The sequence below is a fragment of the Scyliorhinus torazame genome, chromosome 5, assembly GCF_047496885.1.
Source record: "Scyliorhinus torazame isolate Kashiwa2021f chromosome 5, sScyTor2.1, whole genome shotgun sequence".
In the NCBI taxonomy this organism is placed as follows: Eukaryota; Metazoa; Chordata; class Chondrichthyes; order Carcharhiniformes; family Scyliorhinidae; genus Scyliorhinus; species Scyliorhinus torazame.
The window spans coordinates 128221976-128366154 of record NC_092711.1 but is presented as its reverse complement, the minus strand read 5'-3'; the positions used below and the strand labels follow the sequence as shown (position 1 = coordinate 128366154).

At 49.4% G+C, this 144179-nt stretch overlaps 1 protein-coding gene across 1 annotated transcript; it reads right to left on the bottom strand.

Moving 5' to 3' along the window:
* Nucleotides 1–88192: 88192 nt before the first annotated feature.
* LOC140419717 (uncharacterized) lies at nucleotides 88193–141558 on the bottom strand. Its single transcript, XM_072503656.1, has 13 exons — nucleotides 141458–141558; nucleotides 141016–141341; nucleotides 132908–132962; nucleotides 125319–125639; nucleotides 122784–123089; nucleotides 118152–118445; nucleotides 117744–118067; nucleotides 107495–107797; nucleotides 107086–107403; nucleotides 92176–92478; nucleotides 91768–92085; nucleotides 90357–90677; nucleotides 88193–88924 (listed from the first exon to the last, which is right to left on the bottom strand). Exons 1-13 carry the CDS (start codon nucleotides 141501–141503, stop codon nucleotides 88542–88544), a joined length of 3618 nt encoding a protein of 1205 aa, XP_072359757.1. The 5' UTR covers nucleotides 141504–141558; the 3' UTR covers nucleotides 88193–88541.
* Between the last annotated feature and the right edge of the window lie 2621 nt (nucleotides 141559–144179).

Genomic DNA, 144179 nt, shown 5'->3' with positions numbered 1-144179 from the left:
CTACGCTGAGCTTTCTTCGCATATCTGTCCGGATTGTTTTGGGCACAGATAAGGCAATTTTCAACGTAGTGCGTGACGTCGTCCTTTAAATTCGGCCACCAACAGAGCTGCCTGAGGTGGGCTGTAGTGGGGTCAATTCCATGATGCCCATGACTATCATGGAACAAACAAATAAGCTAATTCCTGTCCTGTTCAGGAACCACATAAAGGGTGTCTTTTAGGATCACACCGTAATGTGTGGTCAGTGCATTTTTAAACCTATCGTATGGGGCTGGAAATTTCCCTTTTAAAATCTCCCTGAGATTACTGTCTTGCTTCTGGGCCTGCACTAAATCTTCGATATTTGTCTGTGAGACCTGAACTGCATTCACTGGGGCGCTTTCGGGGGGGGGTTCCAAAAATATCCATGTCTGGAACCTGCTTTAGCCAATGCGTCGGCTTTTACATTTCCAGGTGGGGAGGAACGATGGTGACTTCGATCTTTAAAGATACCAAAAATCCTGTCCTGTACTTTATCCAAAATATGCCGGAGCAATGGGGCTGAAGGGAGGGGTTTTCCGTCTGCGGAAACAAATCCTCTTGCTTTCCACAGGGGTAGGAATTCTGTGAGTCTGTTACAGACATAGAGGCTGTCCGAGTATATGTCTGCTGGGCTGGGGAAGGAATCTGGGTGATCTATAATGTACGCAATGGCTGCTAGTTCTGCCGCCTGCGCGCCTAAGTGTCCTGGCAATTTTAATGAGATTTCTTCTAGGGCGCGTCCCTGCATGTCCTCAACATATATGCCGCATCCTGTAATGCGCTTCCCGTTTAATACAGTGGAAGAACCATCCACATATATTCTTAAGGGTGTGCACGTGTCTGTGTGCTGGGGGCTCTGGGGTGAACTACCTACCTTTCTGGGGGGTGTCTTTGCGATAAAGGGGCCTGTGTTTGTGTTACGGTGCAGTGAGATGATTTCACATTTGTGGGGGGTGCCTGGGTACTGAAGGTTGTCTGCTAGGAAAGTGTGGGTCTTGGTCCTTTTAACAGTGATGTCCCGTCCCTGCAAAAGAAGGGTCCATCTGGCTGCTCTGATTTGGCGAACTGTACCGTCCTTAAGTCGTCCGTCCAGTAAAAGTTGGGTGGGGGGGTGTTCCGTCAGGATTGTGATGGGGTTTAGTCCGGTGATGTAGGAGAAATATTGGACTGCCCAGAAAACTGCGAGCAGGTGCCTTTCACAGGCCGAAAATCCCTGCTCCACAGGATCTAAAACTCTGGAGGCGTAAGCCACGGGCCTTAACTGTTCGTGCCGTTCCTGGAGGAGCACGGCTGAAAGGGTACGGTCTGTGCTAGCTATCTCTATAGTATAGGGGGAAAGCGGGCCTGTAACCTGTAGTGCGGGGGCTGCAATGAGTGCACGCTTTAAGGCATCTCCAGCATCCGTGTGCTGCGGAAGCCATTCCTTTCTTTAGGAGTTCCGAGAGGGATGCTGCTTTAGTGGCGAAACCGTCAATGTGGTTTCGGCAGTCGCCAACCAATCCTAAAAACGACCGGAGGGCTGAAACATTCTGGGGAAGGGGCAATTTAACAATCGAGTCAATTCTTTTATACTCGATCTCGCGTTTACCGAGCGTGATAACCGTTCCCAATATACCACTTTGTTTTCCAAAATTTGGATCTTCTTGGGGTTCACTTTACATCCAATCTGCTGTAGGAGTTCCAGGAGTTCGGCCAGAAGCTCGATGTGCTCTGCCTTGGTGTCTGTCTGCAGTAATAGGTCATCCACATACTGGACCAGACATTCGGGGTGAGAACATTTTGATAAACCATTTGCCAGCTGTCGGTGGAAAATGGAGGGGGCCTTGTGGAAGGCATGTCCACGTGTACTGCTGTCCTTTAAAAGTGAAGGCAAATTTGTACTGGCAGGCTTTTGCCAATGGAATGGACCAGAATCCGCTACTGATGTCCAAAACCGCAAAGTATCGGGAATTGAGTCCCTGTTTGAGCATGGTCTCGGGACTTGTGACTACCGTGGGGGGTGACTTTGTTGAGTTCACGGTAATCGATGGTCAGTCGCCATGATCCATCGGGCTTTCTCACTGGCCAAATCGGGGCATTATTAGTAGAGGCTACTGATCTAAGTACGCCTTGTTCTAATAAGCTATCGATGACTTTTGAGATTTCTCCCTCTGCCTCTTGGGGAAAACCATATTGCTTCTGGGGTCTAGGGTCAGGTCCTATTATTTGAACTGAACCAGCCATCCTGCCACAGTCATGCTTATGACTTGCAAATGCGGTCCTGTTTTATGAAGGACTGCCCTAACTTGTTTGTCCGTGCTAATCGTGATCGGGTCAAACCAAAAATCGCCGACTGCGCTAATCTTATTCGCATATTCACCTACTGTGAGCGTTGCGGTGGCTCTTGCTGACTTTGTAATTTTCCAGACACATTGATTGACTGGATCAAATGAAAGGTTGTGGGAGTTCATGAAATCAATGCCCAAAATGTGCTCTGCAGTGTGGTCCAGATCGAAAATACGGGGACTGCCCATCGAATTTCTCTGGGACACAGGAGGGACCCGCATTCCTCCACCATGTTCCAAAAGGACACGTGGCCCACTACAGCCACAATCACCCTCAGCGGCTTCACAGGCCACACGCAACAGGGACACATCACAGCCCCTGGACCCATTCAAATTGGCAATATTACGACAAACCACCCCATAGTTTATGTCTGGGTGTGGTGTGTGTCTGAGGGTGGTGTGGGTGGGAGGGTGGTGTGGTGTGTGTGTGAGGGTGGTGTGTGTTTGAGGGTGGTGTGTGTGTGGTGTGGGTGTGAGGGTGATGTGGGTGGGAGGGTGGTGTATTTGTGAGGGTGGTGTGTGTGTGAGGGTGGTGTGGGTGTGAGGGTGGTGTGGGTGGGAGGTTGGTGTGGGTGTGAGGGTGGTGTGGGTATGGTGTGTGTGTGAGGGTGGTGTGGGTGTGAGGGTGGTGTGTGTGTGGTGTGGGTGTGAGGGTGATGTGGGTGTGAGGGTGGTGTGTGTGTGAGGGTGGTGTGGGTGTGGGGGTGGTGTGGGTGGGAGGTTGGTGTGGGTGTGAGGGTGGTGTGGGTATGGTGTGTGTGTGAGGGTGGTGTGTGTTTGAGGGTGGTGTGTGTGTGGTGTGGGTGTGAGGGTGATGTGGGTGTGAGGGTGGTGTGGGTGTGAGGGTGGTGTGTGTGAGGGTGGTGTGGGTGTGAGGGTGGTGTGGGTGGGAGGTTGGTGTGGGTGTGAGGGTGGTGTGGGTATGGTGTGTATGTGAGGGTGGTGTGGGTGTGAGGGTGATGTGGGGGTGAGGGTGGTGTGGGTGTGAGGGTGGTGTGTGTGTGAGGGTGGTGTGGGTGTGAGGGTGGTGTGTGTGTGAGTGTGGTGTGGGTGTGAGGGTGGTGTGGGTGTGAGGGTGGTGTGTGTGTGTGTGGTGTGGGTGGGAGGTTGGTGTGGGTGTGAGGGTGGTGTGGGTGTGGTGTGTGTGTGAGGGTGGTGTGTGTTTGAGGGTGGTGTGGGTGTGGTGTGGGTGTGAGGGTGATGTGGGTGTGAGGGTGATGTGAGCGTGAGGGTGGTGTGGGTGTGAGGGTGGTGTGGGTGTGAGGGTGGTGTGGGTGTGAGGGTGATGTGAGCGTGAGGGTGGTGTGGGTGTGAGGGTGGTGTGGGTGTGAGGGTGGTGTGTGTGTGAGTGTGGTGCGGGTGTGAGGGTGGTGTGGGGGTGAGGGTGGTGTGGGTGTGAGGGTGGTGTGAGTGTAAGTGTGTGTGTGAGGGTGGTGTGTGTTTGAGGGTGGTGTGGGTGTGAGGGTGGTGTGGGGGTGGTGTGTGTGTGAGGGTGGTGTATGTGTGAGGGTGGTGTGGGTGTGCGGGTGGTGTGGGTGTGGTGTGTGTGTGAGAGTGGTGTGTGTTTGAGGGTGGTGTGGGTGTGAGGGTGGTGTGGGTGTGGTGTGTTGGTGAGGGAATGTGTGTGTTTGTGTGTGTTGTGTGTGAGGGTGGTGTGGGTGTGAGGGTGGTGTGGGTGTGAGGGAGGTGTGGGTGTGAGGGTGGTGTGGGTGTGGTGTGTGTGTGAGGGTGGTGTGGGTGTGAGGGTGGTGTGGGTGGGAGGTTGGTGTGGGTGTGAGGGTGGTGTGGGTATGGTGTGTGTGTGAGGGTGGTGTGGGTGTGAGGGTGGTGTGTGTGTGGTGTGGGTGTGAGGGTGATGTGGGTGTGAGGGTGGTGTGTGTGTGAGGGTGGTGTGGGTGTGAGGGTGGTGTGGGTGGGAGGTTGGTGTGGGTGTGAGGGTGGTGTGGGTATGGTGTGTGTGTGAGGGTGGTGTGTGTTTGAGGGTGGTGTGTGTGTGGTGTGGGTGTGAGGGTGATGTGGGTGTGAGGGTGGTGTGGGTGTGAGGGTGGTGTGTGTGAGGGTGGTGTGGGTGTGAGGGTGGTGTGGGTGGGAGGTTGGTGTGGGTGTGAGGGTGGTGTGGGTATGGTGTGTATGTGAGGGTGGTGTGGGTGTGAGGGTGATGTGGGGGTGAGGGTGGTGTGGGTGTGAGGGTGGTGTGTGTGTGAGGGTGGTGTGGGTGTGAGGGTGGTGTGTGTGTGAGTGTGGTGTGGGTGTGAGGGTGGTGTGGGTGTGAGGGTGGTGTGTGTGTGTGTGGTGTGGGTGGGAGGTTGGTGTGGGTGTGAGGGTGGTGTGGGTGTGGTGTGTGTGTGAGGGTGGTGTGTGTTTGAGGGTGGTGTGGGTGTGGTGTGGGTGTGAGGGTGATGTGGGTGTGAGGGTGATGTGAGCGTGAGGGTGGTGTGGGTGTGAGGGTGGTGTGGGTGTGAGGGTGGTGTGGGTGTGAGGGTGATGTGAGCGTGAGGGTGGTGTGGGTGTGAGGGTGGTGTGGGTGTGAGGGTGGTATGTGTGTGAGTGTGGTGCGGGTGTGAGGGTGGTGTGGGGGTGAGGGTGGTGTGGGTGTGAGGGTGGTGTGAGTGTAAGTGTGTGTGTGAGGGTGGTGTGTGTTTGAGGGTGGTGTGGGTGTGAGGGTGGTGTGGGGGTGGTGTGTGTGTGAGGGTGGTGTATGTGTGAGGGTGGTGTGGGTGTGCGGGTGGTGTGGGTGTGGTGTGTGTGTGAGAGTGGTGTGTGTTTGAGGGTGGTGTGGGTGTGAGGGTGGTGTGGGTGTGGTGTGTTGGTGAGGGAATGTGTGTGTTTGTGTGTGTTGTGTGTGAGGGTGGTGTGGGTGTGAGGGTGGTGTGGGTGTGAGGGAGGTGTGGGTGTGAGGGTGGTGTGGGTGTGGTGTGTGTGTGAGGGTGGTGTGTGTGTGAGGGTGGTGTGGGTGTGAGGGTGGTGTGGGTATGAGGGTGGTGTGGGTGTGGTGCGTGTGTGAGGGTGGTGTGTGTGAGGGTGGTGTGGGTATGAGGGTGGTATGTGTTTGAGGGTGGTGTGAGTGTGAGGGTGGTATGTATGTGAGGGTGGTGTGGGTATGAGGGTGGTGTGTGTTTGAGGGTGTTGTGAGTGTGAGGGTGGTGTGGGTGTGAGGGTGGTGTGGGTTTGAGTGCGGTGTGCGTGTGAGGGTGGTGTGGGTGTGGGGGTGGTGTGGGGGTGGGCGTGGTGTGGGTGTGAGGGTGGTGTGTGTGTGAGGGTGGTGTGTGTGTGAGGGTGGTGTGGGTGTGAGGGTGGTGTGTGTGTGAGGGTGGTGTGGGTGTGAGGGTGGTGTGTGTGTGAGGGTGGTGTGAGATGTGAGGGTGGTGTGGGATGTGAGGGTGGTGTGGGTGTGAGGTTGTTGTGGGTGTGAGGGTGGTGTGGGTGTGGTGTGGGTGTGGGTTCTCGGTGTGGTGTGGGTGTGAGGGTGGTGTGGGTGGTGTGGGTTTGAGTGTGGTGTGCGTGTGAGGGTGGTGTGGGTTTGGTATGTTATGGGTGAGGGTGGTGTGGGTGTGAGGGTGGTGTGTGTTTGAGGGTGGTGTGTGTGTGAGGGTGGTGTGTGTGTGAGGGTGGTGTGGGTGTGAGGGTGGTGTGGATGTGTGGGTGCTAAGTGTGTGGGGGTGTTGTGTGTGTGAGGGTGGTGTGGGTGTGAAGGTGGTGTGGGTGTGGTATGTTATGGGTGAGGGTGGTGTGGGTGTGAGGGTGGTGAGGGTGTGAGGGTGGTGTGGGTGTGAGGGTGGTGTCGGTGTGGTGTTTGTGTGAGGGTGGTGTGGGTGTGAGGGTGTTGTGGGTGTGAGGGTGGTGTGGGTTTGAGGGTGGTTTGTGTGTGAGGGTGGTGTGGGTGTGTGGGTGGTGTGGGTGTGGTGTGTGTGTGCGGGTGGTGTGGGTGTGAGGGTGATGTGGGTGTGAGGGTGGTGTGTGTGTGAGGGTGGTGTGGGTGTGAGGGTGGTGTGGGTGGAAGGTTGGTGTGGGTGTGAGGGTGGTGTGGGTATGGTGTGTGTGTGAGGGTGGTGTGTGTTTGAGGGTGGTGTGTGTGTGGTGTGGGTGTGAGGGTGATGTGGGTATGGTGTGTATGTGAGGGTGGTGTGGGTGTGAGGGTGATGTGGGGGTAAGGGTGGTGTGGGTGTGAGGGTGGTGTGAGTGTGAGGGTGGTGTGGGTGTGAGGGTGGTGTGGGTGGGAGGTTGGTGTGGGTGTGAGGGTGGTGTGGGTATGGTGTGTATGTGAGGGTGGTGTGGGTGTGAGGGTGATGTGGGGGTAAGGGTGGTGTGTGTGTGAGTGTGGTGTGGGTGTGAGGGTGGTGTGGGTGTGAGGGTGGTGTGTGTGTGAGTGTGGTGTGGGTGTGAGGGTGGTGTGTGTGTGTGTGGTGTGGGTGGGAGGTTGGTGTGGGTGTGAGGGTGGTGTGGGTGTGGTGTGTGTGTGAGGGTGGTGTGTGTTTGAGGGTGGTGTGGGTGTGGTGTGGGTGTGAGGGTGATGTGGGTGTGAGAATGATGTGAGTGTGAGGGTGGTGTGGGTGTGAGGGTGGTGTGGGTGTGAGGGTGGTGTGTGTGTGAGTGTGGTGCGGGTGTGAGGGTGGTGTGGGGGTGAGGGTGGTGTGGGTGTGAGGGTGGTGTGAGTGTAAGTGTGTGTGTGAGGGTGGTGTGGGTGTGAGGGTGGTGTGGGTGTGATGTGTGTGTGAGAGTGGTGTGTGTTTGAGGGTGGTGTGGGTGTGAGGGTGGTGTGGGTATGAGGGTGGTGTGGGTGTGGTGTGTTGGTGAGGGGGGGTGTGTTTGTGGGTGTTGTGTGTGAGGGTGGTGTGGGGGTGAGGGTGGTGTGGGTGTGAGGGAGGTGTGGGTGTGAGGGTGGTGTGGGTGTGGTGTGTGTGTGAGGGTGGTCTATGTGTGAGGGTGGTGTGGGTATGAGGGTGGTATGTGTTTGAGGGTGGTGTGAGTGTGAGGGTGGTGTGGCTGTGGTGTGTGTGTAAGGGTGGTGTGTGTGTGAGGGTGGTGTGGGTGTGAGGGTGGTGTGGGTATGAGGGTGGTGTGGGTGTGGTGCGTGTGTGAGGGTGGTGTGGGTATGAGGGTGGTATGTGTTTGAGGGTGGTGTGAGTGTGAGGGTGGTATGTATGTGAGGGTGGTGTGGGTATGAGGGTGGTGTGTGTTTGAGGGTGTTGTGAGTGTGAGGGAGGTGTGGGTGTGAGGGTGGTGTGGGTTTGAGTGTGGTGTGGGTGTGGGGGTGGTGTGGGGGTGGGGGTGGTGTGGTTGTGAGGGTGGTGTGGGTGTGAGGGTGGTGTGTGTGTGAGGTTGGTGTGGGTGTGAGGGTGGTGTGGGTGTGAGGGTGGTGTGGGTTTGAGTGTGGTGTGGGTGTGAGGGTGGTGTGGGTGTGAGGGTGGTGTGGGTGTGAGGGTGGTGTGGGTGTGAGGGTGGTGTGAGATGTGAGGGTGGTGTGGGTGTGAGGGTGGTGTGGGTGTGAGGTTGGTGTGGGTGTGAGGGTGGTGTGGGTGTGAGGGTGGTGTGGGTGTGAGGGTGGTGACGGTGTGGTGTTTGTGTGAGGGTGGTGTGGGTGTGAGGGTGCTGTGGGTGTGAGGGTGGTGTGGGTTTGAGGGTGGTTTGTGTGTGAGGGTGGTGTGGGTGTGTGGGTGGTGTGGGTGTGGTGTGTGTGTGCGGGTGGTGTGGGTGTGAGGGTGATGTGGGTGTGAGGGTGGTGTGTGTGTGAGGGTGGTGTGGGTGTGAGGGTGGTGTGGGTGGAAGGTTGGTGTGGGTGTGAGGGTGGTGTGGGTATGGTGTGTGTGTGAGGGTGGTGTGTGTTTGAGGGTGGTGTGTGTGTGGTGTGGGTGTGAGGGTGATGTGGGTATGGTGTGTATGTGAGGGTGGTGTGGGTGTGAGGGTGATGTGGGGGTAAGGGTGGTGTGGGTGTGAGGGTGGTGTGAGTGTGAGGGTGGTGTGGGTGTGAGGGTGGTGTGGGTGGGAGGTTGGTGTGGGTGTGAGGGTGGTGTGGGTATGGTGTGTATGTGAGGGTGGTGTGGGTGTGAGGGTGATGTGGGGGTAAGGGTGGTGTGTGTGTGAGTGTGGTGTGGGTGTGAGGGTGGTGTGGGTGTGAGGGTGGTGTGTGTGTGAGTGTGGTGTGGGTGTGAGGGTGGTGTGTGTGTGTGTGGTGTGGGTGGGAGGTTGGTGTGGGTGTGAGGGTGGTGTGGGTGTGGTGTGTGTGTGAGGGTGGTGTGTGTTTGAGGGTGGTGTGGGTGTGGTGTGGGTGTGAGGGTGATGTGGGTGTGAGAGTGATGTGAGTGTGAAGGTGGTGTGTGTGTGAGGGTGGTGTGGGTGTGAGGGTGGTGTGTGTGTGAGTGTGGTGCGGGTGTGAGGGTGGTGTGGGGGTGAGGGTGGTGTGGGTGTGAGGGTGGTGTGAGTGTAAGTGTGTGTGTGAGGGTGGTGTGGGTGTGAGGGTGGTGTGGGTGTGGTGTGTGTGTGAGAGTGGTGTGTGTTTGAGGGTGGTGTGGGTGTGAGGGTGGTGTGGGTATGAGGGTGGTGTGGGTGTGGTGTGTTGGTGAGGGGGGGTGTGTTTGTGGGTGTTGTGTGTGAGGGTGGTGTGGGGGTGAGGGTGGTGTGGGTGTGAGGGAGGTGTGGGTGTGAGGGTGGTGTGGGTGTGGTGTGTGTGTGAGGGTGGTCTATGTGTGAGGGTGGTGTGGGTGTGAGGGTGGTGTTGGTATGAGGGTGGTGTGGCTGTGGTGTGTGTGTGAGGGTGGTGTGTGTGTGAGGGTGGTGTGGCTGTGGTGTGTGTGTGAGGGTGGTGTGTGTGTGAGGGTGGTGTGGGTGTGAGGGTGGTGTGGGTATGAGGGTGGTGTGGGTGTGGTGCGTGTGTGAGGGTGGTGTGGGTATGAGGGTGGTGTGGGTGTGAGGGTGGTGTGGGTATGAGGGTGGTGTGGGTGTGGTGCGTGTGTGAGGGTGGTGTGGGTATGAGGGTGGTATGTGTTTGAGGGTGGTGTGAGTGTGAGGGTGGTGTGGCTGTGGTGTGTGTGTGAGGGTGGTGTGTGTGTGAGGGTGGTGTGGGTGTGAGGGTGGTGTGGGTATGAGGGTGGTGTGGGTGTCGTGCGTGTGTGAGGGTGGTGTGGGTATGAGGGTGGTATGTGTTTGAGGGTGGTGTGGGTGTGAGGGTGGTGTGTGTTTGAGGGTGTTGTGAGTGTGAGGGTGGTGTGGGTGTGAGGGTGGTGTGGGTTTGAGTGTGGTGTGGGTGTGAGGGTGGTGTGGGTGTGGGGGTGGTGTGGGGGTGGGGGTGGTGTGGTTGTGAGGGTGGTGTGGGTGTGAGGGTGGTGTGTGTGTGAGGTTGGTGTGGGTGTGAGGGTGGTGTGGGTGTGAGGGTGGTGTGGGTTTGAGTGTGGTGTGGGTGTGAGGGTGGTGTGGGTGTGAGGGTGGTGTGGGTGTGAGGGTGGCGTGAGATGTGAGGGTGGTGTGGGTGTGAGGGTGGTGTGGGTGTGAGGTTGGTGTGGGTGTGAGGGTGGTGTGGGTGTGAGGGTGGTGTGGGTGTGAGGGTGGTGACGGTGTGGTGTTTGTGTGAGGGTGGTGTGGGTGTGAGGGTGCTGTGGGTGTGAGGGTGGTGTGGGTTTGAGGGTAGTTTGTGTGTGAGGGTGGTGTGGGTGTGGTGTGTGTGTGAGGGAGGTGTGGGTGTGAGGGTGGTGTGGGTGTGAGGGTGGTGTGGGTGTGAGAGTGATGTGAGTGTGAAGGTGGTGTGTGTGTGAGGGTGGTGTGGGTGTGAGGGTGGTGTGTGTGTGAGTGTGGTGCGGGTGTGAGGGTGGTGTGGGGGTGAGGGTGGTGTGGGTGTGAGGGTGGTGTGAGTGTAAGTGTGTGTGTGAGGGTGGTGTGGGTGTGAGGGTGGTGTGGGTGTGGTGTGTGTGTGAGAGTGGTGTGTGTTTGAGGGTGGTGTGGGTGTGAGGGTGGTGTGGGTATGAGGGTGGTGTGGGTGTGGTGTGTTGGTGAGGGGGGGTGTGTTTGTGGGTGTTGTGTGTGAGGGTGGTGTGGGGGTGAGGGTGGTGTGGGTGTGAGGGAGGTGTGGGTGTGAGGGTGGTGTGGGTGTGGTGTGTGTGTGAGGGTGGTCTATGTGTGAGGGTGGTGTGGGTGTGAGGGTGGTGTTGGTATGAGGGTGGTGTGGCTGTGGTGTGTGTGTGAGGGTGGTGTGTGTGTGAGGGTGGTGTGGCTGTGGTGTGTGTGTGAGGGTGGTGTGTGTGTGAGGGTGGTGTGGGTGTGAGGGTGGTGTGGGTATGAGGGTGGTGTGGGTGTGGTGCGTGTGTGAGGGTGGTGTGGGTATGAGGGTGGTGTGGGTGTGAGGGTGGTGTGGGTATGAGGGTGGTGTGGGTGTGGTGCGTGTGTGAGGGTGGTGTGGGTATGAGGGTGGTATGTGTTTGAGGGTGGTGTGAGTGTGAGGGTGGTGTGGCTGTGGTGTGTGTGTGAGGGTGGTGTGTGTGTGAGGGTGGTGTGGGTGTGAGGGTGGTGTGGGTATGAGGGTGGTGTGGGTGTCGTGCGTGTGTGAGGGTGGTGTGGGTATGAGGGTGGTATGTGTTTGAGGGTGTTGTGAGTGTGAGGGTGGTGTGTGTTTGAGGGTGTTGTGAGTGTGAGGGTGGTGTGGGTGTGAGGGTGGTGTGGGTTTGAGTGTGGTGTGGGTGTGAGGGTGGTGTGGGTGTGGGGGTGGTGTGGGGGTGGGGGTGGTGTGGTTGTGAGGGTGGTGTGGGTGTGAGGGTGGTGTGTGTGTGAGGTTGGTGTGGGTGTGAGGGTGGTGTGGGTGTGAGGGTGGTGTGGGTTTGAGTGTGGTGTGGGTGTGAGGGTGGTGTGGGTGTGAGGGTGGTGTGAGATGTGAGGGTGGTGTGGGTGTGAGGGTGGTGTGGGTGTGAGGTTGGTGTGGGTGTGAGGGTGGTGTGGGTGTGAGGGTGGTGACGGTGTGGTGTTTGTGTGAGGGTGGTGTGGGTGTGAGGGTGCTGTGGGTGTGAGGGTGGTGTGGGTTTGAGGGTAGTTTGTGTGTGAGGGTGGTGTGGGTGTGGTGTGTGTGTGAGGGAGGTGTGGGTGTGAGGGTGGTGTGGGTGTGAGGGTGGTGTGGGTGTGGTGTGCGTGTGAGGTTTATGTGGGTGTTAGGGTGGTGTGGGTGTGAGGGTGGTGTGTGTGCGAGGGTGGTGTGGGTGTGAGGGTGATGTGGGTGTGAGGGTGGTGTGGGTCTGAGGGTGGTGTGGGTGTGAGGGTGGTGTGTGTGACGGTGTTGTGGGTGGGAGGCTGGTGTGGGTGTGAGGGTGGTGTGTGTGTGGTGTGTGTGTGAGGGTGGTGTGGGTGTGGTGTGTGTGTGAGGGTGGCGAGTGTTTGAGGGTGGTGTGGGTGTGGTGTGGGTGTGAGGGTGATGTGGGTATGAGGGTGGTGTGGGTGTGAGGGTGGTGTGTATGTGAGGGTGGTGTGGGTGTGAGGGTGGTGTGGTGTGGGTGTGAGGGTGGTGTGGGTGTGAGGGTGGTGTGGGTGTGAGGGTGGTATGTGTTTGAGGGTGGTGTGGGTGTGAGGGTGGTGTGGGTGTGGTGCGTGTGTGAGGGTGGTGTGTGTTTGAGGGTGGTGTGGGTGTGAGGGTGGTGTGGGCGTGGTGTGTGTGTGAGGGTGGTGTGTGTGTGAGGGTGGTGTGGGTGTGAGGGTGGTGTGTGTGTGAGGGTGGTGTGGGTGTGAGGGTGGTGTGGGTGTGGTGTGTGTGTGAGGGTGGTGTGTGTGTGAGGGTGGTGTGGGTGTGAGGGTGGTGTGGGTGTGGTGTGTGTGTGAGGGTGGTGTGTGTTTGAGGGTGGTGTGGGTGTGAGGGTGATCTATGTATGAGGGTGGTGTGGGTATGAGGGTGGTGTGGGGGTGAGGGTGGTGTGGGTGGAGGGTGGTGTGGGTGTGGTGTGTGTGTGAGGGTGGTGTGTGTGTGAGGGTGGTGTGGGTATGAGGGAGGTATTTGTTTGAGGGTGGTGTGAGTGTGAGGGTTGTATGGGTGTGAGGGTGGTGTGTGTGTGGGGTGGTGTGTGTGTGAGGGTGGTGTGAGTGTGATGGTGGTGTGGGTGTGAGGGTGGTGTGGGTGTGGGGGTGGTGTGTGTGTGAGGGTGGTGTGAGTGTGATGGTGGTGTGGGTGTGAGGGTGGTGTGGGTGTGAGTGTGGTGTGGGTGTGAGGGTGGTGTGGGTGTGAGGGTGTTGTGAGTGTGAGGGTGGTGTGGGTGTGGGTGTGCTGTGGGATGTGAGGGTGGTATGGGTGTGAGGTTGGTGTGGGTGTGAGAGTGGTGTGTGTGTGAGGGTGGTGTGGGTGTGAGGGTGGTGTGGGTGTGAGGGTGGTGTGGTTGTGGGTGTGGTGTGGGGGTGAGGGTGGTGTGGGTGTGGTGTGTGTGTGGTGTGGGTGTGGAGTGGCTGTGAGGGTGGTGTGGGATGTGAGGGTGGTGTGGGTGAGGGGGTGGTGTGGGTGTGGTGTGGGTGTGGGTGTGGAGTGGCTGTGAGGGTGGTGTGGGATGTGAGGTTGGTGTGGGTGAGGGTGTGGTGTGGGTGTGGTGTGGGTGTGGTGTGGGTGTGGGTTCTGGGTGTGGTGTGGGTGTGAGGGTGGTGTGGGTGTGAGGGTGGTGTGGGTGTGAGTGGTGTGGGTTTGAGTGTGGTGTGGGTGTGAGGTTGGTGTGGGTGTGAAGGTGGTGTGGGTGTGAGGGTGGTGTGGATGTGAGGGTGGTGTGGGTGTGGTGTTTGTGTGAGGGTGGTGTGTGTGTGAGGGTGGTGAGGGTGTGAGGGTGGTGTGGGTGTGAGGGTGGTGTCGGTGTGGTGTTTGTGTGAGGGTGGTGTGGGTGTGAGGGTGGTGAGGGTGTGAGGGTGGTGTGGGTGTGAGGGTGGTGTGTGTGTGAGGGTGCTGTGGGTGTGAGGGTGGTGTGGGTTTGAGGGTGGTTTGTGTGTGAGGGTGGTGTGGGTGTGTGGGTGGTGTGGGTGTGGTGTTTGTGTGAGGGTGGTGTGTGTGTGAGGGTGGTGAGGGTGGTGTGGGTGTGAGGGTGGTGTGGGTGTGAGGGTGGTGTCGGTGTGGTGTTTGTGTGAGGGTGGTGTGTGTGTGAGGGTGGTGAGGGTGTGAGGGTGGTGTGTGTGTGAGGGTGGTGTGGGTGTGAGGGTGGTGTGTGTGTGAGGGTGGTGTGGGTGTGAGGGTGATGTGGGTGTGAGGGTGGTGTGGGTGGGAGGCTGGTGTGGGTGTGAGGGTGGTGTGGGTGTGGTGTGTGTGTGAGGGTGGTCTATGTGTGAGGGTGGTGTGGGTATGAGGGTGGTATGTGTTTGAGGGTGGTGTGAGTGTGAGGGTGGTGTGGCTGTGGTGTGTGTGTGAGGGTGGTGTGTGTGTGAGGGTGGTGTGGGTGTGAGGGTGGTGTGGGTATGAGGGTGGTGTGGGTGTGGTGCGTGTGTGAGGGTGGTGTGTGTGAGGGTGGTGTGGGTATGAGGTGGTATGTGTTTGAGGGTGGTGTGAGTGTGAGGGTGGTATGTATGTGAGGGTGGTGTGGGTATGAGGGTGGTGTGTGTTTGAGGGTGTTGTGAGTGTGAGGGTGGTGTGGGTGTGAGGGTGGTGTGGATGTGTGGGTGGTGTGTGTGTGAGGGTGGTGTGAGTGTGAGGGTGCTGTGGGTGTGAGGGTGGTGTGAGATGTGAGGGTGGTGTGGGATGTGAGGGTGGTATGTATGTGAGGGTGGTGTGGGTATGAGGGTGGTGTGTGTTTGAGGGTGTTGTGAGTGTGAGGGTGGTGTGGGTGTGAGGGTGGTGTGGGTTTGAGTGTGGTGTGGGTGTGAGGGTGGTGTGGGTGTGGGGGTGGTGTGGGGGTGGGGGTGGTGTGGTTGTGAGGGTGGTGTGGGTGTGAGGGTGGTGTGTGTGTGAGGTTGGTGTGGGTGTGAGGGTGGTGTGGGTGTGAGGGTGGTGTGGGTGTGAGGGTGGTGTGGGTGTGAGGGTGGTGTGAGATGTGAGGGTGGTGTGGGATGTGAGGGTGGTGTGGGTGTGAGGTTGGTGTGGGTGTGAGGTTGGTGTGGGTGTGAGGGTGGTGTGGGTTTGAGTGTGGTGTGGGTGTGAGGGTGGTGTGTGTTTGAGGGTGGTGTGTGTGTGAGGGTGGTGTGGGTTTGGCATGTTATGGGTGAGGGTGGTGTGTGTGTGAGGGTGGTGTGTGTGTGAGGGTGGTGTGGGTGTGAGGGTGGTTTGTGTGTGAGGGTGGTTTGTGTGTGAGGGTGGTGTGTGTGTGAGGGTGGTGTGGGTGTGAGGGTGGTGTGTGTTTGAGGGTGGTGTGTGTGTGAGGGTGGTGTGTGTGTGAGGGTGGTGTGGATGTGTGGGTGCTAAGTGTGTGGGGGTGTTGTGTGTGTGAGGGTGGTGTGGGTGTGGTATGTTATGGGTGAGGGTGGTGTGGGTGTGAGGGTGGTGAGGGTGTGAGGGTGGTGTGGGTGTGAGGGTGGTGATGGTGTGGTGTTTGTGTGAGGGTGGTGTGGGTGTGAGGGTGCTGTGGGTGTGAGGGTGGTGTGGGTTTGAGGGTAGTTTGTGTGTGAGGGTGGTGTGGGTGTGTGGGTGGTGTGGGTGTGGTGTGTGTGTGAGGGAGGTGTGGGTGTGAGGGTGGTGTGGGTGTGAGGGTGGTGTGTGTTTGAGGGTGGTGTGGGTGTGGTGTGCGTGTGAGGTTGATGTGGGTGTGAGGGTGGTTTGGGTGTGAGGGTGGTGTGTGTGTGAGGGTGGTGTGGGTGTGAGGGTGATGTGGGTGTGAGGGTGGTGTGTGTCTGAGGGTGGTGTGTGTGTGAGGGTGGTGTGGGTGTGAGGGTGGTGTGTGTGACGGTGGTGTGGGTGGGAGGCTGGTGTGGGTGTGAGGGTGTTGTGTGTGTGGTGTGTGTGTGAGGGTGGTGTGGGTGTGGTGTGTGTGTGAGGGTGGCGAGTGTTTGAGGGTGGTGTGGGTGTGGTGTGGGTGTGAGGGTGATGTGGGTATGAGGGTGGTGTGGGTGTGAGGGTGGTGTGTATGTGAGGGTGGTGTGGGTGTGAGGGTGGTGTGGTGTGTGTGAGGGTGGTGTGGGTGTGAGGGTGGTGTGGGTGTGAGGGTGGTATGTGTTTGAGGGTGGTGTGGGTGTGAGGGTGGTGTGGGTGTGGTGCGTGTGTGAGGGTGGTGTGTGTTTGAGGGTGGTGTGGGTGTGAGGGTGGTGTGGGTGTGGTGTGTGTGTGAGGGTGGTGTGTGTGTGAGGGTGGTGTGGGTGTGAGGGTGGTGTGTGTGTGAGGGTGGTGTGGGTGTGAGGGTGGTGTGGGTTTGGTGTGTGTGTGAGGGTGGTGTGTGTGTGAGGGTGGTGTGGGTGTGAGGGTGGTGTGGGTGTGGTGTGTGTGTGAGGGTGGTGTGTGTTTGAGGGTGGTGTGGGTGTGAGGGTGATCTATGTGTGAGGGTGGTGTGGGTATGAGGGTGGTGTGGGGGTGAGGGTGGTGTGGGTGGAGGGTGGTGTGGGTGTGGTGTGTGTGTGAGGGTGGTGTGTGTGTGAGGGTGGTGTGGGTATGAGGGAGGTATTTGTTTGAGGGTGGTGTGAGTGTGAGGGTTGTATGGGTGTGAGGGTGGTGTGTGTTTGGGGGTGGTGTGTGTGTGAGGGTGGTGTGAGTGTGATGGTGGTGTGGGTGTGAGGGTGGTGTGGGTGTGGGGGTGGTGTGTGTGTGAGGGTGGTGTGAGTGTGATGGTGGTGTGGGTGTGAGTGTGGTGTGGGTGTGAGGGTGGTGTGGGTGTGAGGGTGGTGTGTGTGTGAGGGTGGTGTGGGTGTGAGGGTGGTGTGGGTGTGAGGGTGGTGTGGTTGTGGGTGTGGTGTGGGGGTGAGGGTGGTGTGGGTGTGGTGTGTGTGTGGTGTGGGTGTGGAGTGGCTGTGAGGGTGGTGTGGGATGTGAGGGTGGTGTGGGTGAGGGGGTGGTGTGGGTGTGGGTGTGGTGTGGGTGTGGAGTGGCTGTGAGGGTGGTGTGGGATGTGAGGGTGGTGTGGGTGAGGGTGTGGTGTGGGTGTGGTGTGGGTGTGGTGTGGGTGTGGGTTCTGGGTGTGGTGTGGGTGTGAGGGTGGTGTGGGTGTGAGGGTGGTGTGGGTGTGAGTGGTGTGGGTTTGAGTGTGGTGTGGGTGTGAGGTTGGTGTGGGTGTGAAGGTGGTGTGGGTGTGAGGGTGGTGTGGATGTGAGGGTGGTGTGGGTGTGGTGTTTGTGTGAGGGTGGTGTGTGTGTGAGGGTGGTGAGGGTGTGAGGGTGGTGTGGGTGTGAGGGTGGTGTCGGTGTGGTGTTTGTGTGAGGGTGGTGTGGGTGTGAGGGTGGTGAGGGTGTGAGGGTGGTGTGGGTGTGAGGGTGGTGTGTGTGTGAGGGTGCTGTGGATGTGAGGGTGGTGTGGGTTTGAGGGTGGTTTGTGTTTGAGGGTGGTGTGGGTGTGTGGGTGGTGTGGGTGTAGTGTTTGTGTGAGGGTGGTGTGTGTGTGAGGGTGGTGAGGGTGTGAGGGTGGTGTGGGTGTGAGGGTGGTGTGGGTGTGAGGGTGGTGTCGGTGTGGTGTTTGTGTGAGGGTGGTGTGTGTGTGAGGGTGGTGAGGGTGTGAGGGTGGTGTGGGTGTGAGGTTGATGTGGGTGTGAGGGTGGTGTGGGTGGGAGGCTGGTGTGGGTGTGAGGGTGGTGTGGGTGTGGTGTGTGTGAGGGTGGTGTGGGTGTGAGGGTGGTGTGGGTGTGGTGTGGGTGTGAGGGTGATGTGGGTGTGAGGGTGGTGTGGGTGTGAGGGTGGTGTGTGTGTGAGGGTGGTGTGGGTGTGAGGGTGGTGTGGGTGTGAGGGTGGTGTGGGTGTGAGGGTGGTATGTGTTTGAGGGTGGTGTGGGTGTGAGGGTGGTGTGGGTGTGGTGCGTGTGTGAGGGTGGTGTGTGTTTGAGGGTGGTGTGGGTGTGGTGTGTGTGTGAGAGTGGTGTGTGTGTGAGGGTGGTGTGGGTGTGAGGGTGGTGTGGGTGTGGTGTGTGTGTGAGGGTGGTGTGTGTTTGAGGGTGGTGTGGGTGTGAGGGTGGTGTGGGTGTGAGGGTGGTGTGGGTGTGAGGGTGGTGTGGGGGTGAGGGTGGTGTGGGTGGAGGGTGGTGTGGGTGTGGTGTGTGTGTGAGGGTGGTGTGGGTATGAGGGTGGTATGTGTTTGAGGGTGGTGTGAGTGTGAGGGTTGTATGGGTGTGGTGTGTGTGTGAGGGTGGTGTGGTTGTGAGGGTGGTGTGGGTGTGAGGGTGGTGTGGGTGTGAGGGTGGTGTGTGTGTGGGTGTGCTGTGGGATGTGAGGGTGGTATGGGTGTGAGGTTGGTGTGGGTGTGAGGGTGGTGTGTGTGTGGGTGTGGTGTGGGTGTGAGGGTGGTGTGGGATGTCAGGGTGGTGTGAGTGTGATGTGGTGTGTGTGTGAGGGTGGTGTGGGTGTGAGGGTGGTGTGGTTGTGGGGGTGGTGTGGGGGTGAGGGTGGTGTGGGTGTGGTGTGGGTGTGGAGTGGCTGTGAGGGTGGTGTGGGAAGTGAGGGTGGTGTGGGTGAGGGAGTGGTGTGGGTGTGGTGTGGGTGTGGTGTGGGTGTGGAGTGGCTGTGAGGGTGGTGTGGGATGTGAGGGTGGTGTAGGAGAGGGTGTGGTGTGGGTGTGGTGTGGTTGTGGGTTCTGGGTGTGGTGTGGGTGTGAGGGTGGTGTGGGTGTGAGGGTGGTGTGGGTGTGAGGGTGGTGTGGGTGTGAGTGGTGTGGGTTTGAGTGTGGTGTGGGTGTGAGGTTGGTGAGGGTGTGAGGTTGGTTTGGGTGTGAGGGTGGTGTGGGTGTGGTGTGGGTGTGGGTTCTGGGTGTGGTGTGGGTGTGAGGGTGGTGTGGGTGTGAGGGTGGTGTCGGTGTGGTGTTTGTGTGAGGGTGGTGTGGGTGTGTGGGTGGTGTGGGTGTGGTGTGTGTGTGAGGGTGTAATGGGTGTGAGGGTGGTGTGGGTGTGAGGGTGGTGTGTGTTTGAGGGTGGTGTGGGTGTGGTGTGGGTGTGAGGGTGATGTGGGTGTGAGGGTGGTGTGGGTGTGAGGGTGGTGTGTGTGTGAGGGTGGTGTGGGTGTGAGGGTGATGTGGGTGTGAGGGTGGTGTGGGTCTGAGGGGGGTGTGTGTGTGAGGGAGGTGTGGGTGTGAGGGTGGTGTGTGTGACGGTGGTGTGGGTGGGGGCTGGTGTGGGTGTGAGGGTGGTGATGGTGTTGTGTGTGTGAGGGTGGTGTGGGTGTGAGGGTGGTGTGGGTGTGAGGGTGGTGTGTGTGTGAGGGTGGTGTGGGTGTGAGGGTGATGTGGGTGTGAGGGTGGTGTGGGTCTGAGGGTGGTGTGTGTGACGGTGGTGTGGGTGGGAGGCTGGTGTGGGTGTGAGGGTGGTGTGGGTGTGGTGTGTGTGAGGGTGGTGTGTGTGTGAGGGTGGTGTGGGTGTGGTGTGGGTGTGAGGGTGATGTGGGTGTGAGGGTGGTGTGGGTGCGAGGGTGGTGTGTGTGTGAGGGTGGTGTGGGTGTGAGTGTGGTGTGGTGTGGGTGTGAGGGTGGTGTGGGTGTGAGGGTGGTATGGGTTTGAGGGTGGTGTGGGAGTGAGGTTGGTGTGGGTGTGGTGCGTGTGTGAGGGTGGTGTGTGTTTGAGGGTGGTGTGGGTGTGGTGTGTGTGTGAGGGTGGTGTGTGTGTGAGGGTGGTGTGGGTGTGAGGGTAGTGTGGGTGTGGTGTGTGTGTGAGGGTGGTGTGTGTTTGAGGGTGGTGTGGGTGTGAGGGTGGTGTGGGTGTGAGGGTGGTGTGGGTGTGAGGGTGGTGTGGGGGTGAGGGTGGTGTGGGTGGAGGGTGGTGTGGGTGGAGGGTGGTGTGGGTGTGGTGTGTGTGTGAGGGTGGTGTGGGTGTGAGGGTGGTGTGGGTGGAGGGTGGTGTGGGTGCGGTGTGTGTGTGAGGGTGGTGTGGGTATGAGGGTGGTATGTGTTTGAGGGTGGTGTGAGTGTGAGGGTTGTATGGGTGCGGTGTGTGTGTGAGGGTGGTGTGGTTGTGAGGGTGGTGTGGGTGTGAGGGTGGTGTGGGTGTGAGGGTGGTATGTGTTTGAGGGTGGTGTGAGTGTGAGGGTTGTATGGGTGTGGTGTGGGTGTGAGGGTGAAGTGGGTGTGAGGGTGGTGTGGGTGTGAGGGTGGTGTGGGTGTGAGGGTGGTGTGGGTGTGAGGGTGGTGTGGTGTGGGTGTGAGGGTGGTGTGGGTGTGAGGGTGGTGTGGGTGTGAGGGTGGTATATGTTTGAGGGTGGTGTGGGTGTGAGGGTGGTGTGGGTGTGGTGTTTGTGTGAGGGTGTGGTGCGTGTGTGAGGGTGGTGTGTGTTTGAGGGTGGTGTGGGTGTGGTGTGTGTGTGAGGGTGGTGTGTGTGTGTGAGGGTGGTGTGGGTGTGAGGGTGGTGTGGGTGTGGTGTGTGTGTGGGTGTGGTGCGTGTGTGAGGGTGGTGTGTGTTTGAGGGTGGTGTGGGTGTGGTGTGTGTGTGAGGGTGGTGTGTGTGTGTGAGGGTGGTGTGGGTGTGAGGGTGGTGTGGGTGTGGTGTGTGTGTGAGGGTGGTGTGTGTTTGAGGGTGGTGTGGGTGTGAGGGTGGTGTGGGTGTGGTGTGTTGGTGAGGTTCGTGTGTGTTTGAGGGTGGTGTGGGTATGAGGGTGGTGTGGGTGTGAGGGTGGTGTGGGTGTGAGGGTGGTGTGGCGGTGAGGGTGGTGTGGGTGGAGGGTGGTGTGGGTGTGGTGTGTGTGTGTGGGTGGTGTGTGTGTGAGGGTGGTGTGGGTATGAGGTTGGTATGTGTTTGAGGGTGGTGTGAGTGTGAGGGTTGTATGGGTGTGGTGTGTGTGTGAGGGTGGTGTGGTTGTGAGGGTGGTGTGAGTGTGATGGTGGTGTGGGTGTGTGGGTGGTGTGGGTGTGAGTGTGGTGTGGGTGTGAGGGTGGTGTGGGTGTGAGTGTGGTGTGGGATGTGAGGGTGGTGTGGGTGTGGGTGTGCTGTGGGATGTGAGGGTGGTATGGGTGTGAGGTTGGTGTGGGTGTGAGGGTGGTGTGTGTGTGGGTGTGGTGTTGTTGCGAGGGTGGTGTGGGATGTCAGGGTGCTGGGAGTGTGATGTGGTGTGTGTGTGAGGGTGGTGTGGGTGTGAGGGTGGTGTGGTTGTGGGGGTGGTGTGGGTGTGGAGTGGCTGTGAGGGTGGTGTGGGATGTGAGGGTGGTTTGGGTGAGAGGGTGGTGTGGGTGTGGTGTGGGTGTGGTGTGGGTGTGGGTTCTGGGTGTGGTGTGGGTGTGAGGGTGGTGTGGGTGTGAGGGTGGTGTGGGTGTGAGGGTGGTGTGGGTTTGAGTGTGGTGTGGGATGTGAGGTTGGTGTGGGATGTGAGGGTGGTGTGGGTGTGATGTTGGTGTGGGTGTGCGGGTGGTGTGGGTGTGGTGTGGGTGTGGGTTCTGGGTGTGGTGTGGGTGTGAGGGTGGTGTGGGTTTGAGTGTGGTGTGGGTGTGAGGGTGGTGTGGGTTTGGTATGTTATGGGTGAGGGTGGTGTGGGTGTGAGGGTGGTGTGTGTTTGAGGGTGGTGTTGGTGTGAGGGTGGTGTGGTTGTGAGGGTGGTGTGGATGTATGGGTGCTAAGTGTGTGGTGGTGGTGTGTGTGTGAGGGTGGTGTGAATGTGAAGGTGGTGTGGGTGTGGTATGTTATGTGTGAGGGTGGTGTGGGTGTGAGGGTGGTGTGGGTGTGAGGGTGGTGTGGGTGTGAGGGTGGTGTGTGTTTGAGGGTGGTGTGGGTGTGGTGCGGGTGTGATGGTGGTGTGGGTGTGAGGGTGGTGTGGTTGTGAGGGTGGTGTGGGTGTGGTGTGTGTTTGAGAGTGGTGTGTGTGTGAGGGTGGTGTGGGTGTGAGAGTGGTGTGTGTGTGATGGTGGTGTGTGTGTGAGGGTGGTGTGGGTGTGACGGTGGTGTGAGTGTGATGGTGGTGTGGGTGTGAGAGTGGTGTGGGTGTGAGGGTGGTGTGTGTGTGAGAGTGGTGTGGGTGTGAGGGTGGTGTGGGTGTGGGTGTCGTGTTTGTGTGAGGGTGGTGTGTGTGTGAGGGTGGTGTGGGTGTGAGGTTGGTGTGGGTGTGAGGGTGGTGTGGGTGTGGTATGGGTGTGAGGGCGGTGTGGGTGTGTTGTGAGTGTGAGGGTGGTGTGGGTGTGAGGGTGTGTGTGTGTGAGGGTGATGTGGGTGTGATGGTGGTGTTGGAGTGAGGGTGGTGTGTATGAGGGTGGTGTGTGTGTGAGGGTGGTGTGGGTGTGGTATGGGTGTGAGTGTGGTGTGGGTGTGGGTGTGGTGTGGGTGTGAGGGTGGTGTGGGTGTGGGGATGATGTGGGTGTGGTATGGGTGTGAGGGTGATGTGGGTGTGAGGGTGATGTGAGTGTGAGGGTGGTGTGGGTGTGGGTGTGGTGTGGGTGTGAGGGTGGTGTGGGTGTGGGGGTGATGTGGGTGTGGGTGTGGTGTGAGTGTGAGGGTGGAGTGGGTGTGAGGGTGGTGTGGGTGTGGGTGTGGTGTGGGTGTGAGTGTGGTGTGGGTGTGGTGTGTGTGTGAGGGTGGTGTGGGTGTGAGGGTGGTGTGGGTGTGAGGGTGGTGTGTGTGTGAGGGTGGTGTAGTTGTGAGGGTGGTGTGGGTGTGAGTGTGGTGTGTGTGTGAGGGTGGTTTGAGGGTGTGTGTGGTGTGTGTGTGAGGGTGGAGTGGGTGTGAGGGTGGTGTGGGTGTGGGTGTGGTGTGGGTGTGAGGGTGGTGTGTGTGTGAGGGTGGTGTGTGTGTGAGGGTGGTGTGGCTGTGAGGGTGGTGTGGGTGTGAGAGTGGTGTGGGATGTGAGGGTGGTGTGGGTGTGGGTGTGGTGTGGGTGTGAGTGTGGTGTGTGTGTGGGGGTGGTCTGGGTGTGGGTGTGGTGTGGGTGTGAGGGTGGTGTGTGTGTGAGGGTGGTGTGGGTGTGAGAGTGGTGTGGGTGTGGTGTGGGTGTGGGTGTTGTGTGTGTGTGAGGGTGGTGTGTGGGTGTGGGGGTGGTGTGGGTGTAATGGTGGTGTGGGTGAGGGTGATGTGGTGTGGGTGTGGTGTGGGTGTGAGGGTGGTGTGGGTGTGAGGGTGGTGTGGGTGTGAGGGTGGTGTGGCTGTGAGGGTGGTGTGGGTGTGGTGTGTGTGTGGGTGTGGTGTGGGTTCTGGGTGGTGTGTGTGTGAGGGTAGTGTGGGTATGAGGGCGGTTTGGCTGTGATGGTGGTGTGGGTGTGAGGGTGGTGTGGGTGTGGTGTGTGTGTGGGTGTGGTGTGGGTTCTGGGTGGTGTGGGTGTGAGGGTGGTGTGGGTGTGGTGTGGGTGTGTGTTCTGGGTGTGGTGTGGGTGTGAGGGTGGTGTGGGTATGAGGGTGGTGTGGGTTTGAGTGTGGTGTGGGTGTGAGGGTGGTGTGGGTTTGGTATGTTATGGGTGAGGGTGGTGTGGGTGTGAGGTTGGTGTGTGTTTGAGGGTGGTGTGGGTGTGAGGGTGGTGTGGGTGTGAGGGTGGTGTTGATGTGTGGGTGCTAAGTGTGTGGGGGTGGTGTGTGTGTGAGGGTGGTGTGTGTGTGAAGGTGGTGTGGGTGTGGTATGTTATGAGTGAGGGTGGTGTGGGTGTGAGGGTGGTGTGGGTGTGAGGGTGGTGTGTGTTTGAGGGTGGTGTGGGTGTGGTGCGGGTGTGAGGGTGGTGTGTGTGTGATGGTGGTGTGTGTGTGAGGGTGGTGTGTGTGTGAGAGTGGTGTGGGTGTGAGGGTGGTGTGAGTGTGAGGGTGGTGTGGGTGTGAGGGTGGTGTGGGTGTGAGGGTGGTGTGAGTGTGGTATGGGTGTGAGGGTGTGTGTGTGTGAGGGTGATGTGGGTGTGGGTGTGGTGTGAATGTGAGGGTGGTGTGGGTGTGGGTGTGGTGTGAGTGTGAGGGTGGCGTGGGTGTGGGTGAGGTGTGGGTGTGAGGGTGGTGTGGGTGTGGGGGTGATGTGGGTGTGGGTGTGGTGTGAGTGTGAGGGTGGTGTGGGTGTGAGGGTGGTGTGGGTGTGAGGGTGATGTGGGTGTGGGTGTCGTGTGAGTGTGAGGGTGGTGTGAGTGTGAGGGTGGTGTGGGTGTGAGGGTGGTGTTTGTGTGAGGGTGGTGTGCGTGTGAGGGTGGTGTGTGTGTGAGGGTGGTGTGGGTGTGAGGGTGGTGTGGGTGTGAGGGTGGTGTGGGTGTGGGTGTGGTGTGTGTGTGAGGGTTATGTGTGTGTGAGGGTGGTGTGTATCTGAGGGTGGTGTGGGTGTGAGGGTGGTGTGGCTGTGAGGGTGGTGTGGGTGTGAGGGTGGTGTGGGTTTGAGGGTGGTATGGGATGTGAGGGTGGTGTGGGTGTGGGTGTGGTGTGGGTGTGAGTGTGGTGTGTGTGGGGGGGTGGTGTGGGGGTGAGGGTGGTGTGGGTGTGAGGGTGGTGTGGCTGTGAGGGTGGTGTGGGTGTGAGGGTGGTGTGGCTGTGAGGGTGGTGTGGGTGTGAGGGTGGTGTGGGTTTGAGGGTGGTATGGGATGTGAGGGTGGTGTGGGTGTGGGTGTGGTGTGGGTGTGAGTGTGGTGTGTGTGGGGGGGTGGTGTGGGGGTGAGGGTGGTGTGTGTGTGAGGGTGGTCTGGGTGTGGGTGTGGTGTGGGTGTGAGGGTGGTGTGTGTGTCAGGGTGGTGTGTGTGTAAGGGTGGTGTGGGTGTGAGGGTGGTGTGGGTGTGGGGGTGGTGTGGGTGTGATGGTGTTGTGTGTGTGTGAGGGTGGTGTGTGGGTGTGGGGGTGGTGTGGCTGTGAGGGTGGTCTGGGTGTGGGTGTGGTGTGGGTGTGAGGGTGGTGTGTGTGTCAGGGTGGTGTGTGTGTAAGGGTGGTGTGGGTGTGAGGGTGGTGTGTGTGTCAGGGTGGTGTGTGTGTCAGGGTGTTGTGTGTGTGTGAGGGTGGTGTGTGGGTGTGGGGGTGGTGTGGGTGTGATGGTGGTGTGGGTGAGGGTGATGTGGTGTGGGTGTGGTGTGGGTGTAAGGGTGGTGTGGGTGTGAGGGTGGTGTGGGCGAGAGAGTGGTGTGGGTGTGAGGGTGGTGTGGCTGTGAGGGTGGTGTGTGTGTGAGGGTGGTGTGGGTGTGGTATGTGTTTGAGGGTGGTGTGGGTGTGAGGGTGGTGTGTGTGTGAGGGTGGTGTGTGTGTGAGGGTGGTGTGTGTGTGAGGGTGATGTGGGCGTGAGGGTGGTGTGTGTGTGAGGGTGGTGTGGGTGTGAGGGTGGTTTGTGTGTGAGGGTGGTGTGGGTGTGAGGGTGGTGTGGGTGTGAGGGTGGTGTGTGTTTGAGGGTGGTGTGGGTGTTAGGGTGCTGTGGGTGTGGTGTGTGTGTGAGGGTGGTGTGGGATGTGAGGGTGGTGTGAGTGTGAGGGTGGTGTGGGATGTGAGGGTGGTGTGAGTGTGAGGGTGGTGTGTGTGTGAGGGTGGTGTGGGTGTGGGTGTGGTGTGGGTGTGAGGGTGGTGTGGGTGTGAGAGTGGTGTGGGTGTGAGGGTGGTGTGGGTGTGAGGGTGGTGTGGGTGTGAGGGTGGTGTGGGTGTGAGGGTGGTGTGGGTGTGAGGGTGGTGTGGGTGTGGGTGTGGTGTGGGTGTGAGGGTGGTGTGGGATGTGAGGGTGGTGTGAGTGTGAGGGTGGTGTGGGTGTGGGTGTGGTGTGGGTGTGAGGGTGGTGTGGGTGTGAGAGTGGTGTGGGTGTGAGGGTGGTGTGGGTGTGAGGGTGGTGTGGGTGTGAGGGTGGTGTGGGTGTGAGGGTGGTGTGTGTGTGAGGGTGGTGTGGCTGTGAGGGTGGTATGTGTGTGAGGGTGGTTTGTGTGTGAGGGTGGTGTGTGTGTGAGGGTGGTGTGGCTGTGAGGGTGGTATGTGTGTGAGGGTGATGTGGGTGTGAGGGTGGTGTGTGTGTGAGGGTGGTGTGGGTGTGAGGGTGGTGTGGGTGTGAGGGTGGTGTGGGTGTGAGGGTGGTGTGTGTTTGAGGGTGGTGTGGGTGTTAGGGTGTTGTGGGTGTGGTGTGTGTGTGAGGGTGGTGTGGGATGTGAGGGTGGTGTGAGTGTGAGGGTGGTGTGGGTGTGAGGGTGGTGTGGGTGTGAGAGTGGTGTGGGTGTGAGGGTGGTGTGGGTGTGAGGGTGGTGTGGGTGTGAGGGTGGTGTGGGTGTGGGGGTGGTGTGGGGGTGGTGTGGGTGTGAGGGTGGTGTGGGTGTGAGGGTGGTGTGGGTGTGAGGGTGGTGTGTGTGTGAGGGTGGTGTGGGGGTGAGGGTGGTGTGGGTGTGAGGGTGGTGTGAGTGTGAGGCTGGTGTGGTTGTGAGGGTGGTGTGGGTGTGGGTTTGAGCGTGGTGTGGGTGTGAGGGTGGTGCGGGTGTGAGGGTGGTGTGGGTGTGAGGGTGGTGTGGGTGTGAGGCTGGTGTGGTTGTGAGGGTGGTGTGGGTGTGGGTGTGAGGGTGGTGTGGGTGTGAGGGTGGTGCGGGTGTGGGGGTGGTGTGGTTGTGAGGGTGGTGTGGGTGTGGGTGTGAGGGTGGTGTGGGTGTGAGGGTGGTGTGGGTGTGGGGGTGGTGTGGGTGTGGGGGTGGTGTGGTTGTGAGGGTGGTGTGGGTGTGGGTGTGAGGGTGGTGTGGGTGTGAGGGTGGGGTGGGTTTGGGGGTTGTGTGGGTGTGAGGGTGGTGTGGGTGTGAGGGTGGTGTGGGTGTGGGGGTGGTGTGGGTGTGGGGTTGGTGTGGATGTGAGGGTGGTGTGGGTGTGAGGGTGGTGTGGGTGTGAGGGTGGTGTGGGTGTGGGGGTGGTGTGGGGGTGGGGTTGGTGTGGATGTGAGGGTGGTGTGGGTGTGAGGGTGGTGTGGGTGTGAGGGTGGTGTGGGTGTGAGGGTGGTGTGGGTGTGGGTGTGAGGGTGGTGTGGGTGTGGAGGTGGTGTGGTTGTGAGGGTGGTGTGGGTGTGGGTGTGAGGGTGGTGTGGGTGTGAGGGTGGTGTGGGTGTGAGGGTGGTGTGGGTGTGTGGTTGGTGTGGGTGTGAGGGTGGTGTGTGTGTGAGGGTGGTGTGGCTGTGAGGGTGGTATGTGTGTGAGGGTGGTTTGTGTGTGAGGGTGGTGTGTGTGTGAGGGTGGTGTGGCTGTGAGGGTGGTATGTGTGTGAGGGTGATGTGGGTGTGAGGGTGGTGTGTGTGTGAGGGTGGTGTGGGTGTGAGGGTGGTGTGGGTGTGAGGGTGGTGTGTGTTTGAGGGTGGTGTGGGTGTTAGGGTGTTGTGGGTGTGGTGTGTGTGTGAGGGTGGTGTGGGATGTGAGGGTGGTGTGAGTGTGAGGGTGGTGTGGGTGTGGGTGTGGTGTGGGTGTGAGGGTGGTGTGGGTGTGAGAGTGGTGTGGGTGTGAGGGTGGTGTGGGTGTGAGGGTGGTGTGGGTGTGGGGGTGGTGTGGGGGTGGTGTGGGTGTGAGGGTGGTGTGGGTGTGAGGGTGGTGTGGGTGTGAGGGTGGTGTGTGTGTGAGGGTGGTGTGGGGGTGAGGGTGGTGTGGGTGTGAGGGTGGTGTGAGTGTGAGGCTGGTGTGGTTGTGAGGGTGGTGTGGGTGTGGGTTTGAGCGTGGTGTGGGTGTGAGGGTGGTGCGGGTGTGAGGGTGGTGTGGGTGTGAGGGTGGTGTGGGTGTGAGGCTGGTGTGGTTGTGAGGGTGGTGTGGGTGTGGGTGTGAGGGTGGTGTGGGTGTGAGGGTGGTGCGGGTGTGGGGGTGGTGTGGTTGTGAGGGTGGTGTGGGTGTGGGTGTGAGGGTGGTGTGGGTGTGAGGGTGGTGTGGGTGTGGGGGTGGTGTGGGTGTGGGGGTGGTGTGGTTGTGAGGGTGGTGTGGGTGTGGGTGTGAGGGTGGTGTGGGTGTGAGGGTGGGGTGGGTTTGGGGGTTGTGTGGGTGTGAGGGTGGTGTGGGTGTGAGGGTGGTGTGGGTGTGGGGGTGGTGTGGGTGTGGGGTTGGTGTGGATGTGAGGGTGGTGTGGGTGTGAGGGTGGTGTGGGTGTGAGGGTGGTGTGGGTGTGGGGGTGGTGTGGGGGTGGGGTTGGTGTGGATGTGAGGGTCGTGTGGGTGTGAGGGTGGTGTGGGTGTGAGGGTGGTGTGGGTGTGAGGGTGGTGTGGGTGTGAGGGTGGTGTGGGTGTGGGTGTGAGGGTGGTGTGGGTGTGGAGGTGGTGTGGTTGTGAGGGTGGTGTGGGTGTGGGTGTGAGGGTGGTGTGGGTGTGAGGGTGGTGTGGGTGTGGGTGTGAGGGTGGTGTGGGTGTGGGGGTGGTGTGGTTGTGAGGGTGGTGTGGGTGTGGGTGTGAGGGTGGTGTGGGTGTGAGCGTGGTGTGGGTGTGGGTGTGAGGGTAGTGTGGGTGTGAGGGTGGTGTGGTTGTGAGGGTGGTGTGGGTGTGGTGTGGGTGTGAGGCTGGTGTGGGTGTGAGGGTGGTGTGGTTGTGAGGGTGGTGTGAGTGTGGGTGTGAGGGTGGTGTGGGTGTGAGGGTGTGTGTGGGTGTGAGGATGGTGTGGGTGTGAGGGTGGTGTGGGTGTGAGGGTGGTGTGAGTGTGAGGGTGGTGTGGGTGTGAGGGTGGTGTTGGTGTGAGGGTGGTGTGGGTGTGGGGGTGGTGTGGTTGTGAGGGTGGTGTGGGTGTGTGTGTGAGGGTGGTGTGGGTGTGAGGGTGGTGTGGGTGTGAGGGTGGTGTGGGTGTGAGGGTGGCGTGGGTGTGAGGGTGGTTGGGGGCTGGTGTTGGAGGATAGGCTGACACACGTGACACGAGGAACCGCAGCTCAGCGGGGTCTCACTTCATCGCCCGGTGCCACCCTCCACCCTGGCGACAGCCCCCATCGTGTTGTGTGGCACTCCCGCCATGCTAAATGGGATAGACTTCGAACCCATCTAGCAACTACCTTCAGCTGCTTCATCAATGATGTTCGCTGATGGATACACAATGTTCGGCAGCCCATCCACAAACATTACTCCCTCCACCACCAGCGCACAGTGACAGCCGTGTGTTCCTCCTCCAAGTTGCACTGCAGGAACTCACAAAGTCTCCTCACACAGCACCTCCCAAACTCTGGACCACTGCCACCTTGGAGGACAAGGGCGACAGACACATCGGGCCGGATTCTCCGAGCCCGCGCCGGGTCGGAGAATCGCCGGGGGCACGGGAGATTCCCACCACGTCACTCCGATGCCGGGACGCCGATTCTCTGGTGATCAGAGGCTTGTCGCCTATCGCGCCCGCACGGTTGCTGCGGCGCCGGGATTTCGGAGAATCGCAGCCCCGGTCTCACCACCACCTGCAAGTTCCCGTCCAAGCCACACTCCACCCTGACTGGGAAATATATCTCCATTTCTTCACTGTCATTTGGGACCCAATCCTGGACCTCCCTAACAGCACAGTGGGTGTACCTACACCACACGGACTGCAGCGGTTCAAGGAGGCAGCACCCCACCATGTTCTCTTGACAATTCCGATGGACAATCAATGCTGACCTAGCCGGTGATGCACATATCCCGTGAATTAACTTTTAAATATTACACAATATTTTGGACAGTTTGGTCAGCATCTCGAAGGAAACAAATTCTGGTCCTTGTGTTTCTAAACTTATTACAAGGTGTGGTGGGGAATGGGTTAAGGAATGCACAATAACCACTAATCAGTGTTTTCTTGTCTTTTAACAAACCACATTGGAACTTTATTGACTGGTTTAATTTTTTAATAACACATGGACAGAAAATCCCATGTTGCCATGCATTATGGATTTTACATTATAGCACATCCTCTCTCTCTCCCTCCCTCTCTCCCTCTCTCTTTCTCTTTCTCACCCTCTTGCTCCCTCTCTCTCCATCTCCCTATCTGTCCCTCGCTCTCCATCTCTCTTTCTCCCTCCCTCTCTTTTTCCTCTGTCTCTCTCTCTCCCCATCCCTATCTCTCTCTCTCTCTCTCTCCCTCCCTCTCTTTCTCTCTCTGCCTTTCTCCTCCTCTGTCTCCCAGTCCCACTCTCTGTCCCTCTCTCTCCCCCACACCTTCCCTTCCTATGTCCCCTTTCCCATCCCACACGGCACAGCGACAGAAGCTGGCACTCCCAGGTTGGCTGCACTTTGTACAAACAGGCTGCCTGGGTGATCGTCTGAAAGGACAGAAGCAAACAGCACAAAACAGGAAGCAGACGACCAGGTTGTCTCTCGTGAGCGATGGAGTGTGGAAGGTAAACATTCATTCATCTCATTCACTGAATTTGGAGATGGGAGAGTTGTGGGGAGGGAGGGGCTTCTGTTGCTCAGGAACAGATTCTGTTGTCTGGGAATGAATGCTGTAGCTGCCCCACACACACACATTGCTGTGATAGAGAGAAGGAGAGTATCCGAGAGCGGGAGAAAGAGAGAGAATGAGGAGGGAAAAGAGGGGAGGACTGTGATCTTCTGGAGTGGGGGAGAAAGGCGGGAATTAGAGGAAAGGGAGATTAAATGGAGTAGGAGAAAGAGAGTGGGAGAGAGAGAGAAGAGGAGGAAATAGAGGAATGACAAAGTGGAAGAAAGATGGAATGAGAGAGTAATTAGGGAGAAGAGTAAGTGTGAGAGAGAGAGAGAGAGAGAGAAAGCACAAAAGGACTTTATACTTGTGACAATAAAAGCTTATTTTTATTATTATTATGTTGAATGATGATATTATAGAGTTGAAGAGAGATTAAGATGGAATATGGACCCCATTGGATTGTATTAGAATTGATACGTCAACAGATTTATTATCATTTATTGATGATTGTGTGAATTGTATTGTGAATCATTCCCCGGTATCGTGTATTGAAATGTATTCAGTTAAATTCCATTGAGATGTGGTTCCGGTTTACATTCCTGAAGGGAAGTGGAATTGCCCCCACTATCTGATCTGGGGGATATATCCCATGTATTCGGATCAAGGGTGTATTTGTCCAATAACACCTGGGTAACACCCCATACACAGGCCTGTGGTATCCTCCCTATTTGTGGTCCTCGGCTCTATTCCCATGTGCTCCGTGGCATTCCCCACTGTCTGTTCATGAGGTATATTCCCCCGATCACTCCCGCAGGGATAGTCCCTCAGCTTTGACACACTTGGAATCTCCCAAGGTATCTGGCACTGGGGTACATCCAGGGTGGGTTGGGGGCAAAATGTCATCATTCCACCAACGCTCACACCCCACGTACAATTGGAATGTAACCATGGGGAACATTCTCCCAATATCTTGTCCTGGCTGTGTTCCCCAAAATGCCATGCCAGGGTGATTTGTGGATTCTTGGAACTGGGCATTCTCCGCCCGCCCCCCAAAACAATGTTATTGTTCTGTGATGTATTTCCCCAGTGTCTGTACTTGGGGAATTTCCTCTCACATGGATTCCTCTCCCATCAATATCCAGTTCTGGTGACTCTTCCCGATTATCAGGTAAATTCCCCCACTGCCTGTACTGGGAGTTTGTGTGATGTTTCCCTCGGGCACAGGGCTGGGAATATTCCCCCGATATCCATCCCTTGGATTCTCCCAAATACTCTATTTGAAGGGAATTCCCTTGTACAAGGGATTGGTGATCTCCCCAATATTTTGTCCTGGAGCGTACTTTTCCGAGGGGAACCTGTGGTGCCGGTATTCCCATGTGTTTGCTGTCCTTCCCATTCTAATAGTGGAGATCGTGGATTTGGAAGGTGCTGTCGACGGTGGGAGATCAAGCGGGTTACTCTGGACTGAAAGCTTAAATGGAGAAACCAGATGAATACTGTGGCTGCAAGAGCCGGTCAGAGGCTGGGAATTCTGCAACGGGTCAGTCACCTGCCGACTCCCCAGTGCCTTTCCACCAACTACAAGGCAGAAGTCAGGAGTGTGATGGAATACTCTCCACTTGCCTGGATGAGTGCAACAGCAACATTCCAGTAGCTTGAGGCTATCCAGGGAACAGCAACCTGATTGATTGGCACCCATCCAGCACTTTAAACATTCACTCCCTCCACCTCCGACGTACAGTGACAGCCGTGTGCACCATCTACAAGATGTACCACAGCAACTCACCAAGTCTCCGAACAGCACATTCCAATCCCGTCACCTCTGTCACCTGGAAGGACAAGGGCAGCAGACACATGGTGGGAAGACCAATTGCTGCAAGTTCCCCTGTACATCGCTCACCATCCTGACTTGGGAGTAAACAGCAAGGCCATCACTGTCGCTGGGTCAGAATCCTGAAACTCCCTCCCCAATACTGTGGGAGGACCGACACCACATGGACTGCGGCTGTTTAAGAAGGTGACTCCCCAAAGGGCCGTTAGGGATGGACAATAAATCCTGTCCTTCCCAGCAGCATCCCCAACCCAGGAATGAATCTAAAGAAAGTTGTGACTGGGAATCTCAGCCAATGTCTGGTTCCGAGATATATTCCCTGGTAGTTATACAGGAGACCTTCCCTCCCACATGGGATGGTGAACTCCCCCTGCCTCCCAAAATATTTTCCTGGGATGTATTTATTCAAAATTGCACTGTGGATGAATAAATGACCAAGGAATCTCTCCGATATCTGGTCTTCTGATGTGTTCCTCCAGTGACTGGACTCAGGAAATTCCCTCTTGCAAGAGAATCCGCACTCTCCCCCGTATCCCCTCCCTCCACCCACCCCACCCTGGTCTCCACCCACAGCCCCACTCCCTCCACTCCCAACCCCCACTCCCTCCACCCCCAACCCCCACTCCCTCCACCCCCAACCCCCACTCCCTCCACCCCCAACCCCCTCCATCCCCAACCCCCACTCCCTCCACCCCCAACCCCCTCCACCCCCGACCTCCACTCCCTCCACCCCCAACCCCCACTCCCTCCACCCCGACCCCCACTCTTCCCACCCCCAACCCCCACTCCCTCCACCCCAACCCCCACTCCCTCCACCCCCACCCCCCACTCCCTCCACCCCCCACTCCCTCCACCCCAACCCCCACTCCCTCCACCCCCGACCCCCCACTCCCTCCACCCCCAACCCCCACTCCCTCCACCCCAACCCCCTCCACCCCAACCCCCACTCCCTCCACCCCCACTCCCTCCACTCCCAACCCCCACCCCCAACCCCTCCACCCCAAACTCCCTCCACCCCCTACCCCCACTCCCTCCACCCCCAATCCCCACTTCCTCCACCCCCGACCCCCACTCCGTCCATACCCGACCCCCACTCCCTCCACCCCCGACCCCCACTCCCTCCACCCCTGACCCCCACTCCCTCCACCCCCGACCCCCACTCCCTCCACCCCGACCCCCACTCCCTCCACCCCCAACCCCACTCCCTCCACCCCCAACCCCCTCCACCCCCAACCACCACTCCCTCCACCCCCACTCCCAACCCCCACCCCAACCCTCACCCCCAACCCCAACCCCCACTCCCTCCACCCCCAACCCCCACTCCCTCCACCCCCGACCCCCACTCCCTCCGCAGCCGACCCCCACTCCCTCCACCCCCCGACCCCCACTCCCTCCACCCCCGACCCCCACTCCCTCCACCCACGACCCCCACTCCCTCCCCCACTCCCTCCACCCCCGACCCCCTCCACCCCCGACCCCCACTCTCTGCACCCCCGATCCCCACTCCCTCCATCCCCGACCCCCACTCCCTCCACTCCCTCCCCCCACTCCCTTCACCCCCGACCCCACTCCCTCCACTCCCACCTGTCACCACCCCCTCACCCACCTGACTCTCTCTCCCCTCCTTCACTCCCTCTCTCCCTCCCTCCCTGTCTCCCTCCCTCCCTGTCTCCCTCCCTCCCTCCCTCTCTCCCTCTCTTCGTCCCTCCTTCTCTTCGTCCCTCCCTCCCTCCCTCTCTTCGTCCCTCCCTCCCTCCCTCTCTTCGTTCCCTCCCTCCCTCTCTTTGTCCCTCCCTTCCTCCCTCCCTCTCTTCGTCCTCCCTCCCACCCTCCCTCGCTTCGTCCCTCCCTCCCTCCCACCCTCCCTCGCTCGCTCCCTCCCTCGCTCCCCTGCACACAGACAGAGGTTACACTCGGCAGTTTGCACACCTTGTGCAAACTGTATGCCTGGCAATGACTGCTCGGAGAGATGCAATAAACACAAAACAGGAAACAGAGGCCCGGGCCGTTATTTGAAGCTATGGAGTGTGAAAGTTATACTGAAGGCCGAGGGCCTTGGCACTCACTCACTGACACACAGGGAGAGAGAAAGGGAGAGAGAAAGAGCTGACCAGTACCGGGAGCTAACAGAAGTTTGTGCAGGGGAGAGGAGGCCAGTGACAGGGTAAGGGAGCGGTTTATTCCTCGCTCACTCTGGATTTGGAGATGGGTCAATTGTGGGTGTGGAAGGTGGGCCTTTGGTTGCTGAACTGGGAAACAATGCAGGAGCTGCCCGTCACACAACGAGAGATGGATGTCATGTGATTGGATGGAGTAGAGAGAGAGGGGGATAGAGATAGAGGAGGAAATGGAGTGGAGGAGTGTGCCATAAAGCAGGAAAGAGAAATGAAAAGGAAGGAGCGTAATGCAGATTGGGAGCGATAGCAGAAGAGAAAATAAAATGAAGAATGATATTGTAGAGTGGAAGAGAGAGAGAAGGAAACAGAGGGAAAATGGAGGTATAGATCTTGGATCGTATTGTAATTGATTGGTCAGTATATTGTGATAATTGATTGGTCAGTATCCTGTGATAATTGATTGGTCAGTATATTGTGATCTAATTGATTGGTCAGTACATTGTGATAATTGATTGGTCAGTACATTGTGATAATTGATTGGTCAGTATATAGTGATAATTGATTGGTCAGTGTATTGTGATAATTGATTGGTCAGTATATTGTGATAATTGATTGGTCAGTGTATTGTGATAATTGATTGGTCAGTATATTGTGATCTAATTGATTGGTCAGTATATTGTGATAATTGATTGGTCAGTACATTGTGATAATTGATTGGTCAGTATATTGTGATAATTGATTGGTCAGTATATTGTGATAATTGATTGGTCAGTATATTGTGATCTAATTGATTGGTCAGTACATTGTGATAATTGATTGGTCAGTACATTGTGATAATTGATTGGTCAGTATATAGTGATAATTGATTGGTCAGTGTATTGTGATAATTGATTGGTCAGTATATTGTGATAATTGATTGGTCAGTGTATTGTGATAATTGATTGGTCAGTATATTGTGATCTAATTGATTGGTCAGTATATTGTGATAATTGATTGGTCAGTACATTGTGATAATTGATTGGTCAGTATATAGTGATAATTGATTGGTCAGTATATTGTGATAATTGATTGGTCAGTATATTGTGATAATTGATTGGTCAGTATATTGTGATCTAATTGATTGGTCAGTATATTGTGTTCTAATTGATTGGTCAGTATATTGTGATAATTGATTGGTCAGTATATTGTGTTCTAATTGATTGGTCAGTATATTGTGATAATTGATTGGTCAGTATATTGTGATAATTGATTGGTCAGTATATTGTGATAATTGATTGGTCAGTACATTGTGATAATTGATTGGTCAGTATATAGTGATAATTGATTGGTCAGTGTATTGTGATAATTGATTGGTCAGTATATTGTGTTCTAATTGATTGGTCAGTATATTGTGATAATTGATTGGTCAGTATATTGTGATAATTGATTGGTCAGTATATTGTGATCTAATTGATTGGTCAGTACATTGTGATAATTGATTGGTCAGTACATTGTGATAATTGATTGGTCAGTATATAGTGATAATTGATTGGTCAGTGTATTGTGATAATTGATTGGTCAGTATATTGTGATAATTGATTGGTCAGTACATTGTGATAATTGATTGGTCAGTATATTGTGATAATTGATTGGTCAGTATATTGTGATAATTGATTGGTCAGTATATTGTGATCTAATTGATTGGTCAGTACATTGTGATAATTGATTGGTCAGTACATTGTGATAATTGATTGGTCAGTATATAGTGATAATTGATTGGTCAGTGTATTGTGATAATTGATTGGTCAGTATATTGTGTTCTAATTGATTGGTCAGTATATTGTGATAATTTATTGGTCAGTATATTGTGATAATTGATTGGTCAGTATATTGTGATAATTGATTGGTCAGTATATTGTGATCTAATTGATTGGTCAGTACATTGTGATAATTGATTGGTCAGTACATTGTGATAATTGATTGGTCAGTATATAGTGATAATTGATTGGTCAGTGTATTGTGATAATTGATTGGTCAGTATATTGTGATAATTGATTGGTCAGTACATTGTGATAATTGATTGGTCAGTATATTGTGATAATTGATTGGTCAGTATATTGTGATAATTGATTTGTCAGTACATTGTGATAATTGATTGGTCAGTATATTGTGATAATTGATTGGTCAGTATATTGTGATAATTGATTTGTCAGTATATTCGGCATGTCCACATTAACCCTTACCAACTTTTACAGATGCACCATAGAAAACATCCTATCGGGCTGCATCACAGCCTGGTATGGCAACTGCTCGGCCTAGGACCGCAAGAAACTTCAGAGAGTCGTGAACACCGCCCAGTCCATCACACGAACCTGCCTCCCATCCATTGACTCCATCGACACCTCCCGCTGCGTGGGGAAGGCAGGGTGGTACCTTTGCATCACCCCCCGGCACACTGGCCGTTCCACCTGGGCACTCCTGCAGTGCCAAGGTGGCACCCTGTTAGTGTCAATCTGATACTGCAAGGGTGTCTAGGAAGCACTGCCAGGTTGGCGCTGCAAGGTTGCCAGGCTGGCAATGCCAAGATACTCGGGTACCAGGTTGCCACTGTTGTCACTGGCACACTCCACCACCCCAGAGATGCTCACCGCGGTCAGGCACTTTAGTGAAGAGGCTCCTGAGACGCTATCTGGTGCGCACGACACAAATGTAGCGGTGCATCAGGTGGAGGTAGGAACCCCCGAGGGGGTGGGCGGTCAGAGGGCGGCCCATCCCCAGGGACTAGCTGCAGTCCAGACACGTCTAGCGTTTCTAGAAAGGGCGGTCCCATCAATGTTGGTGATGAAGGCGCAGAGCCGGGGTCTACATGAGGGGGTGTCAGTAACCATCCAGCGACAGTCGGTGCAGTGGGAGGAGTCCCACCACCTGCAATTCGTGCCTCCCAGCCCAACACCACATGGGTTGCGTCTGCGATGGAGGCCTTGGGCACAAATTTCCTCCAGTACCTGGCCCTTGGATATATCCACCCAATGACTATACCAGGGAGGGATATTCTGCTCCCAGGTCATGTGGTCTCGCTGAGAGTCAACGGGCTCTTTGCTGGGAGCCCGAATCTCCCACGGCAGGACCACTACAACAGGGCCAGGAAATCCTGGCCTCAGTGTCCCTCAGTTTTATCCATCTCTTCACACCACCGCTTATTTCATTTATCTTTTCATTTTTTATTGATCTGGTTTCAAACCAAAACATTTACATCAGTGAAAACACTTTAAAAAAAGCTGCAGGCAATAATCTGAACATTTGTTTTTACAATAGTTCCCACAAGACCCAGAGAACAAGCCCTTCCCTCCTTCCCATTTTCACACTCCCTCCTGACCCCAAATTCCCAATCCCCAGTCCCGATCTCTCCTTCCCAACTCTCACCCCTCCCACCCCAATTCCCCATCCCAATCATCCCCAGTCCATTTAAACTTTTAACTCCCAGAATGAGTTGTTGCTGCGCAGTAGCCGAGTATTTTCCAGTGTCTGGCGGTAAGTTCCATTCCCAAACATCACGGGACATTTCTGGACAACTTAGCTCTTGTTTAAGTCTGAATGTGAGCTGTGAGCATCTGCTGGTCACTGCTGAACCTGTAATACAGACGTCAGAGTGAGAAATGTGTGTGAGCCTCAGTATATCAGGCAGGGTAACCCAAAAACACAGGTAGTCTGTCTGTCTGCTCGGAGGTGAACCTGAATTGACTCGGGCCTGTCCTTATTCTGGGAGATGGACCCTAAATGACAGGGATCTGTCTTTATTCTGGGAGATGGACCCTAAATAACAAGGGTCTGTCCATATTCTGGGAGATGGACCTTAAAGGACAGGGGACTGTCCTTAATCTGGGAGATGGACACTAAAGAATAGGGGGTCTGTCCTCATTCTGGGAGAGGGACACTAAAGGAGAGATAGTCTGACCATATTCTGGGACATGGACATTAAAGTTCAGGGAAATTGACCTTAATCTGGGGGATGGACACTAAAGGACAGGGAATCTGACCTTATTCTGGGGGATATACACTAAAGGACAGGGAATCAGACCTTTTTCTGGGGGATACACACTAAAGCACAGGGAATCTGACGTTAATCTGGGACATGGATACTAACGCACAGGGAATCTGACATTCTGCGGGATGTAGAACAAAGGATATGGAATCTGACCATCTTCTGGGGGATATACACTAAAAGACAGGGAATCTGACCTTCTGGGGGTTGGAGACTAAAGGACAGGGAATCTGACCTTATTCTGGGACATGGACACTAAAGGACAGGGAATCTGACCTTATTCTGGGACATGGACACTAAAGGCCTGGGAATCTGACCTTATTCTGGGGGATGGACACTAAGGTACAAGGAATCTGACCTGATTATGGGACATGGACACTAAAGTACAGGGAATCTGACCTTTCTCTGGGACATGGACTCAAAAGGACAGGGAATCTGACATTATTCTTGGAGATGGATGCTAAAGGACAGGGAATTTGACTTTATTCTAGGAGATGGACACTAAAGGACAGGGAATCTGACTTTTTTCGGGGGATGTACACTAAAGGACAGGGAATCTGACCTTATTATGGGACATGGACACTAAAGGACACAGAATCTGACCTTATTCTGGGGGATGGACACTAAAGAACAGGGAATCTGACCTTTTTCTGGGGGATGGACACTAAGGTACAAGGAATCTGACCTGGTTCTGGGACATGGACACTAAAGGACAGGGAATCTGACCTTTCTCTGGGACATGGACTCAAAAGGACAGGGAATCTGACTTTATTCTGGGAGATGGACATTACAGGACAGGGAATCTGACGTCATTCTGGGACATGGACATTAATGAACAGGGAATCTGATCTTATTTTGGGGGTTATACACTAAATGACAGGGAATCTGACCTTATTCTGGCATTTAAACACTAAAGAACAGGGGGCGCGATTCTCCACCCCCACGCCGAAGTGGCCGCGCCGTCATGAACGCTGTCGAGGTTCACGACGGCGCGGAACGGCCCCGGTCGTGACCGATTCAAGCCCTGACAATGGGCACGTATCGGGGTCGCGTCATCTACCCGCGCGAGGCCTTGTTGCCCGCGTAAAAGCGGCGCCGATTAGATGACGCGGCCGGCGCCGCATAACGGACGTCATCCGCGCATGCGTGGTTGCCGTCCTGTCCACATCCGCCCCGCAAGAAGATGGGGGGCGGGTCTTGCGGGGCCGCGGAAGGAAGGAGGTCCTCCTTCAGAGAGGATGGCCCGACGATCGGTGGGCACCGATCGCGGGCCACCCCTCATTTAAGGTACAGGATCCCCCCTCGCCCCCCCACAGGCCGCCCCCCCAGCGTTCACGCACCGCCCACGACTGTAGCGACCAGGTGTGGACGGCGCCGGTGGGAACCCGCCGTTTTGGCCTGGCCGCTCGTCCCATCCGGGCCTCAGAATTGCGGGGGTGCCGGAGAATCACCATTTTGGGTGTCTCCGGCGATTCTGCGGCCTGCGGCCCGCGGAACTCGACCGTGCCGTTCCCGCCGCTTGGGAGAATCGCGGGAGGGCGTCGGACCGGCGTCCCCGGAAATTTTGGCGCCCCAGGCGATTCTCCCAACCGGCGTGGGAGTGGAGAATCGAGCCCAGGGAATCTGACCTTATTCTGGGGGATATACACTAAAGGAGTGGGAATTTGACCTTATTCTGGGGAATGGACACTAAACGACAGGGAAACAGACCTTTTTCTGCGGGACATACACTAAAGGTCAGGGAATCTGACTTTATTCTGGGACACGGACACTAAAGGTCAGGGAATCTGACCTTATTCTGTGACATGGACATTAATGGACAGGGAATCTGACCTCATTCTGGGAGATATACAGTAAAGGACAGGGAATCTGACCTTATTCTGTGGGATGGACACTAAAGGGCAGGGAATCTGATCTTATTCTGTGGGATGGACACTAAAGGGCAGGGAATCTGACCTTTTTCTGGGGGATATACACTAAAGACAGGAATCTGACCTTCTGGGGGGTGGAGACTAAAGGACAGGGAATCTGACCTTATTCTGGGACCTGACACGAAAGGACAGGGAATCTGCCCTCATTCTACGGAATGGACACGAACGCACAGGGAATCTGACATTATTCTGCGGGATGTAGACGAAAGGACAGGGAATCTGACCTTATTCTGGGAGATGGACACAAAAGGACAGGGAATGTATCCTTTTTCTGGAGGATATACACTAAAGGACAGGGAATCTGACCTTATTCTTTGACGTGGGCACTAAAGGACAGGGAATCTGACCTTATTCTGGGGATGGACACTAAAGGACAGGGAATCAGACGTTATTCTGGGACATGGACACTAACGCACAGGGAAACTGACATTATTCTGTGGGATGTAGACGAAAGGACAGGGAATCTGACCTCATTCTGGGAGATGGACACAAAAGGACAGGGAATCTGACCTTTTTCTGGGGGATATACACAAAAGGACCGGGAATCTGATCTTATTCTGGGGGAAGTACTCGAAAGGACAGGGAATATGACCTTATTCTGGGGGAAATACACTAAAGAACAGGGAATCTGACATTATTCTGGGACACGGACACTAAAGGACAGGGAATCTAACCTAATTCTGGGACACGGACACTAAAGCACAGGGAATCTGACATTATTCTGCGGGAGGTAGGAGAAAGGATAGGGAATCTGGGAGATGGACACGAGAGGACATGGAAACTGACCTTATTCTGCAGGATGGACAGTAAAGGCATGGAATCTGACCTTCTGGGGGGTGGAGACTAGCGGTCAGGGAATCTGACCTTATTCTGGGACATGGACATTAAAGGACAGGGAATCTGACATTATTCTGGGACCTGGACATTAAAGGACAGGGAATCTGACCTTATTCTGGGACGTGGACATTAAAGGACAGGGAATCTGACATTATTCTGGGACCTGGACATTAAAGGACAGGGAATCTGACCTTATTCTGGGGTATTTGCACTAAAGGACAGGGAATCTGACCTTATTCTGGGGATACACACTAAAGGGCAGGGAATCTGACCTCTTCTGTGGGATTAACACTAAAGGACAGCGAATCTGACCTTATTCTGGGACATGGACACTAAAGGACAGGGAATCTGACCTTATTCTGGGGTATTTGCACTAAAGGACACAGAATCTGACCTTATTCTGGGACATGGACATTAAAGGACAGGGAATCTGACCTTATTCTGGGGGATTTACACTAAAGGACAGGGAATCTGACCTTTTTCTGGGAGATGGTCATTAAAGGACAGGGAATCTGACCTCAATCTGGGGATACACACTAAATGACAGCGAATGTGGACTTATTCTAGGACATGGACACTAAAGGACAAGAAATCTAACCTGATTCTGGAGTATGGATATTAAAGGACAGGGTACCTGATCTTATTAAGGGACATGGACACTAAAGGACAGGGAATCTGACCTTCTTCTGGGGGATGGACACTAAAGGACAGGGAATCTGATTTTGTTCTGGAGGATGGACACTAAAGGGAAGGGAATCCGACCGTATTTTGGGTCATGGACACGAAAGGACAGGGAATCTGACATTCTGGGGGATATACACGAAAGGACAGAGAATCTGACCTTATTCTGGGACATGGATATTAAAGGACAGGGAATCTGACATTCTGGGGGATATACACTATAGGACAGAGAATCTGACCTTATTCTGGGACATGGATATTAAAGGACAGCAAATCTGACCTTATTCTGGGTGATGGACACTAAAGGCAAGGGAATCCGACCGTATTTTGGGTCATGGACACGAAAGGACAGGGAATCTGACGTTATTCTGGGACATAGACCCTGACGCAGAGGGAATCTGACATTATTGCGCGGGATGGAGACTAAAGGACAGGAATCTGAACTTTTTCTGGGAGATGGACACTAAAGGACAGGAATCTGACCTTTTTCTGCGACATGGACTCTAAAGGACAGGGAATCTGACACTATTCTGGGGGATGAACACTAAAGGACAGGGAATCTGACCTTATTCTAGGGGGATATAGACGAAAGGACAGGGAATATGACCTTATTCTGGGACATGGACATTAAAGGACAGGGAATCTGACCTTATTCTGGGGGATTTACATTAAAGGACAGGGAATCTGACCTGAATCTGGGGACATACACTAAAGGACAGGGAATCTGACCTTATTCTGAGACATAGGCACTAAAGGCATGGAATCTGGCCTTTTTGTGTGGTATATTAACTAAAAGACAGGGGGCGTCATTCTCCGAACCCCCGCCGGGTCGGAGAATGGCCGTTGGCCGCCGTGAATCCCGTCCCCGCCAAAGTCTCCGGTACCGGAGATTGGGCGGGGGCGGGAATCGGGCCGCGCCGGTTGGCGGGACCCCCCGCTCAATTCTCCGGCCCGAATGGGCCGAAGTCCCGCCCAGGAATTGCCTGTCCCGCCGGCGTAAATTAAACCTGGTATTTACCGGCGGGACCAGGCGGCGTGGGCGGGCTCCGGTGTCGTGGGGGGGGGCGCGGGGCGATCTGACCCCGGGGGGTGCCCCCACGGTGGCCTGGCCCGTGATCGGGGCCCACCGATCCGCGGGCGGGCCTGTGCCGTGGGGGCACTGTTTCTCTTCCGCCTCCGCCATGTCCTCCACCATGGCGGAGGCGGAAGAGACTCTCCCCACTGCGCATGCGCGGGAAACTGTCGGCCGCCGTTGACACTCCCGCGCATGCGCCGGGAAACTGTCAGCGGCTGCTGACGCTCCCGCGCATGCGCCGCATTTCCGCACCAGCTGGCGGGGCAACAAACGCCATTTCCGCCGGCTGGCGGGGCGGAAATCGCTCCGGCGCCGGCCTAGCACCTCAATGTTGGGGCTCGGCCCCCAAAGATGCGGAGCATTCCGCACCTTTGTGCCGGCGCGATGCCCGTCGGATTGGCGCCGTTTTCGGCGCCAGTCGGCGGACATCGCGCCGTTGGGGGAGAATTTTGCACAGGGAATCAGACATTATTCTGGGAAATTGACACCAAAGGTCAGGTAATCTGACTTTAATCTGGGAGATGGACACGAAAGGACAGGGAAACCGACCTTATTCTGGGGGGTGGAGACTAGCGGTCAGGGAATCTGACCTTATTCTGGGACATGGTCATTAAAGGACAGGGAATCTGACATTATTCTGGGACCTGGACATTAAAGGACAGGGAATCTGACCTTATTCTGGGGATACACACTAAAGGACAGGGAATCTGACCTTATTCTGGGGATACACACTAAAGGACAGGGAATCTGACCTCTTCTGTGGGATTAACACTAAAGGACAGGGAATCTGACCTTATTCTGGGACATGGACACTAAAGGACAGGGAATCTGACCTTATTCGGGGGTATTTGCACTAAAGGACACAGAATCTGACCTTATTCTGGGACATGGACATTAAAGGACAGGGAATCTGACCTTATTCTGGGGGATTTACACTAAAGGACAGGGAATCTGACCTTTTTCTGGGAGATGGTCATTAAAGGACAGGGAATCTGACCTCAATCTGGGGATACACACTAAATGACAGCGAATCTGACCTTATTCTGGGACATGGACACTAAAGGACAAGAAATCTAACCTGATTCTGGAGTATGGATATTAAAGGACAGGGTACCTGATCTTATTAAGGGACATGGACACGAAAGGACAGGGAATCTGACCTTCTTCTGGGGGATGGACACTAAAGGACAGGGAATCTGATTTTGTTCTGGAGGATGGACACTAAAGGGAAGGGAATCCGACCGTATTTTGGGTCATGGACACGAAAGGACAGGGAATCTGACATTCTGGGGGATATACACAAAAGGACAGGGAATCTGACCTTATTCTGGGACATGGATATTAAAGGACAGGGAATCTGACATTCTGGGGGATATACACTATAGGACAGAGAATCTGACCTTATTCTGGGACATGGATATTAAAGGACAGCAAATCTGACCTTATTCTGGGTGATGGACACTAAAGGCAAGGGAATCCGACCGTATTTTGGGTCATGGACACGAAAGGACAGGGAATCTGACGTTATTCTGGGACATAGACCCTGACGCAGAGGGAATCTGACATTATTGCGCGGGATGGAGACTAAAGGACAGGAATCTGAACTTTTTCTGGGAGATGGACACTAAAGGACAGGAATCTGACCTTTTTCTGCGACATGGACTCTAAAGGACAGGGAATCTGACACTATTCTGGGGGATGAACACTAAAGGACAGGGAATCTGACCTTATTCTAGGGGGATATAGACGAAAGGACAGGGAATATGACCTTATTCTGGGACATGGACATTAAAGGACAGGGAATCTGACCTTATTCTGGGGGATTTACATTAAAGGACAAGGAATCTGACCTGAATCTGGGGACATACACTAAAGGACAGGGAATCTGACCTTATTCTGGGACATAGGCACTAAAGGCATGGAATCTGGCCTTTTTGTGTGGTATATTAACTAAAAGACAGGGGGCGTCATTCTCCGAACCCCCGCCGGGTCGGAGAATGGCCGTTGGCCGCCGTGAATCCCGTCCCCGCCAAAGTCTCCGGTACCGGAGATTGGGCGGGGGCGGGAATCAGGCCGCGCCGGTTGGCGGGACCCCCCGCTCAATTCTCCGGCCCGGATGGGCCGAAGTCCCGCCCAGAAATTGCCTGTCCCGCCGGCGTAAATTAAACCTGGTATTTACCGGCGGGACCAGGCGGCGTGGGCGGGCTCCGGTGTCGTGGGGGGGCGGGGCGCGGGGCGATCTGACCCCGGGGGGTGCCCCCACGGTGGCCTGGCCCGTGATCGGGGCCAACCGATCCGCGGGCGGGCCTGTGCCGTGGGGGCACTGTTTCCCTTCCGCCTCCGCCATGTCCTCCACCATGGCGGAGGCGGAAGAGACTCTCCCCACTGCGCATGCGCGGGAAACTGTCGGCCGCCGTTGACACTCCCGCGCATGCGCCGGGAAACTGTCAGCGGCCGCTGACGCTCCCGCGCATGCGCCGCATTTCCGCACCAGCTGGCGGGGCAACAAACGCCATTTCCGCCAGCTGGCGGGGCGGAAATCGCTCCGGCGCCGCCCTAGCACCTCAATGTTGGGGCTCGGCCCCCAAAGATGCGGAGCATTCCGCACCTTTGTGCCGGCGCGATGCCCGTCGGATTGGCGCCGTTTTCGGCGCCAGTCGGCGGACATCGCGCCGTTGGGGGAGAATTTCGCACAGGGAATCAGACATTATTCTGGGAAATTGACACCAAAGGTCAGGTAATCTGACTTTAATCTGGGAGATGGACACGAAAGGACAGGGAAACCGACCTTATTCTGGGACATGGACACTAAAGGACAGGGAATCTGACCTTATTCTGGGGATTATACACAAAAGGACCGGGAATCTGATCTTATTCTGGGGGAAGTACTCTAAAGGACAGGGAATATGACCTTATTCTGGGGAAAATACATTAAAGGACAGGGAATCTGACATTATTCTGGGACACGGACACTAAAGGACAGGGAATCTAACCTTATTCTGGGACACGGATACTAACGCACAGGGAATCTGACATTATTCTGCGGGAGGTAGAAGAAAGATAGGGAACCTGGCCTTATTCTGGGAGATGGATATGAGAGGACAGGGAATCTGACCTTATTCTGGGACATAGACATTAAAGGACAGGGAATCTGACATTATTCTGGGACATGGACATTAAAGGACAGGGAATCTGACCTTATTCTGCAGATACACACTAAAGGACAGGGAATCTGATGTTATTCTCGGACATGGACACTGAAGGACAGTGAATCGGACCCTATACTGGGGGATTTACATTAAAGGACAGGGAATCTGACCTTATTCTGAGACATGGACACTAAAGGACAGGGAATCTGACCTTATTCTAGGACATGGACACTAAAGGCCTGGGAATCTGACCTGATTCTGGAGTGTGGATACTAAAGGACAGGGAATCTGGCCTTATTCAGGGACAAAGACACTAACGCACAGGGAATCTGACATTATTCTGCGGGATGGAGACTAAAGGACAGGGAATCCGACCTTATTCTGGGAGATGGACACTAACGGACAGGGAATCTGACCTTTTTCTGGGACATGGACTCTGAAGGACAGGAATCTGACCTTATTCTGGGGTATGGACACTAAAGGACAGGGAACCTGACCTTATTCTGGGACGTGGACACTAAAGGACAGGGGATCTTACCTTCTTCTGGGGCATGGACACTAAAGGACAGGGAATCTGACATTGTGCTGGGGCATGGACACTAAAGGACAGGGAATCTGACCTTATTCTGGGGAAATTACATTAAAGAACAGGGAAGCTGAGATTATTCTGGGACACGGACACTAAAGGACAGGGAATCTAACCTTCTCTGGGACACGGATACTAACGCACAGGGAATCTGACATTATTCTGCGGGAGGTAGAAGAAAGATAGGGAACCTGGCCTTATTCTGGGAGATGGATATGAGAGGACAGGGAATCTGACCTTATTCTGGGACATGGACATTAAAGGACAGGGAATCTGACATTATTCTGGGACATGGACATTAAAGGACAGGGAATCTGACCTTATTCTGGAGATACACACTAAAGGACAGGGAATCTGACCTTATTCTGGGGATACACACTAAAGGACAGGGAATCTGACCTCTTCTGTGGGATTAACTCTAAAGGACAGGCAATCTGACCTTATTCTGCGACATGGACACTAAAGGCCAGGGAATCTGATCTTATTCTGGGGGATTTACACTAAAGGACAGGGAATCTGACCTTTTTCTGGGAGATGGTCATTAAAGGACAGGGAATCTGACCTCAATCTGGGGATATACACTAAATAACAGCGAATCTGACCTTATTCTGGGACATGGACTCTAAAGGAATGGAATCTGACCTTTTTGTGTGGGATATAAATTAAAGGACAGGGAATCAGACATTATTCTGGGAAATCAACACCAAAGGTCAGGGAATCTGATTTTATTCTGGGACATGGACACTAAAGGACAAGAAACCTAACCTGATTCTGGAGTATGGATATTAAAGGACAGGGTACCTGATCTTATTAAGGGGCATGGACACGAAAGGACAGGGAATCTGACCTTTTTCTGGGGGATAGACACTAAAGGACAGGGAATCTGATTTTGTTCTGGAGGATGGACACGAAAGAACAGGAATCTGACCTTACTCTGCGACATGGACATTAAAGTACAGGGAATCTGACATTAATCTGGGACATGGACATTATAGGACAGGAATCTGACCTTATTCTTGAGATTGACACTGATGGACAGGGTATCTGACCTTATTCTGGAGATATACACGAAGGACAGGAAATCTGACCTCATTCTGGGACATCGACAGTAAAAGGAAGGGAATTTGACATTATTCTGGGACATGAACACTAAAGGAGATGGAATCTGACCTTATTGTGGGACATGGACACTAAGGGACAGGGAGTCTGACATTATTCTGAGACATGGACACTAAAGGAGAGGGAATCTGACATTATGGGAGGTGGACATTAAAGGATAAGGAATCTGACCTGATTCTGGGATATGGACACTAAAGGACAGGGAATCTGACATTATTCTGGGGGATGGACACTAAAGGACAGGGAATCTGATTTTGTTCTGGAGGATGGACACGAAAGAACAGGAATCTGACCTTACTCTGCGACATGGACATTAAAGGACAGGGAATCTGACATTCTGGGGGATATACACTATAGGACAGAGAAACTGACCTTATTCTGGGACATGGATATTAAAGGACAGCAAATCTGACCTTATTCTGGGTGATGGACGCTAAAGGCAAGGGAATCCGACCGTATTCTGGGTCATGGACACGAAAGGACAGGGAATCTGACACTATTCTGGGGCATGGACACTAAAGGACAGGGAATCTGACCTTATTCTGGGACATCGACACTAAAGGACAGGAATCTGACCTTATTCTGGGGGATTTACATTAAAGGACCGGGAATCTGACACTATTCTGGGGTTTTACATTAAAGGACAGGGATTCTGACCTGAATCTGGGGACATACACTAAAGGACAGGCAATCTGACCATTTTCTGGGAGGTGGTCATTAAAGGACAGGGAATCTGACCTCAATCTGGGGATATACACTAAATGACAGCGAGTCTGACCTTATTCTGGGACATGGACACTAAAGGCATGGAATCTGACCTTTTTGTGTGGGATATAAACTAAAAGACAGGGAATCAGACATTATTCTGGGAAATTGACACCAAAGGTCAGGTAATCTGACTTTATTCTGGGACATGGACACTAAAGGCCTGGGAATCCGACCTTATTCTGGGAGATGGACACTAAAGGACAGGGAATCTGACCTTATTCTAGGACATGGACACTAAAGGTCAGGGAATCTGACATTATTCTGGGGCATGGATACTAATGGACAGGGAATCTGACCTTATTCTGGGGCATGGACACTAAAGGACAGGGAATCTGACATTATACTGGGGCATGGACACTAAAGGTCAGGTAATCTGACTTTATTCTGGGACATGGACACTAAAGGTCAGGGAATCCACCTTATTCTGGGAGATGGACACTAAAGGACAGGGAATCTGACATTATTCTGGGGCATGGACACTAAAGGACAGGGAATCTGACCTTATTCTGGGACATGGACACTAAAGGACAGGGAATCTGACATTATACTGGGGCATGGACACTAATGGACAGGGAATCTGACCTTATTCTGGGAGATGGACACTAAAGGACAGGGAATCTGACCTTATTCTGGGACATGGACACTAAAGGACAGGGAATCTGACATTATACTGGGGCATGGGCACTAAAGGACAGGGAATCTGACCTTATTCTGGGAGATGGACACTAAAGGACAGGGAATCTGACATTATTCTGGGGCATGGACACTAAAGGACAGGGAATCTGACCTTATTCTGGGACATGGACACTAAAGGACAGGGAATCTGACATTATACTGGGACATGGACACTAAAGGACAGGGAATCTGACCTTATTCTGGGACATGGACACTAAAGGACAGGGAATCTGACCTTTTTCTGGGGCATGGACACTAAAGGACAGGGAATCTGACATTGTACTGGGGCATGGACACTAAAGGACAGGGAATCTGACATTATTCTGGGGGATTGACACTAAAGGACAGGGAATCTGACCTTATTCTGGGACATGGACATGAAAGGACAGGGAATCTGACATTATTCTGGGGGATGGACACTAAAGGACAGGGAATCTGATTTTGTTCTGGAGGATGGACACGAAAGAACAGGAATCTGACCTTACTCTGCGACATGGACATTAAAGGACAGGGAATCTGACATTCTGGGGGATATACACTATAGGACAGAGAAACTGACCGTATTCTGGGACATGGATATTAAAGGACAGCAAATCTGACCTTATTCTGGGTGATGGACACTAAAGGCAAGGGAATCCGACCGTATTCTGGGTCATGGACACGAAAGGACAGGGAATCTGACATTATTCTGGGGGATGAACACTAAAGGACAGGGAATCTGACCTTATTCTGTGACATGGACACTAAAGGACAGGAATCTGACCTTATTCTTGGGGATTTACATTAAAGGACCGGGAATCTGACACTATTCTGGGGGATTTACATTAAAGGACAGGGATTCTGACCTGAATCTGGGGACATACACTAAAGGACAGGGAATCTGACCATTTTCTGGGAGGTGGTCATTAAAGGACAGGGAATCTGACCTCAATCTGGGGATATACACTAAATGACAGCGAGTCTGACCTTATTGTGGGACATGGACACTAAGGGACAGGGAGTCTGACATTATTCTGAGACATGGACACTAAAGGAGAGGGAATCTGACATAATGGGAGGTGGACATTAAAGGACAAGGAATCTGACCTGATTCTGCGATATGGACACTAAAGGACAGGGAATCTGACATTATTCTGGGGGATGGACACTGAAGGACAGGGAATCTGACTTTATTCTGGATATATACACCAAAGTACAGGGAATCTGACATTAATCTGGGACATGGACATTATAGGACAGGAATCTGACCTTATTCTTGAGATGGACACTGATGGACAGGGTGTCTGACCTTATTCTGGAGATATACACGAAGGACAGGAAATCTGACCTCATTCTGGGACATCGACACTAAAGGACAGGGAATCTGACCTTATTCTGGGACATGGACACTAAAGGACAGGGAATCTGACCTTATTCTGGGGATTACACACCAAAGGACCGGGAATCTGATCTTATTCTGGGGGAAGTACTCTAAAGGACAGGGAATATGACCTTATTCTGGGGAAAATACATTAAAGGACAGGGAATCTGACATTATTCTGGGACACGGACACTAAAGGACAGGGAATCTAACCTTATTCTGGGACACGGATACTAACGCACAGGGAATCTGACATTATTCTGCGGGAGGTAGAAGAAAGATAGGGAACCTGGCCTTATTCTGGGGGATGGATATGAGAGGACAGGGAATCTGACCTTATTCTGGGACATAGACATTAAAGGACAGGGAATCTGACATTATTCTGCGACATGGACATTAAAGGACAGGGAATCTGACCTTATTCTGCAGATACACACTAAAGGACAGGGAATCTGATGTTATTCTCGGACATGGACACTGAAGGACAGTGAATCGGACCCTATACTGGGGGATTTACATTAAAGGACAGGGAATCTGACCTTATTCTGAGACATGGACACTAAAGGACAGGGAATCTGACCTTATTTTAGGACATGGACACTAAAGGCCTGGGAATCTGACGTGATTCTGTAGTGTGGTCACTAAAGGACAGGGAATCTGACCTTATTCTGGGACATGGACACTAAAGGACAGGGAATCTGACATTATACTGGGACATGGACACTAAAGGACAGGGAATCTGTCATTATTCTGGGGGATGGACACTAAAGGACAGGCAATCTGACTTCATTCTGGGTAAATACACCAAAGTACAGGGAATCTGACATTAATCTGGGACATGGACATTATAGGACAGGAATCTGACCTAATTCTTGAGATGGACACTGATGGACAGGTTATCTGACCTCATTCTGGAGATATACACGAAGGACAGGAAATCTGACCTCATTCTGGGACATGGACACTAAAGGAGAGGGAATCTGACCTTATTGTGGGACATGGACACTAAGGGACAGGGAGTCTGACATTATTCTGAGACATGGACACTAAAGGAGAGGGAATCTGACATTATGGGAGGTGGACATTAAAGGACAAGGAATCTGACCTGATTCTGGGATATGGACACTAAAGGACAGGGAATCTGACATTATTCTGGGGGATGGACACTGAAGGACAGGGAATCTGACTTTATTCTGGATTTATACACCAAAGTACAGGGAATCTGACATTAATCTGGGACATGGACATTATAGGACAGGAATCTGACCTTATTCTTGAGATGGACACTGATGGACAGGGTGTCTGACCTTATTCTGGAGGTATACACGAAGGACAGGAAATCTGACCTCATTCTGGGACATCGACACTAAAGGACAGGGAATCTGACCTTATTCTGGGGATTACACACAAAAGGACCGGGAATCTGATCTTATTCTGGGGGAAGTACTCTAAAGGACAGGGAATATGACCTTATTCTGGGGAAAATACATTAAAGGACAGGGAATCTGTCATTATTCTGGGGGATGGACACTAAAGGACAGGCAATCTGACTTCATTCTGGGTAAATACACCAAAGTACAGGGAATCTGACATTAATCTGGGACATGGACATTATAGGACAGAAATCTGACCTAATTCTTGAGATGGACACTGATGGACAGGTTATCTGACCTCATTCTGGAGATATACACGAAGGACAGGAAATCTGACCTCATTCTGGGACATGGACACTAAAGGAGAGGGAATCTGACCTTATTGTGGGACATGGACACTAAGGGACAGGGAGTCTGACATTATTCTGAGACACGGACACTAAAGGAGAGGGAATCTGACATTATGGGAGGTGGACATTAAAGGACAAGGAATCTGACCTGATTCTGGGATATGGACACTAAAGGACAGGGAATCTGACATTATTCTGGGGCATGGACACTAAAGGACAGGGAATCTGACCTTATTCTGGGACATGGACACTGAAGGACAGGGAATCTGACTTTATTCTGGATTTATACACCAAAGTACAGGGAATCTGACATTAATCTGGGACATGGACATTATAGGACAGGAATCTGACCTTATTCTTGAGATGGACACTGATGGACAGGGTGTCTGACCTTATTCTGGAGATATACACGAAGGACAGGAAATCTGACCTCATTCTGGGACATCGACATTAAAGGACAGGGAATCGGACCTTATTCTGGGACATGGACACTAAAGGACAGGGAATCTGACCTTATTCTGGGGATTACACACAAAAGGACCGGGAATCTGATCTTATTCTGGGGGAAGTACTCTAAAGGACAGGGAATATGACCTTATTCTGGGGAAAATACATTAAAGGACAGGGAATCTGACATTATTCTGGGACACGGACACTAAAGGACAGGGAATCTAACCTTATTCTGGGACACGGATACTAACGCACAGGGAATCTGACATTATTCTGCGGGAGGTAGAAGAAAGATAGGGAACCTGGCCTTATTCTGGGAGATGGATATGAGAGGACAGGGAATCTGACCTTATTCTGGGACATAGACATTAAAGGACAGGGAATCTGACATTATTCTGGGACATGGACATTAAAGGACAGGGAATCTGACCTTATTCTGCAGATACACACTAAAGGACAGGGAATCTGATGTTATTCTCGGACATGGACACTGAAGGACAGTGAATCGGACCCTATACTGGGGGATTTACATTAAAGGACAGGGAATCTGACCTTATTCTGAGACATGGACACTAAAGGACAGGGAATCTGACCTTATTCTAGGACATGGACACTAAAGGCCTGGGAATCTGACCTGATTCTGGAGTGTGGATACTAAAGAACAGGGAATCTGGCCTTATTCAGGGACAAAGACACTAACGCACAGGGAATCTGACATTATTCTGCGGGATGGAGACTAAAGGACAGGGAATCCGACCTTATTCTGGGAGATGGACACTAACGGACAGGGAATCTGACCTTTTTCTGGGACATGGACTCTGAAGGACAGGAATCTGACCTTATTCTGGGGTATGGACACTAAAGGACAGGGAACCTGACCTTATTCTGGGACGTGGACACTAAAGGACAGGGGATCTTACCTTCTTCTGGGGCATGGACACTAAAGGACAGGGAATCTGACATTGTACTGGGGCATGGACACTAAAGGACAGGGAATCTGACCTTATTCTGGGGAAATTACATTAAAGAACAGGGAAGCTGAGATTATTCTGGGACACGGACACTAAAGGACAGGGAATCTAACCTTCTCTGGGACACGGATACTAACGCACAGGGAATCTGACATTATTCTGCGGGAGGTAGAAGAAAGATAGGGAACCTGGCCTTATTCTGGGAGATGGATATGAGAGGACAGGGAATCTGACCTTATTCTGGGACATGGACATTAAAGGACAGGGAATCTGACATTATTCTGGGACATGGACATTAAAGGACAGGGAATCTGACCTTATTCTGGAGATACACACTAAAGGACAGGGAATCTGACCTTATTCTGGGGATACACACTAAAGGACAGGGAATCTGACCTCTTCTGTGGGATTAACTCTAAAGGACAGGCAATCTGACCTTATTCTGCGACATGGACACTAAAGGCCAGGGTATCTGATCTTATTCTGGAGGATTTACACTAAAGGACAGGGAATCTGACCTTTTTCTGGGAGATGGTCATTAAAGGACAGGGAATCTGACCTCAATCTGGGGATATACACTAAATGACAGCGAATCTGACCTTATTCTGGGACATGGACACTAAAGGCATGGAATCTGACCTTTTTGTGTGGGATATAAATTAAAGGACAGGGAATCAGACATTATTCTGGGAAATCAACACCAAAGGTCAGGGAATCTGATTTTATTCTGGGACATGGACACTAAAGGACAAGAAACCTAACCTGATTCTGGAGTATGGATATTAAAGGACAGGGTACCTGATCTTATTAAGGGGCATGGACACGAAAGGACAGGGAATCTGACCTTTTTCTGGGGGATAGACACTAAAGGACAGGGAATCTGATTTTGTTCTGGAGGATGGACACGAAAGAACAGGAATCTGACCTTACTCTGCGACATGGACATTAAAGTACAGGGAATCTGACATTAATCTGGGACATGGACATTATAGGACAGGAATCTGACCTTATTCTTGAGATGGACACTGATGGACAGGGTGTCTGACCTTATTCTGGAGGTATACACGAAGGACAGGAAATCTGACCTCATTCTGGGACATCGACACTAAAGGACAGGGAATCTGACCTTATTCTGGGACATGGACACTAAAGGACAGGGAATCTGACCTTATTCTGGGGATTACACACAAAAGGACCGGGAATCTGATCTTATTCTGGGGGAAGTACTCTAAAGGACAGGGAATATGACCTTATTCTGTGGAAAATACATTAAAGGACAGGGAATCTGACATTATTCTGGGACACGGACACTAAAGGACAGGGAATCTAACCTTATTCTGGGACACGGATACTAACGCACAGGGAATCTGACATTATTCTGCGGGAGGTAGAAGAAAGATAGGGAACCTGGCCTTATTCTGGGGGATGGATATGAGAGGACAGGGAATCTGACCTTATTCTGGGACATAGACATTAAAGGACAGGGAATCTGACATTATTCTGCGACATGGACATTAAAGGACAGGGAATCTGACCTTATTCTGCAGATACACACTAAAGGACAGGGAATCTGATGTTATTCTCGGACATGGACACTGAAGGACAGTGAATCGGACCCTATACTGGGGGATTTACATTAAAGGACAGGGAATCTGACCTTATTCTGAGACATGGACACTAAAGGACAGGGAATCTGACCTTATTCTAGGACATGGACACTAAAGGCCTGGGAATCTGACCTGATTCTGGAGTGTGGACACTAAAGGAAAGGGAATCTGACCTTATTCTGGGACATGGACACTAAAGGACAGGGAATCTGACATTATACTGGGACATGGACACTAAAGGACAGGGAATCTGTCATTATTCTGGGGGATGGACACTAAAGGACAGGCAATCTGACTTCATTCTGGGTAAATACACCAAAGTACAGGGAATCTGACATTAATCTGGGACATGGACATTATAGGACAGAAATCTGACCTAATTCTTGAGATGGACACTGATGGACAGGTTATCTGACCTCATTCTGGAGATATACACGAAGGACAGGAAATCTGACCTCATTCTGGGACATGGACACTAAAGGAGAGGGAATCTGACCTTATTGTGGGACATGGACACTAAGGGACAGGGAGTCTGACATTATTCTGAGACATGGACACTAAAGGAGAGGGAATCTGACATTATGGGAGGTGGACATTAAAGGACAAGGAATCTGACCTGATTCTGGGATATGGACACTAAAGGACAGGGAATCTGACATTATTCTGGGGGATGGACACTGAAGGACAGGGAATCTGACTTTATTCTGGATTTATACACCAAAGTACAGGGAATCTGACATTAATCTGGGACATGGACATTATAGGACAGGAATCTGACCTTATTCTTGAGATGGACACTGATGGACAGGGTGTCTGACCTTATTCTGGAGATATACACGAAGGACAGGAAATCTGACCTCATTCTGGGACATCGACATTAAAGGACAGGGAATCGGACCTTATTCTGGGACATGGACACTAAAGGACAGGGAATCTGACCTTATTCTGGGGATTACACACAAAAGGACCGGGAATCTGATCTTATTCTGGGGGAAGTACTCTAAAGGACAGGGAATATGACCTTATTCTGGGGAAAATACATTAAAGGACAGGGAATCTGACATTATTCTGGGACACGGACACTAAAGGACAGGGAATCTAACCTTATTCTGGGACACGGATACTAACGCACAGGGAATCTGACATTATTCTGCGGGAGGTAGAAGAAAGATAGGGAACCTGGCCTTATTCTGGGAGATGGATATGAGAGGACAGGGAATCTGACCTTATTCTGGGACATAGACATTAAAGGACAGGGAATCTGACATTATTCTGGGACATGGACATTAAAGGACAGGGAATCTGACCTTATTCTGCAGATACACACTAAAGGACAGGGAATCTGATGTTATTCTCGGACATGGACACTGAAGGACAGTGAATCGGACCCTATACTGGGGCATTTACATTAAAGGACAGGGAATCTGACCTTATTCTGAGACATGGACACTAAAGGACAGGGAATCTGACCTTATTCTAGGACATGGACACTAAAGGCCTGGGAATCTGACCTGATTCTGGAGTGTGGATACTAAAGAACAGGGAATCTGGCCTTATTCAGGGACAAAGACACTAACGCACAGGGAATCTGACATTATTCTGCGGGATGGAGACTAAAGGACAGGGAATCCGACCTTATTCTGGGAGATGGACACTAACGGACAGGGAATCTGACCTTTTTCTGGGACATGGACTCTGAAGGACAGGAATCTGACCTTATTCTGGGGTATGGACACTAAAGGACAGGGAACCTGACCTTATTCTGGGACGTGGACACTAAAGGACAGGGGATCTTACCTTCTTCTGGGGCATGGACACTAAAGGACAGGGAATCTGACATTGTACTGGGGCATGGACACTAAAGGACAGGGAATCTGACCTTATTCTGGGGAAATTACATTAAAGAACAGGGAAGCTGAGATTATTCTGGGACACGGACACTAAAGGACAGGGAATCTAACCTTCTCTGGGACACGGATACTAACGCACAGGGAATCTGACATTATTCTGCGGGAGGTAGAAGAAAGATAGGGAACCTGGCCTTATTCTGGGAGATGGATATGAGAGGACAGGGAATCTGACCTTATTCTGGGACATGGACATTAAAGGACAGGGAATCTGACATTATTCTGGGACATGGACATTAAAGGACAGGGAATCTGACCTTATTCTGGAGATACACACTAAAGGACAGGGAATCTGACCTTATTCTGGGGATACACACTAAAGGACAGGGAATCTGACCTCTTCTGTGGGATTAACTCTAAAGGACAGGCAATCTGACCTTATTCTGCGACATGGACACTAAAGGCCAGGGTATCTGATCTTATTCTGGAGGATTTACACTAAAGGACAGGGAATCTGACCTTTTTCTGGGAGATGGTCATTAAAGGACAGGGAATCTGACCTCAATCTGGGGATATACACTAAATGACAGCGAATCTGACCTTATTCTGGGACATGGACACTAAAGGCATGGAATCTGACCTTTTTGTGTGGGATATAAATTAAAGGACAGGGAATCAGACATTATTCTGGGAAATCAACACCAAAGGTCAGGGAATCTGATTTTATTCTGGGACATGGACACTAAAGGACAAGAAACCTAACCTGATTCTGGAGTATGGATATTAAAGGACAGGGTACCTGATCTTATTAAGGGGCATGGACACGAAAGGACAGGGAATCTGACCTTTTTCTGGGGGATAGACACTAAAGGACAGGGAATCTGATTTTGTTCTGGAGGATGGACACGAAAGAACAGGAATCTGACCTTACTCTGCGACATGGACATTAAAGTACAGGGAATCTGACATTAATCTGGGACATGGACATTATAGGACAGGAATCTGACCTTATTCTTGAGATTGACACTGATGGACAGGGTATCTGACCTTATTCTGGAGATATACACGAAGGACAGGAAATCTGACCTCATTCTGGGACATCGACAGTAAAAGGAAGGGAATTTGACATTATTCTGGGACATGGACACTAAAGGAGATGGAATCTGACCTTATTGTGGGACATGGACACTAAGGGACAGGGAGTCTGACATTATTCTGAGACATGGACACTAAAGGAGAGGGAATCTGACATTATGGGAGGTGGACATTAAAGGATAAGGAATCTGACCTGATTCTGGGATATGGACACTAAAGGACAGGGAATCTGACATTATTCTGGGGGATGGACACTAAAGGACAGGGAATCTGATTTTGTTCTGGAGGATGGACACGAAAGAACAGGAATCTGACCTTACTCTGCGACATGGACATTAAAGGACAGGGAATCTGACATTCTGGGGGATATACACTATAGGACAGAGAAACTGACCTTATTCTGGGACATGGATATTAAAGGACAGCAAATCTGACCTTATTCTGGGTGATGGACACTAAAGGCAAGGGAATCCGACCGTATTCTGGGTCATGGACACGAAAGGACAGGGAATCTGACCTTATTCTGGGACATCGACACTAAAGGACAGGAATCTGACCTTATTCTGGGGGATTTACATTAAAGGACCGGGAATCTGACACTATTCTGGGGTTTTACATTAAAGGACAGGGATTCTGACCTGAATCTGGGGACATACACTAAAGGACAGGCAATCTGACCATTTTCTGGGAGGTGGTCATTAAAGGACAGGGAATCTGACCTCAATCTGGGGATATACACTAAATGACAGCGAGTCTGACCTTATTCTGGGACATGGACACTAAAGGCATGGAATCTGACCTTTTTGTGTGGGATATAAACTAAAAGACAGGGAATCAGACATTATTCTGGGAAATTGACACCAAAGGTCAGGTAATCTGACTTTATTCTGGGACATGGACACTAAAGGCCTGGGAATCCGACCTTATTCTGGGAGATGGACACTAAAGGACAGGGAATCTGACCTTATTCTAGGACATGGACACTAAAGGTCAGGGAATCTGACCTTATTCTGTGACATGGACACTAAAGGACAGGGAATCTGACATTATACTGGGGCATGGACACTAAAGGACAGGGAATCTGACCTTATTCTAGGACATGGACACTGAAGGCCTGGGAATCTGACCCTATTCTGGAGTGTGGATACTAAAGGACAGGGAATCCGGCCTTATTCAGGGATATAGACACTAACACACAGGGAATCTGACATTATTCTGCGGGATGGAGACTAAAGGACAGAGAATCCGACCTTATTCTGGGAGATGGACACTAACTGACAGGGAATCTGACCTTTTTCTGGGGCATGGACAGTAAAGGACAGGGAATCTGACATTATACTGGGTCATGGACACTAAAGCACAGGGAGTCTGACCTTATACTGAGACATGGACACGAAAGGACAGGGAATCTGACCTTATTCTGGGACATGGACACTAAACGCCTGGGAATCTGACCTGATTCTGGAGTGTGGATACTAAAGGACAGGGAATCTGGCCTTATTCAGGTACATAGACACTAACGCAAGGGAATCTGATATTATTCTGCGGGATGGAGACTAAAGGACAGGGAATCCGACCTTATTCTGGGAAATGGACACTAACGGACAGGGAATCTGACCTTATTCTGGGACATGGACTCTGAAGGACAGGAATCTGACCTTATTCTGGGGCATGAACACTAAAGGACAGGGAATCTGACCTTATTCTGGGAGATGGACACTAAAGGACAGGGAATCTGACCTTATTCTGGGGCATGGACACTAAAGGACAGGGAATCTGACATTATACTGGGGCATGGACACTAAAGGACAGATAATCTGACATTATACTGGGGCATGGACACTAAAGGACAGGGTATCTGACCTTATTCTCGGGGAGTTATACTAAAGGACAGGGAATCTGACCTTATTCTGAGGGATTGACACGAAAGGACAGGGTATCTGATGTTATTCTCGGACATGGACACTGAAGGACAGTGAACCGGACCCTATACTCGGGGATTTACATTAAAGGACAGTGAATCTGACCTTATTCTGAGACATGGACACTAAAGGACAGGGTATCTGACCTTATTCTAGGACATGGACACTAAAGGCCTGGGAATCTGACCTTATTCTGTAGTGTGGATACTAAAGGACAGGGAATCTGGCCTTATTCAGGGACATAGACACTAACGCACAGGGAATCTGATATTATTCTGCGGGATGGAGACTAAAGGACAGGGAATCCGACCTTATTCTGGGAGATGGACACTAACGGACAGAGAATCTGACCTTTTTCTGGGACATGGACTCTAAAGGACAGGAATCTGACCTTATTCTGGGGCATGAACACTAAAGGACGGGGAATCTGACCTTTTTCTGGGACATGGACACTAAAGGACAGGGAATCTGACCTTATTCTGGGGCATGGACACTAAAGGACAGGGAATCTGACATTGTACTGGGGCATGGACACTAAAGGACAGGGAATCTGACATTGTACTGGGGCATGGACACTAAAGGACAGGGAAACTGACCTTATTCTGGGGCATGGACACTAAAGGACAGGGAATCTGACATTATACTGGGGGATGGACACTAAAGGACAGGGAATCTGACCTGATTCTCGGGGAGTTACACAAAAGGACAGGCAATTTGACCTTATTCTGAGGCATTGACACGAAAGGACAGGGAATCTGATGTTATTCTCGCACATGGACACTGAAGGACAGTGAATCGGACACTATACTGGGGATTTACATTAAAGGACAGGGAATCTGACCTTATTCTGAGACATGGACACTAAAGGACAGGGAATCTGACATTATTCTGGGGGATGGACACTAAAGGACAGGGAATCTGACTTTATTCTGGGTATATACACCAAAGTACAGGGAATCTGACATTAATCTGGGACATGGACATTATAGGACAGGAATCTGACCTTATTCTTGAGATGGACATGAAGGACAGGAAATCTGACCTCATTCTGGGGCATCGACAGTAAAAGGAAGGGAATTTGACATTATTCTGGGACATGGACACTAAAGGAGAGGGAATCTGACCTTATTGTGGGACATGGACACTAAGGGACAGGGAGTCTGACATTATTCTGAGACATGGACACTAAAGGAGAGGGAATCTGACACTATGGGAGGTGGACACTAAAGGACAAGGAATCTGACCGTATTCTGGGTCATGGACACGAAAGGACCGGGAATCTGACACTATTCTGCGGGATTTACACTAAAGGACAGGGAATCTGACCTTTATCTGGGAGGTGGTCATTAAAGGACAGGGAATCTGACCTCAATCTGGGGATATACACTAAATGACAGCGAATCTGACATTATTCTGGGACATGGACACTAAAGGCATGGAATCTGACCTTTTTGTGTGGGATATAAACTAAAAGACAGGGAATCAGACATTATTCTGGGAAATTGACACCAAAGGTCAGGTAATCTGACTTTATTCTGGGAGATGGATACTAAAGGACAGGGAATCTGATCTTATTCTGGGAGATGGACACTAAAGGGCAGGGAATCCGACCTTATTCTGGGAGATGGACACTAAAGGACAGGGAATCTGACATTGTACTGGGGCATGGACACTAAAGGACAGGGAAACTGACCTTATTCTGGGGCATGGACACTAAAGGACAGGGAATCTGACATACTGGTGGATGGACACTAAAGGACAGGGAATCCGACCTTATTCTGGGAGATGGACACTAAAGGACAGGGAATCTGACATTGTACTGGGACATGGACACTAAAGGTCATGGAATCTGACATTATACTGGGGCATGGACACTAAAGGAGAGGGAATCTGACATTATACTGGGGCATGGACACTAAACGATAGGGTATCTGACCTTATTCTGGGACATGGACACTAAAGGTCAGGGAATCTGACCTTATTCTGGGGCATGGACACTAAAGGACAGGGAATCTGACATTATACTGGAGCATGGACACTAAACGACAGGGTATCTGACCTTATTCTCGGGGAGTTACACGAAAGGACAGGCAATTTGACCTGATTCTGAGGGATTGACACGAAAGGACAGGGAATCTGATGTTATTCTCGGACATGGACACTGAAGGACAGTGAATCGGACACTATACTGGGGATTTACATTAAAGGACAGGGAATCTGACCTTATTCTGAGACATGGACACTAAAGGACAGGGAATCTGACCTTTTTCTGTGACATGGACACTAAAGGACAGGGAATCTGACATTATACTGGGGCATGGACACTAAAGGACAGGGAATCTGACCTTATTCTAGGACATGGACACTGAAGGCCTGGGAATCTGACCTTATTCTGGAGTGTGGATACTAAAGGACAGGGAATCTGGCCTTATTCAGGGATATAGACACTAACACACAGGGAATCTGACATTATTCTGCGGGATGGAGACTAAAGGACAGAGAATCCGACCTTATTCTGGGAGATGGACACTAACTGACAGGGAATCTGACCTTTTTCTGGGGCATGGACACTAAAGGCATGGAATCTGACCTTTTTGTGTGGGATATAAACTAAAAGACAGGGAATCAGACATTATTCTGGGAAATTGACACCAAAGGTCAGGTAATCTGACTTTATTCTGGGAGATGGATACTAAAGGACAGGGAATCTGATCTTATTCTGGGAGATGGACACGAAAGGACAGGGAATCCGACCTTATTCTGGGAGATGGACACTAAAGGACAGGGAATCTGACATTGTACTGGGGCATGGACACTAAAGGACAGGGAAACTGGCCTTATTCTGGGGCATGGACACTAAAGGACAGGGAATCTGACATTATACTGGGGGATGGACACTAAAGGACAGGGAATCTGACATTATACTGGGGCATGGACACTAAAGGACAGGGAATCTGACCTTATTCTCGGGGAGTTACACGAAAGGACAGGCAATTTGACCTTATTCTGAGGCATTGACACGAAAGGACAGGGAATCTGATGTTATTCTCGCACATGGACACTGAAGGACAGTGAATCGGACACTATACTGGGGATTTACATTAAAGGACAGGGAATCTGACCTTATTCTGAGACATGGACACTAAAGGACAGGGTATCTGACCTTAATCTGGGACATGGACACTAAAGGTCAGGGAATCTGACAGTAACCTGGGGCATGGACACTAAAAGACAGGGAATCTGACATTATACTGGAGCATGGACACTAAACGACAGGGTATCTGACCTTATTCTCGGGGAGTTACACGAAAGGACAGGCAATTTGACCTGATTCTGAGGGATTGACACGAAAGGACAGGGAATCTGATGTTATTCTCGGACATGGACACTGAAGGATAGTGAATCGGACACTATACTGGGGATTTACATTAAAGGACAGGGAATCTGACCTTATTCTGAGACATGGACACTAAAGGACAGGGAATCTGACCTTATTCTGTGACATGGACACTAAAGGACAGGGAATCTGACATTATACTGGGGCATGGACACTAAAGGACAGGGAATCTGACCTTATTCTAGGACATGGACACTGAAGGCCTGGGAATCTGACCCTATTCTGGAGTGTGGATACTAAAGGACAGGGAATCCGGCCTTATTCAGGGATATAGACACTAACACACAGGGAATCTGACATTATTCTGCGGGATGGAGACTAAAGGACAGAGAATCCGACCTTATTCTGGGAGATGGACACTAACTGACAGGGAATCTGACCTTTTTCTGGGGCATGGACAGTAAAGGACAGGGAATCTGACATTATACTGGGTCATGGACACTAAAGCACAGGGAGTCTGACCTTATACTGAGACATGGACACGAAAGGACAGGGAATCTGACCTTATTCTGGGACATGGACACTAAACGCCTGGGAATCTGACCTGATTCTGGAGTGTGGATACTAAAGGACAGGGAATCTGGCCTTATTCAGGTACATAGACACTAACGCAAGGGAATCTGATATTATTCTGCGGGATGGAGACTAAAGGACAGGGAATCCGACCTTATTCTGGGAAATGGACACTAACGGACAGGAAATCTGACCTTTTTCTGGGACATGGACTCTAAAGGACAGGAATCTGACCTTATTCTGGGGCATGGACACGAAAGGACAGGGAATCTGACCTTATTCTGGGAGATGGACACTAAAGGACAGGGAATCTGACCTTATTCTGGGGCATGGACACTAAAGGACAGGGAATCTGACATTATACTGGGGCATGGACACTAAAGGACAGATAATCTGACATTATACTGGGGCATGGACACTAAAGGACAGGGTATCTGACCTTATTCTCGGGGAGTTATACTAAAGGACAGGGAATCTGACCTTATTCTGAGGGATTGACACGAAAGGACAGGGTATCTGATGTTATTCTCGGACATGGACACTGAAGGACAGTGAACCGGACCCTATACTCGGGGATTTACATTAAAGGACAGTGAATCTGACCTTATTCTGAGACATGGACACTAAAGGACAGGGTATCTGACCTTATTCTAGGACATGGACACTAAAGGCCTGGGAATCTGACCTTATTCTGTAGTGTGGATACTAAAGGACAGGGAATCTGGCCTTATTCAGGGACATAGACACTAACGCACAGGGAATCTGATATTATTCTGCGGGATGGAGACTAAAGGACAGGGAATCCGACCTTATTCTGGGAGATGGACACTAACGGACAGAGAATCTGACCTTTTTCTGGGACATGGACTCTAAAGGACAGGAATCTGACCTTATTCTGGGGCATGAACACTAAAGGACGGGGAATCTGACCTTTTTCTGGGACATGGACACTAAAGGACAGGGAATCTGACCTTATTCTGGGGCATGGACACTAAAGGACAGGGAATCTGACATTGTACTGGGGCATGGACACTAAAGGACAGGGAATCTGACATTGTACTGGGGCATGGACACTAAAGGACAGGGAAACTGACCTTATTCTGGGGCATGGACACTAAAGGACAGGGAATCTGACATTATACTGGGGGATGGACACTAAAGGACAGGGAATCTGACCTGATTCTCGGGGAGTTACACAAAAGGACAGGCAATTTGACCTTATTCTGAGGCATTGACACGAAAGGACAGGGAATCTGATGTTATTCTCGCACATGGACACTGAAGGACAGTGAATCGGACACTATACTGGGGATTTACATTAAAGGACAGGGAATCTGACCTTATTCTGAGACATGGACACTAAAGGACAGGGAATCTGACATTATTCTGGGGCATGGACACTAAAGGTCAGGGAATCTAACATTATACTGGGGCATGGACACTAAAGGACAGGGAATCTGACATTATTCTGGGGGATGGACACTAAAGGACAGGGAATCTGACTTTATTCTGGGTATATACACCAAAGTACAGGGAATCTGACATTAATCTGGGACATGGACATTATAGGACAGGAATCTGACCTTATTCTTGAGATGGACATGAAGGACAGGAAATCTGACCTCATTCTGGGGCATCGACAGTAAAAGGAAGGGAATTTGACATTATTCTGGGACATGGACACTAAAGGAGAGGGAATCTGACCTTATTGTGGGACATGGACACTAAGGGACAGGGAGTCTGACATTATTCTGAGACATGGACACTAAAGGAGAGGGAATCTGACACTATGGGAGGTGGACACTAAAGGACAAGGAATCTGACCGTATTCTGGGTCATGGACACGAAAGGACAGGGAATCTGACACTATTCTGGGGGATGAACACTAAAGGACAGGGAATCTGACCTTATTCTGGGACATGGACATTAAAGGACAGGAATCTGACCTTATTCTGGGGGATTTACATTAAAGGACCGGGAATCTGACACTATTCTGCGGGATTTACACTAAAGGACAGGGAATCTGACCTTTATCTGGGAGGTGGTCATTAAAGGACAGGGAATCTGACCTCAATCTGGGGATATACACTAAATGACAGCGAATCTGACATTATTCTGGGACATGGACACTAAAGGCATGGAATCTGACCTTTTTGTGTGGGATATAAACTAAAAGACAGGGAATCAGACATTATTCTGGGAAATTGACACCAAAGGTCAGGTAATCTGACTTTATTCTGGGAGATGGATACTAAAGGACAGGGAATCTGATCTTATTCTGGGAGATGGACACTAAAGGACAGGGAATCCGACCTTATTCTGGGAGATGGACACTAAAGGACAGGGAATCTGACATTGTACTGGGGCATGGACACTAAAGGACAGGGAAACTGACCTTATTCTGGGGCATGGACACTAAAGGACAGGGAATCTGACATACTGGTGGATGGACACTAAAGGACAGGGAATCCGACCTTATTCTGGGAGATGGACACTAAAGGACAGGGAATCTGACATTGTACTGGGACATGGACACTAAAGGTCATGGAATCTGACATTATACTGGGGCATGGACACTAAATGAGAGGGAATCTGACATTATACTGGGGCATGGACACTAAACGATAGGGTATCTGACCTTATTCTGGGACATGGACACTAAAGGTCAGGGAATCTGACAGTATTCTGGGGCATGGACACTAAAGGACAGGGAATCTGACATTATACTGGAGCATGGACACTAAACGACAGGGTATCTGACCTTATTCTCGGGGAGTTACACGAAAGGACAGGCAATTTGACCTGATTCTGAGGGATTGACACGAAAGGACAGGGAATCTGATGTTATTCTCGGACATGGACACTGAAGGACAGTGAATCGGACACTATACTGGGGATTTACATTAAAGGACAGGGAATCTGACCTTATTCTGAGACATGGACACTAAAGGACAGGGAATCTGACCTTATTCTGTGACATGGACACTAAAGGACAGGGAATCTGACATTATACTGGGGCATGGACACTAAAGGACAGGGAATCTGACCTTATTCTAGGACATGGACACTGAAGGCCTGGGAATCTGACCTTATTCTGGAGTGTGGATACTAAAGGACAGGGAATCTGGCCTTATTCAGGGATATAGACACTAACACACAGGGAATCTGACATTATTCTGCGGGATGGAGACTAAAGGACAGAGAATCCGACCTTATTCTGGGAGATGGACACTAACTGACAGGGAATCTGACCTTTTTCTGGGGCATGGACAGTAAAGGACAGGAATCTGACCTTATTCTGGGGCATGGACACTAAAGGACAAGGAATCTGACCTTATTCTGGGACATGGACACTAAAGGACAGGGAATCTGACATTATACTGGGGCATGGACACTAAAGGACAGGGAATCTGACCTTATTCTCGGGGATGAACACTAAAGGACAGGAATCTGACCTTATTCTGGGGCATGGACACTAAAGGACAAGGAATCTGACCTTATTCTGGGGCATGGACACTAAAGGACAGGGAATCTGACCTTATTCTGGGGCACGGACACTAAAGGACAGGGAATCTGACCTTATTCTGGGGCATGGACACTAAACGACAGGGAATCTGACCTTATTCTCGGGGAGTTATACTAAAGGACAGGGAATCTGACCTTATTCTGAGGGATTGACACAAAAGGACAGGGAATCTGATGTTATTCTCGGACATGGACACTGAAGGACAGTGAATCGGACACTATACTGGGGATTTACATTAAAGGACAGGGAATCTGACCTTATTCTGAGACATGGACACTAAAGGACAGGGAATCTGACCTTATTCTGTGACATGGACACTAAAGGACAGGGAATCTGACATTATACTGGGGCATGGACACTAAAGGACAGGGAATCTGACCTTATTCTAGGACATGGACACTAAAGGCCTGAGAATCTGACCTGATTCTGGAGTGTGGACACTAAAGGACAGGGAATCTGACATTATACTGGGGCATGAACACTAAAGGACAGGGAATCTGACATTATACTGGGGCATGGACCCTAAAGAACAGGGAATCTGACCTTATTCTGGGACATGGACACTATAGGGCAGGGAATCTGACATTATACTGGGGCATGGACACTAAAGAACAGGGAATCTGACCTTATTCTGGGAGATGGACACTAAAGGTCAGGGAATCTGACAGTATTCTGGGGCATGGACACTAAAGGACAGGGAATCTGACATTATACTGGAGCATGGACACTAAACGACAGGGTATCTGACCTTATTCTCGGGGAGTTACACGAAAGGACAGGCAATTTGACCTGATTCTGAGGGATTGACACGAAAGGACAGGGAATCTGATGTTATTCTCGGACATGGACACTGAAGGATAGTGAATCGGACACTATACTGGGGATTTACATTAAAGGACAGGGAATCTGACCTTATTCTGAGACATGGACACTAAAGGACAGGGAATCTGACCTTATTCTGTGACATGGACACTAAAGGACAGGGAATCTGACATTATACTGGGGCATGGACACTAAAGGACAGGGAATCTGACCTTATTCTAGGACATGGACACTGAAGGCCTGGGAATCTGACCCTATTCTGGAGTGTGGATACTAAAGGACAGGGAATCCGGCCTTATTCAGGGATATAGACACTAACACACAGGGAATCTGACATTATTCTGCGGGATGGAGACTAAAGGACAGAGAATCCGACCTTATTCTGGGAGATGGACACTAACTGACAGGGAATCTGACCTTTTTCTGGGGCATGGACAGTAAAGGACAGGGAATCTGACATTATACTGGGTCATGGACACTAAAGCACAGGGAGTCTGACCTTATACTGAGACATGGACACGAAAGGACAGGGAATCTGACCTTATTCTGGGACATGGACACTAAACGCCTGGGAATCTGACCTGATTCTGGAGTGTGGATACTAAAGGACAGGGAATCTGGCCTTATTCAGGTACATAGACACTAACGCAAGGGAATCTGATATTATTCTGCGGGATGGAGACTAAAGGACAGGGAATCCGACCTTATTCTGGGAAATGGACACTAACGGACAGGAAATCTGACCTTTTTCTGGGACATGGACTCTAAAGGACAGGAATCTGACCTTATTCTGGGGCATGGACACTAAAGGACAGGGAATCTGACCTTATTCTGGGAGATGGACACTAAAGGACAGGGAATCTGACCTTATTCTGGGGCATGGACACTAAAGGACAGGGAATCTGACATTATACTGGGGCATGGACACTAAAGGACAGATAATCTGACATTATACTGGGGCATGGACACTAAAGGACAGGGTATCTGACCTTATTCTCGGGGAGTTATACTAAAGGACAGGGAATCTGACCTTATTCTGAGGGATTGACACGAAAGGACAGGGTATCTGATGTTATTCTCGGACATGGACACTGAAGGACAGTGAACCGGACCCTATACTCGGGGATTTACATTAAAGGACAGTGAATCTGACCTTATTCTGAGACATGGACACTAAAGGACAGGGTATCTGACCTTATTCTAGGACATGGACACTAAAGGCCTGGGAATCTGACCTTATTCTGTAGTGTGGATACTAAAGGACAGGGAATCTGGCCTTATTCAGGGACATAGACACTAACGCACAGGGAATCTGATATTATTCTGCGGGATGGAGACTAAAGGACAGGGAATCCGACCTTATTCTGGGAGATGGACACTAACGGACAGAGAATCTGACCTTTTTCTGGGACATGGACTCTAAAGGACAGGAATCTGACCTTATTCTGGGGCATGAACACTAAAGGACGGGGAATCTGACCTTTTTCTGGGACATGGACACTAAAGGACAGGGAATCTGACCTTATTCTGGGGCATGGACACTAAAGGACAGGGAATCTGACATTGTACTGGGGCATGGACACTAAAGGACAGGGAATCTGACATTGTACTGGGGCATGGACACTAAAGGACAGGGAAACTGACCTTATTCTGGGGCATGGACACTAAAGGACAGGGAATCTGACATTATACTGGGGGATGGACACTAAAGGACAGGGAATCTGACCTGATTCTCGGGGAGTTACACAAAAGGACAGGCAATTTGACCTTATTCTGAGGCATTGACACGAAAGGACAGGGAATCTGATGTTATTCTCGCACATGGACACTGAAGGACAGTGAATCGGACACTATACTGGGGATTTACATTAAAGGACAGGGAATCTGACCTTATTCTGAGACATGGACACTAAAGGACAGGGAATCTGACATTATTCTGGGGCATGGACACTAAAGGTCAGGGAATCTAACATTATACTGGGGCATGGACACTAAAGGACAGGGAATCTGACATTATTCTGGGGGATGGACACTAAAGGACAGGGAATCTGACTTTATTCTGGGTATATACACCAAAGTACAGGGAATCTGACATTAATCTGGGACATGGACATTATAGGACAGGAATCTGACCTTATTCTTGAGATGGACATGAAGGACAGGAAATCTGACCTCATTCTGGGGCATCGACAGTAAAAGGAAGGGAATTTGACATTATTCTGGGACATGGACACTAAAGGAGAGGGAATCTGACCTTATTGTGGGACATGGACACTAAGGGACAGGGAGTCTGACATTATTCTGAGACATGGACACTAAAGGAGAGGGAATCTGACACTATGGGAGGTGGACACTAAAGGACAAGGAATCTGACCGTATTCTGGGTCATGGACACGAAAGGACAGGGAATCTGACACTATTCTGGGGGATGAACACTAAAGGACAGGGAATCTGACCTTATTCTGGGACATGGACATTAAAGGACAGGAATCTGACCTTATTCTGGGGGATTTACATTAAAGGACCGGGAATCTGACACTATTCTGCGGGATTTACACTAAAGGACAGGGAATCTGACCTTTATCTGGGAGGTGGTCATTAAAGGACAGGGAATCTGACCTCAATCTGGGGATATACACTAAATGACAGCGAATCTGACATTATTCTGGGACATGGACACTAAAGGCATGGAATCTGACCTTTTTGTGTGGGATATAAACTAAAAGACAGGGAATCAGACATTATTCTGGGAAATTGACACCAAAGGTCAGGTAATCTGACTTTATTCTGGGAGATGGATACTAAAGGACAGGGAATCTGATCTTATTCTGGGAGATGGACACTAAAGGACAGGGAATCCGACCTTATTCTGGGAGATGGACACTAAAGGACAGGGAATCTGACATTGTACTGGGGCATGGACACTAAAGGACAGGGAAACTGACCTTATTCTGGGGCATGGACACTAAAGGACAGGGAATCTGACATACTGGTGGATGGACACTAAAGGACAGGGAATCCGACCTTATTCTGGGAGATGGACACTAAAGGACAGGGAATCTGACATTGTACTGGGACATGGACACTAAAGGTCATGGAATCTGACATTATACTGGGGCATGGACACTAAAGGAGAGGGAATCTGACATTATACTGGGGCATGGACACTAAACGATAGGGTATCTGACCTTATTCTGGGACATGGACACTAAAGGTCAGGGAATCTGACAGTATTCTGGGGCATGGACACTAAAGGACAGGGAATCTGACATTATACTGGAGCATGGACACTAAACGACAGGGTATCTGACCTTATTCTCGGGGAGTTACACGAAAGGACAGGCAATTTGACCTGATTCTGAGGGATTGACACGAAAGGACAGGGAATCTGATGTTATTCTCGGACATGGACACTGAAGGACAGTGAATCGGACACTATACTGGGGATTTACATTAAAGGACAGGGAATCTGACCTTATTCTGAGACATGGACACTAAAGGACAGGGAATCTGACCTTATTCTGTGACATGGACACTAAAGGACAGGGAATCTGACATTATACTGGGGCATGGACACTAAAGGACAGGGAATCTGACCTTATTCTAGGACATGGACACTGAAGGCCTGGGAATCTGACCTTATTCTGGAGTGTGGATACTAAAGGACAGGGAATCTGGCCTTATTCAGGGATATAGACACTAACACACAGGGAATCTGACATTATTCTGCGGGATGGAGACTAAAGGACAGAGAATCCGACCTTATTCTGGGAGATGGACACTAACTGACAGGGAATCTGACCTTTTTCTGGGGCATGGACAGTAAAGGACAGGAATCTGACCTTATTCTGGGGCATGGACACTAAAGGACAAGGAATCTGACCTTATTCTGGGACATGGACACTAAAGGACAGGGAATCTGACATTATACTGGGGCATGGACACTAAAGGACAGGGAATCTGACCTTATTCTCGGGGATGAACACTAAAGGACAGGAATCTGACCTTATTCTGGGGCATGGACACTAAAGGACAAGGAATCTGACCTTATTCTGGGGCATGGACACTAAAGGACAGGGAATCTGACCTTATTCTGGGGCACGGACACTAAAGGACAGGGAATCTGACATTATACTGGGGCATGGACACTAAACGACAGGGAATCTGACCTTATTCTCGGGGAGTTATACTAAAGGACAGGGAATCTGACCTTATTCTGAGGGATTGACACAAAAGGACAGGGAATCTGATGTTATTCTCGGACATGGACACTGAAGGACAGTGAATCGGACACTATACTGGGGATTTACATTAAAGGACAGGGAATCTGACCTTATTCTGAGACATGGACACTAAAGGACAGGGAATCTGACCTTATTCTGTGACATGGACACTAAAGGACAGGGAATCTGACATTATACTGGGGCATGGACACTAAAGGACAGGGAATCTGACCTTATTCTAGGACATGGACACTAAAGGCCTGAGAATCTGACCTGATTCTGGAGTGTGGACACTAAAGGACAGGGAATCTGACATTATACTGGGGCATGAACACTAAAGGACAGGGAATCTGACATTATACTGGGGCATGGACACTAAAGGACAGGGAATCTGACCTTATTCTAGGACATGGACACTAAAGGCCTGAGAATCTGACCTGATTCTGGAGTGTGGACACTAAAGGACAGGGAATCTGACATTATACTGGGGCATGAACACTAAAGGACAGGGAATCTGACATTATACTGGGGCATGGACCCTAAAGAACAGGGAATCTGACCTTATTCTGGGACATGGACACTATAGGGCAGGGAATCTGACATTATACTGGGGCATGGACACTAAAGGACAGGGAATCTGACATTATACTGGGGCATGGACACTAAAGGTCAGGGAATCTGACAGTATTCTGGGGCATGGACACTAAAGGACAGGGAATCTGACATTATACTGGAGCATGGACACTAAACGACAGGGTATCTGACCTTATTCTCGGGGAGTTACACGAAAGGACAGGCAATTTAACCTGATTCTGAGGGATTGACACGAAAGGACAGGGAATCTGATGTTATTCTCGGACATGGACACTGAAGGACAGTGAATCGGACACTATACTGGGGATTTACATTAAAGCACAGGGAATCTGACCTTATTCTGAGACATGGACACTAAAGGACAGGGTATCTGACATTATTCTCGGACATGGACACTAAAGGACAGGGAATCTGACATTATACTGGGGCATGGACCCTAAAGAACAGGGAATCTGACCTTATTCTGGGACATGGACACTATAGGGCAGGGAATCTGACATTATACTGGGGCATGGACACTAAAGGACAGGGAATCTGACATTATACTGGGGCATGGACACTAAAGGTCAGGGAATCTGACAGTATTCTGGGGCATGGACACTAAAGGACAGGGAATCTGACATTATACTGGAGCATGGACACTAAACGACAGGGTATCTGACCTTATTATCGGGGAGTTACACGAAAGGACAGGCAATTTAACCTGATTCTGAGGGATTGACACGAAAGGACAGGGAATCTGATGTTATTCTCGGACATGGACACTGAAGGACAGTGAATCGGACACTATACTGGGGATTTACATTAAAGCACAGGGAATCTGACCTTATTCTGAGACATGGACACTAAAGGACAGGGTATCTGACCTTATTCTGTGACATGGACACTAAAGGACAGGGAATCTGACATTATACTGGGGCATGGACACTAAAGGACAGGGAATCTGACCTTATTCTAGGACATGGACACTGAAGGCCTGGGAATCTGACCTTATTCTGGAGTGTGTATACTAAAGGACAGGGAATCTGGCCTTATTCAGGGATATAGACACTAACACACAGGGAATCTGACATTATTCTGCGGGATGGAGACTAAAGGACAGGGAAACTGACCTTATTCTGGGAGATGGACACTAAAGGACAGGGAATCTGACATTATTCTGGGGGATGGACATGAAAGCACAGGGAATCTGACCTTACTCTGGGTCATGGACATTATAGGACAGAGAATCTTACCTTTTTATGAGATGGACACTAATGGGCAGGGAATCTGACCTTATTCTGAAGATGTACACAAAAGGACATGTATCTGACCTTATTCAGGGACATGGACACTAAAGGACAGGAATCTGACCTTATTCTGGGGCATGGACACTAAAGAACAAGGAATCTGACCTTATTCTAGGGCATGGACACTAAAGGACAGGGAATCTGACCTTATTCTGGGGCACGGACACTAAAGACAGGGAATCTGACATTATACTGGGGCATGGACACTAAACGACAGGGAATCTGACCTTATTCTCGGGGAGTTATACTAAAGGACAGGGAATCTGACCTTATTCTGAGGGATTGACACGAAAGAACAGGGAATCTGATGTTATTCTCGGACATGGACACTGAAGGACAGTGAATCGGACACTATACTGGGGATTTACATTAAAGGACAGGGAATCTGACCTTATTCTGAGACATGGACACTAAAGGACAGGGAATCTGACCTTATTCTGTGACATGGACACTAAAGGACAGGGAATCTGACATTATACTGGGGCATGCACACTAAAGGACAGGGAATCTGACCTTATTCTAGGACATGGACACTAAAGGCCTGAGAATCTGACCTGATTCTGGAGTGTGGATACTAAAGGACAGGGAATCTGGCCTTATTCAGGGACATAGACACTAACGCACAGGGAATCTGACATTATTCTGCGGGATGGAGACTAAAGGACAGGGAATCCGACCTTATTCTGGGAGATGGACACTAACTGACAGGGAATCTGACCTTTTTCTGGGGCATGGACACTAAAGGACAGGAATCTGAACTTATTCTGGGGCATGGACACTAAAGGACAGGGAATCTGACCTTATTCTGGGACATGGACACTAAAGGACAGGGAATCTGACATTATACTTGGGCATGGACACTGAAGGACAGGGAATCTGACCTTATTCTCGGGGATGAACACTAAAAGACAGGGAATCTGACCTTATTCTGAGACATGGACACTAAAGGACAGGGAATCTGACATTATTCTGGGGGATGGACACTAAAGGACAGGGAATCTGACCTTATTCTGAGACATGGACATTAAAGGACAGGGAATCTGACCTTATTCTGGGGGATGGACACTAAAGGACAGGGAATCTGACCTTATTCTGGGGCATGGACCCTAAAGAACAGGGTATCTGACCTTATTCTGGGACATGGACACTAAAGGGCAGGGAATCTGACATTATACTGGGGCATGGACACTAAAGGACAGGGAATCTGACATTATACTGGGGCATGGACACTAAACGACAGGATATCTGACCTTATTCTCGGGGAGTTACACGAAAGGACAGGCAATTTAACCTGATTCTGAGGGATTGACACGAAAGGACAGGGAATCTGATGTTATTCTCGGACATGGACACTGAAGGACAGTGAATCGGACACTATACTGGGGATTTACATTAAAGCACAGGGAATCTGACCTTATTCTGAGACATGGACACTAAAGGACAGGGCATCTGACCTTATTCTGTGACATGGACACTAAAGGACAGGGAATCTGACCTTATTCTGGGACATGGACACTAAAGGACAGGGAATCTGACCTTATTCTGAGATATGGACACTAAAGGACTGGGAATCTGACGTTATTCTGGGACATGGACACTAAGAGACTGGGCGTCTGTGCTTATTCTGGAGTATGGATATTAAAGAACAGGGAATCTGACCATATTCTTTGGGTAATACAGTATAGGACATGGAATCTGACCTTATTCTGGGGTATGGCCTCGAAAGGACAGGGAATCTGACCTGATTCTGGAGTATGCATACCAAAGGCCTGGGAATCGGACTGTATTCAGGGACATGGACACTAAAGGCCTGGGAATCTGCCCTGATTCTGGGAGATGGACACTAAAGGACAGGGAATCTGACCTTATTCTGCGGGATGGAAATTGTAAACGTACTAGTGATAATTTATCAAAATTCACTACACTCTGGGGTGGTCCCAGAGGATTGGAAAGTAGCAAACGTGACACCACTGTTTAAAAAAGGAGGTCGGCAGAAAGCGGGTAATTATAGACCGGTAAGCTTAACTTTGGTTGCAGGGAAAATGCTGGAATCTATCATTAAGGAGGAAATAGCGGGGCACCTGGAGGGAAATTGTCCCATTAGGCAGACGCAGCATGGGTTCATAAAGGGTAGGTCGTGTCTGACTAATTTGGTAGAATTTTTTGAGGACGTTACCAGTGCGGTAGATAACGGGGAGCCAATGGATGTGGTATATCTGGATTTCCAGAAAGCTTTTGACAAGGTGCCACACAAAAGGTTGCTGCATAAACTAAAGATGCATGGCATTGGGGGTAACGTGGTAGCATGGGTAGAGGATTGGTTAACTAACAGAAAGCAGAGAGTGGGGATAAATGGGTGTTTCTCTGGTTGGCAACCTGTAACTAGTGGGGTCCCTCAAGGATCAGTGTTGGGCCCGCAGTTGTTCACAATTTACATAGACGATTTGGAGTTGGGGACCAAGTGCAATGTGTCAAAGTTTGCAGACGACACTAAGATGAGTGGTAAAGCAAAAAGTGCAGAGGATACCGGAAGTCTGCAGAAGGATTTGGATAGGTTAGGTGAATGGGCTAGGGTCTGGCAGATGGAATTCAATGTTGCCAAGTGTGAGGCTATCCATTTTGGGAGGAATAACAGCAGAATGGATTATTTAAATGGTAAGATGTTAAAACATGCTGCTGTGCAGAGGGACCTGGGTGTGCTGGTGCACGAGTCGCAAAACGTTGGTGTGCAGGTGCAACAGGTGATTAAGAAGGCTAATCGAGTTTTGTCTTTCGTTGCTAGAGGGATGGAGTTCAAGACTAGGGAGGTTATGCTGCAATTGTATAAGGTGTTGGTGAGGCCGCATCTGGAGTATTGTGTTCAGTTTTGGTCTCCTTACCTGAGAAAGGACATATTGGCACTGGAGGGAGTGCAGAGGAGATTCACTAGGTTGATCCCAGAGTTGAGGGGATTAGATTATGATGAGAGGCTGAGCAGACTGGGACTGTACTCATTGGAGTTTAGAAGGATGTGGGGGGATCTTATTGCAACATATAAAATTATTCTCGGGGAGTTACACGAAAGGACAGGCAATTTGACCTTATTCTGAGGGATTGACACGAAAGGACAGGGAATCTGGCCTTATTCGGGGACATGGACACTAAAGGACAGGGAACCCAACCTTATTCTGGGACATGCACACTAAAGGACAGGTTGAATCTAAACTGGAGATGCATAAATATCCTGGCTGCGAGCTTTGCTTGTGTCACACAGAAGGGTTTAAGCTAGTATGGCAGAGGGGTGGGTACCGGAGCAATGGGTCAGAATGTGAAAAAATTGAGGGAGAACATAAGAACATAAGAATTAGGAACAGGAGTAGGCCATCTGGCCCCTCGAGCCTGCTCCGCCATTTAATGAGATCATGGCTGATCTTTGTGGACTCAGCTCCACTCTCCGGCCCGTACACCATATCATAGAATCATAGAATCATAGAAGTTTACAGCATGGAAACAGGCCCTTCGGCTCAACCAGTCCATGCCGCCCAGTTTTTACCATTAAGCTAGTCCCAGTTGCCCGCACTTGGCCCATAACCCTCTATACCCATCTTACCCATGTATCTATCTAAATGCTTTTTAAAAGACACAATTGTACCCGCCTCTACTACTACCTCTGGCAGCCCATTCCAGACACTCACTACCCTCTGAGTGAAGAAATTGCCCCTCTGGGCCCTTCTGAATCTCTCCCCTCTCACCTTAAGCCTATGCCCTCTAGTTTTAGACTCCCCTACCTTTGGGAAAAGATGTTGACTATCTACCTTATCTATGCCCCTCATTATTTTATAGACCTCTATAAGATCACCCCTAAGCCTCCTACGCTCCAGGGAAAAAATCCCAGTCTATCCAGCCTCTCCTTATAACTCAAGCCATCAAGTCCCGGCAACATCCTAGTAAATCTTTTCTGCACTCTTTCCAGTTTAATAATATCCTTTCTATAATAGGGTGACCAGAACTGCACACAGTATTCCAAGTGTGGCCGTACCAATGTCATGTACAACTTCAACAAGACGTCCCAACTCCTGTATTCAATGTTCTGACCAATGAAACCAAGCATGCCGAATGCCTTCTTCACCACCCTGTCCACCTGCGACTCCACCTTCAAGGAGCTATGAACCTGTACTCCTAGATCTCTTTGTTCTAGAACTCTCCCCAACGCCATACCATTAACTGAGTAGGTCCTGGCCTGATTCGATCTGCCAAAATGCACCACCTCACATTTACCTAAATTAAACTCCATCTGCCATTCGTCGGCCCACTGGCCTAATTGATCAAGATCCCGTTGCAATCCTAGATAACCTTCTTCACTATCCACTGTGCCACCAATCTTGGTGTCATCTGCAAACTTACTAACCATGCCTCCTAAATTTTCATCCAAATCATTAATATAAATCACAAATAACAGTGGACCCAGCACCGATCCCTGAGGCACACCACTGGTCACAGGCCTCCAGTTTGAAAAACAACCCTCTACAACCACCCTCTGTCTTCTGTCGTCCAGCCAATTTTGAATCCAATTGGCAACCTCACCCTGGATCCCGTGAGCTTTAACCTTCTGCAACAACCTACCAAGCGGTACCTTGTCAAAGGCTTTGCTAAAGTCCATGTAGACAACGTCTACTGCACTGCCCTTATCTACCTTCTTGGTCACCCCCTCAAAAAACTCAATCAAATTTGTGAGACATGATTTTCCACGCACAAAGCCATGCTGACTGCCCCGAATCAGTCCTTGCCTCTCTAAATGCTTGTAGATCCTGTCTCTCAGAATACCTTCTAGCAACTTACCTACTACAGACGTTAGGCTCACCGGTCTGTAGTTCCCAGGCTTTTCCCTGCTGCCCTTCTTAAACAAGGGCACAACATTCGCCACTCTCCAATCTTCAGGCACCTCACCTGTGGCTGCCGATGATTCAAATATCTCTGTTAGGGGACCCGCAATTTCCTCCCTAGCCTCCCACAACATCCTGGGATACATTTCATCAGGTCCCGGGGATTTATCTACCTTGATGCGCTTTAAGACTTCCAGCACCTCCTCCTCTGTAATATGCACACTTCTCAAGACATCACTATTTATTTCCCTTAGTTTCCTAACATCCATGCCTTTCTCCACCGTGAATACCGATGAGAAATATTCATTCAGGATCTCACCCAACTCTTGTGGCTCTGCACATAGATGTCCTTGTTGATCCTTAAGAGGCCCTACTCTGTCCCTAGTTACTCTTTTCCCCTTTATGTATCTGTAGAATCTCTTTGGATTCTCCCTTGCATTATTTGCCAAAGCAATTTCATGTCCCCTTTTTGCCCTCCTGATTTCCCTCTTAACTCTATTTCGACAATCTCTATACTCTTCAAGGGATCCACTTGATCCCAGTTGTTTATGTACGTCATATGCCTCCTTCTTCTTTTTGACCAGAGTCTCAATATCTCGAGTCATCCAGGGTTCCCTACTTCTACCAGCCTTGCCCTTCACTCTAAAGGGAATGTGCTTACCCTGCACCCTGGTTAACACATTTTTAAAAGCCTCCCATTTACCAGCCGTCCCTTTGCCTGCCAACAGTCTCCCCCAATCTACATCTGCAAGGTATCCCCGAATCCCTTTATTCTTTAGAAAGGCATCTATCTTTTTCTTAAAAACGTTTAAAGAAGGAGCCTCAACTGCTTCACTGGGCAAGGAATTCCAGAGATTCACGACCCTTTGGGTGAAGAAGTTCCTCCTACACTCCGTCATTAATCTACCTCCCCTTATTTTGAGGTTATGCCCCCTAGTTCTGCTTTCCCCGACCAGTGGAAACAACCTGCCCGCATCTATCCTATCTATTCCCATCATAATTTTATATGTCTCAATAAGATCCCCCCGCATCCTTCTAAACTCCAATGAGTACAGTCCCAGTCTACTCAACCTCTCGTCATAATCTAATCCCCTCAACTCTGGGATCAACCTAGTGAATCTCCTCTGCACACCCTCCAGTGCCAATATGTCCTTTCCCAGGTAAGGAGACCAAAACTGAACACAAAACTCCAGATGCGGCCTCACCAACACCTTGTACAATTGCAGCATAACCTCACTAGTCTTGAACTCCATCCCTCTAACAATGAAAGACAAAACTCGATTAGCCTTCTTAATCACCTGTTGCACCTGCACACCAACGTTTTGCGACTCGTGCACCAGCACACCCAGGTCCCTCTGCACAGCAGCATGTTTTAACATCTTACCGTTTAAATAATAATCCATTCTGCTGTTATTCCTCCCAAAATGGATAGCCTCACACTTGGCAACATTGAATTCCATCTGCCAGACCCTAGCCCATTCACCTAACCTATCCAAATCCTTCTGCAGACTTCCGGTATCCTCTGCACTTTTTGCTTTACCACTCATCTTAGTGTTGTCTGCAAACTTTGACACATTGTACTTGGTCCCCAGCTCCAAATCGTCTATGTAAATTGTGAACAACTGCGGGCCCAACACTGATCCTTGAGGGACCCCACTAGTTACAGGTTGCCAACCAGAGAAACACCCATTTATCCCCACTCTCTGCTTTCTGTTAGTTAACTAATCCTCTACCCATGCTACCACTTTACCCTCAATGCCATGCATCTTTAGTTTATGCAGCAACCTTTTGTGTGGCACCTTGTCAAAAGCTTTCTGGAAATCCAGATATACCACATCCATTGGCTCCCCGTTATCTACTGCACTGGTAACGTCCTCAAAAAATTCTACCAAATTAGTCAGACACGACCTACCCTTTGTGAACCCATGCTGCATCTGCCCAATGGGACAATTTCCCTCCAGGTGCCCCGCTATTTCCTCCTTAATGATAGATTCCAGCATTTTCCCTACAACCGAAGTTAAGCTTACCGGCCTATAATTACCCGCTTTCTGCCGACCTCCTTTTTTAAACAGTGGTGTCACGTTTGCTACTTTCCAATCCTCTGGGACCACCCCAGAGTCTAGTGAATTTTGATAAATTATCACTCGTGCATTTACAATTTCCCTAGCCATCTCTTTTAACACTCTGGGATGCATCCCATCAGGGCCAGGAGACTTGTCTACCTTTAGCCCCATTAGCTTGCCCAATACTGCCTCCTTAGTGATTACAATCATCTCAAGGTCCTCACCTATCATATCCTTATTTCCATCAGTCACTGGCATGTTATTTGTGTCCTCCACTGTGAAGACTGACCCAAAAAACCTGTTCAGCTCCTCAGCCATTTCCCCGTCTCCTATTATTAAATCTCCCTTCTCATCTTCCAAAGGACCAATATTTACCTTAGCCACTCTTTTTTGTCTTATATATTTGTAGAAGCTTTTACTATCTGCTTTTATGTTCTGAGCCAGTTTACTTTCATAGTCTACCTTACTCTTCTTTATGGCTTTTTTGAACTCAGGAATAGGGCCAGTATGGCTCTGAGGAAGAGCAGACAGGGAGATGTTGCTGAAAACAGCATTGCTGAAAATGCAAGACGTATAACAGGTAAGGCAGATGAACTTAGAGCTTGGATTAGTACTTGGAACTATGATATTGTTGCCATTACAGAGACCTGGTTGAGGGAAGGACAGAATTGGCAGCTAAACATTCCAGGATTTAGATGTTTCAGGTGGGATAGAGGGGGATGTAAAAGGTGTGGAGGAGTTGCGCTCCTGGTTCGGGAGACTATCACAGCTGTACTGCGGGAGGACACCTCAGAGGGCAACGAGGCTATATGGGTAGAGATCGGGAATAAGAAGGGTGCAGTCACAATGTTGGGGGTTTACTACAGGCCACCCAACAGCCAGCGGGAGATAGAGGAGCAGACAGGTAGACAGATTTTGGAAAGGAGTAAAAGCAACAGGGTTGTTGTGAGGGGAGACTTTAACTTTCCCAAAATTGACTGGGACTCACTTAGTGCTAGGGGCTTGGATGGGGCAGAGTTTGTAAGGAGCATCCAGGAGGGCTTCTTAAAACAATATGTAGATAGTCCATCTAGGGCAGGGGCTGTACTGAACCTGGTATTGGGGAATGAGCTCGGTCAGGTGGTCGAAGTTTCAGGAGGGGAGCATTTCGGGAACAGTGACCACAATTCAGTAAGTTTTAAAGTGCTGGTGGACAAGGATAAGAGTGGTCCTAGGGTGAATGTGCTAAATTGGGGGAAGGCTAATTGTAACAATACTAGGCAGGAACTGAAGAGCCTAGATTGGGTGCGGATGTTTGAGGGTAAATCAACATCTGACATGTGGAAGGCTTTCAAATGTCAGTTGAAAGGAATTCAGGACTGGCATGTTCCTTTGCGGAAGAAGGATAAATACGGCAAATTTTGGGAACCTTGGATAACGAGAGATATTGTAGGCCTCGTCAAAAAGAAAAAGGAGGCATTTGTCAGGGCTAGAAGGCTGGGAACAGACGAAGCCTGTGTGGAATATAAGGAAAATAGGAAGGAACTTAAGCAAGGAGTCAGGAGAGCTAAAAGGTGTCACGAAACGTCATTGGCAAATAGGGTTAAGGAAAATCCCAAGGCTTTTTACACGTACATAAAAAGCAAGAGGGTAGCCAGGGAAAGGGTTGGCCCACTGAAGGATAGGCGAGGGAATCTATGTGTGGAGCCAGAGTAAATGGGCGAGGTACTAAATGAATACTTTGCATCAGTATTAACCAAAGAGAAGGAATTGGTGGATGTTGAGCCTGGAGAAGGGTGTGTAGATAGCCTGGGTCACATTGAGATCCAAAAAGACGAGGTGTTGGACGTCTTGAAAAATATTAAGGTAGATAAGTCCCCAGGGCCTGATGGGATCTACCCCAGAATACTGAAGGAGGCTGGAGAGGAAATTGCTGCGGCCTTGACAAAAATCTTTGGATCCTCACTGTCTTCAGGTGATGTCCCGGAGGACTGGAGAATAGCCAATGTTGTCCCTCTGTTTAAGAAGGGTAGCAAGGATAATCCAGGGAACTACAGGCCAGTGAGCCTTACGTCAGTGGTAGGGAAATTACTGGAGAGAATTCTTAGAGACAGGATCTACTCCCATTTGGAAGCAAATGGACATATTAGCAAGAGGCAGCACGGTTTTGTGAAGGGGAGGTCGTGTCTCACTAACTTGATAGAGTTTTTCGAGGAGATCACAAAGATGATTGGTGCAGGTAGGGCAGTGGATGTTGCCTATATGGACTTCAGTAAAGCCTTTGACAAGGTCCCTCATGGCAGATTGGTACGAAAGGTGAAGTCACACGTGATCAGGGGTGAGCTGGCAAGATGGATACAGAATTGGCTAGGTCATAGAAGGCAGAGATTAGCAATGGAAGGGTGTTTTTCTGATTGGAGGGCGTGACCCGTGGTGTTCCACAGGGATCAGTGCTGGGACCTTTGCTGTTCGTAGTATATATAAATGATTTCAAGGAAAATGTTTGATTAGTAAGTTTCCAGACGACACAAAGGTTGGTGGAATTGTGGATAGCGATGAGGACTGTCAGAGGATACAGCAGGATTTAGATTGTTTGGAGACTTGGGTGGAGAGATGGCAGATGGAGTTTAATTCGGACAAATGTGAGGTAATGCATTTTGGAAGGTCTAATGCAGGTAGGGAATATACAGTGAATGGTAGAACCCTCAAGAGTATTGATAGTCAGAGAGATCTAGGTGTACAGGTCCACAGGTCACTGAAAGGGGCAACACAGGTGGAGCAGGTAGTAAAAAGGCGTACAGCATGCTTGCCTTCTTTGGCCGGGGCATTGAGTATAAAAATTGGCAAGTTATGTTGCAGCTGTATAGAACCATAGTTAGGCCACACTTGGAGTATAGTGTTCAATTCTGGTGGCCACACTACCAGAAGGATGTGGAGGCTTTAGAGAGGGTGCAGAAGAGATTTACCAGGATGTTGCCTGGTATGGAGGGCATTAGCTATGGGGAGAGGTTGAATATACTCGGTTTGTTCTCACTGGAACGACGGAGGTTGAGGGGCGACCTGATAGAGGTCTACAAAATTATGAGGGGCATAGACAGAATGGATAGTCAGAGGCTTTTCCCCAGGGTAGAGGGGCCAATTACGAGGGGGCATAGATAGGTGCGAGGGGCAAGATTCAGAGGAGATGTATGAGGCAAATGTTTTACACAGAGGGTAGTGGGTGACTGGAACTCGCTGCCGGAGGAGGTGGTGGATGCAGGGACAATAATGACGTTTAAGGGGCACCTTGACAAATGCATGAGTAGGATGGGAATAGAGGGATATGGACCCCGGAAGTGTAGAAGATTTTAGTTTAGACGGGCAGCATGGTCGGCACGGGCTTGGAGGGCCAAAGGGCCTGTTCCTGTGCTGTACTTTTCTTTGTTCTTTGAATCTGACCTTATTGTGGGACATGGACACTAAAGGACAGGGAACCTGACCTTATTCTGGGACATGGACACTAAAGGACAGGGAATCTGACCTTATTCAGGGACATGGACACTAAAGGACAGGGAATCTGACCTTATTCAGGGACATGGACACTAAAGGACAAGGAATCTGACCTTATTCTGGGACATGGACACTAAAGGACAGGGAATCTGACCTTATTCTGGGACATGGACACTAAAGGACAGGGAATCTGACCTTATTCTGGGACATGGACACAAAAGGACAGGGAATCTGACCTTATTCTGGGACATGGACACTAAAGGACAGTGTATTTGCCTTTATTCTGTGGGGTATACAGTAATGGACCTTATTCTGAGACCCTGGGTGGGATTCTCTCATCCCGCGCCGGTTCAGAGAATCTCCGGGCCGGGTGAGATTCGCACGACTCCGCCCCGACGCCGGTCAGCCGATTCTCCGGTCACCGATTCACGGTGCGCCGCCAGTCGGGGGGCACTCTATGTGGGTCCCCCGGTGATTCTCCGCCCGGGATGGGCCGGGTGGCCGCCAAGAAAGCCCGAGTCCCACCGGCACAGTTCACATGTGGTCTTACCCGGTGGGACCTCGGCATCCATCTTGTCGGGGGCGGCCTGATGGAGGTAGCGGGAGGGGGGAGGGGGGGTCCGACCCCAGGGGGGCCTCCACCGTGGCCTGGCCCGCGATGGGGGCCTACCGATTGGCAGGCCGGCCTCACCTGGTGGGGGCCTCTTTTACACCGCACCAGCCCCTGTAGCCCTACGCCATGTTGCATCTGGGTCGGCGCGGAGAAGGAACTACCGCGCATGCGCGAGTTCATGCCGGTCGCAGTGCGCATGCGCAGACCCGCGGCGCCCATTTGACACCGGCATCGGCAGCTGAAGCGGTGTGGGTCGCTCCAGTGCCGTGCTGGCCCCCTATCGGGCAGAGGATCGCTACTTCGCGATCCGATGACACCGATGTTAAACCCTCCAGTATTTACAACGGAGTCAACACGGCCGTCAGAAGGGAGAATCCCGCTCATGGACAATAAAGAACAGGGAATTTGGCCTTATTCAGGGACATGGACACTAAAAGACCCGGAATCTGACATTATTCTGTGGAATGGAGACTAAAGGACAGGAAATCTCACCTTATTCTGGGAGACGGACACAAAAGGACAGGGACTGACCTTATACTGGGACCTGGACACAAAACAACATCGAACTTGACCTTATTCTGGGATTCGGACTCTTAAGGACAGGGAACCTGACCTTATTCTGGGATTCGGACACCTAAGGACAGGGAATTGGACCTTATTCTGGAACATGGACACCTAAGGACAGGGAACCTGACCTTATTCTGGAACATGGACACTTTCGGACAGGGAATCGGACCTTATTCTGGGATTCGGACACTTAAGGACAGGGAATCGGACCTTATTCTGGAACATGGACACTTAAGGACAGGGAACCTGACCTTATTCTGGAACATGGACACTTAAGGACAGGGAATCGAACCTTATTCTGGAACATGGACACTTCAGGGGCGTCATTCTCCGCCAGCGGGAGTCTCCGTTTTGCCGGCGCCCGGGGGTTTCCCGACGGCGTGGGGCTGCCCCACAATGGGAAACCCCATTGACCGGCCGGTGTTACGGAGACTCCCGCCGGCCGGTCGGAGCAGAAATGTGGCGGGGCGGGTAGGAGAATTTCGCCCCCGGACTGGGAATCGGACCTTATTCTGGGAGATGGAATCTTAAGCACAGGGAATCTTACCACAGTGGGCTAAACAGCTGGCTTGTATCGCAGAACAAGGCCAGCAGTGCAGGTTCAATTCCTGTACCGGCCTCCCCGACCAGGCGCCGGAATGTGGCGACTAGGGGCTTTTCACAGTAATTTCTTTGAAGCCTACTTGTGACAATAAGCTGTTATTATTATTATTATTATGGAAAATGGACACAAAAGGAGAGGGAACTGATCTAATTCTGGGACATGGACACGAAAGGACAGGAATCTGACCTTATTCTGGGACATGGACACGAAAGGACAGGAATCTGGGGCGGATTCTCTGACCCCAGGCCGGGTCGGAGAATCGCGGGCCGGGCGCGATTCACTCGCCGACGCCCCATCGCCAGTCCGCCGATTCTCCGTTCACAGGGGGGGACCTCCATGACGGCCAGGCCCACGATCGGGTGCCACCGATCGGCAGGCGCGCGCGATCTGGGGGGGCCTACTTCTCCGGTGCCAGCCCTCTGCGTGGGTCCGCCATGTCGCGCGGGGCCGGCGCCGCAGGCGGCCGCTGCGCGCCTGTGTGGGCCCACGGCCGGACGTGCAGGACCCCGTATCGGTAGTCGGAGCTGCGTGGAGCATTCCGGGGCCCTGCAGGCCCACTTATAAACGGAGAATCACCCCGGACTTGCAAGAAAAAAGTCCAGAGTGATTCGCGCCCGTTTTCACGCGGGTGTGGGGACATAGCCTCATTATTGGAGAATCCCGCCCGACCATCTGTAATCCCCAACAACGTTATTCCCGGTACTGGGGACCGGAGAATCATGGAGGGCCACAGAATGGAGTGCCGGGCCTACTAAGGTCATTTACATCCTCCCGCTGGCACGCCATCGCGAACCTCGATCCCGCCACCAGTGTGGTGTTGGAGCATCATCGCGTTCGGATCGGCGCCGTGCGATTCTCCGACGCATTGGGGCACCCAATACCAGGGGCAGGAGACAGAGAATCCCCCCCTTAGAGTCGGATAATAAGAATGAGTTGGAGATAAACCCTGGCTTTATAGTCTGTGTATGTTGTTGTTCATTAGATAGTTAAAGCCTGGTTACCTTGACAACAGTAACAAAGGTGCTGTAGAGGAAACTCAGAATAAAGAGAATGGCAAAGGCAGCGACTGTCACAGCGTTGTCATCTCCCTCCAAATCTCCCATCTCTTCCTTTCCTTCCTCTCCTCTCACATCCTGAGGTTTTTCTGAAACAAAGAGAAATTGGAGCTGTTGAATTTAAATCCAGGTCCAGAACATCTTCATAGTTTGAAGGTAATACAGTGAAGGAGGAGATCACACTGGAGGATCACTGGGAGCAGTGAATCATTAGAAAGTCTTTCTCTCCTTCTCCAGCTCTCTCTCTCTGGGTCTGGCTCCCTCTTTGGCTTTCTCCCTCTCGCACTACCTTCCCTTTCTCACTCAGAGATTCTGTTCTCGTTCTGTTTTACCTCTCCCACTTTCTCTCTCTCTTTGTCACACTCTCTTTGACTCCTTGTCTCCAGGAACACCCATTGGCTGGCAAACAAATCCATTGATTGTAAAGCACTCTGAGATTATCCCCATCGCCAGAATGAGATTCTTTATAACTTCAAATATTTCTTTCTTTTTGATTCTCTGCTTCGATTAATATCTCAGTCAACCTAATATTTTCTGAGGCATGGTGAAATGAACTTGTGTTGTTACTGGTTACAACACTGACCTCATCTGCTCAATGACACAAATTCTTGTGACTGGTGGTGTGAGAAAGTGAGGGACCAAATGGGATCTGAAAACCTGCAATTCATGGAAGGCTGTGACGTGGTTTCGTAGATCGCGTTCTCCCCTCTGGGTCAGAAGATTGTGGGTTCAAGTTTCCCTCCAGAAACTTAAGTGCGTGATTCAGGTCGACACTCCGATGCAGGACTGAGAAAGTGCTGCAGTGTAGGAGGTGCCGCCTTCGAACGAGACGTTAAACGATGGCCCTCAGGCTGATGTTAATTTGTAAATGATCCCCCAGCACTAGTGGAAGAAGAGCAGGGAGTTCTTTGCAGTGTTCTGAACCAGCCAACATTTATCTTTCAACCAAAACACCGAAAGCCAGGTGATCTGGTCATTCTCACAGCTCTTACTGTGGGAACTTAGTGTGTGCAAATTGAAATTGGTCAATCGAGAAAGACCAAACCACCCTGATATTAGTATGACACAATGATAATGGAGTTGTGGACCAATCATAGCAATCAGTCTCTTATTAATTAGCCTACAATAAACCCAGACACGAGGCGAGGAAATCCCAATGGGGGGAGATTTGGAAAGCGCAGGTCCAAAGACTCTGTTGGTCACCAGCATGTTACACTCACCACACTCCATGTCCAAGTTACTCATTTACTGTCTCCCAAAACACACCAACAATCAACACTCAAAACTGAAACCTTTTCACATCACGTTTATTGAAATTGGATCAGGACATTGACATTTTGCCACGTACAATTAACCCTTCGTGGGGTCTGGCACAGGTTTCACACTTGATCAAATGCAACACAAAAATATTTCCAAAGGAACTCGGGACCTTCAGACATTTGGAGAAAAGGGATGTTAGTTGTCTGATTGGATCACTGAATATAGTTTTTTTCACAATTGTGGAGCAAGGTCAGATTTTGTTCATGTTTTGAATGATCTGCCACCAGAAGAGAGATTTTACAGAGATCACAACAATCCTCTGGTTGCGTTAACCATCCATTTACATTAATTATATAAATGGGTGATTGAATGGCTAGATGTTATGAACAGGATTTAAAGCTGTCAGTTAGGACAAGTGACACATTGACCAGGGTGGGTTTGCTGTGAGATTTATTAATGCTCCTGAACAGATTTGTTGTGGCTGACTCGTGTCCCACCACACAGGAGTAAGTGGTGCCTCTGTTCCACTCGTCTGCAGAGACTGTCAACTGACTGCCCGAGTTCCAGCCGCTGCTGCCATCCTCAGTCACCGGCTGGTTCACGAATCCCGACTTCAGAAGGGTGTCATTGGCCATCCAGGCCAGGTAGATCTCTGCGGGCGAGAATCCGGTGACCAGGCAAACCAGGGTGGCAGTCTGATCCGTCTCCATCTCATCCAGCGAAGGGGGAAGGAGGTAGACTTGAGGGTGAGTCTTAACGTCAACTGGAAACAGAGACGACATAGGTTAGACTGAGTCTTTCTCTCATCCTGTATTTACCCCACATGTTCACTTACACAAACCTGGACAAGAACATAGAACATACATTGCAAAAGGAGGCCATTCGGCCCATCGAGTCTGCACCCACCCACTTAAGCCCTCACTTCCACCCAATCCCCATAACTCAATAACCCCTCCTAACCTTTTTGGACCCTAAGGGCAATTTAGCATGGCCAATCCACCTAACCTGCACGTCTTTGGACGGTGGGAGGAAACCGGAGCACCTGGAGGAAACCCACGCAGACACGGGGAGAACGTGCAGACTCCGCACAGACAGTGACCCAAGCCGGGTATCGAACCTGGGACCCTGGCACTGTGAAGCCACAGTGCTGTCCACTTGTGCTACCGTGCTGCCCAACTTCTACATCCCCAGGGACTGCTCCCATATCAGAAACTAAAGACAATTCTCTTTCTGGTCATTGTTGGGGTCGGGGTCCGAGAGGCAGGATCATTGATCTGACTGATTTTATCACTGCCGCTGAGGATAATCTGTTCAGTTTAAACATCGGCAGACAATGAACAACTGGCAATCTGCAGAAAGAATGTCTGAATGGTGATTGGGGCTGGGCTGATCTTCAAATGATCAAATTAATCAAAGTGCTTAAATTCATGAGGGATTTTAATGGAATAAATCAGGAGAGACTGTTTCCAGTGGCAGGAGATTGAGTAAGCGGAGCACAGACATTTTAGAGAATTGGTTAATGAACCTGAGGGAAGGTGGGATTTTTATTGCTGAGTGAGTTATGATGATCTGAAATGCACAGTCTGAAAGAGGGTGGTGGACTCAGATTTTAAATAGTAACTTTCACAAGGGGGACATATTCTTTGTCAGAAGGAAATTGTAAGCCTATTGGAAAAGAGCAGATTGGGTGTGAGATTAATCGAATAGCTCTTGCAAAGAGCTAGCACAGGCACGATGGACCAAATGGCTGCCTTCTGTTCAAGAACCAGAGATCCACTTCCAGACCATGCTTACTGTTGTCAAGAGGGAGGCTTCAGGGATTCATCTGGTCATGTGGTGTCTGCTCCATCTCCCTTTCCTTGGAATGGATTTTGTCATCTTAGCCTATACCTCAGACCAACAGTTTCCCTCATCTCTTCAATGGCTGACCTGACTCAGCCTCTTTGTCAATTTGTGAAAGCTGCTCATTCTTCTCTGTATATCTCCCATCCCTGTTCACCCATCCCACAGGCACCCGTGTGAGCTGGAGTCAGGTCTTTGTGGTGATTCGAGGTTTTATTTGATCTGTTTCTGAGCAGGTTTTGCCCAATGGATCCTTTAACACAGTCTGCCACCCCGTGCTAGATATTTACCACTAGATGGTAGTAAATCACTTCATTTGCGAAGATCAGAGCTGCAGTTCCTTCCACACGTACCTTGGGCTTTCCTAATTGTTCTCTTCTCCGGCGTTGGCAAACTCTTATCCTCCACCAAACACAAATACTCCACCCCACTCTCCCACTCTGCGGCAGGGACCGTCAGTCTGCTGAAGATCATGTCTTTGTCTCCATCCCTCTTTGGACCCTGAGTCTTCACTCCATCTTCTCTCTCAATTCCATCCACCAGCCAGGTTACCCTGACTCCCTCTAAATCACTGTGAAGTATCTCACAGAGAATAGTCGCCGTCCTGTTCCTCCAGATCTCTTCGAAAGGAGGCTTCCTTAAAGTGACTGAGATCCCAGTGTCTACACATTCACCTGGGAGAAAAATTACAATTATTATTCAATCATTCCCCAATGGGACGTGGACATCGCTGGCAAGGCTGGCATTTCATGCGCATCACCACATGTACAATAGTGGCTTGCTCAGCTCTTTCAGAGGAGAGTTATGAGTCAACCACATGTGTTTGTGCCTGGAGCCACATCTGGGACAGACAGGGTAAAGACAGCAGGTAGCCTTCCCGAAAGGAACATTAACAAACTATTAGGGTTTTTACCACAATCTAACAGCTTCTGTTTCACAGATTTGAGCGTTTAATTCCTAATTGTTTCCTTTCTAAAACTGAATTCAAATTCCCAAGCTGTCATCGATTTGAACTCAGTTCTCTGGATTATTGATCATATGTGTCCTCCACATATGAAGGTTGTATGTTCATGCCCCACTACAGATACTTGAGTACATAATCAAGAATGGCAAACCAGTACTGAGGGAGCTCTGCACTGTGTTGAGTGCCGTCTTTCAGGAAGAGACGTGAGACCAAGGCCCTTTCTCGGGATGAACAGATACCATTGTCGGGAATTTGAAAAAGGGAAAGGGGAGGGAGGACAATGTTTAACAGATTATCTGATAGTAATAATATAATGATCACTTATTGTCACAAGTAGGCTTCAATGAAGTTACTGTGAAAAGCCCCTAGTCGCCACATTCCGGTGCCTGTTTGGGGAGGCTGGTACAGGAATTGAACCCGCACTGCTGCCTTGTTCTGCATTACAAGCCAGCTGTTTAGCCCACTGTGCTAAACCAGCCCCAATATGATCATCATATTGTTGTGTGTGAGACATTGCTACACACCAATTAGTCAACACTGTCGTTACATTGAAACACTGACTGCACCTCATGGAAAGGACTGTTTTGGCTGCGAAACATTTTGGGACATCCTGAGGATGTGAAAGGGGGACATTAATGCAATTGTATCTTTCTTTGTCCAGGCCTCTGGATTACTGATCTACTCAAACACCCACTGCATAAACACATGCACATTGTTGGTGTTGTACTTTCTGACCCTCGTAGAGTTTATAGCCTTTGGGATCAGCAACGTCAATATTGGAGCTAGGCCCAGGATCATACCTTGGACGTTCCTCACTGTCCCATTGGTGCCAAAGTGGGAGGCTGGATGAGACACTGCACAGATGAAGGTCGAGCCTTTCTTCCACTCCGCTGCACTCACAGTCAGGTAGTGCCTGACACTGAATGTCCCAGCCTGCTCCAGAGCAGTGAGTCCAGCACGGGTCTTGGAGGAGATCAGAGCGCCATCTTTCTCCCAGGTGACGTTTATGAGGTCCGGGTAGAATCCAGTGATCACACACTCGAGTGTGGCTGTGTTCTTCATCTTCATCTCCTCTTTTGTTGGAGGCAGCAGTCTTACCCTGGGACCTTTTGGCACAACTGGAACATATGGGTAAACAAAGGAAGTGTTAGTCTTTTTTCCCACAAGTTTAACAGATTCAGGTCATTAATGTCCCATCTCCTGCCCACCTTTTGCACTGCTTATCCGTTTGGACACTGGTACAGATGAGGAAGCACCCTGGGCAGAGCACACAAACTCCACCCCGCTCTCCCACTCCTCTGCACTGGTTCGAAGTTGGCTGATGATAATGTGCAGGCTCCCTTCCTCTGTTGGTGACTGAGTCGAAACTCCTTCACTTCTTTTCTTGCTGCTCACTTCCCAGGAGATCTGGACCGAGCTTGGATCAGAACAAACCACTGAGCACTCCAGGGTAGCAGTCCTGTTCATCCAAACCTCTTCAACAGAAGGATCTCGGAGAAAGACAGACATTCCTGGGAATGAGAAAGGGAAAACTTCAGGGAAATTGACATTGTTTGGTGTCAGCAGGCTTGAGAATCTCAGACAAGACTTTTCTATTGATGATCAGCAATGGAAGGAGAGGACAAAAGTGACTTTAAACCACAGTCATTTTTAAACTGGAAAACTTGGGCTGGTTATACTGCAGCTTAGTTTGTAGCACATTAACAGGGTTATTTTGAGGTCATCTTGCATTTCTTAGTTTTATTTTTTGTTCGAGAAACACAGAGAGAGCATCAAGAACCCACCGGATCTGTTTTCTATCCATTTGCCCAAATCTGACCATTGGATCTGCGGTGGGGTCTGCAATTTGAGATGTGGGTCTGAGTGTCTTTTAGATGTGGTAATGTTAATAAAATGCAATCTCCAGTTTATATCAAGTGGTCTAATTAGAAAGAGAAACATTTGAACAAAGGCTTATTTACTGACAGGCCTTGTGGAGCTGGTATTGATTTGTGACATTGAACAAACTGAATCTTCTCCATTCAGAGTGAGCCTGAGGTTACCTCAGTTTGAAACTTCTTATCCTACTGTTCGAGTGTCTGTCTGGTCTCACTTCTCCCTGCCTCTGTAACCTTCATCAGCCTCACAACACTGCATTCCTCCAACTCTGGCCTCTTGTACATCTCCCCTCCCTTTGCCCCAGGATTGGAGGCTGTGCCTTCAGCCACCTCCATCCTAATCTCGGGAACTCCCTCCCTAAACCTCGGTCACTTTGTTTAAGGCATTCCTTAAAACCCATCTCTTCAGCCAAGCTTTTGATCACCTGTCCTACTGTCTCCTTCTTGACTCAGTGTCAATCTTTATCCTCCAGTGAATATACAACCATAAGAAATAGCAGGAGTGGACCATTCAGCCCCTCGAACCTTCTCCATCATTCATTACTATCATGGTTCATCTTCTTCCTCAACTGCCTGTTCCAGCCCACTCCCCGTATCCCTTCATTTGATGAAGAATCAAAACATATTGATGTCAGTCTTGAATATACTCAATGCTGGGGCACCCACAGCTCTTTGAAGGAGGCAATGCTAAAGATGCACAACATGGAAGAAATGCCTCCTCATCTCAGTCCTTAATGATTGATGCCTTATCCTGAGGCTGCGTCCACATGTTCTGGATTCCCCAGCCAGGGGAGACTACCTCTCAGTGTCGGTCCTGTCAAACCCCTTCAGAATCTTCGCTGTTTCAAAGAGATCACCTTTTATTTCTCTAAAGTCCAGAATGTCTCAATTAACTCAGACTCTCATCATTGGACAACCCTCCCATCCCAGCAACCAATCGAGTGAATCTTCTCTGCATTGCCTCCAAGGCAAGTACATCCCTCCTTTGATATGAAGACCAAAACTGGACACAGTTTAACAGGTCTGGTCCCAACAAATCCCTGTGCGATTGAATCAAGACTTCCGGTCAGCTTGTAACAAAGGTTAACATGTATTTAGCTTAACCGGATTATATCTCTTTGCAGCCTCTTGGTGTCCTCTTCTCAGTTTACAGTCAAACTTGTCTTGTCAACACATAGCAGAGTCTGTAGCACTGATTATTGTGGCACTCCACTAGTTACAGCCTGATTACTTTAAAAGGTCATGTTTCTCCCGACTCTGTTTCTCTGTTGACAAATCCTCCATCCATGCTGATATCCCCAGCACAAGCTCATACCTGGTGTATTAACCTTTTATTTGGCACATTCTTGAACGTTTTAAAACTCCAAATGTGCAACATCTACCGGATCCCCTGTGTCTACCCCTGGAGCTAAGTCCTCAAAAAATCAAATTGTCAGATATAATTTTCGTTTTGTGAACCCACGTTGCCTTTGTCTGATCAGACTAGGATTTTCTAAGTGTGTGATTCCTCCTTAATAATAGATTCCAGCAACAATAGATTCCAACATTTTTCTGACAACTTACATCAGGCTAAGGGTCTGTAGTTTTCTATTTTCTCTCACCCTCCTTTCTTGAATCGCAGTGTTATTTATGTTTTCTAACTTCCAATCCACAGGAGTTTGGGGAATTTTGGAAAATCCTAACCAGCATACTCACAATCTTGACAGCAACCTCTTCGAGCCTTAGGATATTAACCTTCAGCTCCTGGAGAGTTTTCAGTTTTAATCCCTTCAACCTCCCCAGTAGCCTTTCCTCTGCTGATAGAAATGATCTTCAGTTCCTCACTCTCATTCGCCCCTTTGTAACCCCTCTATATCTGGTCTGTAAATTGTGCCTTCGACTGTGAAGGCCGGCACAAAATATTTGTTCAATGTCTCTGCCATTTCCTCATGCCCCATTCTCATTTCTCCTGCCTTTGCCACTAAGGGGCCAACATTTGTGGTAATAACTCTTCTTTTTGTATATGTACGAAGTGCCACACAACCTGAGTTCATGTTGCTTCACTAGTTCACTTTTGAATTCTATTTTTTTCTTTCTTGTCAACCTTTTGGTCAATCTTTGCAGTTTTCTAAAACACTCTCAGTCCTCGGGCGTCATTCCCCGACCCCCCGCCGGGTCGGAGAATGGCCGTTGGCCGCCGTGAATCCCGCCCCCGCCGAAGTCTCCGCTCCCGGAGATTGGGCGGGGGCGGGAATCCGGCCGCGCCGGTTGGCGGGACCCCCCACTGGATTCTCCAGCCCGGATGGGCCGAAGTCCTGCCCAGGAATTGCCTGTCCCGCCGACGTAAATCAAACCTGGTATTTACTGGCGGGACCAGGCGGCGTGGGCGGGCTCCGGGGTCCTGGGGGGGGGGGGGCGCGGGGCGATCTGACCCCGGGGGGTGCCCCCACGGTGGCCTGGCCCGCAATCGGGGCCCACCGATCCGCGGGCGGGCCTGTGCCGTGGGGGCACTCTTTCCCTTCCGCCTCCGCTACGGCCTCCACCATGGCGGAGGCGGAAGAGACTCTCCCCACTGCGCATGCGCGGGAAACTGACAGCGGCCGCTGACGCTCCCGCGCATGCACTGGGAAACTGACAGCAGCCGCTGACGCTCCCGCGCATGCGCCGCATTTCCGCGCCAGCTGGCGGGGAAACAAACGCCATTTCCGCCAGCTGGCGGGGCGGAAATCCCTCCGGCGTCAGCCTAGCCCCTCAATGTTGGGGCTAGGCTGCCAAAGATGCGGAGCCTTCCGCACCTTTGGGCCGGCGCGATGCCCGTCTGATTGGCGCCGGCTTTGGCGCCAGTCGGCGGACATCTCGCCGTTGGGGGAGAACTTCGCCCCTCAGGCGCACTAACATTCTTTGCAACATTATTAGACTCTTTTTAATTTCACACTATCATTAGCTTTGTTTGTAAGCCATCCTTATGTGGATCTTTATTGTCCCATTCTTGCTTTTAATGGAATGTATTTTTATTGAACATCTCAATGATTGCTCCAAATGTTTCTCACTTTTTTACTGTCACATCTTTATATTTATTTACCCAATCTACAATCCCCTCATACCTACATAACTGACTTTGTTTAAGTATAATATTTGTGGTTGGTATTGGAGTATGGCAGTTTCTGACTCAATATGGAATTCAATTGCATTGTGATCACTATTTCCCAATGGATCTTTTGTTATGGAGTTACTAAATGACCTTGTTCATTACACAATAATCCCTTCCTGAATACTGATGAATTGGTATTGGACATGTTGAGGTTTGTCACAGTGCCACAAAGATTTTCAAGGCTAGTTTTGATGTGCGCCATATATAGTCATTAATATCAAGCTAGGGTTTAATCTGCACAGTGTTGATATTAAATATTGCAGTTTTGTCAGTTGTTCAGCCCATCCTTCCATTACTCGCTAAGATTCGACATTTAATGGCCCCTTGTGTTAGGTGGCCTCACATCAGAAATCCTTACAGAGTCCGGAGAAATGCTTATCTGATTGGGTGAATGGTGTCTCATGCCATTTAACATTGAAGGGAAATATAAAAAGGCACTTTGCAAACTGCAACGTTTTGTAGACATTGAGTTCCTGCCGTTGACTCATGTTTTGGTCTCCAGGAGATGGAGGAATTGAACCATTTTCATTTCTGTTACCCAGACATTTCACACACCTATCAAATTAAAAAACAGGTCCTCAAGGGTCATAATCTCCAGATTACTGCCCAAGCCACGTGCAAATTGACATAGGGAGGCAAGAATAAGGGAAGTTAACACGTGGCTGAAAGAGTGGTGTGGGAATGAGGGGTTCCTTTTCATGGGACACTGGCATCAGTTTTGGGACAGGGGGGACCTAGACCGTTGGGATGGTCTCCACCTGAACCGAGCTGGGACCAGTGTTCTGGCGAAAAGAGTAAATAGGGTGGTCAATAGGACTTTAAACTAAAGATTGGGGGGGAAGGGAAAGTCAGGGAACCAAGAGGTGAAGTAATCAGCGGGGAGCGTAGCTGCTTAGGAATACAAAAAAACACGAACAGACAAAACCCAAGAGTGGTTATGATTGTCCCCATCCCACAAAATATGACACAGTGTATGGAAAGACTCAGTAAACCAAGGTCCACCACACTAAGAAAACAAAAAGGGACGGTCAATAGAGAATTGAAGGTGCTATATTTAAATGCGCGCAGTGTACGGAACAAGGTAGATGAGCTTGTGGCCCAGATTGTGACTGGCAGGTATGATGTGGTAGGCATCACAGTGACATGGTTGCAAGGGGTTCAGGACTGGCATTTAAACATCCAGGGATTCACAACCTATCGAAAAGACAGAGAGGTGGGCAGAGGGGGCGGGGTTGACTTGTTAATTAGGAATGAAATTAAATCAATAGCACTAAACGACATAGGGTCAGGTGATGTGGAGTCTGTGTGGGTAGAGTTGAGGAACCACAAAAGCAAAAAAACCATAATGGGAGTTATGTACAGGCCTCCTAACAGTGGTCAGGACCGGGGGCACAAAATGCACCACGAAAGAGAAAGTGCATGTCAGAAAGGCAAGGTCACAGTGATCATGGGGGACTTCAATATGCAGGTGGACTGGGTAAACAATACTGCCAGTGGTCCCAAGGAAAGGGAATTCATTGAATGTTTACAGGAGGGCGTTTTGGAACAGCTTGTGATGGAGCCCACGAGGGAACAGGCCATTCTGGACTTAGTGTTATGTAATGAGCCAGACTTGATTAAAGATCTTAAAGTAAGGGAGCACTTAGGAGGCAGTGATCATAATATGGTCGAATTCAATCTCCAATTTGAAAGAAAGAAGGTAGAATCAGATGTAAAGGTGTTACAGTTAAATAAAGGTAACTACAGGGGCATGAGGGAGGAACTGACGAAAATCGACTGGGAGCAGAGCCTAGTGGGAAAGACAGTAGAACAGCAATGGCAGGAGTTTCTGGGAGTAATTGAGGACACAGTACAGAGGTTCATCCCAAAGAAAAGAAAGGTTATCAGAGGGGGGATTAGGCAGCCATGGCTGACAAAGGAAGTTAGGGAATGCATCAAAGCAAAAGAGAAAGCCTATAATGTGGCAAAGAGTAGTGGGAAGTCAGAAGATTGGGAAGACTACAAAAACAAACAGAGGATAACAAAGAGAGAAATAAGGAAAGAGAGGATCAAATTTGAAGGTAGGCTAGCCAGTAACATTAGGAATGATAGTAAAAGTTTCTTTAAATACATTAAAAACAAACGGGAGGCAAAAGTAGACATTGGGCCGCTCCAAAATGACGCTGGTAATTTTGTGATGGGAGACAAGGAAATAGCTGAGGAACTAAATAAGTACTTTGCGTCAGTCTTCACAGTAGAAGACATGAGTAATATCCCAACAATTCAGGAGAGTCAGGGGGCAGAGTTGAATATGGTAGCCATCACAAAGGAGAAAGTGCTAGAGGAACTAAGAGGTCGAAAAATTGATAAATCTCCGGGCCCAGATGGGCTACATCCTAGAGTTCTAAAGGAGATAGCTGAAAAAATAGTGGAGGCGTAGTTATGATCTTTCAAAAGTCACTGGAGTCAGGGAAAGTCCCAGAGGATTGGAAAATCGCTGTTGTAACCCCCTTGTTCAAGAAGGGAACAAGGAAAAAGATGGAAAATTATAGGCCAATTAGCCTAACCTCGGTTGTTGGCAAGATTCTAGAATCCATTGTTAAGGATGAGATTACTAAATTCTTGGAAGTGCAGGGTCGGATTAGGACAAGTCAGCATGGATTTAGTAAGGGGAGGTCGTGCCTGACAAACCTGTTAGAGTTCTTTGAAGAGATAACAAATAGGTTAGAGCAAGGAGAGCCAATGGATGTTATCTATCTTGACTTCCAAATGGCCTTTGATAAGGTGCCTCACGGGAGACTGCTGAGTAAAATAAGGGCCCATGGTATTCGAGGCAAGGTACTAACATGGGTTGACGATTGGCTGTCAGGCAGAAGGCAGAGAGTTGGGATAAAAGGTTCTTTTTCGGAATGGCAACCGGTGACGGGTGGTGTCCCGCAGGGTTCAGTGTTGGGGCCACAGCTGTTCTCTTTATATATTAACGATCTAGATGACGGGACTGGGGGCATTCTGGCTAAGTTTGCCGATGACACAAAGATAGGTGGAGGGGCAGGTAGTATTGAGGAGGTGGGGAGGCTGCAGAAAGATTTAGACAGTTTAGGAGAGTGGTCCAAGAAATGGCTGATGAAATTCAACGTGGGCAAGTGCGAGGTCTTGCACTTTGGAAAAAAGAATAGAGGCATGGACTATTTTCTAAACGGTGACAAAATTCATAATGCTGAAGTGCAAAGGGACTTGGGAGTCCTAGTCCAGGATTCTCTAAAGGTAAACTTGCAGGTTGAGTCCGTAATTAAGAAAGCAAATGCAATGTTGTCATTCATCTCAAGAGGCTTGGAATATAAAAGCAGGGATGGGGACTTCCGGGTGGGCGATGACCAGCTGAGTCGCACGTTTCGGCAGCTCCCGGTGGAACGGACTTTTGGGCTCTTAATAGGAGCCCCATCGGCAATTTTAACGGCAAATAACACTGTGCGGTAATCCAGAGGGAATCCCCCCTGGACACGGATGGAAAAAAGAGAGGAAAGTAGCCGGATTGCGGTGGATCCTCTAGAGCAGCGGCCAGGAAGGCAGGCACAAAGCAAGATGGCGTCGGAAGGAGGCAGTTTAATATGGGGCCCTGACCAACAAGAGTTCCTGCGGCGTTGCGTAGATGAACTCAAAAAGGAGATGAAGAAGGAGCTGTTGGCCCCGATATTACAAGCGATTGAGGGGCTAAAGGAGGAGCAAAAGACCCAGGAACAGGAACTTCGGGTCATGAAGGCAAAGGCTGCTGAGAATGAGGACGACATACAGGGCCTGCCTGGTGGTGAAAACGGAGATCCACGAGGCACAACACAAAAGATGTGTGAAAAGGCTGGAGGTGCTGGAGAATAATGCGAGGAGGAAGAACCTAAGGATTCTTGGTCTTCCCGAAGGTGCAGAAGGGACGGACGTCGGGGCATATGTGAGCATGATGCTGCACTCGTTAATGGGATCGGAGGCCCCGACGGGTCCGCTGGAGGTGGAGGGAGCCTATCGGGTTATGGCGCGAAGACCGAGGGCTGGAGAAATTCCTCGAGCAATAGTGGTGAGATTTCTCCGATATAAGGACAGAGAGATGGTCCTCAGATGGGCAAAGAAAACTCGGAGCAGTAGGTGGGAGAATGCGGTGATCCACGTATATCAAGATTGGAGTGCGGAGGTGGCGAGAAGGAGGGCAAGCTTTAATCGGGCCAAGGTGGTGTTGCATAAAAAGGTCAAATTCGGAATGCTGCAACCGGCAAGACTGTGGGTCACACATCTAGGGAAACACCACTACTTCGAAAGGTGAGGCGTGGACATTTATTGTCGAGGAGAAGCTGGAGTGAGTGGGCCAGAAAAAGAACGTTTGGGACAAAAGTGGGGGGATGAATTTGTGGGATGAAGGAGGGAAAAGGGGGAAGAGAGGACTTCCCAAGTTGTTAAACCTGCGACCCTGTAACTTCTCTCTCTTCCCCATGTCGTGGGGGAGGGGGTGAGGGAGGATGAGGAGCTGAGGGCGCCGGCCATTGGGGGCGGGGCCAAAAGGGAAGCGCGGGCTTTGTTCCCGCGCTATGGTAATCATGGCGGGAACAGGGAAGCAGGAAGGAGGGGGCCTCGCACAGTGTGAGCCGAGGTCACGGGGGGAAGCCGAGGTCGGCCAGAGTTTGCTGACTTCTGGGAGCAACAGGGGGGGTGCAATTAGCTAGCTTGGGATCTAGCGGGGGGGGGGTTAACTGGGTTGCTGCTGCTGGGGAGAAGGGGGAGCTGGTATGGGAGGGGGGGATCGGGGCGGGGAGGCACCGTCTGGGGGGGATACAGCTACGTGGGAACCGGGTGAGGAGCTGGATTGAAAAAGGAAATGGCTAGTCGTCAAGGGGGGGTGGGGTAAAGAGCCCCCCAACCCGGTTGATCACGTGGAATGTGAGAGGGCTGAACGGGCCGATTAAGAGGGCACGAGTACTCGCACACCTAAAGAAACTTAAGGCAGATGTGGTTATGCTTCAGGAGACGCATCTGAAGCTGATAGACCAGGTTAAACTTCGCAAAGGATGGGCGGGGCTCGATGCAAAAAACAGGGGGGTGGCCATACTAGTGGGGAAGCGGGTAATGTTTGAGGCAAAGACTATAGTGGGGGCAGATACGTGATGGTGAGTGGCAAACTGCAAGGGGAGGCGGTGGTATTAGTGAACGTGTATGCCCCGAACTGGGATGATGCCAATTTTATGAGGCGTATGTTAGGACGAATCCCGGACCTAGAAGTGGGGAAGTTGGTAATGGGTGGAGACTTTAATACGGTGCTGGACCCAGGGCTGGACAGATCGAGGTCCAGGACCGGAAGGAGGCCGGCTGCAGCTAGGGTGCTTAAGGATTTTATGGATCAGATGGGAGGAGTAGATCCCTGGAGATTTAGTAGACCTAGGAGTAAGGAGTTTTCGTTTTTCTCCTATGTACACAAAGTTTATTCACGAATAGATTTTTTTGTTTTGGGAAGGGCACTGATCCCAAAGGTGACGGGGACGGAGTACATGGCTATAGCCATCTCGGATCATGCTCCACACTGGGTGGACCTGGAGATAGGGGAAGAAAAATAACAGCTTCCACCCTGGAGAATGGACATGGGATTATTGGCAGATGAGGGGGTGTGTTTAAGGGTGAGGGGTTGTATTGAAAGGTACTTGGAACTTAATGATAATGGGGAGGAACAGGTGGTCTGGGAGGCACTGAAGGCAGTGGTTAGAGGGGAGCTGATATCTATTAGGGCACATAAAGGAAAGCAGGAGGGTAGGGAAAGGGAGCGGTTGTTGAAAGAACTTCTGAGGGTGGACAGACAATACGCGGAGGCACCGGAGGAGGGACTGTACAGGGAAAGGCAAAGGCTACATGTAGAATTTGACTTGTTGACTACGGGTAATGCAGAGGCACAATGGAGGAAGGCACAGGGTGTACAGTACGAATATGGGGAGAAGGCGAGTAGGTTGTTGGCCCACCAACTGAGGAAAAGGGGAGCAGCGAGGGAGATAGGGGGGGTGAGAGATGAGGAGGGAGAGATGGAGCGGGGAGCGGAGAGAGTGAATGGAGTGTTCAAGGCATTTTATGAAAGATTATATGAAGCGCAGCCCTCGGACGGGAAGGAGAGAATGATGTGCTTTCTGGATCAGCTGGAATTTCCTAAAGTGGAGGAGCAGGAGAGAGTGGGGCTGGGAGCACAGATTGAGACGGAGGAAGTAGTGAAAGGGATTGGGAGCATGCAGGCGGGGAAGGCCCCGGGACCAGACGGATTCCCAGTTGAATTCTACAAGAAATATTTGGACTTGCTGGCCCCGCTACTGATGAGAACCTTTAATGAGGCGAGGGAAAGGGGGCAGCTGCCCCCGACTATGTCAGAGGCAACGATATCGCTCCTCCTAAAGAAGGAAAAAGACCCGCTGCAATGCGAGTCATACAGGCCCATTTCCCTCCTGAATGTGGATGCTAAGATTCTGGCCAAGGTAATGGCAATGAAGATAGAGGATTGTGTCCCGGGGTGGTCCATGAGGACCAAACTGGGTTTGAGACGGGGAGACAGCTAAATACAAATATACGGAGGCTGCTAGGGGTAATGAGGATGCCCCCACCAGAGGGGGAAGCGGAGATAGTGGTGGCGATGGATGCCGAGAAAGCATTTGATAGAGTGGAGTGGGATTATTTGTGGGAGGTGTTGAGGAGATTTGGCTTTGGGGACGGGTATATCAGGTGGGTACAGTTGCTGTATAGGGCCCCGATGGCGAGCGTGGTCACGAATGGACGGGGGTCTGACTATTTTCGGCTCCACAGAGGGACAAGGCAGTGATGTCCTCTGTCCCCGTTATTGTTTGCACTGGCGATTGAACCCCTGGCCACAGCACTGAGGGGTTCCAGGAAGTGGAGGGGAGTACTTAGCGGGGGAGAAGAACACCGGGTATCTCTGTATGCGGATGATTTGTTGCTATATGTGGCGGACCCGGCGGAGGGGATGCCAGAGATAATGCGGATACTTGGGGAGTTTGGGGATTTTTCAGGGTATAAACTGAACATGGGGAAAAGTGAGTTATTTGTGGTGCATCCGGGGGAGCAGAGCAGAGAGATAGAGGATTTACCGTTGAGGAAGGTAACAAGGGACTACCGGTATCTGGGGATCCAGATAGCCAAGAATTGGGGTACATTACATAGGCTTAATTTAACACGGTTGGTGGAACAGATGGAGGAGGATTTCAAGAGATGGGACATGGTGTCCCTGTCATTGGCAGGTAGGGTGCAGGCGGTTAAAATGGTGGTCCTCCCGAGATTCCTTTTTGTGTTCCAGTGCCTCCCGGTGGTGATCACGAAGGCTTTTTTCAAAAGAATTGAGAAGAGCATTATGAGTTTTGTGTGGGCTGGGAAGACCCCAAGAGTGAGGCGGGGATTCTTGCAGCGTAGTAGGGACAGGGGGGTGCTGTCACTACCGAGCCTAAGTGAGTACTACTGGGCCGCCAATGTTTCAATGGTGTGTAAGTGGATGGGAGAAGGGGAGGGAGCGGCGTGGAAGAGATTGGAGAGGGCGTCCTGCAGGGGGACTAGCCTGCAAGCAATGGTGACGGCGCCGTTGCCGTTCTCACCAAAGAAATACACCACAAGCCCGGTGGTAGTTGCTATAGTGAAAATTTGGGGGCAGTGGAGACGGCATAGGGGAGGGACGGGAGCTTCGGTGCGGTCCCTGATAAGAAACAATCATAGGTCCGTTCCGGGGAGAATGGATGGGGGATTTGGAGCATGGCAAAGAGCTGGGGTAGTACAACTAAGAGATCTATTTGTAGATGGGACGTTTGCGAGTCTGGGAGCGCTGACGGAGAAATATGGGTTGCCCCAAGGGAATACATTTCAGTACATGCAATTGAGGGCTTTTGCGAGGCAACAGGTGAGGGAATTCCCGCAGCTCCCGACGCAGGAAGTGCAGGATAGAGTGATCTCAAAGAGACATGGGTGGGGGACGGTGATGGAGATGAGGGACAAGGGGGAGATCATGGTAGATGAGCTGATGGGAAGAAGAACTGGGGGAGGAGATTGAGGAGGGGCTGTGGGCTGATGCCCTACGTAGGGTAAGCTCATCGTCCTCGTGTGCCAGGCTAAGCCTGATACAATTTAAGGTGCTACACAGGGCGCATATGACTGGAGCACGGCTTAGTAAATTTTTGGGGGTAGAGGATAGGTGTGCGAGATGCTCGAGAGGCCCAGCGAATCACACCCACATGTTCTGGTCATGCCCGGCACTACAGGGGTTCTGGGTGGGGGTGGCAAAGGTGCTTTCGAAGGTGGTGGGGGTCCGGGTCGAACCAAGCTGGGGGTTGGCTATATTTGGGGTTGCAGAAGAGCCGGGAGTGCAGGAGGCGTGAGAGGCTGACGTGTTGGCCTTTGCGTCCCTTGTAGCCCGGCGCAGGATATTGTTAATGTGGAAGGAAGCCAAACCCCCGGGTGTAGAGACCTGGATAAACGATATGGCAGGGTTTATAAAGTTAGAACGGATTAAGTTTGTGTTAAGGGATTTGGCTCAGGGGTTCACCAGGCGGTGGCAACCGTTCGTCGACTACCTCACAGAAAGATAGAGGGAATGGAAAAGAAGTAGACAACAGCAGCAACCCGGGGGGGGGGGGGGGGGGGGGGGAGGGAGGAATCGGACGGACTCTCAGGGGTGTTATTGTATAGGTATTTGGTATATGTAATTGTATGTTGGATTGTATTTTTGGAGAGTATTTATTTTGGACAAGGCAGTTGCCATTTAGTTTTGTTTTTTGTTTTTGTTTATATATTACTTATTTATTTGTTTAAAACTGGCCACGGTTATTTATATTGCTTTATTGTTGTGTAAAAGAAACACTACGTATTGTTATGTTTGGCCAAAAAAATTGAATAAAATGTATTTTTAAAAAAAAAAATAAAAGCAGGGATATACTGCTGAAGCTTTATAAAGCATTAGTTAGGCCCCATTTAGAATACTGTGAGCAATTTTGGGCCCCACACCTTAGGAAGGACATACTGGCACTGGAGCGGGTCCAGCGGAGATTCACACGGATGATCCCAGGAATGGTAGGCCTAACATACGATGAACGTCTGAGGATCCTGGGATTATATTCATTGGAGTTTAGGAGGTTGAGGGGAGATCTAATAGAAACTTACAAGATAATGAATGGCTTAGATAGGGTGGATGTAGGGAAGTTGTTTCCATTAGCAGGGGAGACTAGGACCCGGGAGCACAGCCTTCGAATAAAAGGGAGTCACTTTAGAACAGAGATGAGGAGAAATTTCTTCAGCCAGAGAGTGGTGGTTCTGTGGAATTCATTGCCACAGAGGGCGGTGGAGGCCGGGACGTTGAGTGTCTTTAAGACAGAAGTTGATAAATTCTTGATTTCTCGAGGAATTAAGGGCTATGGAGAGAGAGCGGGTAAATGGAGTTGAAATCAGCCATGATTGAATGGTGGAGTGGACTCGATGGGCCGAATGGCCTTACCTCCGCTCCTATGTCTTATGGTCTAAATCATCGTCCTGTGTCCGGCTTCACTAATTAGCCTCAGGATCCGCTTATTAAAGGGACTTTACTGGATCAGTGTAAAATTTGTTCCTGCCGTCAAACCCTTGTCTCGCCCCTTTACCACATCCCACCCCAAGGCCTCTCTGGGTCAGAGATGAGGTTCCAATTCTTAGCAACTGGAGTCAAACCAGAAAGGTAATGGTCAAGCTGTGGGCTGGACCCAATCCAAACTGCGTAGGTCCAGTCACACAACAAAGTGAGCGTACAGACAAGGTTTGGGTTGGACCGGAGAATCTGAGATAGGTCTGTATCTCCTCCCTCTTTGTCCACTTTCATCGGGACTGTCACCATGGACTGGATTTGAACCCAAATGATTTGTAATGAAATTCAACGGCCCATTCGATTCACAAGCAATCACTTTATTTCACAGACTTGCTGGTGGCATTGATATTGGTGTTGTGCACCATCAGGGAGTGTCACATCAAAGTTAGTCTGATACAGGAACCTCGGCACACACCCAGAACAAGAACAAGTAGGACAAGAAGAAGCAGCTTTTCCACCCGGAACTGGAAGATTTGCGTTTCCACCTGGAACTGGAAGAGTTGCAGATTTAAGTATTATATATTTCCACCTCCCCTCCCTGGGGCTGGGAAAGTGAGAGCCCCACCCAGCCTCGGAATTCTGCTCCATCCGGTCTTTATAGGATCCTGAAGATACTAGGTCAGGTAGACTGAGTCAAGCTTTTGCACTTTGACCAGAGCAGTGGGCTTAGAGGACACGAGCTGCCATTGAAAGGATCAGGGATCAATTCAAAACTAATCTGGTGAAGCAATATTTCAGTGAGTGGTCAGCCTCTGGAACAGGCTCACTCGGGACATTCTGAAAGTAGATCATGGGAAATCTTTCAAATGCAAAACTGGAAAGATTATTTTCATCAATCAACATAGAAAAGGAACAGGTCAGAGGTGATTTGAACAGTGGGGGGTATCATGTGGGGCTACAATTTCACAATATACTCCAGTCATGGAGAGTACAGTCAGGTGAGGGTTCAAATGAGCTTCTCAGTCCCCTTTTACTATCTCAGTTATTTATTTCCAGGTTTTACTTTTGAAACTGAATTCTAAATGTCAAAGTGGCTTGGTGGAATTTGAACTCAGCTCTCTGGATGACTAACTGAATGATTCAGCATTGGCTCATTGGTCGCACCTTCCCCTCTATGTCAGCAGGTCGTGTGTTCAAAGCTCCCTTTGGATATTTGGGTGTATAATCTGTGCCGCCCCACTTGGTGTCGGTGCAGAGGGAGTGCTGCACTGTTGGACGTGACAAGGCCATGACTGCACCCGCCCCCTCCCCCTCAGATTGAACAAAAAGATCCTACAGCCAATATCCAAGATGAGACGGGGGGAAATCCCCTTTGAGGCCTGGCCAATGTTTACCCCTCAAGCCACAGCACAAACACAGATAATCAGTTCACCATCACATTGCTGTTAATGGGATCTTGCTGTGTACAAATTAATTGTCGTGTTTCTTTCATTCGTGTCGAACATGACTGAACCTCATGGCGATGGGGGGAAAAACCATGTGAATATTGGATTGACACCCAGAGTCCTACCTTGGATGGAGTTCACTGTCTCATTGATGTTGAAGTTGGAGGCAGGGTGAGACACTGCACAGGTGAAGACTGAGCCTTTCCTCCACTCCTCTGTGTTCACAGTCAGGTAGTGCCTCACACTGAAAGCCTCCCCTTGCTCCAGAGCCGTGAGTCCAGCACGAGTGTTGGAGGAGATGGGAGTGCCGTCCTTCTCCCAGGAGATGTGTATGAGGTTGGGGTAGAATCCAGAGATGATACACTCGAGTGTGGCTGTGCTCTGATTCTCAACCTCTTGAGCTGGTGGAGGCAGCAGTCTGACTTTGGGACTTTTTGGATGAACTGGAATGAAGGGAGCAAAAACAAAGAGGGTATTAAACTCTTTCCCCAAGGCTAACCAAGTTAGGTGTGTAATTTCTGATCTCTTGCCCACCTTTTGAACTCTTTGTCCGTTTTGAAATGGGTGAAGATGAGGAACCACTTTGAGCAGAGCACACAAACTCTGCCCCGCTGTCCCATTCCTCCACAGTGGTCCGGAGTTGGCTGATGACGGTGTATTGAGTGCCTTCCTCTCTCTGTTGCTGAGTCGTAACCCCTTTACTTCGCTCCTTCCCATTCACGTTCCAGCTGATGTGGACCTGGCTCGGATCAGAACAGACCACCGTACACAGCAGGGTAGCAGTCTTGTTGATCCAAACCTCTTCAATTGAAGGATTTTGCATAAAAACTGACATTTCTGGGAATGGGAAAGGGACAACTTCAGAAGGATTGACATTGTTTGGTGACAGTAGGGGTCAGAAATTTAGTTGGGAGCTTTTCGGTTGATGATAATCAATGATAGGGCAGCAAGGAATGACTTTAAATGGTCCCACTTTTCAAACTGTAATATCTTGACCTGACATTGGGTGAAAACACAAACCAGCTAAATGTGTAGCAAACTGAACATTAGAAAATTCCACGGTCGTTTCAGCGACATGCTGCAATTCTCAGTTTGCAATTTATCACCGAGAAAACATAATCCGAGCATTAAGAAGCGGTGGCATCCATTTTGAATTTGTTTGCTGTGACTTTGGTCCACAGTGAGGACTGCAGTTGAGTTGTGGGGTTGAGCAACATTTAGATGTGGTGCTGTTAATAAATTGCATCCTCCAGTTTGTGAAATGGATTGAGACAGATGCAGACTACTCAGCAACAGAAATAATTGATTAAAATCTGATTTACTTCCAGCCCCTCCACCTCCCCGCTGCTGTATGGGGGGCTGTGCAGGTCAATTTGTGACATTGAGCAGATTGAATCAATGGGTCCCCTTCTTGGAGACTCCCTCACACTGCCTCAGTTTTACAATTCTGATCCTAGTGTACACATCTCACCGTCCGCACCTCTCCTTATCTCTACCACCTTTGCCAACCCTACAATTGTCTGAGAACGCTGCAATGCACCAACCCTGGCCTCTTGTACACCCAACGCTCCCTGTGCCTTCAGCTGTCTAGTCCCTAATCTCTGGAAGTCTGTAGCTGAATCACAATTCCATGGGAATCACCCTTTCCTACTTCTAGACGCTCCTTAAAACCGATCTCTTCCCGCCCGTCCAAATAACCCCTGCCTTGGTTCATCATCAGTGCTTTCTGGTTGCTTTCCAGTGCTGAACTCCAGACATTTGTCTGTACGAAAGGTGATTTATAAAAGCTGGTTATTGTGGACAGGTCCCTGTGAAAAAAAGGTGATTAGTTTGCAATGGCAAAGCAACCCATAAATCAGACAAAATTACAGAAGGACCCCTCTTGCTGGAGCTCGGGGATCATTTGTGATTAACATGTAAAATCCCCCCCACCCCCGGCTCCAGTTTCACATTCAAGTCATTGGACAAGAAAGCGAATGGTTTACTGAGTCCTTCACACGTTTTCCCCATTGTTATCAGTATCCCAAAAGAACTTCACCACTTCAGATATAATCCGACAGCTCACTGCATGTTCTGAACACTATTCACACACACAGACACACATTCATACAGTCAGTGATGTGTAAACCGAGCTTTAATACCCACTGTATATAGTCAATGATTCATAAACCGAGCTTTAATACCCACTGTATATAGTCAATGATTCATAAACCTAGCTTTAATACTCACGGTATATAGTCAATGATTCATAAACCTAGCTTTAATATCCACTGTATATAATCAATGATTTATAAACCTAGCTTTAATATCCACTGTATATAGTCAATGATTCATAAACCGAGCTTTAATACCCACTGTATATAGTCAATGATTCATAAACCTAGCTTTAATATCCACTGTATATAGTCAATGATTCATAAACCTAGCTTTAATATCCACTGTATATAATCAATGATTTATAAACCTAGCTTTAATATCCACTGTATACAGTCAATGATTCATAAACCGAGCTTCAATACCCACTGTATATAGTCAATGATTCATAAACCTGGCTTTAATATCCACTGTATATAGTCAATGATTCATAAACCTAGCTTTAATATCCACTGTATATAGTCAATGATTCATAAACCTAGCTTCAATACCCATTGTATATAGTCAATGATTCATTATACTAGCTTTAATATCCACTGTATATAGTCAATGATTCATAAACCTAGCTTCAATACCCACTGTATGTAGTCAATGATTCATCAACCTAGCTTTAATTTCCACTGTATATAGCCAATGATTCATAAACCTCGCTTTAATATCCACTGTATATAGTCAATGATTCATAAACCTAGCTTTAATATCCACTGTATATAGTCAATGATTCATAAACCTAGCTTTAATTTCAACTGTATATAGTCAATGATTCATAACCAAGCTTTAATACCCACTGTATATAGTCAATGATTCATAAACCTAGCTTTACTATCCACTGTATATAGTCAATGATTCATAAACCTAGCTTTAATATCAACTGTATATAGTCAATGATTCATAACCAAGCTTTAATACCCACTGTATATAGTCAATGATTCATAAACCTCGCTTTAATATCCACGGAATATAGTCAATGATTCATAAACCTCGCTTTAATATCCACTGTATATAGTCAATGATTCATAAACCTCGCTTTAATATCCACTGTATATAGTCAATGATTCATAAACCTAGCTTTAATATCCACTGTATATAGTCAATGATTCATAAACCTAGCTTTAATATCAACTGTATATAGTCAATGATTCATAACCAAGCTTTAATACCCACTGTATGTAGTCAATGACTCATAAACCTAGCTTTAATATCCACTGTATATAGTCAATGATTCATAAAACTAGCTTTAATATCCACTGTATATAGTCAATGATTCATAAACCTAGCTTTAATATCCACTGTATATAGTCAATGATTCATAAGCCTCGCTTTAATATCCACTGTATATAGTCAATGATTCATAAACCTAGCTTTAATATCAACTGTATATAGTCAATGATTCATAACCAAGCTTTATTACCCACTGTATATAGTCAATGATTCATAAACCTAGCTTTAATATCCACTGTATATAGTCAATGATTCATAAATCTAGCTTTAATATCCACTGTATATAGTCAATGATTCATAAACCTAGCTTTAATACCCACTGTACATAGTCAATGATTCATAAACCTAGCTTTAATACCCACTGTATATAGTCAATGATTCATAAACCTAGCTTTAATACCCACTGTATATAGTCAATGATTCATAAACCTAGCTTTAATACCCACTGTATATAGTCAATGATTTATAAACCTAGCTTTAATATCCACTGTATATAGTCTCAATGATTCATAAACCTTGCTTTAATATCCACTGTATGGAGTCAATGATTCAATAACCTAGCTTTAATAACCACTGTTTATAGTCAATGATTCATAAACCTAGCTTCAATACCCATTGTACATAGTCAATGATTCATTATACTAGCTTTAATATCCACTGTATATAGTCAATGATTCATAAACCTAGCTTCAATACCCACTGTATGTAGTCAATGATTCATCAACCTAGCTTTAATATCCACTGTATATAGCCAATGATTCATAAACCTCGCTTTAATATCCACTGTATATAGTCAATGATTCATAAACCTAGCTTTAATATCAACTGTATATAGTCAATGATTCATAAACCTCACTTTAATATCCACTGTATATAGTCAATGATTCATAAACCTAGCTTTAATATCAACTGTATATAGCCAATGATTCATAAACCTCGCTTTAATATCCACTGTATATAGTGAATGATTCATAAACCTAGCTTTAATATCAACTGTATATAGTCAATGATTCATAACCAAGCTTTAATACCCACTGTATATAGTCAATGATTCATAAACCTCGCTTTAATATCCACTGTATATAGTCAATGATTCATAAACCTAGCTTTAATATCAACTGTATATAGTCAATGATTCATAACCAAGCTTTAATACCCACTGTATATAGTCAATGATTCATAAACCTAGCTTTAATATCCACTGTATATAGTCAATGATTCATAAACCTCGCTTTAATATCCACTGTATATAGTCAATGATTCATAAACCTAGCTTTAATATCCACTGTATATAGTCAATGATTCATAAACCTAGCTTTAATATCAACTGTATATAGTCAATGATTCATAACCAAGCTTTAATACCCACTGTATATAGTCAATGATTCATAAACCTAGCTTTAATATCCACTGTATATAGTCAATGATTCATAAAACTAGCTTTAATATCCACTGTATATAGTCAATGATTCATAAACCTAGCTTTAATATCCACTGTATATAGTCAATGATTCATAAACCTAGCTTTAATATCAACTGGAAATAGTCAATGATTCATAACCAAGCTTTAATACCCACTGTATATAGTCAATGATTCATAAACCTATCTTTAATATCCACTGTATATAGTCAATGATTCATAAACCTAGCTTTAATATCCACTGTATATAGTCAATGATTCATAAACCTAGCTTTAATACCCACTGTACATAGTCAATGATTCATAAACCTAGCTTTAATACCCACTGTATATAGTCAATGATTTATAAACCTAGCTTTAATACCCACTGTATATAGTCTCAATGATTCATAAACCTAGCTTTAATATCCACTGTATGTAGTCAATGATTCAATAACCTAGCTTTAAAAACCACTGTTTATAGTCAATGATTCATAAACCTAGCTTTAATATCCACTGTATATAGTCAATGATTCATAAACCTAGCTTTAATATCCACTGTATTGAGTCAATGATTCATAAACCTAGCTTTAATACCCACTGTATATAGTCAATGATTCATAAACCTAGCTTTAATATCCACTGTATATCCTCAATGATTCCTAAACCTAGCTTTAATATCCACTGTATATAGTCAATGATTCATAAACCTAGCTTTAATCTCCACTGTATATAGTCAATGATTCATAAACCTAGCTTTAATATCCACTGTATATAGTCAATGATTCATAAATCTAGCTTTAATATCCACTGTATATAGTCAATGATTCATAAACCTAGCTTTAATATCCACTGTATATAGTCAATGATTCATAAACCTCGCTTTAATATCCACTGTATATTGTCAATGATTCATAAACCTAGCTTTAATATCCACTGTATATAGTCAATGATTCATAAAACTAGCTTTAATATCCACTGTATATAGTCAATGATTCATAAACCTAGCTTTAATATCCACTGTATATAGTCAATGATTCATAAACCTCGCTTTAATATCCACTGTATATAGTCAATGATTCATAAACCTAGCTTTAATATCAACTGTATATAGTCAATGATTCATAACCAAGCTTTAATACCCACTGTATATAGTCAATGATTCATAAACCTAGCTTTAATATCCACTGTATATAGTCAATGGTTCATAAACCTAGCTTTAATATCCACTGTATATAGTCAATGATTCATAAACCTAGCTTTAATACCCACTGTACATAGTCAATGATTCATAAACCTAGCTTTAATACCCACTGTATATAGTCAATGATTTATAAACCTAGCTTTAATACCATCTGTATATAGTCTCAATGATTCATAAACCTAGCTTTAATATCCACTGTATGTAGTCAATGATTCAATAACCTAGCTTTAATAACCACTGTTTATAGTCAATGATTCATAAACCTAGCTTTAATATCCACTGTATATAGTCAATGATTCATAAACCTAGCTTTAATATCCACTGTATAGAGTCAATGATTCATAAACCTAGCTTTAATACCCACTGTATATAGTCAATGATTAATAAACCGAGCTTTAATATCCACTGTATATCCTCAATGATTCATAAACCTAGCTTTAATATCCACTGTATATAGTCAATGATTCATAAACCTAGCTTTAATCTCCACTGTATATAGTCAATGATTCATAAACCTAGCTTTAATATCCACTGTATATAGTCAATGATTCATAAAACTAGCTTTAATATCCACTGTATATAGTCAATGATTCATAAACCGAGCTTTCATCTCCACTGTATATAGTCAATGATTCATAAACCTAGCTTTAATACCCACTGTATATAGTCAATGTTTCATAAACCTAGCTTTAATACCCACTGTATATAGTCAATGATTCATAAACCTAGCTTTAATACCCACGGAATATAGTCAATGATTCATAAACCTAGCTTTAATATCCACTGTATATAGTCAATGATTCATAAAACTAGCTTTAATATCCACTGTATATAGTCAATGATTCATAAACCGAGCTTTCATCTCCACTGTATATAGTCAATGATTCATAAACCTAGCTTTAATACCCACTGTATATAGTCAATGTTTCATAAACCTAGCTTTAATATCCACTGTATATAGTCAATGATTCATAAACCTAGCTTTAATACCCACTGTATATAGTCAATGACTCATGAACCTAGCTTTAATACCCACTGTATCTCGTCAATGAGTCTTAAACCGAGCTTTAATATCCACTGTATATAGTCAATGATTCATAAACCTAGCTTTAATATCCTCTGTATGTAGTCAATGATTCATAAAACTAGCTTTAATATCCACTGTATATAGTCAATGATTCATAAACCTAGCTTTAATACCCACTGTATATAGTCAATGACTCATGAACCTAGCTTTAATACCCACTGTATATAGTCAATGATTCATGAACCTAGCTTTAATATCCACTGTATATAGTCAATGATTCATAAACCTCGCTTTAATATCCACTGTATATAGTCAATGATTCATAAACCTAGCTTTAATATCAACTGTATATAGTCAATGATTCATAACCAAGCTTTAATACCCACTGTATATAGTCAATGATTCATAAACCTAGCTTTAATATCCACTGTATATAGTCAATGATTCATAAACCTAGCTTTAATATCCACTGTATATAGTCAATGATTCATAAACCTAGCTTTAATACCCACTGTACATAGTCAATGATTCATAAACCTAGCTTTAATACCCACTGTATATAGTCAATGATTTATAAACCTAGCTTTAATACCATCTGTATATAGTCTCAATGATTCATAAACCTAGCTTTAATATCCACTGTATGTAGTCAATGATTCAATAACCTAGCTTTAATAACCACTGTTTATAGTCAATGATTCATAAACCTAGCTTTAATATCCACTGTATATAGTCAATGATTCATAAACCTAGCTTTAATATCCACTGTATAGAGTCAATGATTCATAAACCTAGCTTTAATACCCACTGTATATAGTCAATGATTCATAAACCTAGCTTTAATATCCACTGTATATCCTCAATGATTCATAAACCTAGCTTTAATATCCACTGTATATAGTCAATGATTCATAAACCTAGCTTTAATATCCACTGTATATAGTCAATGATTCATAAAACTAGCTTTAATATCCACTGTATATAGTCAATGATTCATAAACTGAGCTTTCATCTCCACTGTATATAGTCAATGATTCATAAACCTAGCTTTAATACCCACTGTATATAGTCAATGTTTCATAAACCTAGCTTTAATACCCACGGAATATAGTCAATGATTCATAAACCTAGCTTTAATATCCACTGTATATAGTCAATGATTCATAAAACTAGCTTTAATATCCACTGTATATAGTCAATGATTCATAAACCGAGCTTTCATCTCCACTGTATATAGTCAATGATTCATAAACCTAGCTTTAATACCCACTGTATATAGTCAATGTTTCATAAACCTAGCTTTAATATCCACTGTATATAGTCAATGATTCATAAACCTAGCTTTAATATCCACTGGAAAAGTCAATGATTCATAAACCTAGCTTTAATACCCACTGTATATAGTCAATGACTCATGAACCTAGCTTTAATATCCACTGTATATAGTCAATGATTCATAAACCTAGCTTTAATATCCTCTGTATGTAGTCAATGATTCATAAACCTAGCTTTAATATCCACTGTATAGAGTCAATGATTCATAAACCTAGCTTTAATACCCACTGTATCTCGTCAATGAGTCTTAAACCGAGCTTTAATATCCACTGTATATAGTCAATGATTCATGAACCTAGCTTTAATCTCCACTGTATATAGTCAATGGTTCATAAACCTAGCTTTAATACCCACTGTATATAGTCAATGACTCATGAACCTAGCTTTAATACCCACTGTATATAGTCAATGATTCATGAACCTAGCTTTAATACCCACTGTATATAGTCAATGATTCATCAACCTAGCTTTAATACCCACTGTATATAGTCAATGATTCATAAACCTAGCTTTAATATCCACTGTATATAGTCAATGATTCATAAACCGAGCTTTAATATCCACTGTATATAGTCAATGATTCATAAACCGAGCTTCAATACCCACTGTATATAGTCAATGATTCATAAACCTAGCTTTAATACCCACTGTATATAGTCAATGATTCATAAACCGAGCTTTAATATCCACTGTATATAGTCAATGATTCATAAACCTAGCTTTAATATCCACTGTATATAGTCAATGATTCATAAACCTAGCTTTAATATCCACTGTATATAGTCAATGATTCATAACCTAGCTTTAATATCCACTGTATATAGTCAATGATTCATAAACCTTGCTTTAATCTCCACTGTATATAGTCAATGATTCATAAACCTAGCTTTAATATCCACTGTATATAGTCAATGATTCATAAACCTAGCTTTAATATCCACTGTATATAGTCAATGATTTATAAACCGAGCTTTAATACCCACGGTATATAGTCAATGATTCATAAACCTAGCTTTAATATCCACTGTATATAGTCAATGATTCATAAACCTAGCTTTAATACCCATTGTATACAGTCAATGATTCATAAACCTAGCTTTAATATCCACCGTATATAGTCAATGATTCATAAACCTAGCTTTAATGTCCACTGTATATAGTCAATGATTCATAAACCTAGCTTTAATACCCATTGTATACAGTCAATGATTCATAAACCTAGCTTTAATATCCACCGTATATAGTTAATGATTCATAAACCTAGCTTTAATATCCACTGTATATAGTCAATGATTCATAAACCTAGCTTTAATACCCATTGTATATAGTCAATGATTCATAAACCTAGCTTTAATATCCACTGTATATAGTCAATGATTTTTTAAATCTCTACCAGATATATTTATTCATTGATTTATAAATTTTGGTTTAATATCCACATTGATGATGATAAATAATCTGCAATTTCTGAGCTGCTCAGCTTTACATTAATAATTAAGTTTCAACGTTTAACTATCTTTGATGATATGTTGGCTCCCACCATAAAACCTCGCTGGATGGAGGAGACCTCTGTCTTGGTGTAAAATGCTGATATTACTGGCCAAATAATGTCTGTAATTCCATTTCCCTTTGGGAAAAGAATTAAACACACTTTCCCAGTGAAATTCCTGGTGAACATTGGACTCCTCTCATGCACTGATGTCAGTATCTGGGAAGTGGGTGAAGAGAACAGTTTCCAATTCTGCTCCCAAGGATTCTCATCGGGAACGTACCGGGATGTACAGGACCCAGTTGGATCCCTGTGTCCTGTTTCACCAGTTTGCCTCAGGACCAACAGCAGGAGAATGGAGCAACCTTCTTTTACTGGATCAATGTGACTCAATTCACAACCAAGCCAACACTGAATTTCACACGTTGGTTCTGACACTTGTATTGGCATCAGCATCAGAGAAGGTCATATCGCAGTTAATCTGAGACAGGAACCTCCGTTTACACCAGAAAAGGAACAGGTCAGACGAGAGCTCGCAGCATTTCCACCCAGAATACGAATATCTGTGTTTCCACCTAGAACTGGAAGAATTGCAGCTTGAAGTGTTATACATTTTTACATCTCCATCCCACAGCTGGAAAAGTAGGAACTCTACACAGCCCCTGGCCTCTGCTCTCTCCTGTCTTTTCAGGATCCTAAAGGAAGTAGATCATGTGGACACTGACAAGCTGTTTTAACCTTGTCCAGAACAGTAAGATCAGTGGGCATGACCTCTGTTTGAAGAGAGCAGGATTGCCACTCTTTCTTTCTATACCTGGCCTCTGGATTGTTAGTCCACCTCCACATCGACTCCATTCCCATAGCTTTACCATTAGGGGTGAACTTGTCTGGCCCCAGGAGACTTCATATGAGAACACCATGATGTCAACATAGGAATACGGCCCAGGATCTTACCTAGGATGTTGTTCACCTTCTTCTTGGTGCTGAAGTTGGTCGCTGGATGAGACACTGCACAGGTGAAGACTGAACCTTTCCTCCACACCTCTGTATTCACAGTCAGGTAGTGCCTGACACTGAAAGTCCCTGCCTGCTCCAGAGCGGTGAATCCAGGGCTGGTGTTGGAGGAGATCTGAGAGCCATCTTTCTCCCAGTAGACATCTATGAGGTCTGGGTAGAATCCAGTGATCACACACTCGAGCATGACTGTGCTCTGATTCTTGACCTCTTGGGCTGGTGGAGGTAGCAGTCTGACGTTGGGACGTTTTGGTTGAACTGGAGCTGATGGGCAAAACAATGAAAGTGTTAAACTCTTCCCCTCAAGGTTCACAAAGTTAGGTGTGTAATTTCTGATTTCTTGCCCACCTTTTGCACTCTTTGCCTGTTTTGGCACAGGTGAGGATGAGGAACTACCTTGAGCAGAGCACACAAACTCCACCCCGCTGTCCCACTCCTCCGCAGTGGTCTGGAGTTTGCTGATGACGATGCCTTTCTCTCTCTGTTGTTGAGTGGTAACTCCTATAATTCTCTCCTTCCTGTTGACATTCCAGGTGATCTGTACCTGGCTTGGATCAGAACAGACCACTGTACATATCAGGATAGCCGCCTTCTTCATCCACACCTCTTCCACAGAAGGATTTTGGATAAAGACAGACATTTCTAGGAATGGGAAACAGTGCAAATCAGAAGACTGGGCAATATTTGGGATCAGCAAGCTTCAGGTAAGGTCTTGCTATTAAATGTAAACCATGAAACAAAAAGAAGAGAAGTTGCCTTAAACAGTAACGTCGATAACCTGGAGCTAATCTAATGTGCAGCGCTCCATCTAAATTTTGTAACAAATGGACAATAAGAAAATCCCAGCTTTGTTTGAAAGATTGCAATTCTCAGTTTGCAAGTTTGGACCAGGAAAACATAATCACAGCGTCAGGAACCCACCAGACCCACCAGGAACCCCCTTTTGAATCAGTTTGCCCTTACTGTGGCCAACAGACCCACAGTGACGACTGCAAATGAGTTGTGGGACTGAGTGGCTTTTAGGTGCAATGGATGGAGACAGAGATACAAAGTGCTGAGCAAAAGGAACAGTGAAACAGATGCTTTTTCACTGTGTGGGGCTGTGGAATAATGGCTGAGGTTGGGCACACTGAATCAATTTCATTCCACCACGGCTCAGTTGTCAGCCTCTTACCTCCGAATCATTGTGGCTTCACGTCCCACTTGTGCACAGAACTCAAAGCTGCCACTCCTGTGCAGTACTGAGGGAGTGCTGCACTGTCACAAATGCTGCCTTTTGGATGAGAAGTGAAAATGACACCCTGACTGCTGTTTCAGGTGGGCTGAATAGAACATCAGGTACGTCAGTCCCAGCGTCCTGGCCAACATATATTCCTCACTCAACACCACAAAAACAGGTCACCTGGCCATTGTCACGTTGATTTTTATGGGACCTTGCTGTGTGTAAATTGGCTGCTGTGTTTCCAACTTTACAATAGTGACTACACTTCAAAAGAACTTCATTGGCTGTGAAGCACTCTGGGATGTCCTGTGGTCATGAAAGAAGATAGTTAAATGCAAATCATTCTTTGCTGTTCTTTTTCTGATTGGAGACAGTCCTGGATCTCCTCAGTGTTAAAATCCTGATCCTAATGTTCCATTGGTCTGGCCTCTCCCTGTCTGTGTCATCTTCTCCAGTCCGACAACCGCCCAGAAACTCTGCACGAATCTGCTCCCTGGCCCACCCTTCACTCCCTCTCTCCCAGCAATGGTGGCCACCTAGGCTCTAATCTCTGGAACTCACTGCCTAAATCTCAGTGACCTGCCACCTCTCTCCCCTCATGAGAGACTCTCCTTAAAACCTTGCTCTTCGGCTAAGGTTTTGGTCACTGTGGTGAACGTATTGCTACTGCAATTCACCACTGTATTGTATTGTATTCTGTTGATGCCCCTCTGGGCTCCGCCTGTGGCTCCGCCCCCTCGGGGATGGTATATAAACCCCTGTAGCAGCACTCAGTACAGGGCAGTTGCAGGCAGGCACAGATCTAGCTTATTAAAACCACTGTTCACTTCTACTAATCATCTCGTGTGAATTGATGGTCGCATCAGTCACAATCTCTCCTTCTTTGGGCTCAGTGTCAGTTTCTCTTTGGTTTTCCTCCTGTGAGACACTTTGGAATGTTTTGCTACATTAAAGGCGCTATCTCAATGCAAATTGTCATTGATTCCCTGTCGAAGAAGATGGTTAGTTTGCATTGGGAGAGCACCCCCCATGAGTCAGAGGAAGTAACACAAGTCCCCTCTTCCTGCAGATTGGGGATTATTTCTGCCCAACATGTACTTCCTCTAGTTTCATTCCAGAGTTACCGGCCTGGGAAGATAACGTGTGATTGAATTGTCCACATTTTCTGATTTGTACTCGTCTCCCAGGGATGTCGCCACTTCGGACATCCCACAGCTCACTGCGTGTTCTGTACACGATTAAAACACACACATTCATTTTCTGAATCACAACTGCTGTGATCCACACTGATTGTTCTCTCCCGATGTAATATTAACACTTGGAGAGAAACAGGGGGCGGGATTCTCCCACCCCCGCGGGTCGGAGAATCGCCGGGGGGCGGTTTGAATCCCGCCCCCGCCGGCTGCCGAATCCTCTGGTGGCGGGGATTTGGCAGGGGCAGGAATCGCGCCGCGCCGGTCAGCCCCCCCGGCGATTCTCTGGCCCGCGATGGGCCGAGTGGCCGTCCGTTTTTGGTCGGTCCCGCCGGCGTAAATTAGAGTAGGTACTTACTGGCGGGACCTGGCTGCGCGGGTGGTCTCCGGGGTTCTCGGGGGGATCTGGCCCCGGGAGGTGCCCCCACAGTGGCCTAGCCCACGATCGGGGCCCACCGATCCGCGGGTGGGCCTGTGCCGTGGGGGCACTCTATTCTTCCACGTCGGCCGCTGTGGTCCTCCACCATGGCCGACGCGGAGATGAACCCCCCTGCGCATGCGCTGGGATGGCGCCAGCACACGCTGGCGTCCCGCGTATGTGCCAACTCGCGCCGGCCGGCGGAGGACCTTCGGCACCGGTTGGCGTGGCGCCAAGCCCCTTCCCTGCCGCCCGGCGCAAACTACCCTGGCGCCAGCCTAGCCCCTGAAGGTGCGGAGGATTCCGCATCTTTGGGGGGGCTCGACGCAGGAGTTCACGCCACTCCTTCCCGCTGGAGTTGCTCGCCCCGCCGATTCCCACAGAATCCCGCCCAGGATTCCTATATTTGTGTCTGGATCGAAATCTTTCTTGTCCGCCAACTATCAGCTCTTCCAGCTTCAATTTGAGCTGATGTTCAGCACACGGTGTCTGTCTGACAGGACCGTGACTGTTATTAGGCTGAGATGTTCTGTTTTGAATAAAACGTTCACCAATTCCCTCCCAGATTGGGATTGCTCATTCTATTAGTGAGTAAGTCGAGATGTTTATAAATCCCTTTTTCTAGTTTGTCTCCTGTCATAAAACCTGACAGAGTTGGAAAAAAAACTCCCCTTGTCCTTGCAAAATGATGATCTTAGTGGACATGCGGCATTTAATATTGTTTTCACCTTCTGAGGACATTTTAAAAAACACATCCCCGACTTGGATTCCTGTGAACATTACGCTCCGATCACTGACTGATATCAGCATCCAGGATTGCAGGAGTGAAGGGAACTGTTTCGATTTCTCCACCCAGAACTTCATACAAAACCTACCAGATTGTACAGGATATCAGTGAAATCCTTGTGTCCTGAATCAGCAACATGCCTCAGGACCAGCATCATTGAAGGGGCCGATCGCACCATTTTACTGGATCAACGAGATCCAACCCACCACCTCACAGTCTCTCTCTCTCTCTGGGTGACAAATAGGCTTCTAATTCTTGGCAGCCTGAGTCAGCTTTGAGAGACAATGGTCATGCGGTGGGGTCAGGTCCCTATTCAATCTGACCTGGAACAGGTCACGACAAAATGACCGTTTAGTTTAGGAGTGGGTTGGGAGCGGGAACCCAAACCATGGCTGTAATTTTCGCAGTGCTGACACTTTCATTCTGACAGACACCATGTGCTAAATCGGAACCATCCTGGATGGTTCGTAATAACATTCAACAGCCAATTCCATTCACAGTCAATCACTTTATTGTACACATCTGTTGGTGACAGTTATATTGGAATTTTTCACCATTTTTGAGGGTCACATTGAGGTCAGTCTGGTAAACAAGCTTCGGCAAACACCCAGAACAAGAGCAAGGAGGGCAAGTGGTTCCACCTGGAATTGGAAGAGATGCGGATTAAGTGTTAGACATTTTCACTTCCCCTCGCCTGTGCTGGGAAGGTGGGAGAACCACAAGGCCGCAAGACCCTGCTCAGTCCTTTTAGGACCACGTGGATGATGAAAAGCTGCTTCACCTTGTCCAGAATAGTAATCAGAGGAAATTGAGCTGTGCTTGAAGGGGACGTGGTGGGGGTGGCGACTCAATTCAAGACAATGCAGGGAATACATTGATCAGCGATTCATTGGTTAATTTCTGGAGCAGGCTCGGGACACAGTGAAGCAAATCCAGGCAATTCCTTCAAATGGGAAATTGGAAAGATTTATTTCATAAAACGGCACTTGGGAGCAAAGGAAACGTTAGGAGCTGATTTGAACTGGATGGTATTGGATGTGTTGGTCTCAGATGGGACATATCGAGGGACCATTTCACACTCTGCCCCATTTTCATTTCTAGTCACAGAGAGTGACATTGGATAAGGGCGTGAACAGAGAGCACCCAATTCCCACAGTTTCCCTGCCATTTGGTTAAAATTACTCCCCTTAAATTTAATGTCGAAACACAAAATACTAAACATTTCACTCTCCCAAAAGGATCGATATTTGTAGTATTTGTGATAGTGGTTCATGATTTGAGGGTGAGTCTTAGCACATTAAGTGAACACAAGTCTAAATTACTGACGGTTTATTCTTTTCCTCTCTCAGACACCACTTACCCTCTCGGTATCTCATGCTGATCCTGTTATCGGAGTTCGAAGGTTTGTGGGTCACTCCACAAGTGTAGTCATTCCCTTCCTTCCAATCCACCACGGGAACTGTCAGGTAAGAGACTGTTTCGAATGTCTTGTCGGATCTCTCTTTGGAAGGTAATAACACATTGACTTGGACTTCTCCGGCTTTGGTCCAGGAAACCTGTACTTCGTCAGGATAGAATCCGGATATGACACATCCCAGGACAGCAGTAGTTTGATTGTAGACAGCCTCCGGGGATGGGACAAGGGAGATGAGCTGGGGAGCTTGAGCTGTGGAACATTGCAATATTTCAGATTACACGATTGTTTTGGTAAATTGCCTCAAGTTCTAAAACAACCATGACGATAACAGACCCTTTCTTTCATAATGAGATTGATTTGCCCCTGAGCATGTTCACATGATGAGGACACTCGTGACTGTTGTCGAATGCTGTGATTGGGAGAGCTGGCAGTATACCTAGGGTCTGCCAAGTGGAGAATCCCATTCCTCAGGGATATGGAGCAAAGTAATGGAAGCTGAGGTGTAGAGCAGCCATGGTGTTGACTGACTGATGGAGCAGACTGAAGGAGGTGCCTGGCCTGTGCCTGTATCCATGTGTAGGAGCACACGGAGAGAACTGTTTCCATTGGGCGGAGCGTTGGGAGTCTCAGATTTAAGATAATTCATAGAATAAACCCAGCTCGGCAGGAGGAAGATTTTCTTTGTAACCAGAACCGAATTGTTTGTGTCTGTAATGCATTGTCTGAAAGAAAGTGTTTTCAATCAATTCAACAGTAATTTTCAAAAGGGAATTGGAGAATTACTTGGAAAAGGGAACGTTTGATGTGGAAAGACAGGGGAGTGGGACTGATTTGGTGTCTCGGATAATGCTAGCACAGATGTGATGGGTTGAATGGCCTCCTGGCCTGTATGATTTTGTGAGTCAGCATCTTATTGCAAGTCAAGGTTGAGGGGTTGGGGAGGCTCTAAAATTGGGCCTGGGTTAGAATTCAGTAGGCCTTGCTTTGTTTTGTTCCTGGCGGCGTACAGGGATCGAGGGCGCGATTCTCCGCTCCCGCGACTAAGTGCCCACGCCGTTGAGGTTCACGACGGCGCGAAACGGCCCCGATCTCGACCAATTCAGGGCCCGAAAATGGGCTAGGATCGGGGCCGCAAGAAACTCGGGGGGCGTGTCACGAAAGCAGCATCATCAGCGCGCAGCGAGCATTGGCGCCGCGTAAAAGTGGCGCCACGTAAATGACGCGGCCGGTGCCGCATAATTGGCGTAACCCACGCATGCGTGGTTGCCGTCCTCCCCGAGGCCGCCCCGCAAGAAGATGTCGGATGGATCTTGCGGGGCGCGGAGGAAAGGAGGTCCCCCTTCAGAGAGGCCGACCCGCCGATCGGTGGGCACCGGTCACGGGCCAGACCCCATTTGAGGCCCCCCCCCCCCCCCCACCGGTGCAGGAACCCCCCTCCCCCCCACAGGCCGTCCCCCCAGCGTTCCTGCGCTGTTCCCGCCGGCAGCGACCAGGTGTGGACGGCGCCGGTAGGAACCCATTGTATTGGGCAGGCCGCTCGGCCCATCCAGGCCGGAGAATTGCCATTTTGGGTGTCTCGGGCGATTCTCCGGCCTGCGCCGCGCAGAACACGACGGGGCCGTTCTCGCCGCTTGGGTGAATCGCGGGAGGGCGTTGAGTGGAAAAATGGCGTGCCAGGCGATTCTCCCAACCGGCGCGGGAGCGGAGAATCGCGCCCCTCGTATCTGGGATCGAAGAATTAATTCGGATTGTGCTTTGTTTTGTTACTAGTAAGTTACCATTCAGCCCATCGAGTCTGCACCGACCCTCTGAAAGCATCCTACCCAACCTCACTCTCCTCACCCTATCCCAATAATCCAACCTATACATCTTTTTTGGACACTAAGGGACAATTGAGCACGGCCAATCCACCGACCTTCCACATCTTTGTACTGTGGATGGAAACCGGAGAACCTGGAGGAAACCCATGCAGACACGGGGAGAAAGTGTAAACTCCACATAGACAGTGACCCAAGGCTGGAATTGAACCCAGATCCCTGGCGCTGTGGGGCAGCAGTGTTAACCACTGTGTCACCGTGCCGCCTGGGTTGTGCTTTGTTTTGTTACCAGCAGCACGACCACCGCACAGAGATCGAGTGTCAGAATTCATTCAGGTTCTGTTTACAACAACCTCCTACATTGTTTGTTGGGGCCGGTCTAGCTCAGTGGGCTAGACAGCTGCTTCAGCAGCGCGGGTTCAATTCCCGGACCGGCTGAGGTTATTCATAAAGGCCCTGCCTTCCCAACCTTGCCCCTCCCCTGATGTGTGGTTATCCTCAGGTTAAATCACCACCAGTCAGCTCCCCCCCTCAACGGGGAAGCAGCCTTTGGTCATCTGGGACCATGCCGACTTTACCTTGACATTCTGAAGGTTCCTTTTCTAATTTCATCCCCTGACACCAGTACAGTTTTTAATGGTAAACAATATCTTGTACTCACATTTAGGTTGAGGCTTTTGGATCTGAACATCCACTATTTTGTTTGGCTTGTAGCCAGCCTTGCAGTGGTAAACCCGATTGGCATTCCAATCTGACGCTGAGACTTTGAGCACACTGCTCATCGTGTAGTTCATATTTTGCTCCAAGATTGCCGGATACTTGTTGACCCCAGTCGTGATGTCTCTGCCGTTACTCGACCAAGTCTGACTGATACTCTCGGACTGAAAGTCCTTGACCAGACAGAGGAGGCTGATCTCATCTTGGTTGGAGCTTGTGCCACAGGAAGAGCTGGAGATGTAAACTGACGGTGTGACCTGGACATCTGAAACGTAAATAGATGCACACAGATAAGCCCAGTAAACCAATGCCTTCCAGAACATTCAGCAGGCGGATTGGGAGCAGGAGGAGGCCACGAGCTCCTTCGAGCCAGCTCTGCCATTCAATAAGATCATGGCTCACATCATTTTACCCTCAACCCCACATTTCCCCCTGCACCACCCCCCCCCCCCCCCGCCGAAATCCTTTCACCCTCTTGCTGAACAAGAATCTATTTAGCTCTATCTTAAAAATATTCAGAGACTCTGATTCCACCGCCTTTTGAGAAAGAGAGTTTCAAAGACTCTTGAATCTGAGGAAAAAACAATTCTCCTCATCGTTGTCTAAATGGGAAACCCCTTATTTTCAAACCTTGACACCGACTTCCCAAAAGAGGAAACATCGGCCAGAATTCCCGGTGGTTGTTGTTCACTTTTCCCGCCGGCAGCTCACCCCCACCCCTGGGTTTCCCGGCGGTATGGGGTGGTTTCAATGGGAAATTAATAAGGGGATCAGGAATTATGAGAGAAGGCAGGAGAATGGGGATGATAAACATATCAGCCATGATTGAATGGCGGATGAGACTCAATGGGTCGAATGGCCTCATTCTTCTGCTCCTATATCTTATGGTCTTATGGGAAGATAATCAAGTCACGTCCTAGGGGCAGCACGGTGGCGCAGTGGTAGCACTGCAGCCTCATGGCACTGAGGTCCCAGGTTTGATCCCGGCTCTGGGTCACTGTCCGTGTGGAATTTGCACATTCTCCCCGTGTTTGTGTGGGTTTCGCCCCCACAACCCAAAGATGTGCAGGGTAGGTGAATTGGCCGCGCTAAATTGCCCCTAAATTGGAAAAGTGAATTGGGTGCTCGAAAACGTTTTTAAAAAGTCACGTCTCACTCTTCTAAACCCCAATAGATACAACCTTTCCTCATCAGAAAACCACCCATTCCAGGCAACACTCCAGGAAACATGGTCTGAACTGCCTCCAATGCATTTCCATTCTTCCTTAAATAAGGAGACAAATACTGTGCACAGTACCCCAGATGTGGTCTCATCAGTGCCCCATATAACTGAAACACAAACTTTCTAACTTTGTATTCCCGCCTCGGTTTCTTTTTTTATTCTTCACCTTTTCATGTTTTCCCACATGAGGCCCCATTTGTTAGATCTTTGCCCGTTCCCTTCACCGATCCCTATCCCTTTGCAGCCTCCTTCACAACTGAGTTTCCCACCTATCTTTGTATCATCAGCAAATTTAGCCTCCAAACTTTTGAATCCTTCATCCAAGTCATTGATATAAATTGTAAAAAGCTGAGTCTCAGCACTGATCCCTGTGGCACATCACTCGCTCAGCCGGAAGTGACCCATTTATGCCAGCCGTGCCAATATGTTACCCCTTCACAATGACCTTTGATGTGGCTCCTTATCAAATGCCTTCTTGAAATGGAAGTACAGTACATCCACCGGTTCCCCTTTACCCACAACACAGGGTAATCGTTCAAGGAACTCCAATAAATTGGGTAAAGATGATTCTCTCTCACAAAACCATATTGACTCTGCCTGATTCTGTTGAATTTTGCTACCTGCTCTGATATAACATCTTTAATAGTAACTTCGAACATTTTCCCGATGACAGATGTGAAGATAAGTGGGCTGTAGTTTCCTGCTTTCTGCCTCCCTCTCTCTTTAAACAAAGGAGTTACATTTGTTATTTTCCAATCTAATAGAACCTTCCCCAAATATCTGAAATTTTGGATAATTAAAACCAGCCCATCAACTATCTCACCAGCCACTTCTTTTAAGAGCCCAGGATGATATCCATCAGGATCTGGGGACTGGTCAGCTGACAGCTCCATCAATCTGCTCAGTGCCACTTCCCTGGTGATTATAATTTTACTGAGTTCCTCCCTCCTTTCCACTTCCTGCCTTACAGCTGCTTCTGGAAGGTTATTTGTGTCTTCCACAGTGAAGACCGATTCAAACTTCCTCTTCAATTCATCTGCCATCTCCTTATTTTCCTTATTAACTCCTCAGATTCAATCTCTATAGGACCAATGATCATTTTGTTAACACCTTTCCTTTTTACATATCAATACAAACTTTTACTATCTGTCTCATATTTCCAGCAATCTTTCTCTTGTATTTTACTTCTTCCTTCCTGATCAATCTTTTTGTTATTCTTTACTGTTTTTAATATTCTGTCCAACCTTCTGACCTCCCACCCATCCGTGAGCAAGTATCTGCATTTTCTCAAAATTTGATATTGTCTCGGAGTGTTTGATGGGGACAATGCAGATGAAGATTTATTTTGTATCTAACCCCGTGCTGTATCTGTGCTGGGAGTGTTTGATAGGGGCAATGTAGAGGAGCTTTACTCTGTATCTAACCCCGTGCTGTACCTGTCCTGGGAGTGTTTGATAGGGACAGTGTAGAGGGAGCTTTACTCTGTATCTAACCCCGTGCTGTACCTGTCCTGGGAGTGTTTGATGGGGACAGTGTAGAGGGAGCTTTACTCTGTATCTAACCCCGTGCTGTACCTGTCCTGGGAGAGTTTGATGGGGACAGTGTAGAGGGAGCTTTACTCTGTATCTAACCCCGTGCTGTATCTGTCCTGGGAGTGTTTGATGGGGACAATGTAGAGGGAGCTTTACTCTGTATCTAACCCCGTGCTGTATCTGTCCTGAGAGTGTTTGATGGGGACAATGAGTAGGGAAGTTTCCAAATTAATGGCATTGGAGATGATCCAGCTCAGAAGGAGCCATTCAGTCCATTGTCCTTCTATCTGTTCTCTCATGGAGATAACCAGTTAATCTCACTCCATTGCTGTTTACCAATAGACCTCAAAACTGCTTTGGAGCCAAAGATTCACTGCAGCACAGAAAGAGGTAATTTGGCCCATCAAACCCATGCCAGCCCTCGAGCGAACAATCCAACCTGTCCCTTCCCCCTCTCCATCCCAGTCGCTCTGTCAATAAATTTCCCTCAGTGATCATCCAATCCCTGCTGAAATTATTATCTCTGTTTCTTTTTTGGCAGCAAGTTCCTGGAACTTAGTTCAAGGAGGGGAGGAAAAGCGACTTGCTTGTCAATTGAGTGAAACAATGAAGGAACGAGGGTTGTGGAGATTTTCCTTCAATTGTTTTTCCAATTCCTTTTTGGAAGTTCCTGTGGAATCTGCTTCTTCCTCCACTTCAGAAAGCGTTTTCCAGATCACAGGAACTCCCGACGTAAATGATGCTCCATTAAATTTTAGAATTGTTTCTGAAAAACTGCCCACCACTGTTATCAGGCTGACTGGTCAGTAATTTGTGAAATAAATCTGCTGTTAATTTACTCTCTTATATCCTGCAGCTACTTTCTCAATGTTATTCACAACTTCCAAACCCTCTTCTTCCCTGAGGAAAACAACTTAAACTGTCCTTAATCCTAACTAATGAATCCTGAGGTATGGTTAATACGGCACTGTGCCATCATGCTTAGCACTGCTAAATTGCCCCTTAGTGTCCAAAGGTTAGGTGGGGTTACGGGGATAGGGCGGAGGATTAGGCAGGATGCTCCTTCTCCAAGGCCATTTACTCTGTATCTAACACCGTGCTGTACCTGTCTGGGGAGTGGTTGATGGGGACAGTGTAGAGGGAGCTTTACTCTGTATCTAACCCCGTGCTGTACCTGTCCTGGGAGTGGTTGATGGGGACAGTGTAGAGGGAGCTTTACTCTGTATCTAACACCGTGCTGTACCTGTCCTGGGAGTGGTTGATGGGGACAGTGTAGAGGGAGGCTTGGTGCAGTCCCGATGGGCTGAATGGCCTTCTGCGCTGTAGGGATTCTATCATCTGTCCAATGCTGACTAGGCTACTGGACTGCACTGTACTGGGCCTCACACAGTCCGACACCGACATCCTACTCACTGCTCACATTGAACTGATCCTTTCAACATCTTTCCAGAATTGTTCAAGCTTTACCCTGATTGATAGGTGGTCGGACTATTCGAGTAAACATGTTGGACAGAGAGAGAAGGAGTGAGAAAGAGGATTAAGGAAGAGAGAGCAGGGAAAAAAAAGAAATGAAGACATAAAGGGAGAGCAAAAGTTTAAAAACGGAAGATATGAAGAAAGAAAGATAAGAAAGAAGGAAGAAAGGTGACTGAAAGAGAAGAAGAAAAGAAATGATGAAACGAAGGGGAACCCAGTGAGTAAATTCAGACAAGATGCTGAACAATAACCACGGCAAAAAAACAAAAATGCTGAAAGTGATCGGGATTAAGAAATGTTTGTCCAGTTTTCAACATGGCAGCACGGTAGCATTGTGGATAGCACAATTGCTTCACAGCTCCAGGGTCCCAGGTTCAATTCCAGCTTGGGTCACTGTCTGTGCGGAGTCTGCACTTCCTCCCCGTGTGTGCGTGGGTTTCCTCCGGGTGCTCCGGTTTCCTCCCACAGTCCAAAGATGTGCGGGTTAGGTGGATTGGCCAATGTAAATTGCCCTTAGTGTCCAAAGTTTCCCTTAGTGTTGGGTGGGGTTACTGGGTTATGGGGATAGGGTGGAGGTGTTGACCGTGGGTAGGGTGCTCTTTCCAAGAGCCAGTGCAGACTCGATGGGCCGAATGGCCTCCTTCTGCACTGTAAATTCTATGATATTCTATGATCTTTCTGCTGAGGAGGAAGGTGAATTGGGACCGCATAGACTGAGGTATTTTATTCCAGTTCAATAAACCCCTCACTCAGTGTTTGTGCCCAGTGATGTTCCCATCGCACAGTCCGTATTAGAATCAAACACTCCAGGCTCGACGTTCATCTAGGGCAGTGACACTTCCTCCCTTTAAGTTCCTGACTTCCGGCTATTTCTGGGATATTACTTCTATCCCGAAGCGTGAAGATCGGTGCAAAATACCTGTTCAATTTATCTGCCAGCTCCTTGTTTGCCATTATTAACTCACCAAACTCACTCTCTTTCGGACCAATACTCACTTTGTTAACTCTTTTCTGCTTTATACATCTAAAGAACCCTTACTATCTGTTTCTAAATTTCTAGCTAGCTTTCTCTCATGCTCTAATTTTTCTCTCCTTATTAATCTTCCAATCATTCAATGCTGGTTTTTCTATTGTATCCAACCTCCTGACCTGTCACCCACCATGACAGAATGATATTCTTTTCCGTTGAGTTTTAATCTATCTTTATCGTCTCTCGTTAACCGAGGATGGTGGGCCTTCCCTTTAGAGATTTCTCTTTCTCGTTGCAATGTACTTATTCTGTGTTATTCTGAAATATCCCTGTAAATATCAGTCATTGCTTCTCTGTTGAACCATCCCTCAGCCTAGTTCCCCAGCTCACTTCAGCCAGCTCTGCTTTCCTGCCCACATAACTGCTCTTATTTCAGTTTTAAACACTAATCTTGGACCCGCATTTCTCTCCCTCAAACTGAATGTAAAATCAATCATGTTATGATCACTGCTGCCGAGGGGTGCCTTCACTATGAGATCATTAATTATTCCCATCTCATTGTACAATACCAGGTCTAGTAAAGCCTGCTCTCTGGTTAGCTCCAGAACGTTCTGTTCGAAGGAACTATCTCGAAAACATTCTGTGACTCCTCATCTCGGCTCCCTTTGCCCATTTGACTTTCCCAGTCTGTGTGTAGATTAAAATGTCGATGATTATCTCCGTACCTATCTGACAAGCTGCCGTTATTTCTTTCTTTATCCATCATCCTAACAGTGGGTACTGGTGGGGGGGCCAATATCACCCCCACAAGAGACTTCTTACCTTTATCATCCCTCATCTTTACCCAAACCACTTCTATATCTGGGTCACCTGAACTTCATTCATCTCGATTGTGCTAAAATGTTTACTGTGTGCTTTTTGCAAAGTTCATCGACAGAAGTAAATTGAAAAGTTCATCCGGGGGACATATTGAAGCCAACGTTGGACTTTTGTTCATTAAGTTAACAACATTTTTGAAACAAGAAATAAATTTTGATCAAATGCAGAAAACTAGTTTCTGAACAGCACCCAGGAGAATGTCAGCTACTGAACCCTGAATGGACCCTTTAGAAGGATGTTGTTAACAAGACGCTGAACTTTAATTTGGGAAACTGGACTGGCGGGAATTCTCCGGCCGTTGTGATTCACTGTTCCCTCCGGCAGCACATCCCCATCAGCGGGATTCCCGGCGGCGCGGGGTGGCTTCAATGGGAAATTCATTGACAAGCGGCGGGAAGAGAGAATCCCGCTGCCAGCGAGCAGCGTGCCGCTGGGAAACAGGCAGCTGGGGAATCGGAGAATCCAGCTCACGGTCTCCATTAAAAGGAGCGAGCACAACACTGAATGTTGCATCTTGTTCCACTCATAGTGGAATAAGAAATATTCCTGCCCATTGGACTTACACGCAGAGTGATATTTAATTATTGAGTCAAATAATCCAATAATTGTAAACATTGAACAAAAAAATCTGATACCAATAAATTAGCAATTAACAGATCCACTACTGTCATTCCCAGGAAAATATTCAACCACACAGAAACCCTTCCAGTTCCCAACCCTCGAGTGTGGGTTCAGTTTGAGCTGAGATCTCAGAGGCGAGAGATGATTTAAACACCATCGAGAGCTCCGGCATCACAGAGAGTTAAACAGTTATTGTCAAAGTGCTAATGAAATCCTGCCTCAATAATACACAATCTTATTCCACCTGCCGTCTGTTGCCTGTCCGTCCGGATTCTCACACTGTGTGAACCATTTTCCCACCGGGATCACTAAACTGTCAAGTGAAACTTGGAACGTATCCTGTTTACACCCAAAAACTGTTCCAGCAATGTAAGAACTGAAATAAATACAATGTGAAGCAACTGTGACACCAGCTATTACATCAAAGCACAACTGGATGATATATTTTAATTTAGAACAAATTTCTAATCCACCCGCAAATATCCTGAAATCCAAAATCACCAAACCTGCCCCAACATAAAGTGTCCTGAAAACTATCATCTGAATCAAGCAGAACATATTAAACAGATCCTGAATCTTCATTAGATTCTGAGAATCAATTCTGTGGAGTTAAATCTTAACCTTTGAGAGTAAATCCAGTTTATCAGATTCCTATTCTCGACTCTACAGAAATCCACCTCTCTCAGATAGAATCATCTAAATATCTCACTGTTCCAAATATCTCACTGATTTCAGGTGAATCATACATTGCACTTGAATTCTTAAATTCACTAATAACACAAATTACAGAAAATAAATATTCGGTAAGGAAGGAATTGAGAAGTTTGTCTTACCTGAAGTCACTTTCACCAAGGTTCCACTCCCCCAGTAGTCAAGATAGTCACTGTGCTCCGTCTGCTCATTCACCCCATACAATAACTGAACTTGTCCACGAGATGTAATAATCTCAGGGTAATGTAAATATAAACCGGGTTTTAACCTGGAGCAGCAGTTTCCTGTATTTTGATCTGGAATTCCATCCTAACCCTGTTCCAAATGTATGAATAAATGAAGTATTTTTTCAGTTTTCCTGTCTGCAGACACCAGCTCCTGCACAATACCGACAATCAGAATCACCTCCTTTTTGTCCTTTATTTCCCCAGAAATCGACATTTCCCTCCAACAATCCGGGTCGGTGTTCAGATATTGCACTCTGGGAAACATGAATGTGGAATCCATGGACACAGACTCTGATACACACGGTCATTTGTGGTGGGGGAGTTTGTGTCAAGCTCTCTATCGCTGTGGCTCCATATCACAGTGCTTCACCCCAGATCATAAACCGCGGGTATGAGATCCAGCCCAAAATAAAATGTCCCAGACAAGCGTCCAGGAGCTTTATTAACTCCTCAGTCTGTGTTCGGGTGTCCCCCACACACCGGGTGTCAAACTCGGGGGTTTTCAGGACTTTTCAGGAAGATGAGTGAATCCACACGGAGTTTTCATTGTTCTTCATCCACTCGATGTTCCTCTCTGTTCATTCACAATTCAACTAATATCTTCACAGAAAGTTGCAGATTATTTAATCAGGATCTGATTTATATCCACGGGGCATGAGGTAAAGGTGGTGATATCGCCCAAAGGCTCCAGTTTCAATCACTTTCCTGTGGCAGGTTTTTGAATGGAGGGATCCCCCATCTCTCTCACTGTGCCACCCATATAGACACTGTGATACACTGCCGTACATTAACCTCCTCCCCTTTCACTGTCACTGAGTCCAGTCACTTCACATTGAAACCACACTGACGCTGCTACAAGGAAGCAATCCTCTTCTCTCATTCACACTCACCATGGTTTGGGCTGTGGTGTTTCAGTGGATCTGTTTCTGGATCAGTGATCTGAAGGTCTGGGTTTAATAATCCAGAGAATCCCTTGTTTATCCCCGCTTTGGGATTTGGGAATTTCACTTCAAACATCCGGGGAAAAGCTGGGATCAGTAAAAGTGACCATGAAGCTGTTGGATGGTCACAACAAACAACAGGTCAAATCCTGAACTTGGGAAGAAAAACCTGTCTCGTCTGTCAGTGACTCCAGCCTGGTCTGTGGGTGACTCCAGTCGGGTCTGTGGGTGACTCCAGCCTGGTCTGTGGGTGACTCCAGTCTGGTCTGTGGGTGACTCCAGTCTGGTCTGTGAGTGACTCCAGTCTGGTCTGTCAGTGACTCCATTCTGGTCTGTGGGTGACTCCAGTCTGGTCTGTGGGTGACTCCAGTCTGGTCTGTGGGTGACTCCAGTCTGGTCTGTCAGTGACTCCAGTCTGTTCTGTGGGCGACTCCAGTCTGGTCTGTCAGTGACTCCAGTCTGGTCTGTGGGTGACTCCAGTCGGGTCTGTGGGTGACTCCAGTCTGGTCTGTCAGTGACTCCAGTCGGGTCTGTGGGTGACTCCATTCTGGTCTGTCAGTGACTCCAGTCTGGTCTGTCAGTGACTCCAGTCTGGTCTCTCGGTGACTCCAGTCTGGTCTGTGGGTGACTCCAGTCTGGTCTGTGGGTGACTCCAGTATAGTCTGTCAGTGACTCCAGTCTGGTCTGTGGGTGACTCCAGTCTGGTCTGTGGGTGACTCCAGTCTGGTCTGTGGGTGACTCCAGTCTGGTCTGTGGCTGACTCCAGTCTGGTCTGTAGGTGACTCCAGTCTGGTCTGTGGGTGACTCCAGTCTGGTCTGTGGGTGACTCCAGTCTGGTCTGTGGGTGACTCCAGTCTGGTCTGTCAGTGACTCCAGTCAGGTCTGTGGGTGACTCCAGTCAGGTCTGTGGGTGACTCCAGTCTGGTCTGTCAGTGACTCCAGTCTGGTCTGTAGGTGACTCCAGTCTGGTCTGGGGGTGACTCCAGTCTGGTCTGTGGGTGACTCCAGTCTGGTCTTTCGGCGTCTCCTGTCTGGCCTCGAGGTGACTCCAGTCTGGTCTGTGGGTGATTCCAGTCTGGTCTGTGGGTGATTCCAGTCTTGTCTGTGGGTGACTCCAGTCTAGTCTGTCAGTGACTCCAGTCTAGTCTGTCAGTGACTCCAGTCTGGTCTGTGGGTGACTCCAGTCTGGTCTGTCGGTGACTCCAGTCTGTTCTGTGGGTGACTCCAGTCTGGTCTGGGGGTTACTCCAGTCTGGTCTGTCGGTGACTCCAGTCTGTTCTGTGGGTGACTCCAGTCTGGTCTGGGGGTTACTCCAGTCTGGTCTGTCAGTGACTCCAGTCAGGTCTGTGGGTGACTCCAGTCAGGTCTGTGGGTGACTCCAGTCTGGTCTGTCAGTGACTCCAATCTGGTCTGTAGGTGACTCCAGTCTGGTCTGGGGTGACTCTAGTCTGGTCTGTGGGTGACTCTAGTCTGGTCTGTAGGTGACTCCAGTCTGGTCTCTCGACGTCTCCTGTCTGGTCTCTAGGTGACTCCAGTCTGGATTGTGGGTGACTGCAGTCTTGTCTGTCAGCGACTTCAGTCTGGTCTGTGGGTGACTCCAGTCTGGTCTGTCAGTGACTCCAGTCTGGTCTCTCGGTGACTCCAGTCTGGTCTGTGGGTGACTCCAGTCTGGTCTGTCGGTGACTCCAGTCTGGTCTGTGGGTGACTCCTGTCTCGTCTGTCAGTGACTCCAGTCTGGTCTGTCAGTGACTCCAGTCTGGTCTGTCGGTGACTCCAGTCTGGTCTGTCGGTGACTCCAGTCTGGTCTGTGGGTGACTCAAGTCTGGTCTGTGGGTGACTCCAGTCTGGTCTGTGGGTGACTCCAGTCTGGTCTGTGGGTGACTCCAGTCTGGTCTGTGGCTGACTCCAGTCTGGTCTGTAGGTGACTCCAGTCTGGTCTGTGGGTGACTCCAGTCTGGTCTGTCAGTGACTCCAGTCAGGTCTGTGGGTGACTCCAGTCAGGTCTGTGGGTGACTCCAGTCTGGTCTGTCAGTGACTCCAGTCTGGTCTGTCAGTGACTCCAGTCTGGTCTGTGGGTGACTCCAGTCTGGTCTGTGGCTGACTCCAGTCTGGTCTGTCAGTGACTCCAGTCTGGTCTGTGGGTGACTCCAGTCTGGTCTGTGGCTGACTCCAGTCTGGTCTGTAGGTGACTCCAGTCAGGTCTGTGGGTGACTCCAGTCAGGTCTGTGGGTGACTCCAGTCTGGTCTGTCAGTGACTCCAGTCTGGTCTGTCGGTGACTCCAGTCTGGTCTGTGGGTGACTCCAGTCTGGTCTGTGGGTGACTCCAGTCTGGTCTGTCAGTGACTCCAGTCAGGTCTGTGGGTGACTCCAGTCAGGTCTGTGGGTGACTCCAGTCTGGTCTGTCAGTGACTCCAGTCTGGTCTGTAGGTGACTCCAGTCTGGTCTGGGGGTGACTCCAGTCTGGTCTGTGGGTGACTCTAGTCTGGTCTGTAGGTGACTCCAGTCTGGTCTTTCGGCGTCTCCTGTCTGGCCTCTAGGTGACTCCAGTCTGGTCTGTGGGTGATTCCAGTCTGGTCTGTGGGTGATTCCAGTCTTGTCTGTGGGTGACTCCAGTCTAGTCTGTCAGTGACTCCATTCTAGTCTGTCAGTGACTCCAGTCTGGTCTGTGGGTGACTCCAGTCTGGTCTGTCGGTGACTCCAGTCTGTTCTGTGGGTGACTCCAGTCTGGTCTGGGGGTTACTCCAGTCTGGTCTGTCAGTGACTCCAGTCAGGTCTGTGGGTGACTCCAGTCAGGTCTGTGGGTGACTCCAGTCTGGTCTGTCAGTGACTCCAATCTGGTCTGTAGGTGACTCCAGTCTGGTCTGGGGGTGACTCTAGTCTGGTCTGTGGGTGACTCTAGTCTGGTCTGTAGGTGACTCCAGTCTGGTCTCTCGACGTCTCCTGTCTGGTCTCTAGGTGACTCCAGTCTGGATTGTGGGTGACTGCAGTCTTGTCTGTCAGCGACTCCAGTCTGGTCTGTGGGTGATTCCAGTCTGGTCTGTCAGTGACTCCAGTCTGGTCTATCAGTGACTCCAGTCTGGTCTGTCAGTGTCTCCAGTCTGGTCTGTGGGTGACTCCAGCCTGGTCTGTGGGTGACTCCAGTCTGGATTGTGGGTGACTCCAGTCTCGTCTGTCAGTGACTCCAGTCTGGTCTGTGGATGACTCCAGTCTGGTTTGTGGGTGACTCCAGTCTCGTCTATGGGTGACTCCAGTCTGGTCTGGGGGTGACTCCAGTCTGGTCTGTGGGTGACTCCAGTCTGGTCTGTGAGTGACTCCAGTCTGGTCTGTCAGTGACTCCATTCTGGTCTGTGGGTGACTCCAGTCTGGTCTGTGGGTGACTCCAGTCTGGTCTGTGGGTGACTCCAGTCTGGTCTGTGAGTGACTCCAGTCTGGTCTGTCAGTGACTCCATTCTGGTCTGTGGGTGACTCCAGTCTGGTCTGTGGGTGACTCCAGTCTGGTCTGTGGGTGACTCCAGTCTGGTCTGTCAGTGACTCCAGTCTGTTCTGTGGGCGACTCCAGTCTGGTCTGTCAGTGACTCCAGTCTGGTCTGTGGGTGACTCCAGTCGGGTCTGTGGGTGACTCCAGTCTGGTCTGTCAGTGACTCCAGTCGGGTCTGTGGGTGACTCCATTCTGGTCTGTCAGTGACTCCAGTCTGGTCTGTCAGTGACTCCAGTCTGGTCTCTCGGTGACTCCAGTCTGGTCTGTGGGTGACTCCAGTCTGGTCTGTGGGTGACTCCAGTATAGTCTGTCAGTGACTCCAGTCTGGTCTGTGGGTGACTCCAGTCTGGTCTGTGGGTGACTCCAGTCTGGTCTGTGGGTGACTCCAGTCTGGTCTGTGGCTGACTCCAGTCTGGTCTGTAGGTGACTCCAGTCTGGTCTGTGGGTGACTCCAGTCTGGTCTGTGGGTGACTCCAGTCTGGTCTGTGGGTGACTCCAGTCTGGTCTGTCAGTGACTCCAGTCAGGTCTGTGGGTGACTCCAGTCAGGTCTGTGGGTGACTCCAGTCTGGTCTGTCAGTGACTCCAGTCTGGTCTGTAGGTGACTCCAGTCTGGTCTGGGGGTGACTCCAGTCTGGTCTGTGGGTGACTCCAGTCTGGTCTTTCGGCGTCTCCTGTCTGGCCTCGAGGTGACTCCAGTCTGGTCTGTGGGTGATTCCAGTCTGGTCTGTGGGTGATTCCAGTCTTGTCTGTGGGTGACTCCAGTCTAGTCTGTCAGTGACTCCAGTCTAGTCTGTCAGTGACTCCAGTCTGGTCTGTGGGTGACTCCAGTCTGGTCTGTCGGTGACTCCAGTCTGTTCTGTGGGTGACTCCAGTCTGGTCTGGGGGTTACTCCAGTCTGGTCTGTCGGTGACTCCAGTCTGTTCTGTGGGTGACTCCAGTCTGGTCTGGGGGTTACTCCAGTCTGGTCTGTCAGTGACTCCAGTCAGGTCTGTGGGTGACTCCAGTCAGGTCTGTGGGTGACTCCAGTCTGGTCTGTCAGTGACTCCAATCTGGTCTGTAGGTGACTCCAGTCTGGTCTGGGGTGACTCTAGTCTGGTCTGTGGGTGACTCTAGTCTGGTCTGTAGGTGACTCCAGTCTGGTCTCTCGACGTCTCCTGTCTGGTCTCTAGGTGACTCCAGTCTGGATTGTGGGTGACTGCAGTCTTGTCTGTCAGCGACTTCAGTCTGGTCTGTGGGTGACTCCAGTCTGGTCTGTCAGTGACTCCAGTCTGGTCTCTCGGTGACTCCAGTCTGGTCTGTGGGTGACTCCAGTCTGGTCTGTCGGTGACTCCAGTCTGGTCTGTGGGTGACTCCTGTCTCGTCTGTCAGTGACTCCAGTCTGGTCTGTCAGTGACTCCAGTCTGGTCTGTCGGTGACTCCAGTCTGGTCTGTCGGTGACTCCAGTCTGGTCTGTGGGTGACTCAAGTCTGGTCTGTGGGTGACTCCAGTCTGGTCTGTGGGTGACTCCAGTCTGGTCTGTGGGTGACTCCAGTCTGGTCTGTGGCTGACTCCAGTCTGGTCTGTAGGTGACTCCAGTCTGGTCTGTGGGTGACTCCAGTCTGGTCTGTCAGTGACTCCAGTCAGGTCTGTGGGTGACTCCAGTCAGGTCTGTGGGTGACTCCAGTCTGGTCTGTCAGTGACTCCAGTCTGGTCTGTCAGTGACTCCAGTCTGGTCTGTGGGTGACTCCAGTCTGGTCTGTGGCTGACTCCAGTCTGGTCTGTCAGTGACTCCAGTCTGGTCTGTGGGTGACTCCAGTCTGGTCTGTGGCTGACTCCAGTCTGGTCTGTAGGTGACTCCAGTCAGGTCTGTGGGTGACTCCAGTCAGGTCTGTGGGTGACTCCAGTCAGGTCTGTGGGTGACTCCAGTCTGGTCTTTCGGCGTCTCCTGTCTGGCCTCTAGGTGACTCCAGTCTGGTCTGTGGGTGATTCCAGTCTGGTCTGTGGGTGATTCCAGTCTTGTCTGTGGGTGACTCCAGTCTAGTCTGTCAGTGACTCCATTCTAGTCTGTCAGTGACTCCAGTCTGGTCTGTGGGTGACTCCAGTCTGGTCTGTCGGTGACTCCAGTCTGTTCTGTGGGTGACTCCAGTCTGGTCTGGGGGTTACTCCAGTCTGGTCTGTCAGTGACTCCAGTCAGGTCTGTGGGTGACTCCAGTCAGGTCTGTGGGTGACTCCAGTCTGGTCTGTCAGTGACTCCAATCTGGTCTGTAGGTGACTCCAGTCTGGTCTGGGGGTGACTCTAGTCTGGTCTGTGGGTGACTCTAGTCTGGTCTGTAGGTGACTCCAGTCTGGTCTCTCGACGTCTCCTGTCTGGTCTCTAGGTGACTCCAGTCTGGATTGTGGGTGACTGCAGTCTTGTCTGTCAGCGACTCCAGTCTGGTCTGTGGGTGATTCCAGTCTGGTCTGTCAGTGACTCCAGTCTGGTCTATCAGTGACTCCAGTCTGGTCTGTCAGTGTCTCCAGTCTGGTCTGTGGGTGACTCCAGCCTGGTCTGTGGGTGACTCCAGTCTGGTCTGTGGGTGACTCCAGTCTGGTCTGTGGGTGACTCCAGTCTTGTCTGTCGGTGACTCCAGTCTGGTCTGGGGGTGACTCCAGTCTGGTCTGTGGGTGACTCCAGTCTGGTCTGTGGGTGACTCCAGTCTGGTCTGTGGGTGACTCCAGTCTGGTCTCTCGGTGACTCCAGTCTGGTCTGTGGGTGACTCCAGTCTGGTCTGTGGGTGACTCCAGTCTTGTCTGTCGGTGACTCCAGTCTGGTCTGTGGGTGACTCCAGTCTGGTCTGTGGGTGACTCCAGTCTGGATTGTGGGTGACTCCAGTCTGGTCTGGGGGTGACTCCAATCCGTTGACTCTTACCTGCCCTCTGAAGGGGTCAGTCAGTCTCTCAGTTACCATCACCTTTTCAGGGTTACGAGGATTCGAGAACAAATGTCCGTCTGGACAGTGATGTCTTCAATCTGCAGCTGTTCCTCTCTGTTATTCCCCATTTCAAATAATATCTTCACAGAAAGTTCTTCACACACCCAGTTTATTTAATCAGGATCTGATTTATATCCACGGGGCATGAGGTAAAGGTGGTGATATCGCCCAAAGGCTCCAGTTTCAATCACTTTCCTGTGGCAGGTTTTTGAATGGAGGGATCCCCCATCTCTCTCACTGTGCCACCCAGTATAGACACTGTGATACACTGCCGTACATTAACCTCCTCCCCTTTCACTGTCACTGAGTCCAGTCACTTCACATTGAAACCACACTGACGCTTCTACAAGGGAGCAATCCTCTTCTCTCATTCACACTCCCCATGGTTTGGGCTGTGGTGTTTGGCTGAACATCGATATCTTTCAGACCAGGCTCCTGCCAGACCGCAGGGTTCCCATCACATCACCAGCTCAGGAATCGCCAGCCAATAACCACATTCCCATTCCCAGGGGCGGCAGATCCCAGCTCAGTCAGGATGGGAATGAAGCTGTGCTGATAACTGAGGGTGAGCGATCATTCCTCCCCTTTCACTCATTCCACTGGCTGCAGATTGTCTCACTGAGTTTTTATACCAGTCCAGCCCTGCTTCCTCTCACTGTGTCGCTGGCACAGTAATAGATGGCCGTGTCGTCCACTCTCAGATTGGAGATTTGGATGTAAGCCGTGTTGCTGACCACAGATGGGGTAAATCGATCTTCAACTCCAGGTGCGAACTCTCCAGGATTGTCATCATGGTACAGTAACCATTCCAGCCCTTTCCCAGGGACCTGTTTCACCCAGCTCATGTAGTAGCTGCTGAAGGTGAACCCACTGACTGCACAGGACAGTGTGACAGACTCCCCCGGCTTTTTCACAACTGACTCGGGCTGTTGTTTCAGCACGACAGCGGACCAGACACCTGTTATAAAAGAGAAAAAGAGAATTCACTTCAATAACCCGTTGGATAAACAGAGGGTGAAAGAGTCTCTGAATAACCAGCCTCTCTGTGTGGGGGTGAAGCCCCGGAACTCTCACCTGTCACACACAGCAGAAGCACACAGAGATAAGGAGCGATGCCCATCGTCCTGGGGATTCAGACACAGACTCAGACACTCCAGAGATCGGCTGCTTCACAGCGGTTTGGTTTGGAGCTGGAGTGGGTGCTGTTTAAATAGGGAAGTGGAGTGAGTGGGGGTCCCACAGTCTAAACAGCAGCTCCACCCACTGAAAGCAGCACAGCTTCCTGTCCCCGCCCCCAGCACACGTTTCAATCTGCGACAGGTTATTTACTGATACAACAGGAGGCAGATCAGCAAAAATAATAATCAGATATCTCCCTGGGAGAGAGGGGACTGAGAGACACCAGTCAGTGTACAGATATCTCCCTGAGAGAGGGGACTGAGAGACACCAGTCAGTGTACAGATATCTCCCTGAGAGAGAGGGGACTGAGAGACACCAGTCAGTGTACAGATATCTCCCTGAGAGAGAGGGGACTGAGAGACACCAGTCAGTGTACAGATATCTCCCAGAGAGAGAGGGGACTGAGAGACACCAGTCAGTGTACAGATATCTCCCTGAGAGAGAGGGGACTGAGAGACACCAGTCAGTGTACAGATATCTCCCTGAGAGAGAGGGGACTGAGAGACACCAGTCAGTGTACAGATATCTCCCTGAGAGAGAGGGGACTGAGAGACACCAGTCAGTGTACAGATATCTCCCTGAGAGAGAGGGGACTGAGAGACACCAGTCAGTGTACAGATATCTCCCTGAGAGAGAGGGGACTGAGAGACACCAGTCAGTGTACAGATACCTCCCTGAGAGAGGGGACTGAGAGACACCAGTCAGTGTACAGATATCTCCCTGAGAGAGAGGGGACTGAGAGACACCAGTCAGTGTACAGATATCTCCCTGGGAGAGAGGGGACTGAGAGACACCAGTCAGTGTACAGATATCTCCCTGAGAGAGAGGGGCCAGAGAGACACCAGTCAGTGTACAGATATCTCCCTGAGAGAGGGGCCTGAGAGACACCAGTCAGTGTACAGATATCTCCCCGAGAGAGAGGGGACGGAGAGACACCAGTCAATGTACAGATATCTCCCTGAGAGAGAGAGGCCTGAGAGACACCAGTCAGTGTAAAGATATCTCCCTGAGAGAGAGGGGGGGGGGGGGGGGGGTGGAGAGACACCAGTCAGTGTACAGATATCTCCCTGAGAGAGAGGGGCCTGAGAGACACCAGTCAGTGTAAAGATATCTCCCTGAGAGAGGGGGGGGGGGGTGGAGTGACACCAGTCAGTGTACAGATATCTCCCTGGGAGAGAGGGGACTGAGAGACACCAGTCAGTGTACAGATATCTCCCTGGGAGAGAGGGGACTGAGAGACACCAGTCAGTGTACAGATATCTCCCTGAGAGAGGGGACTGAGAGACACCAGTCAGTGTACAGGTATCTCCCTGAGAGAGAGGGGACTGAGAGACACCAGTCAGTGTACAGATATCTCCCTGAGAGAGAGGGGACTGAGAGACACCAGTCAGTGTACAGATATCTCCCTGAGAGAGAGGGGACTGAGAGACACCAGTTAGTGTACAGATATCTCCCTGAGAGAGGGGGGACTGAGAGACACCAGTCAGTGTACAGATATCACCCTGGGAGAGAGGGGACTGAGAGACACCAGTTAGTGTACAGATATCTCCCTGAGAGAGAGGGGACTGAGAGACACCAGTCAGTGTACAGATATCACCCTGAGAGAGAGGGGACTGAGAGACACCAGTCAGTGTACAGATATCTCCCTGAGAGAGGGGGGACTGAGAGACACCAGTCAGTGTACAGATATCTCCCTGGGAGAGAGGGGACTGAGAGACACCAGTCAGTGTACAGATATCTCCCTGAGAGAGGGGACTGAGAGACACCAGTCAGTGTACAGATATCTCCCTGAGAGAGGGGGGACTGAGAGACACCAGTCAGTGTACAGATATCTCCCTGAGAGAGAGGGGACTGAGAGACACCAGTCAGTGTACAGATATCTCCCTGGGAGAGAGGGGACTGAGAGACACCAGTCAGTGTACAGATATCTCCCTGGGAGAGAGGGGACTGAGAGACACCAGTCAGTGTACAGATATCTCCCTGAGAGAGGGGACTGAGAGACACCAGTCAGTGTACAGGTATCTCCCTGAGAGAGAGGGGACTGAGAGACACCAGTCAGTGTACAGATATCTCCCTGAGAGAGAGGGGACTGAGAGACACCAGTCAGTGTACAGATATCTCCCTGAGAGAGAGGGGACTGAGAGACACCAGTTAGTGTACAGATATCTCCCTGAGAGAGAGGGGACTGAGAGACACCAGTCAGTGTACAGATATCACCCTGGGAGAGAGGGGACTGAGAGACACCAGTTAGTGTACAGATATCTCCCTGAGAGAGAGGGGACTGAGAGACACCAGTCAGTGTACAGATATCACCCTGAGAGAGAGGGGACTGAGAGACACCAGTCAGTGTACAGATATCTCCCTGAGAGAGGGGGGTGGGGAGAGACACCAGTCAGTGTACAGATATCTCCCTGAGAGAGAGGGGACTGAGAGACACCAGTCAGTGTACAGATATCTCCCTGAGAGAGAGGGGGCCAGAGAGACACCAGTCAGTGTACAGATATCTCCCTGAGAGAGAGGGGACTGAGAGACACCAGTCAGTGTACAGTTATCTCCCTGAGAGAGGGGGGACTGAGAGACACCAGTCAGTGTCCAGATATCTCCCTGAGAGAGAGG

Coding starts and splice junctions, on each gene's coding strand:
- LOC140419717 (XM_072503656.1), bottom strand. CDS start 141,503: ATGGGCATCGCTCCTTATCTCTGTGTGCTTCTGCTGTGTGTGACAG. Junction 107,798..117,743: donor GAAGGTGAACAACATCCTAG/GTAAGATCCTGG, acceptor TCCCATTCCCAG/AAATGTCAGTTTTTATGCAA. Junction 90,678..91,767: donor GACAGTGAGGAACGTCCAAG/GTATGATCCTGG, acceptor TTTTTCTCCCAG/GTGAATGTGTAGACACTGGG.